This window comes from Miniopterus natalensis, chromosome X, assembly GCF_054644295.1.
Source record: "Miniopterus natalensis isolate mMinNat1 chromosome X, mMinNat1.hap1, whole genome shotgun sequence".
NCBI lineage: Eukaryota > Metazoa > Chordata > Mammalia > Chiroptera > Miniopteridae > Miniopterus > Miniopterus natalensis.
The window spans coordinates 104,294,143-104,437,353 of record NC_142103.1 but is presented as its reverse complement, the minus strand read 5'-3'; the positions used below and the strand labels follow the sequence as shown (position 1 = coordinate 104,437,353).

General features: G+C 51.9%; 1 protein-coding gene and 1 long non-coding RNA gene across 2 annotated transcripts; one reads left to right on the top strand and one right to left on the bottom strand.

Annotated features, from left to right (window-relative positions):
* Positions 1 to 41,753: 41,753 nt before the first annotated feature.
* On the bottom strand, positions 41,754 to 136,069 carry ANOS1 (anosmin 1). Its single transcript, XM_087813505.1, has 14 exons — positions 135,869 to 136,069; positions 114,196 to 114,243; positions 72,236 to 72,298; positions 66,034 to 66,256; positions 61,730 to 61,914; positions 59,230 to 59,359; positions 52,826 to 53,031; positions 51,931 to 52,075; positions 50,143 to 50,289; positions 47,809 to 47,903; positions 44,963 to 45,134; positions 43,957 to 44,177; positions 42,446 to 42,584; positions 41,754 to 41,828 (listed from the first exon to the last, which is right to left on the bottom strand). The coding sequence occupies exons 1-14, from the start codon at positions 136,067 to 136,069 to the stop codon at positions 41,770 to 41,772; spliced, it is 2,034 nt and encodes a 677-aa protein (XP_087669631.1). The 3' UTR covers positions 41,754 to 41,769.
* LOC148090656 (uncharacterized) lies at positions 49,205 to 62,870 on the top strand. The gene is made up of 3 exons (XR_015713708.1): positions 49,205 to 49,565; positions 51,245 to 51,324; positions 62,798 to 62,870. It is a non-coding gene; the product is annotated as an uncharacterized LOC148090656 (long non-coding RNA).
* Positions 136,070 to 143,211: the final 7,142 nt, after the last annotated feature.

Genomic DNA, 143,211 nt, shown 5'->3' with positions numbered 1-143,211 from the left:
GGTATTTTTTACTCAGACTAACGAGCGAAGGGAAGGCCCCCGACCTCCCGCGTCAAGGAGACGAAACCTGACCCTGTGGTCTCCAGCTTTGGAAAGTTCGGTGCGTTGGCCCCGACAGGACAGTGCGGTCAGTGGCCCCAGCGACCCGCCGGCCGGAGCAATCTCGCTGCATCGCGGCCGTTTGCGCGATCATTCGGTGTCCCGGCGGCCCACCTGCACCCCGAGGGACCGGGTGTCTCCAGGTAAGCCATCAACCTCACTTTCTGCGTCCCCATCTACTTTACGTCCGAGCAGAGTGACCGTTCAGACACACACCCTCCGAGGAAAGGGGGGCCCTGTTGGTTTAACGAGCTTTCGTCGATGTTTGCAAAGAAAGGAAAAGTGGCCTTGGTTCTGTAATCCGGCCACTCCCGTGGGACGTGGAAAGCGAGGTGTCCCACGGTGGTTTACGGGCCGTGGGCGAGCACGGGCGTCTTTCTCGGTGTGGTTTTTATGGCGTGCATGTGTGTGTGTGCGTGTGACGTGCGGGTTTGAGGCCGCTGGCTATGAGTTCGGGGGGAGCGTCTGCTTTTAGTCCGCGCAAAACCCGACCGTGATGCACGGAGCAGTCGTGGCCAACGCAGGGGAGCGAAGCCTTCAGGGGGCGGCGGGTAAACGGTGGTCCGTCCAGCTGGCGGGGTATCCCTCGGGGCTACAGAGGAAGGAGCTACGGGGCCCCCAGTGGACCCGGGGGGACCTTAATGCTCACGACTAAAGGAGAGGAGCCGGCCTGAAAAGGCGACCACGGCGCGAGTCCCACGCTCTGACATTCGGGGCGATATTTGCAGCTGGGGTATTAGCACCCCCGAGGGGCTGGAAGCGGGTCCTTGGCGATGAAAACCGCGCACTCTTTGGGTATAAAATACAGACGCATGCGGGATATATAAACAGACACACAGAATTTCTAAGGTACTAGGACGTCGTTGGAAGCGGCCGTGAGAGGAAAGGATGCCGGCACAGGTTTCTTGGGCAGGTAATAATTAAAAAAAAAAAAGTTTGAGGAAAACGAATGTAAGCGCCTCCGGTAGAATCCGCAGGCTCGTCCCGGGTGCCCCCCGTGAATGACCAGGGGTGACCCGTGAGCAGCCACGGAGCATTTTCCTGAATGCCCTTCGCGGCTGGGCCCTGGGGTCCCGGTGGAGCAGATCAGCGGTTCGAACCACTGGGCAAACCGGCGAGGTCTACATTCAACAATTTGGAAAGACGTTTCCCTAGCCGGATGCGATTCGTTCAGTCGCCGCCCGCAGTCGTGTTCATTGGGAGCACCCGGCTTTCAAACCTGGGCACCAAGGGGAAGTTTGCTTTCTGACCATCAGTGACCTTAAACATGTTTTTTGTGGTTTTTTTGGGTTAAGCCTGACTCCAGGATATTTTTTCCATTGATTTTTAGAGATAGTGGAGGGGGGAGGAGAGAGAGAAACGTTGATGTGAGAAAGACGCGTCGACTGGTCGCCTCCCGCACCCACCCTGACCCGGCCCAGGGATCGAACCTGCAACCCAGGTGCGTGCCCTTGACTGGGAATCGAACCCGTGACCCTTGGGTGCTGGGGCTGACGCTCTCCCCGCTGAGCCACGCCGGCCGGGGCACAACCACGTGTTGTATTTAGAGTCTGGCATGGTTTAATGAAATGTGTATTTACGTTTTTGCCCAAGTTTTCCCCCCAAGAGCAAGGACCGTAATGTAGTCCGTCGCTATTTTCCGTGTCTGACATAGAGCTCGCTTGGGAAGTCTTAGCTGAACGGACTGTGGAACCAGTGAGCCCCCTGATGCTGTTATTAACGCCACGCTGAGGGTAAAATTATTGATTGCCGCGTAACTAATTCTGTCTTTAAGTCAGATCTGTCCTGAAATCGATACATCACCTGAGCCCCTGAGGGGAGTCACGGTCTTTGGTCGCTGCTGTCGTTTAAACCATATTGAATTACGTGGACACAGTTTGTAGAAACGGGGTGCAGCTGCCTCCCGGGGCGGCTACGGATGGCCGAGGCCTGTAACCCCGATCTCTGCCGACGTGCCGCAGCGGTTCCTTCGAATTCCATGAATTTCATAGAGCTCGTGTCACATAACTTAGAGGTGTAAGGCCTGGCCGGTGGGGCTCAGTTGGTTGGGCATCACCTCGGGCACCGCGAGGTCGCCGGTTCGATTCCCCGTCGGGGCACGTGCCCGAGTTGCCGGCTCGATCCCCAGTGGCGGGCGTGCAGGAGGCAGCCGATCAATGTTTCTCTGTCCCTCGCCCTCCCTCTCTCTAAAATCAATTAAAAAAACATTAAAAAAAAATAAGAAACCTGACACATTTGTTTCAAAACTCGATAGATTCTGTGTTTCCATTGCAAACACATAATATCTTTGCAGGAAACAAAAAGGTCAGTTTAGTTCGAGGACGCGTTTCACAGTGGGGGGAACCCTGATGTGGCGAGGTTGTAAAAAAAAAAAAAAAAAAAAAAAAAAAAAAAAAAAAAAAAAATACGGCCGGCGGTAACCCTCCGAAGGGAATCATCGCGAACCGGAGACGCTTCCTGCGACGCTGACAGCCGTGTGTTGCCGAGGCCCGGCTTGCACGCCAGGGTCTGGATGCAGGCGTTGAACTCTGCGTTACATAAAATGTCAGTTTTGAGGAAATAACGGCCCTCTCGCGGTGAATTATGTGGACCAGCTGGCTCCCTAGGAATTTTCAAAGCCGGGTTTTTAAATGTCCCTTCTGCCACCTGGAAGCATTTCAGCCCGTGGGGCCCAGGTATTCTAAATTCTCGTAATCAAAGAGTTCAGCTGTGCCCGGCTAGGGAAACGTCTTTCCAAATTGTTGAATGTAGACCTCGCCGGTTTGCTCAGTGGTTCGAACAGCGGCCCTGGGACTGAAGGGTCCCGGGTTCAATTCCAGCCAGTTGCAGGCTCAATCCCTGTTCCTGGTCCAGGCGTGTGCTGGAGGCAACCAGTCAATGTGTGTCTCTCACATCCGTGTTTCTCTCTCTCTCCCTTCTATGGTCCCTGAAAAAGCAACTGAAAACATATCCTGAGATGAGCATTAAAAGGAAAATTTAAAAAATGGTTCAATGTAACATAGAGGGTGACGATTTTGAATGAAAAATAAAAATGTTCTGTTTGTCACGCAGAATATGTCGGGTTCCATCCTCAAGGAGCCCAACCTGCCCCTGTAGCCCATAAAGAAGGGCATAGGGTCTGCGTCTCTGACCTGGGCGCTGCGCTCCGCAAACGCTCCGCTGACCAGCACATCCCGAGAGCCAGCTCCTCTGAGCCAACTCCGCCGTCTCTGCTGAGCCAGCCGCCTCTGCCAGCGCCCGGCTGGCTCTCACTCCGCTGATACTTTAGAGTTTCCTGAATAAGACCTGTCTGTCCAGAGCCGTCATTTATCTCTCATTTGTGCAGTGACCCTTAAACTCCTGCCCAGAGGGGGCCACTGTTTCCTCATTGCCTCTTCCAGAAGCCACTGTGTTTCAGGGCTGGCAGAACTGCGTCTGAGACACCTGCCAGGCCTAAGGCCCCGGCCCCGGCGGAAGGGCCCCGAGCATGCCGTGTGAGGGGTCAGGGAGGTCAACTCCCTGTCAGGGGACTGTTTGCAGAGAGCTCTCCTGGGGAACCCTCAGGCCCCATCACAGAAGGGAACCCCAAGCCTTGGGGGCCATCTGGTCTCAGGTGCACGGTTTGGTCTTTTTTTGTGAATTTGTTGAGTGTGCAGTGAGGTGCAATGTTCTTCTGTACACGGGTCACTGGTTTATGTTGAAAGAAGCAGCTCTTTTTTTTTTTTTTTTTTTTTGATAGCCTGAAAGATTCCAAGATTCCAGAGAAAACAATGGGTTGAGTTTGGTTCGTTGCTCAGGTTTCCCTGCTGCGGAATGACGGCGGCGGAGTTCAAGACTGTAGCGGGATAAAGATACAGTGTTACAATGTATCCTCCCGCAGGCCTCCCTGGCAGACGTGGCTGTGTAAGTGGAGCTGCTTTCTTGCAACATTGTGACATGCTTCTCGTAGACCGAACTCAAGTTCTCTTCTGGGAACACAGCAGCTTATCTGAGATCCAGGGAGCAAAGCATCCCCTTGTTCTGATTGCGTCCAGGGAGGAGTGGCGGGGCTGCTGCAGGGCCTTCTGCAGGATTTGAGCAGCTGTCATCCGTCGCATAATGTGTCCCATGGTCAAGGAAGAGAAACCCGGCTCTCCTATTTCCTTTTCTGGATCTGTTGGTTGCAGCACCATTGGCACCATCTGAAGTGTGCTGCAAACACACCTATTCCGGGTGAAACTTGCCACAAAGCTTGATTCTCAGGGCTCACTTCTCAATGATGAGGGTGCTGTTCAGAGTATGGGAGGGTGGAGCTTTCCTCCTGGGGCCCATACTCACAGGGAGCCCCGAATCTCATGAGAAGGTCTGGTGGGAAAATATGAACCACAGGAGGCTGACAGGCCTGTGTTCCCCCTCATCTGCAATTTTTATTTCATATTAAATTCTCTGTGTCTTGTGTTTCTGTAAGTAAAGAAAGGCTGCAAAAAAAAAAACAAAACAAACGTACTTCTAAGGAGATGTAAATGAATTGTTACAGGTGGGCAGATGGAAAAACAGACATTTTCTTTAGACAAAAACACATCTTCCAAATAAAGAGTGGTTCTCATTTTTCTGATGAGAAAAGAAATATTGACAGGAGAGCCAAGTGGCTGTGACCCCCACCTCCTGGAGAACCCCTCCCAGGACTCAGCCCCTCCCCCCGGGGAACCCCTCCCAGGACTCAGCCCCTCCCCCCGGGGAACCCCTCCCAGGACTCAGCCCCTCCCCCTGGGGAACCCCTCCCAGGACTCAGCCCCTCCCCCTGGGGAACCCCTCCCAGGACTCAGCCCCTCCCCCTGGGGAACCCCTTCCAGGACTCAGCCCCTCCCCCAGGACTGTGAGTCGGGTGGCGCCCCAGCAGCACGCTCTGTGCAACATACAGCGGGAGGGAGGACTTGGTGGCCCCTGAATACGGTCTCTCAGAGTCCTCATAAATCACTCCAGGTCTGCGTGAGAGTCTGGCAGGAGCGGCCGAGCACCGAAAGCCCTCTCTGGACGTGTATGTACTGCCCTGGACCACGGAGACTTGGGTGGGTTCTCGAGTGTCAACGCTGCATTAGGCAGACCTGCGTTCCAACCTTCTAACTAGCAGCCGGCCCTGCCTGAGTGCTGGTGGCAGAAGCGGGTTATCTACGTTTCCCGGAGGACTCTCCTCTTTGAATGCGGGTCTGTTGACTCTCATTTTGGTTTTTCACCCCCAGCCTCAATGGCGACGGTGTTGCCTCCCTATTGCCGATGGTTCCCACCATCGCATCCACAGCTAATTGGAGTAAGTCTTCCCTCTGAAGGAAAGACTCTTCCGGAAATCCTGGGCATTGAGCTAAAAATGAGTAGATACCAACCTACCCAGTGGGCCCCATGTTCCTACTTTGCAGGTACTCTGGCCTCCCTGGCGTTCTCTCCCCCACTCTTTGGAAAGTCTCAGGCCCTGGCACCCCTTCTCCTCACCCAACAAGGAGGTTTGTGTCTTCATCCGGGTCACGAGGAGCCTGGCAGGCGAACAGCCCAGCCCTTTCATTCCCGGGGCCATTTTGCCTATGCAAGACAGAAGCCAAGGTTGGCGTCTCCACCTCAGACGTGCTCATTCAAGGCCGTTTGGGTGAGTCCCAACCTGGGGCCATTATGCGGAGAGGTGGGATGGGAACACACATGTATTTCTGATCAGTAAGCCTGCTCTTGCTCACAGAGCTGCCTCTTTGTGCCAGTCCATCACCCAGATGGGGATTTAATGGGATGCCATGGATCCAACTGGAGTCCTTCCAATGGGCCCTGGATGGTGTCACCTGTGGGTGGTCCTGTTGGCTCCCTATGTGGTAGGGCCACTGCCAAGCTGGACAGAATCCCTCCACTGGCTCCCAGACTCCCCGCCAGCAGCTTCAGCCTGGCATCCCATTGGAAGGGAAACTCTAGAACGCTGTGTTTCCCAGCCAGATATTCTCAATAAGCTCTGTGTCCCTGGTGCTGGCAGGTTTTTACGACGCTCTTTGACATGCTGATGAGGGGTTCAGACAAGCACCCCTTTCATTTGCCACAGAGATGGACGTCGTGTGTGTGAACATCGCTAAGGACATCTAGCTGGGCCCAGAAATGGCGTGGGGTGTGAGAGGTGGGCCCCGAAGATGAGTGAGGTAGGGGAGCACAGTTGGATGAGTCCAAGAGGCTAGACAGAGGTGGCTCTATGAAGTGGGTGGATGTGCCAAAGACAGGGCCATCTTCCAGGTGTCCCTGCTGAGACTCAGGACTACACGGGAGCCGTAAGTAAGGACACGGGTGGTCAGGATAGCAGAGGCTGGTAGGTGACTTTACAGAAGTCTGTTTTCATAGGAACTGGTGACTAGCCCTGGCTGGTGTAGCTCAGTGGTTAGAGCATCGGCTTGCACACCAAAAGGTCACGGGTTTGATTCCCGGTCAACGGCACATGCCTAGGTTGTAGGTTCCATTCCCAGCCCTGGGATGTATTGGGGCTGCTTTGGTTAATGAGACTATATGGGTTTCGAGTGCACATTTCTGTGACACATGATCTGTATATCGCGTCGTGTGCTCACCACCCATCGTCTTACCGTCTTCCGTCGTCTCTTCATTTGCCAAACGCTCCTAATTCATGAGTATCCTCAAAGCAAGGCAGAGAGTTAAGACTCTGCTCTTTTTAGTGTGGTAACGTCTTCTCTCAGGTGCTGTGGCAGCAGGGAAAATGAGAGCAAACTCACATTTTATCTTGGAACCAAAGCAGCAGAAAATTGTATCTCAAGAAAGACAATGGAAATTTCAATAAAATAGCATGAAGAAAATGTTAAGACAATTTGATCTTGTGTCTTTTTATAGGAGCATAATTTTTTTCCTCTTTTTTTTTTTTTTTTTTTTTGTGGTAGGAGCTTTAAAACGAATGCATTATTTATTCTAGAAACAATATTTCATCATTATTCTCTGGACTGCACACTTGGTTCCTGTACAGCTTCGGGGAATGGAGAAACTGTCTCCACTGGCATTCTGGGAAGCTCTCTCTGGACATGGTGCAGATTTACTGTTTTTACTCAAGGATGGTAGAAATGTGGGCGGTCCAGTCAGGTTCAGATCATGGTGGAATATTATCCCGTTCTAGTTGCAACTGGAGGCCTCGAATTCCCACCCACTCGTTCTTGGCTCGAACCACCATCCTCATCAGTCTAAAGAGACTTAAAACAAGATGCAGATGAAAGAAAGGTTTGGCTGAAAGAGAAAGACTAAGAGACTTTCCTGATTAAGTTAGATTTTCCTAAGATGTTCAGGTGACAAGCCACCCCTGAGCCCCTCCAGTTGGAGATTTCACGGAGTAAAGTACGTAGCTATGAGTTAACTGTGATGAACTAGTCGATGTCGTAGATTTTTTAAAAATAAAACATGTACTTTGGAAGCTGTTTATTTAAATCTCTTAAAGATTTCAGATGAATGATGGACCGCAGGGTGGTAGCAAAGCAAGCAAATTTATTAGAAATATAGGGTTGTCATATAGTGCACGTGGGCACCCAGCTAGTCTGAGCGCCCCACCTGGTGGAGGTTCAAGCGTTTTATATTCTTCCTCCTATAGGTTTCAAAGCTTCCTGTGCCCTATGTCTTGGGTAGCAGACTGCATTTCAAGGTTGCCCTCTACATGGTTGTGGCTTATCTCCAGATGTTTGTACTCATACGTGGTCATCCTTTTTTGGCAAATCCTAAGACCACTGACTTCTTTGTTCAGTAGGTGAGATAAAACTCTCCCTTTTTCCAACTTTCTTTTCCTCCTGCCCTAGCATTCCCCCAAGTGATATTTGTCCTTGGGCCTAGCTGGGGCCTCTGTTCTCTATTTTTCCCAGGCCAGGGAGATTTAATCTATGTATTCTCTGGTTAGGGAGGAGAGGTGCTAACCATTTGCTCTCAAGTGTCCTTGTTTGGGGAAGATAAGGCCTTGCGATTCACAAGCTGGCTGCAAGCTGCCCCAAACTGTTTGGCCTTGTTGAATCTTCTCATCTCGGTTTCCCCACTCCGTGTGCCCGGGATTTTCCTGGCTTCTTGCTCTCCTGACACAGTTAGACTGGCGAAGGTGGGGGTATGGGGAGTGGGAAATTGAAAGCTTTCCAGGAACAGCAAAGAGGTGAGCCAGAATGGAGACGTTCAAAACTGAGAAAGAAGAGAGAGCGAGGGGCATGTGGAGGCCAGACCACCGAGGGCTGCAGACCATCTCGAGGACTTGGGCTGTTATACTGAATTCGTTGAGATGTCGCTGGGAGATGTTGAGCAGAGAAGGAGTAAGATTTGACTTATATTTGAACGATTTCCCCTGACTTCAGAGAGGGGAACAGGTTGAATGTGGGCAGGATGGTCCCCCAGTCAAGAATGGCGTCTCTGTCCAGGTGAAAGATGGGAAGGGCCTAGCCCCACGTCCCAGGAACCCCTTCCAGGGGTGTAAGAATTGCTGAAAAAGCCAGAAGAATCGAATCCATTTGCATTGAGCTGGAAGCAGGAGACGAATGTTTCCTGAGCCCAATGCAAACACTGAGAGAGAAAGTGAGCTATTCCTAGCGATGTGTATTTTGGCTGTAGCTCCCCTTACACAAAACACACACACCCTCACACACACCGCTTCAACATAAACTGCATTACTTTATATATAGTTCAAATATAAACTCTCCAGGAGCTTAATATAAACTGTGGAATTCAGCGTGCCTACAGATGTCTTGAGTTCCATCATTTGAATTCATTTAACTCTTTATTATTAACTATTACACAGTCTCCCTGTGGTTTTTTTAATACCAGCAGAATGAACGTAATTTCTTGCTTTGTATGAGTAGATATGAAAGAGTAAGGTGCTGGCAGGCGACTTACAAGAAGTGACATCTTAGCCTGGCCAGTGTGGCTCAGTGGTTAGAGTGTCGGCCCGCATACTGAAGGGTCTCGGGTTCGATTCCTGATCAAAGGCACATACCTGGGTTGGGGCTGTTTGGGGCTCGTGTGGGAGGCAACCGATAGATGTATCTGTCTCACATCGGTGTTTCTCTCTCTCTCTCCCTCCCACACACACACACACCCACCCCCCCCATCCCTGACCCCGGGCAGCTGTTTTTAAGAGGCTTCACTGAAGTTGGTTGCAAATAAAAGTGATGCTCCTGGTATCACCGTGTCCTTTGAGGTTTGGCTCAAGTTCAGCAAAGGGACTAGAGAACAGCTCCCTTCTACCCCATCGCCCGAGGACCTGGTGGTCCTGCCTGAGGGAACAGCCGGGCTTTGGCTCTGCCCTGCGTCTCTTCCAGCGGGAAAGGACCTCCCAGGAAGGAAGCAGGGGTGCCCAAGGGCAGCCTCCAGCATCCCTGCCGCTGTGTGTGAGGCCACAGGTGCCCGCCGGCCCTGCAGGAGCAGCCAACGCTGTCTTCGAGCATCTTCTGGGCGAGGGGACTGGGTACTAACAGCGTTGCTCCTGCGTTCCCTCAGTGCTGTCATTTTTCTGCGCTGCTTGCAACACAGACTTACGTTTTTTTTTAAATGTTCCTACTTCAACCACAGTCTTTCTTTTTTTTTTAACTAATTTTTAAAATATGTTTTTATTGATTTTTTTTTTTTAGAGAGACAAGAAGGGAGAGGGGGAGAGAGAGAGAAACATCAATGATGAGAGAGTCGTTGGTCGGCTGCCTCCTGCTCGCCCCCTACTGGGGATCGAGCTTGAAAGCCGGAGCATGTGTCCTGACCGGGAATCGAACCGCGACCTCCTGGTTCACAGGTCGACGCTCAACCACTGAGCCACACCGGCCAGGCCCACCCACACTCTTTTGGTCTGAGATTGAATACTGGACATTGAAAAACACAAGAACCTCGCATGGACATCGAGTTAATCTCCTTCTTTATGTCTAAAGACGTGCTGTTTAGTTCAAGGTCATTTCTCTTATTTCTGGTGCAGTGGGGATTAAGGGCCCCAGGATGATTCATACAGGGACCGGCATTGCCCTCGCTCAGTTCTGTCAGAACACGGCACAGCAGATCAGGAGGGAAAAAATAGTAAAACTGTCATAAAGTTATGGAAGATACACAAGGAAAAAATTAAAGGATTGCATTTTAAAGCCTTGGACATCGAACATGATTTCTTGTAAAATCTGGTCATGGCATTATTTCCTGGAATGCTAGGATTTTTTTTTAACGACCAAATGACTAAACCACACACATGCGGATAATGTGAGCTTCAGAGACATTATGTTGCTATTTCCCCTCATTGGGTGTCCTTGTAGCCTCAGGCTTTATTAGCGTGAAGTATTGTTACATTGGAGCAATTAGTTCTCCAATAAAAATGTCATGCAGAATTTGTAAACTACCCTGCAATCTCCGCAGCGCGTATGCGTTCCACCGAATCTGTGAAATGGGTACAGGCTCACCTCTTGAGATGCAACTGAAGCCCCAATATCCAACGGACAACGCTCCTACGAGAACCAGAGTGGATCGCAAAGTATCTTCCCATGTGCTTTTCCTATGAAACGATGCTCTTTGAAAACCAAACATTTTGTGCCCGGCCGGCGTGACTCAGTGGTTGAGTGTTGACCTATGAACCAGGAGGTCGGGGTTCGATTCCCGGTTGGGGCACAGGCCTGGGGTTCAGGCTCGATCTCCACCAGGGGGCGAGCAGGAGGCAGCCGATCCCTGACTCTCATCATTGATGTTTCTCCCTCTCCCTTCCTCTCCCTGAAATCAATAAAACTGTATTTTAAACACACACACAAAACTTCCACGGTGATTCGATGCCACCGAAAATAGAAGTGTAGCCGTCGCTGACTTAGTGACGCCGACCCGTGGCCTCCTTGTGCGGGCGTGGCTGGGGCTGTCTCGCCCACGCTTCTGAACGAAACCAACCTCCTCTCCTTGGTTTTAAAAAGGGGCGACCCCACTGAGCAAATCCTGACTCGAGGCAAGAAAAAAGCCTTGAAAACGTGAAGCCTTCGGTAGCCAGTGGGATGCGTAGGGTTGGCGGATCCCAAAACAACAGAGTTCTTTTATTTTAAATTTGCCTCCGGGCAGCTTGGTGGCGAGTCCCCGTGTACCCCGAGAACCGGACGCATTTCATCAGTGACAGGCTGCGTGTTTAGTTTCTGTTCCCTGTGAAGGGGAGGAAGGGACTGAGGCTGGGAAGGGGACCTGGATGCTGGTACCTTCCCGGTGGCTGTTTATAGGGGGAGCGTTGACTTGTCTAACCTTTGATATTCGAAAGGCCTCGCTTATGTGTCTGCTCTGGACGTTTGATCTTTAGTTAAGAAAAGGCGGCTTTCCCACACCATTCTGAATTTATGTTATAACCTAAGGTAACGGGACGCTAGATTTTCCCTTCCACAGTTACACGGACTTGGGTCTGCGGGATGCGGTTTCGTTGCAAAGAAGAGGTGCAGGTGGAGGGGTAGACATAGGTGTGTCAAAACATTCCCAAGTTTTAAGTAAGAAGACGCCCACGTATTTACCATAACTCCCGAAATCCCTTCCCTGTTTCCACCCTGAGACAGCGCCGTCCTGGACTCAAAGGAGGGGACACGGGCGCGCAGTTACGGGCACAAACTATGGCACAGGATTGAATTCCCATCTTGTTTGCTGCGTGACCTCAGGCAAGCCCCTCAACCTCTCTGTGCCTCCGCTTTCTTGTTGGCAAAGCAGGGCTGATGACATTATGCCGAGACCTGGGATTGTTTGTGAGCCTTAAACACAGAAAACGAAAGGTTAGCGGGACAGGCCCGGGTGTGCAGCGGGCGCTACGGAAGCGTCAGTTACGACTGTGTTTGCAGATGCGGAAAACGGGTCTGAGACAAAGCTAACGTTCCAGGGCCCGCAGGAGCAGATTCGTGTTTAAGTGACAGTCTGGTCCCGAGGACACAGCTTTGCTGATGGGGGTTTGAGTCGGAGGCTTGGGATTCTCACCCCAACTTTCTGGAGCTCTAATACCTCAAACCAGAGCATGTTCCCCTTAGGTGTAGTTTCCTTCTTAGTGGACACTAGGGGCCTGTTAACAGGATTCCTGTGCTGCTCAGGGTTCGGGCAGGAATTGCACAAATTCATAAATAGTTAAAAATCAGACAGCTGCCCAGCCGGTGTGGCTCAGCGGTTGAGTGTCCGCCTATGAACCAGGAGGTCGCAGGTTCGATTCCCAGTCGGGGCCCAGGCCCTGGTTATGCGCTCGGTCCCCAGCAGGGGGCGAGCAGGAGGCAGCCGATCCGTGACTCTCACCATCGATGCTTCTCTCTCTCCCTCTCCTTGAAGTCAATAAAAACATTTTAAAAAAATCACAGAGCTGAAAAGTTTTAAGGAAAAATTCCTCATTCTACAGATGCAAGTATGTGACGGAAACGTTAAGACAAGGGAGTTGGACACCCGTGCAGATCCCTCCGGGCGGGTCTGCAAGACACGGGATCTCTTTTGGGTTTTTTATTTCTCACATTTCACTTTTACAGGAATGTCTGTTTCTGGATGGGCTCGGGGATTCTGCTGTGTTTCGTTTTCGTCCGTGTTTTCCCCTGAAGTTCGATAAAACAAGAACAGGCGTGTGGGTCTCCGGAGAGTGTTTTGAGGAGAAGCAGAATTGGTAGAGAAATCATGTAGGGCCGGCATCCAATTTCCAGGCAGGTAGAAAATATGAACCAAGCCCAAAATTCGGGGTGTACGATTTCATATATTCCTGGCAAATACAGCCGCCTGTCTGTAAGAAATCAGATGTGAACAATTTTTGGACATTAAGGAGCTTATAAAAAAAAAATACTTTCTGCGTCGAGTGGAGGAATGAGCACTAGGCATACGATACAAATTTCCTGAGAACTCTCTAGAGCTTGAAGTCAAAGGAATTTTCGCTTGGGCGCCATCCTCGGAGCTGGCCGCGCCGAACGTATTTCAGAGACAGTTCCAACTCGCACTTAATCCGAAAACGTGTTTTTTCCCCCCACCAGCCTTAAAGCCGTGTCTTAGTTTACCCAGAAATGTTAATTCTTTGCATCACAGGGGAGAATGTGAATTTGGACGCATATGGAAGGAATGGGAGATGTTAAGTCACAGGGAAGGGTCGGTAAGATGTTGTTTATCAACTCCGGTAGCCGGCCATCAGGGGGCGCTGTGGGGCCCGTCTCCGGGTGTTCACGGTCTTGCCTGGTTCTCTGCCTGGTGGAACCAGGATCCGTCTGTGCAACCGAGAGGAGCCGCATGATGTCTCTTCTTTCCTGTCATGATGTGGAAGAGAGGCCCCTACTCCACATCTGAAACACCCGTGACCGCGTGCACGCAAGCGAGGCAAAGAGAAACCAGCCTTTCGACCAACAACAACAAAAACGTTTTTGTTTGGCAGCCTTACCTTTGCATGGACTCAGCCTTTGGAATTTCGGTATTTAAAACCTTCAGCCGACCTTTTGCTTCTGCTCTGCAAATATTAGAGATGTGACGACGCATACAGGGTGTCCCGAAAATACATATATGCACTTGGAAGGACGGTCAAGTCAGTGTTTATTAACACACCGTTCATTTTTTTAATTTAATGGAATCTACAGGAGTGAATAATTTTTTTTTTTTTTGGTCAACACTTGTTTTCACACTGATGACCATCCTGGTCCGGACCCTGCGGATAACGCGAAGCATCGGAGTCGCAAACATCAAGAATCATTTCGTGCCCGGCCGGGCGTGGCTCAGCAGTTGAGCGTCGACGTAGGATCCAGGCGATCGGGGTTCGATTCCCAGTCAGGGGCTGCAGCCGATCAGTGACTCTCATCATTGATGTTTCCATCTCTCTCTCTCCATCTCCTTTCCTTTTCCTGAAATCAATAGATATATTAAAAATAAAATATTTTAAAAAAAGAATGATTTCGTGCAGTATTTGTGCACCCATGAAAACGTTGACTGTTGCCAGTTTTGTACCATAAACTTTCTCTTTTATGTATCCCCATAAAAAATAAAAAATAAAAGTCTATGATACATTTTCTTTATTCAAAGCTTAGCCTGGCTTCATCCGTGATTTCAAATCCGTTAAACCTGTAAAGGAGTGAAAATTAAGCGAGCGATCAGCTGTTAAAGTCTGTATACATTTTGGGGGGACACCCTGTATGTAGTAAAACAGTGTTTCATTAAGAGAAAACATCAAGAGAAAGGCCCTCGGTTTCCGCCGTAAACGTCGCCTAAATGCCTCACAGTCCCCCCTCTGAGAAACCCTCCGTGGAAACATCCATTCGCTGGAACCTACACAAATGGGGCATAAAATCCGACCCCTGGCCCATCGTCGACGTTACATTCTTTGCTACACTGTTGAACATTTTGAAGTCTCGGGACAGCAGCAACATGAACAGTAACATTGTTCGCTTACAGGCTACTTTGTAGAGATGACTGTTCCCATTGTCTGCGGGACTTCAAACCCAGGGTCCTCCTCGGGGACCTTTGATGTGAGACCGGCGGCTGGCGGGGTTTACCATGTGGCCGCTGGACGGGTTTTCCTGGGCCCAGAGACACAGCTGTAACATTTGCAGCTGCGGTTTTCACCACCCGGCTTCCGCGGCAAATGCGCCCACGCCGACCCCTTCAAGACCTGCCCAATAGCCGTTCCCTGCGCCTTGCTTGCTCTCGGCCCCGTGGCCGGCAGATGCCCGGCCGGCGGCTCCCCGGCGGCCAGGACATCGGGCGACACTGCCCGTTAGTGAGGCATCTGCTTTCCTCTTTTACAGCAGCAAATTCCCTTCCCCATCACTCTCAGCATTTAAAAAAATGATATTAGAGAGAATCTCATTTAAGACAAAGTTTATACACACATTTGGGGGGGGGGGCGGGGGGCAGGGAGAAGTCAACGCAGAACTACGTCCATATTACAGGGATACTAAGCGTTGTGTCTGCTTCGTTTGCTTACTAGGTGGATCGTTGAAGCTCCCTCTCGGGTTTGATTTTATTGCCTTTTAGGGTAGAAAAGGCCTGCGGGCTCCACGTGCTACGTAATCGTCAGCGCTAATAATATCCCTCTGGGCAGGTGGGAGCTGCTCAACTTTACATGTTCAGGACTTGATTTTCCTCCTCGAGCAGTCGCCCCTCCTATGAAATGTGCAGACGAGGTCATCGCACTGATAGCGTTGGCATTACTGGCGCGTAAAGGTCCCAGTGAGGGTTTTACAAGTTACCCTGCTGGAAATGAAGCCCCCCCAACGTGCTAACGCGGAAATAAATCACGTCGCTCTTTGGGCCACACTGTGCTCACGTGTCCTCTTCGGGCCACTGAGCCAACTTTATAATGTCTCTGTTTGGACGCCTGGTGGCTTCCCGGCAGAGGAAGGTTCCTAAAGGCCCAGAAAAGGGCTGTCGGAAAGGTCTGAGGTTTAATACACATGCACGATTTTCCGTAAATCATTCATAAAGTTGGAGGGCTCACCCCCCTCCCCACAGCTCCTGCCACCCCTGATCTTGTCCCTGTCTCCGGTTCTGCCTTTTGCGGAGTGTCACAGTTGGAACCAGACAGCACGTAGCCTTTGCAGACAGTCTTTTTTCATTTAGTCAAGAGCATTTCAATTTCCTGCGGGTCCCGACTGATCTTTTCAAAACGTAAATCTCATGAGACGGCTCTTTTCTGTTTGAAATATTTATGGGCTCCCATTGGAGACTCCCTGTGTGTCCGGGGATCTCTCAGGTTGCTGTCTCCTCAGTCTTGTCGTGTTAGACTGGACCCTAACATCAGTGCTCCCCAAAGTGTACCCCAGAGACTAGACCCTAACATCAGTGCTCCCCAAAGTGTACCCCAGAGACTAGACCCTAACATCAGTGCCCCCCAAACTGTACCCCAGAGACCAGACCCTAACAGTGCCCCCTGAACTATTCCCCAGGGACCAGATCCTAACATCAGTGCCCAAGGAACTGTACCCCAGAGACCAAACCCTAACATCAGTGCCCCCTGAACTGTACCCCAGAGACCAGACCCTAATCAGTGTCCCCCCAAACTATACCCCAGAGACCAGGCCCTAACAGTGCCCCCTGAACTGTACCCCAGAGACCAGGCCCTAACATCACTGTCCCCCAAACTGTTCCCCAGAGACCAGACCCTAACATCACTGTCCCCCCAAACTATACCCCAGAGACCAGGCCCTAACAGTGCCCCCTGAACTGTACCCCAGAGACCAGGCCCTAACATCACTGTCCCCCCAAACTGTTCCCCAGAGACCAGACCCTAACATCACTGTCCCCCCAAACTATACCCCAGAGACCAGACCCTAACATCAGTGTCCCCCCAAACTGTTCCCCAAAGACCAGACCCTAACATCAGTGGCCCCCAAACTATTCCCCAGGGACCAGATCCTAACATCAGTGCCCCCTGAACTGTACCCCAGAGACCAAACCCTGACATCAGTGCCCCCTGAACTGTACCCTAACATTAGTGCCCCCAAACTGTTCCCCAGAGACCAGACCCTAACATCAATGTCCCCCAAACTGTTCCCCGGGGACCAGACCCTAACATCAGTGCCCCCTGAACTGTACCCCAGAGACCGAACCCTAACATCAGTGCCTGGAAACGGTACCCCAGATCACAGAGACATGGGGCTTTGAAACATTACTTGGCACGCGACCGCTTCTCAGATTCTAACCCAAACACTGAGCTTGTGCTTAGACGTAGAATTTAAGATGCAGTGTTCCGTGTATCCAAACAACCGATGCATGTAGATTGTGAAACTGAGAATAAAAGGAACCCCCGTGAGCCCTTCCGACACCTGAGATGCTCAACTTACCTCTGAGTTCCCTTCGTCACATCCTTCCTCTTCGCAGCAATGGCCACTGTGTTGCATGTTGTGCTGTTTTTAATAGAATTTTAATACACGTGTTTGTCCCTAAATAGATTTTGTTTTATGCGTTTGTCAAGTCGATTTCATGTATATGTATTCGTTTGTTGCGGGGTAATTCATAGGCAATGAAACACCTGTGTTCTTAGTTTTAGTGGCTGTGCGGGCCGGTAACAAAATCATCTCCCGAAATAGCATCTCATCCCTCTGCAGAGCTCATTCCCAGCATCGCCCCCTCACCTCCAGAAATCGGGTGAATGAAGACTCTCATTATCGTTGGAAAATGCACATGGAAACCACCGTGAGATACCGGTCCCCGTTGTACTGACCGTTAAGTTTATTTGACCGAAATAATCGAAATTGGAGACGGACCATAGCAAGCGGGGAGCAGCGGGGCTGGAAGGGTGCAAGGTATCCCCACCGCTTTGCAAAGCAGCTTGGCTTTTGCTTAAAAAGGTACCCACGCCCCGTCTTGGACAGCCCCCCCAAATGCCACACACGCGGTCACCCCATTATCTCCCCAAGGACTGAGAGCACGAGAATCCCCACGGAGACGGTGCCCCGGCCTCATAGCGGCTGCTGCGCAATCTACCGAAACTGAGCAACAACAGTGCCTGCGCAGGAGGAAAGAGAAACAAAGTAACAAAGTTCGCGGGATGCTCGGCGATGGAAGGAAACTATTGTAACAGCAGCAAACTATTGTAACAGCAGCGACATGGGTGAACCTCCACGGAGGAGACCAGGCCGCAGGGGAGCCCGCACCCCAGGGCGGCGTCTGCGCGCAATTCTGGCGCGGAGGGGGCGCGGCGCACGCAGAGTAGCCCCGGGCAGGTCTCCCTGGCTGGCCGCTGTGCTTTATAGAAACTTTGCTCGGCCTGCAGTGTCTGGGGACTTGATTTTTTACATCAAGTATCAAGTTCCTAAGATACTGTTGCTGTGGTTCATTGCGGTTTATTTATTCGGCTCGTTGGGAAACATTTCACGGGGTGAACTGGTAAGACCTGGCCCGGGGGCGGTAGTCGGCCAACCCCGTTCGCTTTAAGCTGTTTGGACAACGCTCGGGGCCCCAGACGACATCGGCTTCTAGAGCAGGGCCACCGAGTACAGTCCGGGGCCGAATACGGCCCACGCTCATCGTATTTAATAAAGTTTTATTGACACACAGGCTTGTCCATTGGTCGGTGCTAGGAGGGCAGAGTTGAGCCGTTGCCACAGAGACCTCGTGCCCTGAAAAGCCAAAGTATTCACTGTTTGGCCCTTTCCAGGAAAATTCTGCCGAAAAAAAACGCCTGGACCGGGCTACGCATAAAAATCTTGTCCCTGGAAGTGTGAGCTGGACAAACGCGAGCAAAGACGGCCTTCGGGATGGTACCCGGGAAACGCAAAAGGAAAAATAAATGACGTGAATGATCCCAAAGCAGAGCGATTGCGAATATCCCGGACCGAGGCTCCTGGCCACACTGGACCACGTTTCCCTGCGTCGGGCATCATCAGGTCCTTTTAGCGGGCAGAGACCAGGTGTGCGTGGCTCTGACGGGCAGGCAGTGGAAGGGGAAGGTGGCGATGGCCTTGCCCGCCAGCTGGGGGCTGCTCGAGGCTGGGATGAAGTCGGGGACCCCACCCGGGCCCTCGTCATTCTGAGGCCGGCTTCCAAGAGGGCGTGTGCAGGGCTGCGAGGCACAGGTGCCGCCTAACCAGGTGTGCCCTGCGCCCACGGGCAGGTCTGTCTGCAGAAAACGCACCCACCCTGGCCGGGCTTGTCTTTTCCTCCTCTCGCTTTTCCTCCTGAACGCCGACAAACCCTCAGCCGCGCCGGCGAATGTTTCCACCTTCCAGGGCCATCTGCCCGAGTGGAAAACTACCCCCGCTTCTGAAGGTGGGACGGGGTTTCCTTCCAGCTCAGCACACAGGCCTCTTTTCTCCCGTTAAACCGTCTAAAGAAATGCTTGGCCAAAGTTAGCCTCCAACACCCCCCCCCCGTTTTTTTTTCTGGCTTCATCACAAAACCACCTTCTCCCCACTCTCGCCCTGTTGCCCTAAGAGGGGGCCCCCCACGAAGAAACGAGGCGCCTGGCGTCCTGCTGGGAAAACCCCCAAAGGAGGGGCCGCATCCGCAAGGCCGCCCCCTCCAGTCCACAGCCCAGGACCCCTGGAGATATGTAAGACCTGCGTCCTTCCACTCAGGAACCCTTCCTATCGCTACGACCCAGGAGGTGGCCTCCAAAACAAACATTATTTAGGTTAAAAAAAAAAAAAAAAAAAAGATCCAGGGTCTTGTTAAAACTCCTTCATTCCAGCCCAGCCAGGCCTTCGGCGTCCAGACCGTGTCTCTTCACTTTCCTCCATCTGCACCCGGGACTCCCGGCCGCCCGGCGCGATTGCAAACTTAAAATCGGGCGCAGCGTCTGTCGATCGAGGGAGCTGGGGGTGTCTGCTGGACCAGAAGGGAATCCAGATGAAGGGGGCGGCTGTTCCAGGCCTCGGGGCCACGCGGGAAAGAACGTGCCCCAGTTTCCCGAGTGCCCGTCACCCCGGGGGGCTGGCACCGCTGCGCCCCACTGGGCAGGTGAGCACCGCGCAGAGGGGCTGGTCCGTGGTCACCCAGGGGTCACGGGCAGAGAGCCAGGCCGTGGTCGGCATTCTCACATGACGGGCCCGGCGCCAGGCGCCTTCATTCACTGGTACAGGTTCCAAGGGCCGTGCCCGTGGAAAGGGGAATCGCCCTTTTCCGGCTGCGTGGGGCTCTCCGGGTTGCATTCGGGCGCCCAGGCCCCCGCCGCCTGGCCTGAAAGCCGCGGCTCCCCCGTGAGGCAGCGGGACCCGGACTGTGGCTGCCCGGAATCGCACCCGCAACCGTGGGGCGTGGGGATGAGCTGCCTGCCCGGGGAGGTTAGTCCAGACCCTGCGCTCTGAGGGTGGCGGCAACTTCTGGTGGGCCCAGGGAACCGCCTGCAGTCCTGGGAATAGTTCTGTATGTTCGCATTTTTATTGTCCTGGCCGGTGTGGCTCAGTGGTTAGAGCGTCGGCCCGCGGACTGAAAGGCCCCCGGTTCGATTCCAGCCGAGGGCACGTAGCTCGGGCCCACCCGGGGCAGGTGGGAGGCCACCCATCGATGTGTCTCTCTCCCCCCCTTCCACTCTCTCTGAAAAGCAATGGAAAAAATATCCTTGGGTGACAATTAAAAAACAAATAAATAATTTTTATGGATTTTAGAGAGAGAGGAAGAGAGAGGGAGAGAGAGACATCCGCCGGCGGCCTCCTGCAGGCCGCCTACGGGGGGTCAAACCCGCAACCCAGGCCTGTGCCCTGACTGGGAATCGAACCCAGGACCTTTCGGTGCAGGGGGCGATGTTCAACCACCTGAGCCACACGGGCCGGGGCGGAAATAATTCTGTTTTGACCACAACTGCTGAAAACATAACTACATTTCACACGTAAAGATTTCGACAGTTCATTTCTGTCAAGCTGGGAACATAATGACAATATTAAGAAATGTAGTATTTCCCTGTCACCCAGGCTGCTATAAAATGTTCCATTTTAACCAAAAAAAAAAGATTTTAAAGGCATTTTTAAAGAAAAATGGCAAAAATCAATCTCTGCTTCATTCCCCCCCCCCCGGGGCTATTAGGTGTTGTGATGAGGTGGCTGTGGTGTGATGAGGTCACTATGGTGTCATGATGAGGTCACTGTGGTGTCCTGATGAGGTCACCGTGGTGTTGTGATGAGGTCACCGTGGTGTCGTGATGAGGTCACCGTGGTGTCGTGATGAGGTCACCGTGGTGTTGTGATGAGGTCACCGTGGTGTCGTGATGAGGCCACTGTGGTGTCGTGATGAGCATACGGTGGTGTGATGAAGTCACCGTGGTGTTGTGATGAGGTCACTATGGTGTTGTGATGAGGTCACCGTGGTGTCGTGATGAGGTCACCGTGGTGTTGTGATGAGGTCACCGTGGTGTCGTGATGAGGTCACCGTGGTGTCGTGATGAGGCCACTGTGGTGTGATGAGGTCACCGTGGTGTCGTGATGAGGTCACCGTGGTGTCGTGATGAGGTCACCGTGGTGTTGTGATGAGGTCACCGTGGTGTCGTGATGAGGTCACCGTGGTGTCGTGATGAGGTCACCGTGGTGTCGTGATGAGGTCACTATGGTGTCGTGATGAGGTCACTGTGGTGTCGTGATGAGGTCACTGCAACCTTGGTGTATTGGGACAAGGCTCTAACCAGCTGAGCGACCCAGCCAGGGCGCCACGGTTTATTCTTTATGGTCCACGTGCCTGGTACGCATACACCCTGCTTTGGTACGTATTGATAGGTTCTATTTCTCTTAGTTTATTTAGGTTTGGTAGTTTGCTTTCCATGGTCCCCTTATTGAAGGAAATGAAGAAAATTGCGAGTTGCTGCACCTACGTTCATTTCACAGTCGACGTCCGCACATGGGCGGGCGGGGCCCTGCTCTTCACTTCTGAACACAGGCACCTGCCGCTTGGACACAGCTTTCCTCAGACTTGACCTACAACCTTAGAGGTTATTCCACATCCCAATTCTAAGCGACTTCGGGTGGTCACGTCACTCGGGATACACACCGGGAGAGAGCCTTCTCGCGCTGGGAGGGAGACGGGGCACGGAGAGGTTGTGGTTAGTGGGGAATGTGGGCCACCCTCCAGTTCCGCATCCCCGGCTAGAGGCTGGGCAGCCTCTCCCGTTTGGCATCACGGTCAAGTGCGGCCGGTGTTTACGTCCCTCCAGCTCTGCTCGCCTGTGCGCTTCGCGTGCCCACGTGTGGTCAGTATTTGCGGCGTGCTTGACATTCCTGAGGCTCCCGTAGGGCCCAGATGTGTGGCGAGGGGCAGCTCGAGTGCAGTGGGTGTGGAGGACTTTGCAGATTTGCAGCCGGGGCCACTTCAAAGGCCCAGCTGGGAACAGCACACGTCGGAGCGACCGCAGAGCGTCTGTGTTTCCCTCTTACAGCCACGGGGCCGACTGTGCGTGACTTAAGCACATTCCAGGGGCTCAGATCCTCACAATTAAACAGGGCTGAGTGGGATTATCTCCGCTATTGCTCCCAGTGCATACGTCCGTGGTTGGTTTGTGAGCAGGGAGACATCCGAGACTTTCCCTGCTTTGGAATATAAAGCGTCCATTCTTACCAGGATTACCGCTCTCCTTCTAAACCCATGGTTTCGGAAAGGAAAAAACAAAACAAAACACTGAATTTCTGCTCTCATGCTAAGACCTAAAGTTCCATTATTTTAATTGTTCCATCTAAAAATAGTAGCTTCCCAATGTTTGGATATAAGCGGTGCTATTACGTAAGTAAACATAGGTTCACAACGTTATTTTATCTCGAAAGATGATTCATGTGAGATTAGCCCTGGGCTTAAGGAAAGGTTCCTAGTAACTGTTCCTAGTAACACTGTTACTTTGTAGCCCTGTATCCGGTGCCTCACATTGTCTCAGTTACTAATCGAACACTAACTAACACTCGTGGACTTGTGCTGTGGCAACTGTCAGACTCTGGGGAGCGAGTTGCCGGGAGGTCCAAGCATTCCAGGGCTCTGTGCGCCCCGTGATCTCATTCCCATGCGGTTTTCTCTGTTGTTCCAAAACATTACAGCAGAGATCCAAGTATACAGGAGGCACGACGGGGGCCGTGTTTGCATTCTTGCATGAATAATGGGAGCCACCAGACGAGGCGTGTAAAGGCGGATCACCGTAGGCCATCAGTTTGTCTTGTGTATCATCTGAGTGTTTCTGTTTGTTTTGTCGTTTAGATTCCACATATAAGTGAAGTCTTATGGGATCTGCGTAGCTCTGTTTGATTGATCTCACTTAAGCACAATGCCCTCTGGGTCGATCCGCGTTGCTGCAGGTGGCGGGCTTTCTTTCTTTTTCGGGGCTGAGTAATATTCCATTGTATAGACGTGCCACCTGTTCTTTGTACGGCCGTCTGTCTGTGGGCACTTAGGCTGCTTGCGAGCCTTGGCTGCTGTAAGCAGCGCCGCAGTGAACGTATTGACGGCAGGAGGGTTGGGGGGGGATGGGTCACAAAGGTGACGGGTTAAGAAGTAGAAATTGCCAGTTATAAAATAGCCAAGGGTTGTAAAGTGCAGCACAGGGCCTGTCGTCCATAACAGTAAGATAGCTATGAATGGTGCTGGGGGGCATTAGCCTTACCTGGGGACCACTTTGGAAGGTCTAGAAATGTCTAACTAGCGGGTTGTGCACCCGAAACTAACATAATATTGTATGTCAACTGTAACTGAAAAATAAATCTAAAAGAAAAGAGTAGATTATAGGGAAACATATATGATTTTATTGACGACGTATTTTATTTATATGTAACACGTCATCATATATACAACATATCACATGTAGCCTGTTGTATAGATGATATGTTATTACCACATAGGAATGTGTGTGTGTATATATGTATATACACACACATATATATATATAATTTTATCCCTGGTGACCAGCAACGTAAGCAATACGGGAGACCAATGATTTTTAATAGTTGAGCCCATGATCCCTAAAAGTCGAGCGTATTTTCATGGGATTTCAAGTAATAACCCTCATGGCTATTCACGTAACGCTGGAGGGGCAGATGTTTGGAAGGAACGTCCACGCTCACGGTTTTGAAAACTAAAAGTGAAGTAGCCCCCCTAGGGGTGGCGCTTACGTTCCCGGGCGGGCTGGTCAGGCTCAATTCATATATCTCCTGGCGGACGTGAGCGATCGAAAGAACTGATAGAAAGCTGGAGGCCGGCGCCGGCCCGCCCGACGCTGGGGCCTGGACGGGAATTCAGAACCCATTCTGGCCACCCTAAAAGCCTCAATAAACGTTGGAGAGACAAACAGCATTTGGGCACATCTGTTACTAAATGAAATGAACTGCATGTTGCTATGTTGTAAAAGGAACACATATTACTGTTAAGCAGTTTAAACGCTATGCAGCCGGCTAACCGTGGACAATCATTCCCTTCTGCGTAGCTCGCCGTATTTACTAATTTTATTGCTTTGTATTTATCAAAATCTATCGATCCTTTTTTTTTTTTTTCCATTTTATGGTACCCTGTGGGGGCTGATGAACGACTGAGAAAATCGAAGTGAAGAAATGGGTGTGGATGGGCACGCGGGCTGCTTCCGTAGCTTGGCCGTTGTGAACGAGGCCGCTGGGAACACAGGGGGGGGCATATGTTCTTTCTCAGCGACGTTTCGGGATTCTCAGCATATATCCAGCGAAGCGGAATCGCTGGGTCAGAAGGCAGTTCGATCTTGAAATTTTGGGGGAACCTCCCTGCCGTTTTCCACGGCGACTGCCCCCGTCTGCATCCCCACCCGCAACGCAGGGGGTTCCCCGTTCTCCGCGCCCTCGCCGGCGCCTTTCTGTGGATTTAATGATGATCGGCACGTAATGGTTTCGTCCCGACTGTAGGTTGTGTCATCGTGCATCCAAAGTAGCCGTTGCAGCCTGGCCCATGTGGCTCAGTTGGTTGGAGCATCATTCCGGACCCCCAAGGGGTGGCGGGTGCGATTGCCGGTCAGGCCCAGGCCCGGGTGGCGGGTGCGATTCCCGGTCAGGCCCAGGCCCGGGTGGTGGGCTCGATCCCCGGTCAGGGGCGTGCAGGAGGCAGCCGATCCGTGACGCTCACCACTGATGTTTCTCTCTCTCTGTCTCCCTTTTTGTCTAAAAAAATCAATAAAAACATATCATATATATATATCTTTTTTTATTTTATTTTTTTAAGTAGCAATTGCCATGGCTGGGGGCAGCTGTGCTCAGCAGCTCAGGCGTAAGTGTGGGTGTGTTTCTGGAGCATCGGAACCCTCAGGCCTCACTTTCCACCCCAGCTGAGTCCTGTGCATCCCCACGAACCGCTCCTTCAAGGCCGCTGGCGTTCGGCGCCGTATGACTTCCACCTGGGAAATCACATTTTGGCCACAACACGTTGAGAACCTTCCGGATTCCGGGGGAGCCTGGAGCCCTTGGAATCCTTTCGGCTCAGGTCACGGGTGTGAGGTTCAGCTCCCACGGGTGTGAGGTTCAGCACAATTGTCGGCTGATGGCTCTCACCTGCCCGCGTCTCCCGGCCTCCTCGGGGTTCCTGCGAGGCTCCCCTTTCGGAAGCCGGAGCCGTGGATTTTCCTTCCCCGCAACAGCGTGCACGTGTTTTCAATAACGGAGAACCGGACGCAGGTGCGGTTCTCCTCGGCAGCCGGTAAACTTCGCGGGGAACGCGTTCTTCTCTTCCTTTGGCTTTTCCTTCCCCGCAGGAGGCTGCGGAGGGGTGGCCAGGCCTCCGGGGCCTTGCTCGTGAGGCGTAACCTCTGGGCCCCGTGAAATGCACAGCAGGAGACCCAGCCCCTCCGCCAAAAAAAAACACAACCCACAGAGCGATGCACCTGTTAAACCATGTGCAGAACACAAACGGTAAGTTTCCCTTGCCGCTCATCCGCACGGGAATTCCCAGGGCCGAGGGCGGACTCTTCCATCAGGACGTCCCCGGGACGTAGCTGCTCTGCCCCCGCCGATCCGCTCGGAGCTCGGACCCTGAGGTAAGCGGCGGACGCCCCAGGAGACGTTTTCCCAGCCCTCGGGTAGAAACTGCGGCTCGTTTCATCTGCGAGATGGGTGCATTTGGAGGAAGACACGCTGGGCAATTTAAGGGCCCAAAAAACAACGGCCGTGGGGGCCGTTGAGAGCATCACGGTGGGAATAGGCCGTTTCTCATGCTTTCGTTCTGAAAAGGAAGGTTCCAGCACTCTGGGTGCTTCCGGGCGAGCAAGGCCGCCGAGGGGCGTTTCTGACCCGGCCACGCAGCCGTGGGGCCCGTGGGCCAGGAGGTCAACCCTCGGTTAACTCGCCCGAAGGCGCCTCAGGGCCACGGCTCATGGGCCGACCTGGCCGCCTCCCTCGGTGGGCGCCCGGCTCTGACGTCATTTGCTTTTGACATGAGAGATGCAAATATTCAGTCGTTCGTGCGCTAGGTATGGGGGGGGGAGCCCCAACGATCGGCAGCGTCTAAGAAACTCCGTCAAGGGGGGTTCAGACTAAGCAAGAGCACAGGGGCGTCAAGAAGGGAGGAGGGAAATGAGCGAACGAAGCGCCCACAGGTGTGTCCAGGGGACGAGAAGGCGAGGAATCTGCGCACCCCAGGGCTTCCCGCCGCGGCAGGAGGGACGCTTGGGGCCCGACGGTCGGTCGTCTGTGGGGCGCCCGTGACGTGGACCAGAGACAGCAGCTCCTCTGGTCCCCACCCATTAAGCGCCAGTGCCACCCCTTTCCCTGGTCGTGCCAGCCGCCCGGACAGTGCCACAGGCCCCTGGGCGCCGTGGGGGGGTCAGCGCTGTGAGGACGACTCTCTGGGCGTTCACGTTGAGTGTGAGGGAGCAAACGGGGCCGGAGGAGTTGTTATGTGCGTGGGTTTGTGCTTTGTGAGAACCTCGGGCTCCCAGCACCCACGTGAACACGATAGGAAGGCCGCCCGGCATCTGCTGGCTGCGTTTCACAGGCAGGAAATCCGTGCCCTGCGCGCGGCCTTCAGCCGAGCTCGAGTTTCAGCGGCGCTCACTCCGGCCGCGTGGGAAGCGGCATTTTGCGGGCCCGGGGCCCAGGCCGCGCCGGGCCACCCACGGAGCCCCGGGGCCGGGGAGGTGCATCCTCTGTGCACAGGAGGCGGCACCGTCCGCAGAGGGCGCAGCTGTTTGGAGCAGAAGGGGGGACGGAGGGGAGGCGGCCGGTGGCTCTTTCGTTCCTTCACCTGTTTCCCGGGAGCTGGGTCCTCCCGAGTCGTTGGAAGCGGGTGACGTCCGTGACCCGAGAACCACCGTGACTGGCACGAGCTGCAAGGCGCTCGGGGCCAAGGCGCCCTGAAGGCGACGGGGCCCGGCTGGGGCCGCTGGGTGCACAGAGCGCCCACAGGCCCTGAAGGGCCACAGGTGCCATTCGGGGTCAAGGGCACGAACCCTGGTTGCAGGTTTGAGCCTCGGCCCCAGTCGGCGGAGCGTGGGAATAAAATAATAAATAATAAGAGACCGTGGCTCCCACAGCCGCCGAGATTCAGAAGGAGCGGCTCCCGATCCCCGAGTTGCTGCTTCCAGGCCCCGCCCCGGCGTCCCTGTGACTCCCCCGGCGCCGTGTCCCCCGCGGCCCCTCTGTGCGTTCCTCCCCCAACCCGGAGCCCACGCTGAGGCCATGAAGCAGCCGTCCCACCCTGACGGACGGACGGACGCTCTACAAAAGGCCTACCTAAGCAGCACTCATCCAAAGGGTCAAGGTCGTGACCAAAGGGTCAAGGTCGTGACCTACGAGGAAACGTGAGAAAGCGGCTCCGTGGGGAGGGGGCCCTGCGACCGGAAGGGGCGTCAGTGGGAAAACAGGGAAACCAGATGGGGGGGGAGCGGAGAAGCCTGGGCGGGGGTGGGAGGAGCGCGGGAATCGAACCCGTGACCTGGCAGCGAGGGGCCGACGCGCTAACCACTGAGCAGCACCGGCCAGGGCGGTGCAGAGCGTCTCCACTGGACGTCAGTGTGTCTGACGTTTGCTTTGCGTTTGCTTTACCCCGATGGAGCCCTGGTGAGAAAGGAGTCGTCGGGGAGGCCACCCCAGGCCTCGGCGGCCACCCCAGGCCTCGGCCCTGGAGACTGAGGAGCTCTTGGCCGCAAGGTGCCCGGGTCCCCGCTGGAGGAGACGCTGTGGCCGTCTCATTCCTCTCGTTCCTGGGCCCGGAGACTTTCGGGGGGGAGAGCTCAGCTGGGCGGCCGAGGGGCAGAAACATGCAAAAAAAATAAGCGACGGCAGAAGCCCGGACAGATGCCGGGTTCTTGGCGCAGGGGCCGTGATTTTATGGATTTTCTGAAACAGGGTCATGGTTTCGAGCGAAAACAAATGTTCAGGGAGCATAAATCGGACTTGTGTGTGACGGGAACAGGGTTTTTCACGGGATTTTATGGACGCGTTTGGCTCTTTATAAATCATCCGTTCCTCGTGCCACGGAGCCCACGGAGCCCACGGAGCCCACGGGTGCCCTGATATAACGAACGGGCCCGTGTTGTGCGCCATGGACGCGAGCTGCATGGACGGCCCTGCTCTGGGCTCTTCCTCCCGCCTTGTGTGATGCAGATGCTGTTCTTTTTATTTTTTATTTTTGTTAATCTTCAGCCCGGGGTATTTTTTTTTTCATTGAATTTTTAGAGAGAGTGGACGGGACAGAGGCTGGAGAGAGACGTGGATGTGAGAGAGACACACGGGTGGGTTGCCGCCCACGTGCACCCTGACCTGGGCCGGGGATCGAACCTGCAGCCCAGGTACCTGCCCTGGACCTGGAATCGAACCCGAGACTCTCTGGTGCACAAGCTGATGCTCTAACCACTGAGCCACACGGGCAGGGGCCAAATGCTGGACTTCTAAGGTGGACGTTGGCCAAAGCCAGCACGTCCCGCCCTCGGATGGGTCCCTGACCCCCCCTCCGCCCCGGGTCTGCCGAGCTGCGGGCGCTCACCCGGCAGCGGGGCTGGGGCCTGGGGCCCTGGTGCCTCTCAGTCCCCCGGGGAGGCGGCGGAGCGGGTCCTGGGGCCTCACCTGACAAAGGCGACGGAGACCCGGCTATCGGGTCGCTTTGTCTAAACCGTCTCGGCCGCTGGTCCCGGGTCCCGCAGACCCCTGGGGGGAGGGGTCGGAAAAAGGGGGAGGGAAGCAGATGGTCAGTAGGAGCCCAAATGCAGCCGGGGGAGGTGCTGGAGCGCGGAGGCCTGTGGCTCTCGGCGGGAAAGGGGCCCTGGGCTGGGGCGGCCCCGTGCAAGCCCCGGGGACCTCGGGGAGTCCGCCGGTGGTTTGGAAAAGGCGCCTGGTTATCATCCCAGTGGAACAAAGAACCTGCCTGTGTCTCTGTCTTTCCCTCGGGCCCCACTTGCCCCACACGTGCCCGGCCTGGGGCCCCCGAAGGACCATGAAGCAGACACTGTGGGCACTGGTGCCTTTTAAAAAAATATATGTTTTTAGTGATTTCTAGGGAGAGAGAGTGCGAGGAACATGGATGGGCCGCATCCCACGCGCCCCACGGGACATCCAGCCCGAAACCCAGGCGTAGGCCCTGTGGGCATTGACCCGGTGACTCCTGGGGCCCTGGGGGTGCCCAGCCCACTGAGCCACACCGGCCGAGGCTGCGGCTGTCGTCCCCCCAGCGGGACGGGGGCGACGGGACACTGGGAGCCCGGAGGGGCGGCTTGGAGGGGCTTGGGGTGACCTTCGGGCTGCGTCACAGAGGCCTCTCTGCAGTCGGCCTCGCCCGGGCTGGCGCGGACCCGAGGGTCACGGGTTCGACTCCCGGTCCAGGGCCCGTAGCTGGGTTTGCAGGCTCTGCCCCGGCCCCCGCCGGGGCGTCTGTGGGAGGCAACCCATCGGCGTGTGTCTCTCCCGCTCCCTCCCACTCTCTCTCAAAATCAACGGAAAAAAATACCCCCGAGGAAACGTTACCGAAACATCAGTAAATGAAGTGAAGCTCATTCGCGGACACGGCTGGGAGGTTTGGATTCGCTGTTGTGCTTTAGTGTGACGGAGGCAGGCCCGCCGGTGCTTTTCCATCTCCTCTCCTGTGTCTCGGGGAGCCTGCATTTCCGGGGGTGACCCCCGCGGCTCCTTCCAGCTGACTCGCGAGGGACCCCTGGACCCGGGTCATCCCCACACCCCTCTGTTCAAAAGCTCCCGACCTTGGCGGGGCCTCCGAGAGTCAGGAGACGGTGCCCCTCCCTCTGCCCCCCGTAATTTCGACTCTCCTGCTGACATTCCCTACAAACGGGTTTCCTTTTACACGTGTCCCCCCCAAAATGCACACGCACTGTAACAGCTGATCACTCACTTAACGTTCGCTCCTTCTCAGATTGAACGGATTTGAAATAACGGGTGAAGCCAGGCTAAGCTTTGAACAAAGAAAATTCATCCCAAAGGGCCCGTAGGCTTTTTTATTTTTTATGGGGACACAGAAAAGATGAGTTTATGGTACAAAACCAGCACAGATACCGCACGAAACGATGCTTGATGGTGACGACTCCGCTGTGTCCTCTTATCAGCAGGGCCCGGACCAGAACGGTCGTCCGTTTGACCCAAAAAATATTCTTCATTTCTGTAGATTCTTTTAAATTTTGGAAATGAGCTGCTGGTCCATAAACGCTGACTTTATACTCCCCTTAAGCACACCTACATTTTGGGGGGACACCCGGTGCATCTTAAAGTCTCACCAGCCTCCTGATCAGGATGCTCACGGGCCCCCCAGCCGGTGAGGTGCAGTGACGTCCCTTCGTCTGCTTCTTTCTAATAAAACTCCCCCTGGAGCCCGGGTGGGGGCGCGTTTGTCCCACTGGGCATCTCTCCCTCCGGGGCTAGAGATGCGGCCTGAATGTTCGTGTTTTCTGGGGTTTGCCTCGTGACATTTCAGTGCAAAATTTGGGCGCGATTATGGGGAATGAGCAGCCGGTGCGCTGGGTGCTGCCCGAGACGCGGGCTGTGTTGGAAATATTTTCATCTCCGTGATGTTACCCGAGCTCAGGACGGGAGGGGGTGCATCCGAGGCCAGACATCCCGCACATGCCTCAAGAAACAGCTTTGGCAGCGCCGACGCGACAGATCAACATTTCATTTTGTTTGTTCCTGTTTGCGGTTGTCTTTTAGGACGATTTTCCTATTCGGATGTCATCTCCCAAGTTAAGCATGAAGCCCTTTTGTCCTGTCTGCGAATTTCTGCAAAAGGATTTTTTTTTTCAAGCAGTTTACTTTTTTTGGTTTTCATTTCTTTCCCCATCATGTCGTATCCACTCTCCGCACTCTCCCACCTCCCCCGCCCCATAGTCACACTGTTGTCCGAGTCCCTGGGCCCCCCTCTTTTGTCTTATGTGCTGAACCCCTCCAGTCCCTTAACCCCTCCCCCCAAGCACCAGAGAAGTCGGGTTTTGTTTTTAAGTAAAGTGTTTCTAGACGTTCTTACCGCCCGAGCTAGGGAAACGGATTTAATTTATAGGAACGGCAGAAGCATTGACAATTCTTTTCTTTTTTTTTTTCCAAAGAGGCGTATTTAACCTAAGTTGTAAGTGATAGAAAACAGAGGGCGCTGCTGTGGTGGGAGGGCAATTGCACGCGGCCTGAGTTCCTGCCAACGCGTCTGCGGGATGTTTAGCGGGAGGCCGTGCGCGGGGCCGTCTGGGAGGCGATGGGAGCCGTGGGGCTCGTCACCTCCGAGAAAGTCCCCTTGAGCCACTGCCTGCAGGTGTCGGGGGAGCAGGGGGCCCGGCTTCCCAGGCCTCATGAAGTCCCCGCACCGGCGTCTCTAACCTGCTCAGATTTATGGCTCCTGGACCCAAGGGCAGGAGCCCAGGTCTTATCGCTCCCGGGCCTTGTGCAGGAAAACACCAGGCCGGCCTCCTGGGGCGGCCGCGGGGCTGCTGCATCTGGGGTGTAAGGCGCTCACCTTTGCATCGTCGGGCAGATGTGGAAAATCACTCAGGGGCCCCCGTCCCCCCCGCGGTCCCCGAAGGAGGCCTCCCACTGGCATCGGCAGATGTGGGGGGACAATATCCCCTCCAGGGCTCTTTCAGTTCTGTCTGCGGCAGGAAAACAGGTCCCACTCCCGGCCGGCGTGTCTCCTCGGGGGTGTTGCCTTGGGGGTAAAACACTCTCGGCTCCCCCGTTTTAGTCACGTCCCTGCCGTGGAGTAAGAGTGAAAGAGCCGAGCCGGGAAAGGGCCACCCTGGGCAGGCGGCGGGAGGCCTGCCGGGGCCTTGCCAGCTCCGAGGCCTGAAGCAGCCACACGGGATGGTCTGAAAGGAAAACTTTCTGACTAGAAGATGTATTTTTTCCCCCCCCGGAGGAAGATCCCTGGCACCAAGGGTTTGGGGCCTGAATTCCTCAGCGCAAAAGTCACGTCGATCCCGTTTCTGGAAAGCGGCGCGAGCGCCGAGTTCCACGGCCAGTTTGAGCCAGTGTGTGCCTGTGATTCGCGCTGGGTGCGTCGCTGGCAGCTAAGCTGGGGGAAGGTTCTTTCGGATCCCACCGGACGTTGCTCCTTCTGTGAGACAGAGTGTTTGGAGCCGAGCGTGCCGCTGGGGGAGCCCCAAATTCCTATTGAAATACGAACGCTGGGAAGGGTGACGCCCCAGGAGGCCGCCCGTTCACATCGGCGTGAGTGCCGCAGAGAGGGGACCCCGGGCTGTTTCCAGAGCTCCAGCCGCACCCGGGAGTAGAGCCAAAAATATTGTCCTAAGTACCTATGGTGCCGGGTGCGTAAGTGGAACGATCGTGGGGGACACTTTACAAAGCATGTGATTGTCTAACCACGACGCTGAGCCCCTGACACTAATACAAAATAATATTGGACGTCAGCTGTCATTGAAAATGATAATAAAATATGGGGGGGGGGAAAGCATCGGTGAGACCAAGGGGGAGGAAGACGGGAGGAGCCGACCAGAGGTGGTTTTTCCGGCAAGTTGGCCCCGTGGGCAGCGGGAGCCTAGTTCCAAGGACGGCCTGCAGGAGGCAGCAGAGAGCGGAGGCCGGGGGTCGCTCGGAGGAGCCGGGAGCCACGGCTGCTAGTGATCCTGCCGTGGAGGCCTCCGGGGAGGCTTAATGCCCTGGCACTTCCGCGGGCAGGCGGGGCGGCCCGCAGGCCCCGAGCCAACAGGGCCAGGTGCTGGGGCTGCAGGCCCGGGGCAGGCGGGTGCCGAGCGCGAGCGCCTGGGAACAAGGCCCGGGGGCCTGTCTCCGTCGGCACCGGCGTCCCCGAGTGTGTCTGCACCTCTGCGCTTGCACCTACGATGCACCTGTGTGCGCGTTTATTGATCTACCCGCCGCACAAAAATTCTGATTCTGAGCCGAACGTGTCCACCTCTTGCGATTTTTTTTATTTTTATTTATTTTTTTGGCAGACTACTCTCCTGCTGCCCCGGGGAAAGGCACTTGGAGCGAAACAGCATGAAGCGATTGGCCTGAGGCTACAAAAGATTAAGTCTCGTTATAAACAGACACTTAAATAGAGCCTGAGAGTTTTAAAAATACTTGATGGCATCACTTTTACATTTATTTTAACTCCATGTTTGGCCTTCGGCCTGTCAGCTTTATAATGTTATACTTTTTTATTTTTTATTTTTTAGATTTTTAATTGATTTTTAGAGAGCGGGGAAGGGAAACGTAGAGAGAGAGGGAGGAAGGTCGATGTGAGAGTCGTGGATCGGCTGCCTCCAGCCCCCAACCCCCGGCACGTGCCCTGACCGGGAATCGAACCCGCAACCTTTCAGTGCCCAACCCACTGAGCCACACTGGCCCTGGCAATAGGCCTCCTTTTAAAAAATATTGTACGTTCACGTTTTGTTTTGGGGTTTTCCTTCTCCTGTAATAAACTCTATTCAATGGATGGCCCCCGTGTTTTTATTTCAGCAACAGGAAGACTGATAACACTTATGTCTCGTTCTGAGGTTTAACGCGAACAGAAATGTTCAAGGGGACCCCGAGCCCGGCCGCAGATCGTCTGCGGAAGGAGGCTCCTCGGGGCGTCAACGTGAGAAGGGAGTGAACGCCCAAGACACGGACACTTCCCAAAGTTGGCCGACCCCCCTCTTAACGTACCTGGGCCGCTCCCTAACGGGGCTGCTTGTGAGTCCCTCTTGTTGATTTTCACTAAAAGCCCCAAGTTGCTTAAAGCTTGAGAAGACAGATTTCCACACTTTGAGATGAAACACGATCTAATGGTGCATAAAAACTCCCCAATAAAGCGAAACCTGTAAACGCCTCTGTTTCCTACAAAAACCAAGATGCGCGAATGATTTCCGGTAAACAATCGATACCTATTTCTTGCCACATAGGATGACATTTGTAATTCTGTTTCTTAAGAAAAGAATAAGTGACCAGCCGTACAATATAGGCTTCGGCTCTTGTGAACAGAGATGTGCAGCTGACCGATCGCTGCTGCGCGTTGCCGCCTGGGACAGGCCCGGCCGGCCTGACGGACATGCCCTGACCGCCCGCCACGGCCTGGCCGCTGCTCGCCGGTTTCCGCGGCCGGGCCGCCTGGGTCCGCGCCGAGCTGAGCTGCTGTGCACCCGGGTCCGTGTTCTCAGCACGAGAAACGGCTCTATGTGCAGTTGTGTGGAGCTGGACGTTAAGTGTGTCCAGGTGAGAATCTGAGGGACCCCAAGGAGGACGCCTTGCTCTGCGTTGTGGACCGGAGCTGACCTCGGACCAACCCCGTTTTGTGTGCTTGATGGACGGGTGACCGAGGATTTGGAGACAGCATGAAATTTCCTGCGGTCACGGGGACCCCAAGGGGCTCCACCCACAGAGCACTGGGCGGTTTCCCGGGTCCCTGGCGTCTCTACACCCACCCGATGGGGGTTAGTAAGACCGGCTGGACTGGGAACGGCCGCTTAAAATAGAAGCGCTGGGATCCACAGAAGCTTTTCCAAGGCTGGGCACCGGTGCATCTCAGACGACAGCCCTCGGGGCACGTCTCCTGGCAGGAGTCTGGGCTCGCCCCCATCACCGCGCCATCGGTGGGGCCGGCGACCCGCGAGGCCCTACAGCCATCCTTCCGCTGCAGCGGTTCCCGAGAAACGGGGTGACGTGAGCCGGGGTCTGGGGGTGTCACCGGCCACCCCACTTGTGCTGAGAAATTCAACTACGTCCCGTGGGAGCAAAGGGTCAACGCTGACAGTCCCTTCTCCGAATCTGCATTCACTCCGCTCGGCATTTCAGTTGTGTTTGGTCGGATCGCTGGGGTCTCATCATTGCTTTGAAAATAAAGTGACTGTGTTTAAACAGGGAGGCCCTTGCAGGCGAAAACTCACCAGCATTTATTCCGATTTAGGAGGGAGTGTTCTACGTGGACAGAGAAGTTACAAACTGGCCACGGCGTTCCAGTGATAAACGAAAAATTTTTGAGTCTTTCCGTCAAACAAGGCACCAAGATCATTGGACAGGGAGTGACTGACGCGAGGAACCGCTGTAAATAGTTGCCGGCCCCGGGTGGGGAGCCAATTCCCCCCAAACGGGTGCCTGTAAACAGAGCGGTTTCCTCCGGGTCTTCGACTGGGTCTTTGAAGTACGTCTCCCCAAGTTTCCCACATTTACTCGGACAGTGAAAAGTGGGTGTGATTTTCTGTGTAAAATACTATGACCTCTCCGCTGCTGCCTGGATCGGGGAAGGAGGAGAGAAAACTGGGAAAGATCTTGTAAAAGAATGTAAGGGTTTCCCAGGCGCTTAGTGCAGAGGCCAGTTGCCAAACCCAAGTCGCAGTGGGGGAAACTGAGGCCACAGGCTGCAGAGAGAGGGGAAACCCCGGGAGGCAGGGGCTCTCTGGGCTGCATAAAGAATCAGCCCGGCCCTGGCCGGTGTGGTTCAGTGGTTAGAGCGTCGGCCCGAGCACCCGAGGATCTGGGGTTCCATTGCCGGTCAAGGGCACGTACCTGGGTTGGGTTCGCTCCCCGCCTCTGGCTGGGGCCTGTGCCGGAGACAACCCAGTCGATGTGTCTCTCTCACATCCATGTTTCTCTCTCTGTCTCTCCCTCCCACTCTCTCTGAAAAGCAATGGAAAAAAATATCCTCAGGTGAGAATTCACAGCAAAGAATGACCCAGAAGCTGTAAAAACATCCCAGCTTCAAGATTCTGATGGTATCAGTCAGGTACAACGAAAATATTATAAAATATTTATTTATGACAAATTATTTATTATAATAAATTTTTATATAATAAATTTTTATAATTTATTATAATTTATTTTTATAATAAATATTATAAAAATAAATTTATAATAAATTCATTTATTATAAAAATAATTTATATATTATAAAATAAAATATAAAGTAAAAAAAACAGATCAAGTCACAGTGATGTTTAAGTTGCTCTCTGTATACGTAAACACAGGGTGTCCCAAAAACGTGTATTACACTGTAACAGCTGATAGCTCAATGTTGAAAATGATGTGTATTTTAATAAACACTGCCTTAATAATTATTCAAAGTGTATCCCCTTTTTGAGACACCCCATATACTTAGTATCACATGCGTCTAGCACACAGTGCTCTGCGCCTATACATTGTATCTAACACACAGATACGTAGTTACACCCACACAAGCCCCCTGCCTCACTCGAGGCGACACGGTGCCCTTGGGAACTGGCGCTTTCCGAGGCGCCTGGCGGGGGGCAGAGGTCGGTGGCTAGCGCCGGGCAGAGATGCCGCCCGACGCGCACGTTCAGACTCGGCCCTCGCCAGCCGCCTGACCTTGAGCGTTGACTTAGCATCTGTTTCTGACCGTGCGCAGCGTTGAGGCGTCAGCGGCCCCCGAGGAGCTGGTGCAAATGAATGACCATGTGAACAGCGCGGGGAGCCAAGTGCTTCCCAACTCGCGGGCCCTCGGCAAGTGTTAGCTCTCGAGGTTAGTGCCGTTGGCCGTCGCTCTAGCGAAACACAAAGGGGGTCTTGTGATGGACCCGGTGCAGCGCCACGCGGTCCACTCACCCGAGGGGTGAGGGCTGGTTTCCGTGACTCCTGATGACCCCGACTGCACTTGATGGGCATCTGCTGGAGATGAGGTCGGAGACGCCTGGGGTGTAAAGGTCGGTGGGACTGGGCATCGGGTTGCACATCCTGGCGCTGGGAGTGGGCCCGCTGGTCGGTTCTGATGGGTTGTGTCTGATTATAGTTGGTACTTACACGCCGCCCCTCTGAGACCAGCTGCTCCAGGGCAGGGAAGAGAGGCAACGCATTCTGACAGCAAACCCGAATGTCTAACACGGGCTGGGCTAGCCCCGCGTTCTCGCCATAATCCCCACAGTAAGTTAATTCCCCCCAGAGGAAGGTGGCGTGACCCTGGCCGGTTTGGCTCGGTGATTAGAGCATCTGCGCTGGGAATGAAGGGTCCTGGGTTCGATTCTGGCCAAGGGCACCTGCCTCGGTTGCAGGTTAGATCCCGGGCCCCGCTTGGGGTGTGTGCGGGAGGCAACCAGTCGATGTGTGTCTCTCACATCAATTTTTTTTTCTCTCTCTCTCCCTCTCCACTCTCTCTGAAAAGCAGTGGAAAAAATATTTTTGAGTGATTAAAAACAAAAAAAGAACATTGGGTGGAGACCCCTGTGTGTCCGCCTGGCTGTGGGTGCCTGTCCCGTGTGCATTTGCAGGATGCTCACACCCGCCCTGTATCTTTGTCATTTAGTCGCGCGCATGGCGGGGGAGGGACCCCTTGTTTACTGCGGTGCAATTAAACCGGCCGCTTCCGTGGGACATTCTGCCGCCTCGGGTCTGCAGGCAGGAATGTTTATGGGATTTACCATCCATATCTCGTCACGGTCTGGAGGGCGGCTTGGCGACACTGGGCGAGACTCGAATTCCCCGGGGCCCTTTAAAACGGCCCGATGCCCACCCTCCGAGACTCGCATCTGAAGGAGCCTGAAATCACGGCTCTTCCTAAAAGCTCCCGGGGGCATGGACAGGGTGTGGTCCTTGGGCCTCTGACCCGGGGTCAGGCTGGTAATCAGGCGACGGTTCCAGTCAATCTCATAGCGTCATGTGCATCTGAAACTCCGGACCGCGTGCCTGCTCCGGGCAATGTTTAACTTTCTAAACAGCGATGAATTTACTTTATTTCCTTCCTCCCACCCATGTCTAGAGCATAAACTGCGTTTGAATTTCTCTCCGTTTGCGGAGTGACTTTCAAATCTACAGCTTTCACAGGCATGTAAATTCAGTTTCAGCGGACAGGACAGACTTGGGGAGGCGGGCTCGCTGGGCGCGCAGCCGGCGCAGGAAAACAGCTCCCCGAGTGAAACGCAGGACAGTGTCAAGTGCACACTGAGCGGGTCGTTTCTATACAGCCTGACGGTTAAAATCAGCGGGAAACGAACGCGTCCGGCTGTCGGGAAATGTGCAAAAATATGCAGTCGTTCCTAAAAATGAATGTAAGCAGCTGTGTGTCTTTTAGATGTTCCACTTAAACAGCGGCAGGCCCACGCGATCGAACTGCACAGAGATAAACACGCACACGCGCCAAGTGTTCGGGTGTCAACCCAGCGAAATCTGAGTAAACTCCGGAGGGCACCGCAGTCCGTGTCTTGGATACTGGAGATTGCAACAGAGTGTATAGTGTTTGAAAAACACAGGGACCCAGAGAAATGCTTGTTAATGCTACTTAGATGTAGCATTTTATGGATACATCCTGGGGGGGGGGCAATTTGAAGTTGCCAACTATTGATACAAAATGTCCCTACAGCCATCAGGGCAAAGATGTAGCATTTCATGGATACATCAGCTTAAAGCTGTAGAGTGTTGGTACAAAACGACACAGACGACCAGGATGAACAGTTGAGACGTGATCAAAGCGGTCCGGGGCGAGGGTTGGCAAACTCCGAAATGCCTCCCAGAGGGTGGGGCGCTGTCCCCTCGCGGCGACCAGACCTCGCGTTCCACTCACCCTGACGCCGACAGTTACGCCGGAATCTCCCTGGCAGCCTAGGAAACTGTTTGTTTTTCTTCTGAAATGAAAACTATTTTTCATTTCAGGCAATAAAGAAATGGGTCTAGTCCGCCGGGCGGGTTTCAGGATGCTTTATTGCGGAATCGGTCTGTACACACTCTAACGTGGAAATAACGCATCGCAGGACACCGGGTATTTACAATACGTTTTTGTTTTTTACAACTTTTTTTTTACAAGATGACGTCTCTGACGTGACAGACGTGCACACAAATCGGACTTAATTACACACATAAATAAATACGGGCTTCACGGGGCCACTGGGAAGGGACGTGAATCCCACAGGCCGGCGGGGTCAGTCTGTTACCTGCACACGACGACACCGTCAGGTAAAGACACAACGACTGCACATAAGCCTGTCACCGCTCTGCCCCCGGGAAACTCGCCGCCATAGTGAGGACAGGAAAGCGCAGAGTCGCCGTCTGTGTCCTTGCGTTTTAGAGGGACTGTCATGTCCGTGCAGCAGATCCTTAGCGTGGGGCTGTGCTTCCAGGTGAAGCGCGTGTGAGAAACGTGAGACACCTGCCGTCGCGGGGGAAGCCCGGCACCGGGCGTGACAAAGGGCGTTAGGCTGCAAGTCATTTTCGCCAACGACGCCGACACACGGTGCAGGCTTTTCAGCGGCGTCCAAGACGCAGGGCAGGGCTTTGCTCTCCCGCGTGAGAAGCTCCGGGCTGTTCCCTCCCGGGCCCGCGTCGGGGCCAGTTCTCGTCCCGTCAGCAGAGACCCGCCTGCGGGCAGGGGTCCCCGCTGCGGTGACCGGGCAGGCAAACGTGGGTTTACAGCTGTGAGAACCCGAAACCGCCGGTTCTTAGGTTATTCTTTGTTCGTTCCTGTATTACCAGCCACATGAACAACTGTAAACCTACGTTTGCCCCGCCCTGTATTTTTCGTCACATGAGAAACACATCTAATTTCAATGAAACGTATTAGAGATTTAGCTACTAAAAATATGGGTTGTTTTTTTAAAAAAAACAGGTTTTTATCCCTTTGTTAGGGCACTCAAATGTTTATAATTCAAAAAGTTGTAATTGTGTTTTGTCACTTGAATATTATTATTGAAATTCATAAAAGAAGCTTGTGTTTCTTTTATTGCCTAATTAATAGAATTTTTTCCCAATATTAATGAAATTGAAACCACTGACTATTATAGCGAAATTAGGTGCTCGTTAGAGCTGCGTGAGAGACTGTAAGGAAAGCTGTAAGCTCAGACCTGCGTTAGAACTAAAAACATACTTGCTCCATGCCCATTACCCAGACAAAAGAAACATAATTAAATTTTATACAGTTAAACCTAGAATAACATTTTGTGCCTGTGGATATATCCCGCCTTTGAAACTACGTGACGGTACAGACATTTGCTGGCCCAACGCTGGGATTTCTTCAGGACCAATTAAGGTGAGAGAAACCTCTAGCTGACGATTACAAGTCTCAATTTTAGGAATTTGAAATTCTGATGCTGGTGAGGACCCTAGAATGACCTGTGGTCCCAGAGACGCGCTCTAAGGTGTTGATCGAGGCGGGGGTGGGGGTTAAATGAAGGCAGTTTCCTGTTCTGTCCCCACCAGGTCAGGGGCCACAGGAAACCATTCAGAACCACCCGGACCCCCATTCTGAGATTTTCAGTCGTGTCCCTTGTATAGAGCGTCCCAATGCGGCTGTGTCACCAACTCTGTTGGTGTCGGAAGCGCAGGAAACGGCCCTGAGTCTCTGAGACCAGGCACCGGGCTCCTGGGCAGGCTTCCTGGAGCCGGGCGTGGATGGGAGAGACACGGTCGGTCTCCCCCCTCCCCCCTCATCGCCTCTGCTGGGAAACGGCAGTGACGCCGCCCGGAGCGAAGGCCCTGAGCTGGGCACCCAGCCCAGGAGAGGTCACACCTCCGCACGTGCTCAGGGGACACAGAGCAACTGGGACCAAGTCCTACTGGCCACACCCAAACGTCCCCACTTTACACACGTAGATCGTGAGACAAGGAAGCCTTTCCCCCCAACTGTTGATGGCTCCTTTCTGATCCTATACTTTCCCCGGCCGTGTTCACTCTACCTGTGGGGCTTTTATGAGGACTGTGTCTGTATCCGCCGTTAAGAGCCATGAAAACCCTGTCGTCGGCGATTCATTCTCAGGATACATGCGTGTGTCTATCCATATGTATATGTGTGTGTGTGTCTGTATATACAGGGTGTCCCCAAAAATGTATACACACAATGTCTGTAGAGTCTATTCCATTTTGAAAATGAGCTGTAGGTCAATAAACACTGCCGTTATAATTATTCAAAGTGCGTATACAGTTTTGGGGGACAGCCTATATAATACACGCACATCTATGAATGTTTCCAACCCCATTTGTGGGTATCCCCTTAGGAAAGACCTACTCAGCTAAGCATCCCCGTGTTTCAAGCTGCCCACAGACACGGGAACACTATATACCGGAAACATGTTTGGACTTGAGTTTATGCTACAAGGTGGCGGTTTGGGGCCTGGGAAGTTTTCCAAACAGTAACATACGACAGATTTGCAAAAGTGAAACTCAAAGCCCCCCTTTTATCTTCCTGAGAACATTCTAGCATACAAATAGGTTATTTTGATTAAGAAAAGGCCAATCTTACTAAAGATGTGAAAATATTCAATAGTTGGGATGCTTTCATTTTAAACAAGAGGTTTTGTAAATTTTTAGACACATCGAAGCGGTAAACTGTAGCAGCCGTGGGTTTTGTGAGGGGAAAATATAAATAAGATATCAGGAAAGTCTCTCATATTATAGGGTAAAATAGTAAAAATCAGCCCAGAAAGGCATTTTAATTTCTCCATGGTGACCTTGGATGGCAGCTTAATTCACTGAACCCTTCCTGCTTTGGGTGTCTCTATAAATCATAATTTACAGACTGAACCCTCACTTGTCTTTGTATAAAATGAAGCTTACATTACATAAAGCGGGAGCATTTTTAGCTGTGTGTCAATTTTGTCTATTTCGGGTTAAAATTTCCAGTTAAAAGCCGCATGTAATAAAAATCACCTCATGCAAGATTTGAACAAACAGGGCCTAAAAACAGCATCCTCTTAGCCGGCTTTGTAAATGAAACCAGTCATTTAATTTCAAGTTCCACTGATGAATGTCACGCTTGGTGTGTGCATGAACCTGCGTGCTGGCTGCAGGGGTTTGATCCGAGTTTGCAGCTCCCACCCGCGTCTCAGTCCTGTGAGAATTCGGTGGAGATTAATCAGCAAAACCACACGCGGAACGGGATCCGCAGTTCCCAGCCGAGTCTGCGTTTCCTCTGCTCTCGCAGGAGACGGGTGGCCAGTGTGCTTCACTCGTGTCTGTCGCCGTTTCCAGAGGCAGCGGGGATGGGGAGGGGTTACCCGGGAGGGGTCCCGTGGGAGCACCCACGCTCCCTCCGCGAGTCCAGGGCGGCTCAGTACCTCTCCGGAGAGGAGCTGTAGTGATGGGGGTGGCGATGTTTCAGGTGGGGTCCTGAGGGAGACAGAGACACTCCTTGGTCATTTCCTTCTTCCGTCCCTGAGCCTGAGTGTACTCACCGGGGTTCACGCCCCCTCTCTGCCTCTCCCCTGCCCAGTTGGCCCCTTTCCCTCCTTGGTTTGGGAAACAACTGTAAGTCACACGAGAGCTCACAGTTATATAAGCAACTGCAAATTCTCTTTCTCGCTTGAGAAGTTTAAAAATTCACAAATGCTTGGCCCTGGGTGGGTAGCTCGGCTGGTTAGAGCATGGTCCCCATAGGCCAAGGTTGCGGGTTTGAGCACAGACAAGAACCGACCAATGACGCGCCGATCATGGAACAACAAATCCATGTCTCTCTCTCTCCCTTTTCCTCTCTGTAAAATCAATAAAAACATTTTTTTAAGGTAAAGGAAGGATTTGAAGGAGAGAGACAAGGAAAGAAGGGAGGGGGATGTTTTGATTAAACTTCAACCATACAATTTATGCTAAAACAAGAGCCAGTGAGTAGACACAGATGGGAGGAAGGGCCTCAGATACAGGGAACACCCTGTTTCACAGGAGTCGGTCACGAGTCATTCTAGTTTTGCACCAGGACTGTTCTCTGGGGGGGGACACAGTGGGGCTCTTACTGTGCGCTGGGGGCGGGAGGTCGGGCGTCCGGAAGGTTCTGATGGTGGCTGGCCCCTCGCCCCCTGTGGTCAGCACCTGGACCTCCAGTCGGTACAGGGTGGACGGCCTCAGGCTGGGCACGGCGAGGATGGAGTGATCCTGAGGGGGGCACACAAAGCGACACGCTCGTCAAGGCCTTTGGGAGGGAAGACACACAGTGGACGCATGTTCTGTGGCTGCTGCTCCCCCCAGATGCCACGTTCTGTGGCCACTGCTCTCCCCCCCCCCGTGCCACATTCTGTGGCCTCTGGCACTGCAGGGTGATTTGGAGTCTATGGCTCTGGTTTCTAGAGTCCTCTGCTGCATGGTCCCCGCATCCAGCTCAGTTCCTGGCAGCCTGAGACCCCTGGCAGAGCTCACAGGGGCCGGGGCCAGTTCTCAGGGCCCACCCTTGGGATCACATGGTTTATTCCTCAACCGAAGACTTTCCCACGGTCTGCGGGTTTCCCGGGCACATCCTGCGATGCGAATTCTCGATAATCCCTATTTCCGTGAGCAAGCCAACTCTCTTCCTTAAAATACACAATGTCTGTCAGTGCCTGTGGCCCAAAGTGTTTAATTTTTTGCCAACATATGCTTCTCAAAACTCAGTAAACCTAATATATTTAGAAAATAACTACTTTCTAATTCCATGTAACCTTTCCTTCCAGGATTTAGGGTGGTGGTGTTTTCTTTTTGAAGCAGCACTCGGCTACTCTGAGGGCATTTTTAAAGAGGGTAAAAGCCCAGGCATGGGTGGGTTTTTTCAAGCCAAGGAATTAGGTGGCATGGAAGACAGGCCAGCTCCTTACGGCTGCAGCCGAGCCTGAGGGGGGCAGGGGGAGGGAAACAACAGGTTTCTTTTAGCGATTTTCTCCCCAATTAACACTTCTAACTGGGCCTGTGCACTTGGGGTACGGGGACACGAGCGAACAAAGGTGGCGGAAAACGGGGAAATGACTTGGACACAGTGGAGATGGGAAAGGTCTGCTGAGGGGCTGCCTCTGGTCACCAGAATTTATCTAGAGGATCGTTTCCTCTACTCACAGTGATGCTTGGGGTGTCTTTTCTCGCAAAATAAAATAGTCATGCCCTGGCCAGTGTTGCTCAGTGGTTAGTGTCAGTCTACGCACCGAAGGGGCTCGGGTTCGATTTCTAGCCAAGGGCACAAACCTGGGTCTCAGGTTCAACCCCCAGCCCTGGCTGGGGCACGTGCGGGAGGCAACCAACGGATGTGTTTCTCTCACATCGAAGTTTCTTTCCTCTCTCTCTCCCCCCCCTTCTTTCCTCCCTTCCATTCTCTAAAAATCGGTGGAAAAAACATCCTCAGGTGAGGCTCAACCACCAACAGTAAATAAATGAAACATTCGGGAGAGGAAACGGTGGGACTGAGACTGAGCGAGCCAGGGCGGAGCGTGGCGATGCCGACCCTGGTGTCATGAGACGCGAGCAGTGGGTACCGGCCACGTGACACGGGGGCAAGGACACCTACTGCGGGCAGGATCTGGGACTGCGAGATGATGCTGTTGGGCAGGCTGTTCTGTCTGCTCTCCGTGGTCACCTCCGCCCATGTCACCTGGAAGCCGGTCATGGGCTGGTAGAGGTTGGCCTTGGCCATCTTCCAGGCAAAGTGGCCGGTGATGTTGCCGTCCTGGACCGCGAAGGAGGCGGACAGGTTCTCGGGCTTGGCCAGCACTTTGGACAGAGCGGGACCTGCGGCGGTGGGGAGTGGGACCTGGGTTAGGTGCAGAAAATGAGCTGAGGTGGCGCCTGTTTGACGTTTGGGGCGGGGGGCTAGGCAGGAGCAGGGTGACCCGAGTCTTAAGTGTGGTCTCGGACAACCAGCTCCGTGACGGACGGGGACCGTGCTGGACCAGGCCCCCATCACGGCAACCTTGTGCCAAGTGCCACTGATCCTCTGGGTGTCCCAAATAAACATATGCACACTTTAACAGCTGATAACTCACTTCATTTTCGCTCCTTTTCAGGTTTAACGGATTTGAAATAATGGGTGAAGCCAGACTAAGCTTTGAACAGAGAATATTTACCTCAAAGTGCCCCTAGACTTTTTTTTTATGGGGACACATAAAAGATAAAGTTTATGGTACAAAATCAGCAACCGTCAACGCACGGAAGGAGCACAAATACCGCAGGGAATGATTCCCGATGTTTGCGATTCCGTTGCTTCCCGTTATCAGCAGGGCCTGGACCAGAACAGTTGTCCTTTTCAAAACAGGTGTTGACCAAAAAAATTATTTGTTTCTGGAGATGCTTTTAAACGTTGAAAATGAACTGTGTGTTCACAAACACTGACGTTATAATCATTCGAAATGCGGATACATTTGGGGGGGGGACACCCTGTGTATATGTTACCTCCAAGTTGGCCTGTCCCATTGCAATGCAGACAGAGGGGTGCCGCCTGTTTTTAGGGGGCTGTGAGGGGTGGTTTGGAGATGTCTGCAAGCGGGCCGACCTCACGGCGTTCGGGTGACACGCACCTGCTTCCCCGGGGCAGCTGACGTGCGTGCGGCTTTTCCCCTGCAGGGCGGAGCAAGGCGGGGTCCTGAAGAAAACCGTCTCGGCCTTCGGGCGGCCCTTGGGCCGTGTGGGTTGCACGGTCACCTTATATTTGCAGGAAAAAGATAGATCTTGAAGAATCATGTAATTTTCCTAGGGGGAGAGAGAGGAAGACAGTGGCAGTAAATCTCACTGGGGAAGAAAACATTGGCCGGAGGTGGGATGGCACTCCCGCCACGGTGTGTTCTGACATAGTGGGGAGGTGCCATGTGGCTTCTGTAACGAGTATGTGAGACCCTGTCCACGTTTCAGTGAGCGCCAGCTGAGCCCTCCCTGGCGTGGCCACGTCCTCTGGAGTTCAGAGCCTAGGAATCGCGAGAAAGCAGCCAGCTTGCACCTCGCAGCCTGCATGGGCGCTGGCCTGAGGCCGCCAGACGACTCTGCTTATTTCAAGTGGGAAAACGCCCACTCGGGCTCCCCTGAGACACAGGCTCGGCTTATAGACAAGTTTAAAAAAAAAAAATTAAGATATTTGCCCTGGCCGCCGTGGCTCAGTGGTCAGAGCATCGGCCCGTGAACCAGAGGGGCGGGGATTCGATTCCGGGTCAAGGGCAGACCCCTGGGTTTCAGGTTTGCTCCCTGCCCCCAGCGGGGTGTGTGCGGGAGGCAACCCATCGATGTGTGTCCCTCACATTGAGGTTTCTCTCCCCCCCCCCTTCTTTAAAAATTCAATGGAAAAAACATTCTCTGGTGAGAATTAACAAAGACAAAATGAAAAAAATGAAGCTCGTCTCTGACACGGTATTTCCTCCTTTCCGGGGTGCGGCTTCCCCCCATAACAGCGCCACGAAATGGAAACACGAGGAACAGGCTCCATCGCTGAGCGTGAGGCGGTTCGGGGTGTAACCGGCTGTAATGGGAAAGAGGACACTCCGGGTAACTGTCCCCGTTGTGCTCGCCGCACAGGTTGGTGGTCACCAGGGCTTCGTGTCAGAGGCAGGTGGGGGCCTCGGCCGGCTGCCCTCTGGGGAAGGGCAGGGGTCGCTGCCACACAGCGGCGTGGGTTGGTGACAAGGGTGCCACAAGAATTCAAATAAAACCGCCGGGCATGAGTCAGCAGGAGCAGCCACGGCTGAGACGCACAGGGCAGGGCCTGGCCCTTTCCCCAGACGGGCGGTGCGTAGACCCCCGAGCAGTTAACACCGCAGGGTGCCCGGGACGCCGGGCCAGCCCGCTGTCTCTCTGGGAGGCTGAACGGCTGTTCCCCAGGACTGAGTCTGGGCTTTGTGGGGCCACAGAGGAGCCCGAGTCACCACTAACGACTGTGCTTTGCAGACGCCTCCAGCCTGCTTTCAGGTGGCGTGACAGGAGGTGGCAGGAGCCGCCACAGGTAAGTGAGCGGATGTGCATTCCCAGCAGGAAAGGAATTAAGCAGCTCTGCACGTCATTAAAGATGGAGACAGACAAGTCCTAAGCCCTTAGCAAAGCACTTGTTGGAGATGTGTGATTCGTATTTCTGCCAGATATGTATGTATACACGCCCAGCAAAGAGTTAGGAGCACCCTCTGAGCTGCTACAGACGCTCAGCCTAGGGGGGCCACCCCCTGAAAATCAGCCGGGTGCCACAGGAATCCAAGGCACATGCAAGTAAACAAGCAAAATCCCCCCACCCCAACCCCAAAAGACTTAGGGACCCCTGCTTCTGTTTATTTCTTTCTCTGCTTTCCTCCAAGCAGTTCCTCTTTTTAAAACGTCCATTTCTTTCTTTTAGTGAAGGTCACACATTTTAGGAAGAGGTCAAGGATAAATGAAAACAATGCTGGTAGCACAGGTCAAATCCAGTAAAAAAAAAAAAAAAAAAAAGTCAAATGAGTGTCTGGCTGGCGAGGCTCAGTGGTTAAGCATCGGCCTAGGATCCAGGAGATTGCGGTTCGATTCCTGGTCAGGGCACATGCCTGGGTTGTGGGCTCCATCCCCAGTAGGGGGCGTGCAGGAAGCAGCTGATCAATTACTCTCTCGATGTTTCTCTCTCCCTTCCTCTCTCGGAAATCCTTTTTTTTTTAAAAAAATCGAGTGTTTTTGCAAAGTAAGCAATGTGCTCTCTCTCAATCTTCAAGTTATGTGTCAGACGGGATTTAAAAAATACTTCAGCAGACAAATGTTCTAGTTAAAAACCATAAATCAGTGTATTAGACGTGTGGGGCCTCGCCATGGGGACTTCAGACTGTCCTGCTCTGTCACATACCATGCATGGTGCAGTGTCCTCTTTCTTAAACATGTCCTGTGGTTTGTTGAGTCTACTAACTCATGATTCCTCTTAAGAGTCGAGACATGGGTCTGTGGTATATGGGACAGGGAGTGTCTGTTATTGCTGGGTGACTTGGTGGCACTTGGGGATGTGGCAGAGTGAGACGCTAAATCATAGGATTGTGTAGCATCTCACTGGGAAATTAATACCTTTAGATCATGCTGCCAAGGCAAAATTCAGATAGCAATTCATAGCTTTTGTCCAGTTCAATGAAACACAGAGCCCAAAGCCTTTCCCTGTGGTCTGGGCTCCTGAAGTACTGGTCCCTCCTGTCTGCCTCAGGACTTGCCATGTATGATACCACAGTGAGCTCTCATGTGACACTGACTTCACGAGAGGAGAAGTGAACACAGGGACTGTCACCTGTTCAGTCTTCACCCAGGCATTTGTTCAATAGCACATGTGTGAGAACAATGTATCCGTGAGACATACAATGTGACATCTTCCAGTCCAATTTTATACACACGAGGAAAGAGTCTAATGACCATTCAGAATCGATCCGTAGGACCGTGGACTCACCTGGGTCGTGCCTGATGATGCCTCTGGCCTCGAGGTGTCATTGTGGGCACAGGCTTCTGGAGACCACTGCACATGGTAGCGACTCACGCTGGGATCTGTAGGGTCAGAACGAGGGCACAGAGAGAACAGTCTGGAGTCACATCCAACACAGTCCCATGTCTTTGATATGTGACAGAACAGGGGGGAAGGAAATAAAACTCACAGGTGGTCCCCAAACGCATATGTGAACCAAAGGAGGCATGCAGGTCTCGCAAAGTCCTGATTGTTGTTCCGTTATTAAGACTAAAGTTGGGAGCCCAGCTGGTGTGGCTCAGTGGTTAGTGTTGGCCTGAGCACTGAAGGGTCCTGGGTTCAATTCCTGGTCAAAGGCAGGTACCTAGGTTGCAGGTTTGATCCCTGGCCCCAGTCTGGCACATGTGGGAGGCAACCAGTGGATGTGTCTCTCTCACATTGATGTTTCTCTCTCTCCCCGCACCTCCTTTCACTCTTTCTAAAAATCAATGGAAAAAATATCAGATTAGGAATGGGGAGACTCATCGTGGCCGAAGGGCACAGTAAGATCCAGGTGAGCTGAGAGGCTGGTGAGGCTACGGATAACTAGGAATTCATGTCACAGCAGGACTGGGCATCGCCGTAAAAGGCGTCTCCTCTCCTACATCTGTGATAATTACGAAGGGGCACGTCTCATAATGTCGGGGAGCTTTGCTCGTGGGTCACACAGTGACTGCCCACAGGCTTCTGGGAGGACGGCGAATGTGGGTGGAGCTGGGAGCCCATGCTCTCCAGCTGGCTCTGCTTTGGGCTCCCCAGGGCTTCCTCCAGCTCAGCCACCTGCCAAGAGTCTGGCCTCATGAGCCCGGAGGTGTTTCATGTGTTCATTTGACTTTCAAATTTAAGATAAAGAGGGAGATGGGATGGGTATAATTTAAGGAGAAGGGCTTTTGGGGAAAGTACAGAATTCTAGATACGACTTATTCGTAATACACTGTGCAAGGAAGAGGCCCTGTGATCTAGGGGAAATCCCCAATGTTGGCGACTGACAGCAACGTAAATTATTGCAGTAAATCAGCGCTCAGATCAGAGTTTCCACCACAAGGCGATGGCTGCGCTCCAGGATCGCTGGGAGCCATGTGTGTGTGTACACACGTACGTATACAGACATGCACACGCACACTCTCCCATCGATGTTCACATTTCCAGTACCACACTATAATGCTACGGTTTATTGATATTAACACAATGTACTGATATAATTCTAATTTAAAACCGGTAAATACCATAGAGCAAATAAATTTTATAATTCGATATGGATTATAAACCTGTTATTAAACCTTGTAATGGGAATATATTAAGATATAGAAATGAAATTTGACGTATCAGAGGGATAAACTGACTGGGACTGGAAATGCTATGTCAGCTACACAATCAGTGTCGGCAGCTTGTAGGAAAATTCTGGAAGGAAATGGGGCAAAGGTCCATATTCCTCCCGGCACCTCGGCTGACCCCCTGAGCAAAACAGCACTTTAGAAGGATGAGAGGGATTTTACAACTGGGCTCTTGAACCAAAATAATTTGCTTATGTTTATAAAATGCGCAGGAGGGATGAAAAGAATGCAAACAAATATCCCGAGTCGACAGAGCAGGCGCAGCAGAGTTTGCCCTAAAGATTTGAGCAGACGGGAAGGCTTCGCTCTAACGTCACCTCGGCGCTCACCGTAAAGGGGCATCTGAAGGCGCCTAATGTGCTTGTGCCGTGGGTAAGGACACACAATCTATCACGGTATCTCCGTCAGGCAGAGATTTAACACAGCATGAAAATGCAGGACAGTGCAGAAGGCTCATACAGCGTTACGTGAAAATGTGTTACACACACGCTCACAGAGTGACAGAGGCACAGGCGCCTCTGAAAGGAATCCCCCGAGGATGTTGTTTCCATGGGACAGGTGACTTTTTTTTCTATTTTCAAAATTATTTGTGTTATGGGTCTTGTTTTGTTGTGTGTGTGTTTTTAAAAAACTAAAACCAAAGCCTGCAGTGTGAAACAATGAACCGTTTTTGGGTGCTGTGGACACATCAGCCTTCGGGGGAAGGGCAAGAAGAGAGGCCAATGTCCCCGAGGTGAGAGAATTTAAGCAGCTGATTACCACTGATCTCAAAATGTGACGTAGATCCCTGGGTGTGAGGAACCCTGAGACTCCGGAAAAACAAGGCCTTCAGAAAGGCAGTGTTTTCTTGAGGACCTGCTTTCCTGAACATCAACACTGAGTTTTCACGAGGCCTTTTACATCCCTGTGGGATTTAAACTGACGAGCTCAGGCAGGAGACCCCGGGTACCTTCGGTCTTTTTCCAGTACACCTTGACCTGCAGCTGGTTGTCTTGGTAGAAGGGGGAGCCAATTTCCAGCAAGCGGCCGAGTCGGCGTCTCTGGAAAGGGGGCTGTGTTCGAATCACGCCTTTTCTGGTTTTCCCAAGCTGTTCTTCTGCAAACAAGGCACAACAGTCTAAGTCACGGGTCAAAAATAACCAGGAAGCCTGCTGTCAATCCCGGCGTATTTAATTTCATGGTTATTTACTCATCTTTAGTGACTAATTTTTAAACAGGAGAAGCCAGATGGAAGACCCAAGGCTCTGCCCGGGGGGTTGGGGGTCACTAGCCCCCATCTTCAGGGGCTTCCAAAAGTCCCCTCATCAACACAACAAAGGTACCTTTATCCCTGTATCACTTAGGAAATTCCAAGCGCTGTAGGAGCTGGGTGCCAGACATCTCGAGGAAGGCCAAGTCCATAATTCTACTGTAAGTCAGACCATGACAGGCCCGTCCTCTCTGGGAGGCAGCCCGGCCCACCCGGGAAGCAGCAGAGCCCACAGCGCCCGGGAGGCTGGGGGGAGGCCGGGTGGGGCTCAGAAAACGAGCTGAGCTCCCGGCAGCACCGTGGAGTCAGAGCGTCTACCTGGGCACACCCACAGCTTTCTTTAAAACAACTAATCAGGGATATAAGGTTTTCCCAAGCCCCCTTAGGCATCTGATTCCATCAAAAATCTGTGATGTTGAGAATTCACCCTCGGACAGTGACTGACGCGTAGACACCACGCCCCATCTCTATATGGATTTTGTCTCCCTCTTTTCTATCCCCCGCAACTTCTATTTTCATTACAGATGTAAGCGTATAGTTTTATATATCTCAAGACTAAACTATTTTTGCTTTATCGAAACAAAAATGCACCGACCGGTAGTGTTCGGTAGTAAACAAAAACGGAATGACACCGTGTCTATGGTGTCCTGCGGAGGTATGAGCCTAACTGGTCCTCCTTGACAATCCTCCACGTTCAGAGAATGGAGCCACTCAGCTGTTTTTTCAGACGTCAACATTTTGATTAAGTTTACAGATGGAGAGACTCGGAGTATTTTCTCTGCAGCCCGTTTTTATTTTGCAGAGAAAGAAGAACATTCCAGTTAGTAAAACACTTGGAATCGGTCAAACCTGGACACACTCCTCTTCCGTCCCAAAAGCAAGGTACGTTCTGGAAACAGTGTCTCCTCCTTCCAGGGACCGTTTCATTAAACTGCGCAAGCTTTCCCCCTCTGCCGAGTAGAAATATCTACTATTAAAGCACCTCGCAGCCGGCAGACCTGGGACGCCATCATTCCAAAGGCACTCACGCCCGGCCGGTGGGGCTCAGTGGCGGAGCATCGGCCTAGGAGCCAGGAGGTCACAGGTTCGGTTCCCGGTCAGGGCACAGGCCCGGGTTGCGGGCTCCATCCCCAGTTGGGGGCATGCAGGAGGCAGCTGATCCATGACTCTCTCATCACTGCTGTTTCTCTCTCCCTCCTCCGTCTAAAAAAATCAATAAAAACATTAAAAAAAAAACTTCATTCACATGCTGACGTTCACTCTCCTGTAAAATACCATTTCCCTCGCTGACACCGTAGAGTGGTAGTTACTCCATTTCCGGCTGGCTCATGGGAAAACACAGTGCTCGGGCAGAAGGCACACCTGTGATTACGAGGCTGTCCAGCAGGACTGGCTGCGAGACTGAGGAACGTCGGCTGGGTCCTGCACACGCTTCCGCGGGACTGCCGGGCGGGTGGGGCGTGTGTGGCGAAGCTGGGGGACACTTACTGTTGCTGGCGGGGGGCGCGGAGGAGAAACGCAGGGCCACCTTGGCACTCTTGAGGCGCGTCTGCCCCCAGTAGGCGACGGCCTGCAGCTCCACGCTGTACTCGCAGTCGGGCTGCAGCCCCTCCAGGACCACGGCGCTCTGGGCCTGGGCGCGGGACAGCCAACACCACGGCGTCAGCAGCCGCCCACTCGGGCCCCGCTCAGTGTCCCCAGGAGGCAGACCGGCCTCTCCCCACGGGTCCCTTTAACTTTCTAAGCTCAGCTTTGTCTCTGCCTCTAAGATCTGAGCCCAGATGAAGGGTGGGGCAAGTAAGTTTCACAGAAACGTCAAAACACGATTCCTTGTTGGAAATGGTGTCCCCAAGCTTCTGGAGCAGCACACAAAGGAGTAATTCTGCCCCCGCCCCTCCGCAGGGACCGCCTCGCGGAGAAGAGGGAGCCGTTTGCAACGAACCAACCGAGGCTCAGGTGGGCACCTTCAACACCCTAGTGTCTGTGGCCGTGGGCTGCGCACATAAGCTCTGTGGGTGATCTCTACGGCCAGAAGGCGGCGTGAAGAGAATTCGTGTTCTTTATTTAGCTTATTTTTTTATCATTTACTTATTTTTTATCACTTAATAAACTATTTATCATTTACTTCTGCAGTTGAGACTGCCTTTTGGACATGAGGGGGTCAATGGACTAAATTCAGTTGTTTCACCTACGTCATCAAAGGCACGGTCTCCCACTCTCTGACCTTCGTGGCTGAAAACGAAAGGGAGGGAACCCTCCTCCGTGCAAGCCTGTCTCAGCTCAGCCGAGGTGGCTGTTCGCATCCTCCCACCCGGAGTCTGAGTAACCCCCCTGCAAGAGCACACCCTCCTGCAAGAACACACCCCCCGTGGCGCCCACTCACCCCGTCCGTGGTCTTCCTCCGCTTCTTCCTCGTGGGGACCAGGGCCGTGCTGCCGGCCGCCCAGCTCCAGAAGACTTTGTAGTGGTGCACCGGCAGGTCCGGCTCCTCGGGGACGTCCCAGGCCAGGGTGACGGTCACGCTGCCGTCGCTGTTGCTGGTGGAGTTGGCGAGCCGGAGGTTGGCGGGAGCTGGGGGTGGGGATGGATCTGAAATCGCAGGACACAGACGCACCGTGTGACTCGAGTACTGAGCAGGACACAGAATACGAATCTTTGTGCGTGTGCTGACCTCGGGGTCAACGCGTGGGGTGCTGTCCTTCCTGTAGGGTGTCCCCCAAAAATGTACTCGCACACTTAGAATAATTATTAAGGCAGCGTTTATTAAAATACACTTCCTTTGCAAACTTGAGCTATCGGCTGTTAAAGTGTGCATACATTTTGGGGGGACACCCTGTATGTACACTAGCTGGAAACAAGCGGTAAGATCCCCCCTTTTCAGTCTCAATATACAGGCTCCCAGCAATCAGATCAGTGCATTGGGACAAGTGAGAAACGTGGAAGAATCCGCCTAGACATCTCCCCAGCACTGTCACCAGCCAAACTGTCACTGTCCCCAAGGTCATGAGTGTCTATAAGACACGGTAAAATGCCACGCAGTTGGTTGACATTCAGTAGGTAAGCCGAGGAGAACTGCCTTTGAAAATCCTGCAAAGAGGAAGACCCAGGTGATGTGTCACTGTTTCATCTTAGTGGCCCTGGGGCTTTCGAACCTCGTGATGCGGTGCAGCACCGACACCAGCACAGACAAACCATTTTTATCCACGTTACGAACCGGACGCCCCACACAGCATCGATTTTCACCGAGCGACGTCGCCGAGTCTGGCCATGCACCCAGAGCCCTCCGCCGTGGGGAGAGACTTGGTCCCGGAGTCACCACCCTGAAGAGCTCCCTGAGCGGGCGCGTGGGAAGCCGCAGGGTCTGCCCGCCCGAGCCCCGGGAACGCCGGTAACTCCCACCACAGGACATCGGCGCGGACTCGCCCGCCGCTCGCAGCTCGGCCCGGGCACACGAGGGGGCGGAAGGGACCGTGCCGGGGGCTCACGCCCAGGATCGCTTGTGTTTGGGAATGACGGAGACATGAATTATTTCCCAAAGTCTCTTGCTTTTCTCCACGATATGGAAGGACTGGAGGTCTGGCTGGTTGCTTAGTTTTTAAAAATGAGGACATTTCATAGATGCGGTTTCAGGTAAGGGGCTATTGCAGGCTCATTATATGATAACGCTGATCTACCGACTTTTAAAAACTTACCTTTATTGTTGAAAGTATTACAGATGTCCCGATTTCCCCCCAAGGACCCCTCCACCCGCACCTCCCCCAGGCCTTCCCCACACTACTGTGTCCACGGGTCATGCATGTATCCACGTAAGTTCTTTAGTTAATCTCTTCCCCCCCCTCCCACCCACCCCCCTTCCCTCTGATATCTGTCCGTCTGATCCATGCTTCCATGTCTCTGGATCTATTTTGTTCATCAGTTTATTAAGTTCTTTAGGTTCCACATATGAGATCATGTGATGTTTGTCTTTCTCTGCCTGGCTTACTTCACTTAGTATCATATTCTCCAGGGCCATCCATGCCGTCCCAAAGGGTACAGGTCCTTCTTCGTAGCTGCGTAGTATTCCATGGTGTAAATGTGACACAGCTTCTTATGCACTCATCTACTGATGGGCACTTGGGCTGTTTCCAGATCTTAACTACTGTAAACTGCGCTGCTATGAACATCGGGGTACATATATCCTTTCTGATGAATGTTTCAGGATTCTTAGGATACATTCCTAGGAGTGGGAACACTGGTTTGAAAGGCAGCTCCCTTTTTAATTTTTTGAGCAACCTCCATACTGTTTTCCACAGTGGCTGCACCCGTCTGCATTCCCCCCAGCAGTGCACTAGGGCTCCCCTTTCTCCACACCCTCGCCAGCACATGTCGTTTGTTGATTTGTTGATGGAGCCATTCTGACAGGTGTGAGGTGACACATTGTGGTTTTCATTTGCATCTCTGATGATTAGTGACGTTGAGCATTTTTTCACCTGTCTCCTGGCCATCTGTTGTGTCCTCCTTGGAGAACTGTCCATTCAGGGCCTTTGCCCATTTCTCAATGGGGTTGTCTTCCTGGTGTTGAGATGTCTGAGTTCTTTGCATATGTTGGCGATCAACCCTTAGCAGAGGGATATTTAATAACACCGCGACTCCTTCTGTGATCTCACAAAGTTCCGTTCAGGAGCCTATTCGTACATTCCTTTCTCGCCATAATGCAGTTTCTTAGCTTTGTTCTGTGACCGGATCGTCTGCAGAGTGAGCGAGCCGAGGGGAGCAGCAGAGCTCCTCAGGGTCCCATCGAACTGTCCCGCTCGGTCTCATTTCCGGCCCCTCACTCACCTTCTCGGTGCCAGCCTCCTCCCCTGAGCTCTCGCCTGGGCCCAGAGCAAGCTCTGTCCGCGCGCCGGACGATGTGGCCGGGGGCAGCCTGCATCCACCGCGGAGCTCCCATGCGGAGGCGGCGCACGCCCCCCGGGGTAACGGGCACGAGGACACGTCCTCATGTTCTGCCACCTCTTCCTGTCCTGCGCCCCTTGTCACCCCTCATTTCCTGGGCCACCCCCCAGAGAAACCACGACCCCTCAAAGCCGGACCTGCATGGGCTTTGGGATGAGTGCCATCAGTCACCGGTCACCTCCGTGTGCCAACGTCCTTGAGACAATGACAATTCGAATCCCCATGTCCCATTTATTAGAGAGAGGAAGGGAGAGGGAGGGGGAGAGTCACTGACCAGCCGCCTCCCGCACGCCCCCCGCTGGGGATCGAGCCGCAACCCGGGCTGTGCCCTGACCGGGAATCGAGCCGCAACCTCCTGGATCCCAGGGCGACGCTCAACCCCTGAGCAACGCCGGCCCGGCTGCAATTTCAACTTTTTAATGTCGAAGCCAATTTTCCTTCTCAGGTACCGGGGTCAAAGACAATAGAGAGGATTTAAACAAGCAGATGCAGAAATTATCTCAGCCTCTGGTCTTTCCACTGCCGGCAAAGATTACAGGTTTTACCCAACCCATAAACGTGCGTTTTTTTTTCCCCCTGGGGAGAGGTAGGGCTAACAATAAAAACATCCACAAATGGTATTCATAGGGGAGAAAAAAGCATGAACCTGAGTTACCCATCTACCAACAGCATAGAAGTTTCTATAAAAATAAGTATTCGAAGTTTTGGGAAAATCAGTCCATTAAAAGGAAACGACCGTACTCAGTAGCCAATCCATTCTGGTGAACCACAGACTAATTTTGTGTTTAAATACAACCATAAAGAAGAGAATTACAAGAATTTTGGTTTTTCTGTGAATATCAGGGCTACGGCCCATAAGTACCAGGCAGCGAGCCTAAACTCAGCGAAACCTTTCTACCCGGTGCCTTTCCTTTCTCTACCGAATTTTCCGTTTATTTTCAGAGGTGTTTGTGGTGGGTGGAAAAAATCCCTTCCCCTCTCCTGACCTGGTCTTGATCAGGGCTGGCCCTGCACCCAGCTCAGACGCACCAGGTCATCGCCCCCGTTTGGGCAGAGAATTATTTTGGGCGCAGTCATTCTTTCTTACAGCAACATTTCCAATCTTATGACCGGTGTAGTTTCGCTTCTGGAGGCAGCCGGAATATATGGGCTTTTATTAAATAAAAACGCACCGTCTTTGGAAACATTGTCACATGAAAAGGTTAGGAAGCGGTTAGTCTGCTTCTGCTTTTACAAATGCAGCCAGAGCCTATCCGTGGCGATGGAGGAGCAGGCCCGGCTCCCGTCCCTGCCGTTCCCACAGCGAAACGTGGGCACAGAATTCACAGGAGACGCTACTCCGCGTTCAGTGAAGATGCATCTCGGGAAACGGGGATGTGACGGAGCCGGTGGCCGCCGGAAGGACCCTCTTGGAGGGGGGGCACCATCCTAAAGCCGGGTGCTGACGACGGTTGCAGGACTCGGAAATGCTAAAAACCACCGACTGCAGCCTCAACGTAAGTGGGTTTCATGGGGTGTAAATGATATTTCAATACGGCTGTTCGTTTTTGCCCCCCAGTAAGGCACTTTTCTACACTTGGTGAGACTTGAGTGCAATTAGGAAAGATGTGCTAAATGAGAGAGAGAGAGAGAAACACTGACTTGTTGCTCCACCTGCTTACGCATCATTGGCTGATTTTAGTATGTGCCCCGGCCAGGGATCAAACCCGCACCCTGGGTGCATGGGGGTGATGCCCTAAGCAACTGGGCCACCCGGCCAAGGCTGTGCAGACATTTGTGGTTGGCAAGACTTGCAAGAATGAAAGTCTGGAGCTCAGTGTTGGACGGATTTGTAAAGGCAGGAAACAGAACACTTTGACAGTGACCGAGATGCTCCAGAAAACGGCACCGTTATTCAACAAAAGCCCGTTTGAATTTGCGGCTGCAGCTCTCGTTCTGGACTGTGGAGGTGGTCAGATGTAACGGGGGAGTGAACCACCAGGGCAGTGCCTCTCCCCAGAACGATGCCTGTGGGCAGTTAGCAGCCATGTGATGAGCCCTGGGCACCGTCCAAGGACCTCTGCCCAGACCCTGCCTGAATTCCCGTCTTTCTGCAGAGGCTGGGAACCACTTTCCTCTGAGGTCTGAGTTTGCAGCCCTGAGCTGCAAGCACGGTCGGGTCAGAGCCTACAGGCTCCAGGCCACCGGACAGATGGTAACGCGCTTGACCACAGTGCGCCGGGGTCGCATGTGAACCGTGAGGCTCGAGGGGGAGCCTTTTACTGATCCTCGCCTCCGAGCCCACTGTGAATTATTTCTTTCATGTGCCTCTCCAAGTCCTCAGACCGGCTGGAGACATCATTTTAAGACAAGGTTTGATGTCTTTGTAATTTCACTTTAAAGCTTGCTCAGTGAGTTGGCCTCAGTGGGAGGAAATAGTTGGCACATGCGGGAGGGAGCCAATCAATGTTTTTCCCTCTCTCTCCCTTCCTCTCTCTCTGAAATCAATAAAAACATATCCTTGGGTGAGGATTTTTTATAAAAACCACACAACACAACATACCCTGTAACAGACCCAAATATTAAATTACTTTCATTGCAGGTTTCCCCCTTGAGACCTATGACTGTGCAGAGCAAGGGGTGGTGATATTACGTAGTGAGAAAGGGACAGACTGGCGCAAACGTGTATGTTCGCAGTCACGGTATAAAAACGGGAATTTACAGCAGCCAGTTCACACCTCCCCATAATGAGAGACATATGACTGATGTTATGTCCTACACTGTTCATGAAGATCACGATGCATTTTGTTTAAAATAAACCTAAATTAGCGTCCACGTAAGAGGCTGGCTCCCAATTAGCAAGTGAGCTACAGGGTTAATCTGCGTCTCTGAAACCCGGTCCCAACAGTCAGCGGAGCCGATGTGTGACCGTTCAGAAGGCACGCGGCCGTCTCACGGTGGAGAAAGGAACCTGGAGGTGCCGCTCAGATCCACCGAAATCACATTCAACTATCACAGACCAAACGCGCTAGAAACGGAAAGCGGTTAGAATTCCCTGGAGTCCACGGAGGTTCTAAAATAGCAATAAAATTTGCCCCGGCCGGTGTGGCTCAGTGGGTTGAGCGCCATCCTGTGCACCGAAAGGTTTCGGGTTCGACTCCCGGTCAGGGCACACACTCAGGTCGTGGGTTCCAGTTCCAGTGCGTGTGGGAGGCAACCGACCGATGTTTCTCTCTCACATCGATGTTTCTCTCTCTGTCCCTCTCCCTAAAATCAGTAAAAACGTTAAAAAATAGCGATGGAACTGGAACTGAACCCAGCGATAGCAGTGACGAACTGACTCCAGGGGGTTTCCGTCCTGGGTGCCAGGAAACGAGAGATTCACGCATACCCAATGGAACCATCGTTTTGAGAAAAGCTGCAGAGTCTAACGTGCCCCAACTAAACCTCTGTCTCCCCAAATTAACCGGACGGCGCTGGGTCAGACAACCTACGGCAGACTCAGCAAAGCTGATCATGGAAACCGCCACGTGAAAGCGAGAAAACCCCATTCTGTTCTCTTCTGCAACGTCTCGAAGGCATGACCCAGAGATGTCCTTGATATAAACTCACATGTACCGTCAGACACATCCGGCCCCACCCCTGGGAACAGCAAGGCACCTGTCGGCCAACCACCCATGTGGCTGTGGCGTCGGGTGAATCTAGGTTCCAGATGCGAGCGCCCGGGAGGAAGGGGAAGGTGAGGCTGAGGCTGAGGCTGAGGCTGAGGCTGAGGCTGACACTGACCCCGGAGGAGCGGATGTGCCTGCTGGGGGCTGGGTCTCCCGGGTCCCCCAGGAGGAAGGCGGGGGTGCGGGTGGGGAGCGGACTCACCTCTGGAGGAGCAGAAGTGCTTGCTGGGGGCCGTGAAGCCCCGGGTCCCGTGCACGTTGACGGCCGCCACTCGGAACTGGTACCACCTGCTGGGCCGGATGTCAGTCAGCTGCGCCCGCTCATCCGTGGTCTGAGGGGATGTCACAGAGCACAGACAGCCCTTTTACTCCGACACATCCACGGGGGCCGCCTGGGACACACACTGACTCGTGGGCCAGGGCAGCGCAGCTGTGAGGGGAGCTGTCAGGGATCAAAGGGCTCCCAGGGAGAGTTTCAATCGCCTAATTCTCTGCACCGACATCTCACCCCCCAGGGGCTGAGGATCTCTGCGAGTCAGGCCTTTTCACAAATGCCTGGGCTGTGTTTAAATCTGGGGACTAAATGCAGCATTTGAGGGATTAAACCAATAAATTATTCATACGCGCGAATACATATATGTGAGCTAATCATTCCATTATACGCAAGAAAACGGGTCATCTTCCGATCACAGGAGAAGGTGCCCCTAAATTCTGCGCCTATATAATCTTGGAGGGAGGCACGAGAGGGCTCACACTTGAATGACGCCAACACTGCCTGGTGCATCGCCACCGGAGCCTTTTTGGTTTTGTTTTTTTAATTTGAGTAAATCACGTAAGAAAGGCAAGGACCTGTCGGGTTCCTGAGGGGTGAGGTGTGTTCATATATCTTTGTCCAATAAAAAGCCAAAGTCAAAAAAAGAGACACTGGGGACTGTCCGCGGGGTTTGTTCTATCTGCCGCCACCACCCCAACGTATCGAGTGACTTGGACAGTCTTCCCACATCCCTCCTCCCGCAATCTAAGGGGAACCCTGCCTGCCTTCAGCCGGGCTCCCCAGGAGGTGGGAGAGCGTTTGCCTTGAGCGCAGGAACAAACGCCCGTCCATGCCTCGTGCCGGCTCAACATGCGGCTCGGGGTTGAAGACGGGGCGGTGAATTGAACCAAACCCCGCCGCCGTTTATGATAACCTATTGAAAAGGGCTGTTGCATTCGCTCTGGTATCTAAACGAAGCTAAACATCTCCACGATCGAAGAAAGAATATGAACCGTTAGTGGTCGCTTTCTGCCTCATCTGGGAAAATTTAAGATAACGCTTTGTCTGACTACATCATTTAGAGTTTTAGTCTTGAATTTAAAGTCAGGCCCTGGCTGGTGTTGTTCAGAGGTTAGAGAGTCAGCCCAAGAACCGAAGGGTCATGGGTTCGATTCCCGGTTACAGCACATGCCCAGGTTGCAGGCTCCATCCCCAGTCGGAGGCGCGCAGGACGCAGCTGATCCATGACTCTCATCATTGATGTTTTTCTCCTCTCTCTCCCTTCCTCTCTCTAAAATAAAATATATATTTTTTTAAAAAGAAAGAATGAAGTTCAGGAAGGACTTGGTGGGGCTGTTTTTGCTCCGTGTCTGTCATGTGGCTGAACTCAGGTGTTGATGGGGATGAGAGTCATTTGAAAACTCGGCTGGATTTGTGTCCATGGTGGGGAGCACACATTTTAAATCAAAAAGAATTTTAGGCTAAATTCTGAACACCTCTATGTTTTATTAAAGCAAATTTTCCCCCCAAAATAGGTAGAGAATAGAATTATTGGATTTTTTTAACCTGGGTTTTTTCACCCCTAATTTAAGATATTTCTTTTACATCAAACGTCTCATTTATTTGGGGGTCTTTAAATTATTTTAGTGTTTACCCTTTTGGGGGGATACTACTCTTGACAAAACACCCAAGTTCCTCTCCCAAATACCTAAACACTGAAATTTATTTTATATTTACCAAAAAACAATACTGGGCATGTTACTGGAGGAAAATGGTGTGAGGATTCTCCCGGTGGAGGTGCATGCGGGCAAACTGTGTTGCTGAAATGCAAAAAGCAGTTTTCTATGGAGAATTTATTCTCTCTCTCTGTGTCGCTGTCTTGCAGCTGGCAGTCCACTTAGCAGCTCTTAAAAAGAAAGAAAATATTGGCTTCTCTGCCGCACAGGACGGAGGGGAAGGGGCTGTGCCGAGATAAACGCGGGCGAGCTGCCCGCCAGCTGGCGTGTCCGTTTGTCGGGGACCAAGACGGAGGAGAGAGCGCCTGGCAGGGGTTTACGTGCCCTTGGCTGCTTCCCGCCAGGCCGTCTGCGATAGGGATCTCCCGGGGCCGCCACGGCCCTGCGAGGAACAAAGGCTGGGATTTATTAACAGTCCTAGCTGGGCTGCGTTTCCCTCACTCTCGGGGCTGTAAGCTTAGCTCAGGAAATGTAGTTCTTGGAGGAAACAAATATGAACACGCGGATTAGAAAGTTATCTCCCTTCCCCATGGATCTGCAGCAACATGAGCCCCCAAAGAGGCCGGTTTCCGGATGGGCTGGCGACCCTGTGCCGCACACACGCTAGATACGCCCACGCGGAGATCATTCCGGGCGCTGGGACCGAAGCAGAGCTGGGGAGCCGGCGCCTGCGGGCCCTGCTGCCTGGAGGAAGAGCGGCGCCCAGCACTCACCTGCGCCACCGTCTGCCAGGGTGTGGCGTGGTCCTCGCTGGGGTGGATGCCGTAATTCCACCGTCTCTGCACCACGTACAGTACCGGCTCGATGGAGATGTTGAACTTGGATGACCACTTGACCTCCAGCTGCCCGGACTGCAGCTCGGTAAATCGTAGCTCCTTCCTGGGCTTCAGGGGCACGCCTGCAACGGGACCAGGTCAATCAACAGCCGCCCGGGGGGGCTCAGACTGGGGCAAAAGCGGAGGAGGAACAACTGCCGACAAAGCTCATCTGATGACAAGGGGACGCTCCCCCCGTTCCCACGGAGGGTTCGCATCTGAAATCTCAGGCTGAGGTCAGACCATCACATTTCAAGGAGTCTCAGCCCCTTCTTTCAGCTTTCTCATTTTCTTAAGAGGGTCTAAATTCATCCCTGACTCTGAACACGTTCTCCCCCCCCCCCCCCCCAATTATCTGAAGAGCAATTTTTAAAAATATGTTATTGATTTTTAGAGAGAGAGGGAGAGGGAGAGATAGAAACGTGGATGAGAGTCATGGATCGGCTGCCTCCTGCACGCCCCCTACTGGGGATCGAGCCCACATGTGCCCTGACCTGGAGGCGAACCGGCGACCTCTTGGTTCACGGTTCAGTTTTTTTCTGTGCTTTCTTCATGCTACCAGGTGGCATTATGTGAGGTGAACATGGAATTCACACGAGGCAACAGCCTAAAGAGTTTCGAGTCACTTTCCCCACTACGCAGGCCCGTGTTCATGGACTGCTCTGAGGTCATTGTAACATGGTCCCCAGTCTGCTCTCATTAGTATCGCAGGAGTTTTCCTTTTACGGAAACATGATAAAGCTCAGTGCTCTCATTGGGCACATCTTACAGGAACGAGTTCCAAACTGAGTCTTGTGGGCTCCCCCAGTGACGTCTGGGGCTCTCTCCCGGCCACTTAGGCTTAAAATGGGAAAGCGATGAGTTTATCATGTTTGCACGTGGCACGGGGAGTGTGTTGCTCCAAACGTGCCTCACAGGTATCTCCCGGTGACGTAGTGAATCATTCTGATTTATTTTTCCTCCCAGGGTGCACTGCCTGGTGAGTAAAAGATTTCAGAATCACTGTTCAAGACAGGAGCCTCTGTGGAAAGGAAATGCAAAGCACACTGATGACACTAATACACTGTGCAAAAGCAACTGGACGAGGTGGAGCCTGAGGCATCGCGATGGTCATCGCCGTCAGAGCCAAGAACACAGCTGCCGTGCGAGTCATTTTCTGTTGAGAATGAGCACTGACAACTCATCTGAACAGTCAGCTCAGAATGCGCTCTCTCTTAAGTTGAAACAGAGAAAATGGGAAAACTGTGCAAATACACCCTGGAGGTAAGATCTAATGCATGGTCATGATGTGGCTGAATTTCAACCCGTTTTCCTTTTTTATGTGAAGTCAACCTAAGTCTTGCTTAAGGAAACTCTAAAGTCATGAGACATTTCATGGCATGCTTAAAACTGCTCAAAAGGTCACTGTTTTGTTTTGTTTTTAAATGCTTTTAATGATTTCAGGGATAGGAAGGGAGAGGGAGGGAGGGAGGGAGGGAGGGAGGGAGGGAGGGAGAGAGAGAGAGAGAGAGAGAGAGAGAAACATCCATGATGAGAGTCATGGATCAGCTGCCTCCTGCACGCCCCCTGCTGGAGATCAAGTCCGAAACCCGGGCATGTGCCCAGACGGGGAATTGAACCAGTGACCTCCTGGTTCATGGGTCAACCCTCAACCACTGAGCCATGAGGGCCGGGCAGGTCGCTGATTTTTAGAAGCAATTTCTAAGGGTCACATTGGCTGCACCCTAGCGTGGTCCGTTTTCAGGTGTGGGTGAGTGATACCTACCTACTGCCCTCAGTTTACCATAATCCTGTGTCACCTGATCCCCGCTGTGGCTACAGTGTGAGCGTCAGGAACTGAGTCTGAGGAAGACTGAGTTGCCTGGAGCTATGAGCTGATGTCAGGTTTCTCTCTGAGTCTCTGCTTCTTTCCACATTTGGAATCAGGAAAAGCCACTTGGAATGGGAGGGGGCAAAGGTGCTCCGCCCAGGACCTTCTTGGTTGCACACACTAACTTAGTCACGGAGAGGCCAGGACCCCGCCTCACTGGGGGCTACTGTTTCCATCACACACTGCCGAACGTAGCAAAGAGAAAATGGCTACATGTATACACACATATATATATTTGCTACATTTATATTCAAAATAACAATGTTATCCTCGTGCTCACTGTGCAAAAGTCACCGTCAGGTCAACACACCCTGTTTACTCTCTTAGTAGCTAGCTCTCCATCAGTTGCCTCTCTGCAAAAATCCAAGTCACAGCCACTCTGCTGTCAGCACCTCCAAAAACACCCATTGCACTGAGTGAAGCACAGGGTTAAATCTCAGTATTTTCTCGAATGAGTCGTTTGCGCTGCCCTTCGTAGCTGAGGTCCCTCACGCTCAGGGACGCTGGCATCTCTGAAATTCATACCGACTCTTTGACGCTTTTATATAAAAAGCATATTTTAATTTATGTTCCCTCTTCAGAATGCCCCACGTTTAAAACACTACAGGTTTCACAAGTGCAGTTTCCACAATCATCGTAAAAGTGTCACATTTTTATGGGAAATGCTGATGCTTAAATAACAAATTATCTGTCATAGCAGAGGAGCTTCCACAGTAATAGACTTCATCAAATGCTGTTACGTTTTGCAAAAGTGATTTTAGGTCGTTTGTAACAAGAGGCAGGAAAACAATAAAACTGAATCCACTGGAGGAATGTCTGGGTAAGAAGGGGAAAGCAGCAATTATTCTGAATTTGATATATAATATTCAGGCCGGGTTTCCAAGAATCCTAGGGAGGGGAGGGAAACTGGGTGGACTGCATAGATTGCAGGTGAGCATGAGTCCAAGTGAGAAAGAGGAAAATGGGGAAGATCCGTGCTTCTGAGGCCATAACTTATTATGAGGGTGGGAACAGACTCCTGAAAATCATTCATCAGCACGGAATTCAAAACGGGCATTGCTGGGCAGTACTGTTCTATACATAGTTGTTTCTTAAGCTTACCTATATTTAGAAATAATATACAAGGTGTCCCCAAAAATGTATATGCACTTTTTTTTTTTTGATAGCTCAATGGATGTTTCTTTCTTTTCATATTTAAGCCATTGGAATTGATAATCATTGAAAGCATGTATAGACTTTTTTGGGACACCCTATATATTGGTGTGTGTGAATGAAAGTGAGAGAGAGAGGGGAGCAGAGATAGAGACACAGAGAGAGATTACTTTCTATTTGTGATGAATAAATAAATGGCTGGTGATTGAATCCCTCTATTTCACCCTGCAAATTAGCCTCCAAAAGTACCAAGACTGTGCATCTCCTGGTAGACTTTGACAGCAATCAGACTGTACACAATACAACAACAGTAGTTTGGCATAAAGTAATGGAGCCGTGTTACAGAAAGAAGCCAGTAACACTGAGTCGAGAGGAGTGGAGGGCTCTGGAAACTGCCTGTGAGTGTAACTGCTCCATCTGCTCAACTGTTGGACAAACTGGACCCCGTCTCCGGGAAGAGGGCGATTCCTGCGTCCAGCATCTCAGGATTCTAATCAAAACATTTAGAGTCCACACAAGGACACCTGTGTCCTTGGGTTGTGCCAAAAAGAAAACGGCCACACTGTGCATTTATCATGCCTTAGTCAAGGGTGCCCCACCCCCAGCCTATTTTTCCAGGATTTAAATCTATTTATTACAATGTACCAGTAGAACTTAATGGATTCATTTTTACTGAAGAAAAACACTTAAAATACTCCTGATTTAATGCTGTCCTTTCTCCACATTAAATCTAGAAAACATTATATGAAGACTTTTCTCTACTCCGATATGAGTTAGTTGTGCCTGATTTCTATGGTCTGGTAATATTTTAAGATGTTTGTATGTGGCATCAAACTTTTTTTTTTTAAGATTTTTAATTGATTTTTAGAGAAAGAGGAAGGGAGAGGAAGAGAGAGAAACACTGATGTGAGAGCAAGACATCGATCAGCTACCTCCTGCACGCACCCCCTACTGGGGACCGAGCCAGCAACCCCAGCATACGCCGTGACCCGGAACTGAACCAGCGACCTCTAGGTGCATTGAGGGTGCCCAATGGCCGAGCCACACCGGCCAGGGCCTGAGTAAACTTTCTAATGTTTTATCTTTTTCTGCAATAGCGCCTCTCTGGTTGATGCCCTCCCCCAGCAGGGATGAACCCTGGGAGCGTGAAGGTGCCTTCACATGCTTGCCAGGCTCTTACCTTTGTACAACGTCTTGGGCACCTGGCAGGTGTGCCCACACCCGTTTGAACAGCATTTCTTCACGCCAGAACACTCGCTGTCCACCTCGCAGCTCTCCACGCAGGCGGCCGCGAAGCCACTGGCCCTCTCGGGCGCGGGGCAGTCGCCCTGCTTGACGGCCAGCACATACTTGAGGAACTCGCAGCTCGTCAGGCACTCATAGTTCTTCTTGGGGAACAGAGGCTGTGGGAGACCAGAACAGTTCTGTTCAAGACAACAGGTGAGGTCCAGTTCCCAGGATGTCGCAAAGGAAGGTCAAAGTCCTTATTCCGCCCAAACGTCCCTCGAATGGTTTACAAAATAAATGTATTTGCAAAACACACACACCCTGGCTGGTGCTGCTCAGTGGGTTAGAACATCGGCCTGCACACTGCAGGGTGGCAGGTTTGATTGCTGGTCAAGGGCACGTACCTGGGTTGCAGGTTCAATCCCCAGCCCCAGTCGAGGTGCATGCAGGAGGGAACAAATGCATGTGCCTCCCTCTCTCTTTCTCGCTCTCTCCCACTTCTCCCCTCCCTTCCACTCAATCTGAAAATGGATGGAAAAAATATCCTTGGGTGAAGATTTAAAAAAATTAATATATCCTAGTATCCCCTAGATAACTGCAACACCAACACAAATGGTTCTCTCGGGCCTCTGCTGGTTCCCTTCTCCAAACAATGCTGAATTAAAATCTGCACATGAGTGAAGATGGTAATGTTATGTTGTATGGATTTGAGCACAAATTTTAAAAACCTATGCTAGAGTGAGAAGTTTCTATATCCCATGAGGATGTGTTCAGCATCAAACAGTGCTCTCTTATAGACAAAATAGTCCTTCTGATATCGTAAATTCAATACTTAATGACATTTCAACACAAGAGAAAGACTTTACACTCTGGCATTAATTAACACAAGGGGCAACACTAGAACAGCTACTTAGAAACACTATGGCCCTGAGGTCTGACTTAGAATTGTGGATGTCACGTAAAATGGATTGTTAAGAATCACATATAAAATTCAAAAATAAAATGAACTTACTGGATTAAAATAGTGTCTCAATTCAAGAACTTTTCAGGTAAAACATAGAAAGGCCATGGTTTCGGTATTGAATCACCACTAATTTGCAGCTAGTTAACTGAAAGAAAAAACCTTTATAAACTCTGAAGCATCATCAGTTCTCAAGGCATTCCTTTCTTGCTCAGTTTCATAGTTCATTTTTCTGCTGGCTGTAGAAGTTCTGAATCCAGGTTGAAACCTAAGTTAGTAATCAGACAGGTATGTGGAGGAGTCTGTAACAGTTACCAAGTGTTTGCCAGCTTTCAATAAGATGTATACATTACAAGCACTGAAAGAAAATACTGTTACCAAAATCATTGGCCCTGAAGCCCGGCTGAGATTTCCAAGTAAATTATGTTATTAAATGTGGCAGGTGTTTACTTCTTGCTCACTTGGACACTGCAGTAAGTTAGTGTGCACCACGGTATAATCACAATGCAGTTCAAAACGTCTTCACTGACCACAGGATGACTCAAGAATCAGATAACAGTATGAGTTCTCGGTTCACGTTATTCTAATTACACATCTATGTGCCAATCTCCACACCCTTGAACTGACAGACAGGAAACTACAGAAGGTATCTCGTCATCTTAATAACTTACTTACCAAGCTAATGGGGCTGAATTAAAAACAAACAAACAGAAACTGGCTCAGACCTGCAACACTTGTTCCCAAAAAGTGCACAAGAATGGTCATAATTAGCACAATAACTTACATCTTCCAGCTGACCTGAGAGTTGCTGTGTGTGTTTACGCAACAGTTTTCTTTTTGGTATGGATTCAAAAATGTGATTTTTTTTTTTTTTTTTTGGTCATTATTTTCAGGACCATGGAAACAAAGAAATGTTTATCGTTGCACTAGAGCTTTCTAGATTGGCACATGAGCTTGAAATAATACCAAAAAAACACATTATGAATATTACGTAATGAGATCAAGCATACAAAGAACTACACCCTGTTGTGTAGAGGTGGCCCACAATAGGTTCTCAATAAGAGTGGTGTATATTTTCCCCACTGCTACAAGTTTACTGTTTAACATTTCTGAATTCTTCTGTCATTCTGAGAAAACCTTATAGGACCCAAAGACAGAAAGCTGGCTCTGCTTCATCCACACCGTGCCCTAGAACTCAGCACTGAAGCCATGGCTGTGCTCAAGGCTGTGCTTTCCCACAGCAAAAGGGTGCAGAGGAGAACCAGAATGGAACAGGTGGATGGGGAGACGCCAGGGGAAACCAGGTGCGGCTTCCAAGAGTCCTCTCCTAGTGGAGGCGCACAGACGTGCTAATTCCTGAAGCCATGACTTGTGATGACACTGGAGGAATGCTGAGAGCCAGGGGGGTCCATTAGAGATGCAATAGTTAGAGTTTTATGGGGATCTGCTCACATAAGCACCTTCTGCCTCCCAGGTCCCAAAACACCAGACTCCCAGGAGAAAAACAGGTGTTGGTGGGAAAACACATTGTAGGAACCATGAGTCATTCAATCAGTTAGGGAATGGAGGGACCCTCCCAAAATCTAAGTCTCCAGATGCCAGCCCAGGACCAGCCTCTGAAGTAGGATTTTGAAGGAGAGCAGTCAGGTTTGCAATGGTAGCTCTCACACACAGATAACTATGGCTATTCTGGATCCATAATTTGAGGTAACAGTTTGCTTTTACTCTCCTGTTTAGTTTGTTACACTAATTTTTTTTTTTTACTGTGCATGTATAATCTCTATTTAAAAAAATTATACTGTTTTAAAAAATAACAATAGTGTCAGTTTTATCTTTCAAAGAAGGCATCTAAATCCCAAGTGTGCATGAAATAGGACGAAGCATTCTCAATTCAAATGTTTCCAACTTGTGCTTGGAAATGCAATTATATAATTTGCTCGGAAACTCAATTACACATGCTAATTTACTAGACATGATTACAGTTAGTTTGGTTCCCAGGAAATTGTAGACACTGGCCATGAAGAATATAAAAAGCACAAGAAAATCAGAAACAGGAGTAATAGGGAAGTCACTTTCCCATGAGAACATGTCCCTTTTGTTAAATTACTCTTCTTTACTTACAGTGATCTGAGCTCACCATTCCTTGCCTGTCTATTTATTTAGAAGGTAAATGAGTCACCTTGTTGGGGGGGGCAACAATGCTCAGATTCTCCATGGGGACCAACGCTCATTTAAAAAAAAAAAATTTACAGAGAGAAAGGGAGAGGGAGAGAGAGAGAAACACTGATGTGAGAGCACAACATGGATCGGCTGCCTCCTGCACGCCCCCTACTGGGGATGGAGCCCACAGTCTGGGCATGAGCGCTGACCGGAAATTGAACCAGCAACCTTTTGGTGCCGGGGATATCGCTCAACCAAGCCACGCCAGCCAGGGTACCAACACTCACTTTTAAGATCCATTTTTGTCTCTTTATTTTCAATCATTATCAGCAACTGCATATTTTCTCCGTATAGAGCCTCATAAGAGAAATCAGAAAGACTTCGTAGAGTTACTAACCAACTCAAAGTGGGTGCTTATGGGGAACCCCAATATCCAAGAGGGACACCCACATACTGCTGTCTGAAGGGTGGTCATTGGTCCAGGAGGATCAGCATGTCCCTGTTGGAAATACAGACTCGCGCCTGCACCTACAGAGTCACAGTCTGAATTTTAGCAACGTTCTCAGCTGATCTGCACACAACGAGCTTGACTGGGGCACTCGGGATCATCCCAAAAGCTGGTGCTGGCCTCTGCAGAAGCCCGAGTCTCTCATCTCTGCACTGAAATAGACCCATCCTAGAACTGTGGGCGTTTCACCCAGTGTACCTCCACCTCCACGCCCCTGACAAGATTTGCTGCGCCCTTTGTGTACAATGTGTTCCGGTCTTCCCAAAAATCACTCCCTCACAGTGAAGGCCTCTGTCTCCTCTCCCACACAGGCACTGAGAGAGGGAGTTCAACTTGTAGAAAGAGTTATGTGCAATTGCTTTGCAAGCCCTCCTGCACTTTATGTGTAGACTCTGGTCCACGGAAACCCTCCGACACAGGTCTCTGGTCACCTCCTAACCACAAAATTCAGTCCGAGTCTCACTGACCTATCACAGAACCCCACTGTGGGGACCTTGTCCCCACCTGCACAATAAAGCAGCTAATATGTACCAAATGTGTGTCAGGTTCAGACACTGATCAAGTTCATAGTCACCTTTATTTTTACTCCAATTTCATGATTCTGGAAATTCCAGGATATTCCCCAAACTCCTTCCAGACAAGACAGGTGTTTAATCATTCCGTCTCAGCCTCTTAAAAATTTTGAAAACTAATCCATTGTCTTCCCATTGAGTCTCATATAAGTCTATACCCCCCAGCATCCTATAAAAATTCAATGAAAATTGAGCCTCACTATTTAAAAAAAAAGGCCTATGTCCATAGAAAATGTTTCACCTGGTCCATAAATTACTAAACCTTAAAAAGTCACTAAACCTTAAAAAGTCCTAAGTCTTGATCTACTTAGGAACTATATTCTCTAAAACTTTAAAATTTGATATAATGATATAAATTTTGATATAGTGATAATTTTCTCCAGAAGATGACTGGTAAAAGAAATCTCATAACAATTACAAAAATTCATAAGCATTCCTTGAAACATCTCAATTCCGTTTCTCCAATATGCCCTGAGCTGAAAAGGAAAGTTGGACAAAGCCTGCACTGCCCGTGGTTGTCCAGGAATCGCGTTACCAAGGGAAAGCTCAGGTTCGTGACCCCATGGACTCGGGGTGCGTTCTTAATAAACAGTGTAATAACCAATCGTCTTAGCTCTGCCTCCGTGAATGACTAGCCTTGAAAATGCTCAAGCGGGGATCCCATTTGGCAGGATTCACCTTATTCCAACATACTAGTGAGGCCTCGGGGACTCAGTCTGTGCCCTGCGCCCGTCCACGATTGCTGGGAAAGACGAATGATATCGAGACTGGGGATGTATCGGGCAACGTGAGGTTGCACAGTCCCTTGCTCAGAAGGGAATCTGGGGGGCTCATGGTGAAACGCAGGCCACACGAGCTCAGGAGCTCCTCCTTCAGAAAGACCACCAGACCACTGGGTCCGTCTGCGGGCGCTTGGGACAGCTCCTTCTCACCTGGGTCCACTCAAGAAGCTGTAACATCACTTCACTCTGAGGCCACAGGGCATGTCTTTGGCGTCACCCTCCACGACCCTTCGGGCAGCGCCCGTGATTGGCATGGTGGGCTCCTCCCAGGAGCCCTCGTGGGCTTTCTGATTCTATGTCTTAGAGAGGCCAGTGTGCAGCCAGCTGGGTCCAGTTGTCTCAGCTGTCTCAGCATTTGCCAGGCTGGGTGACCCTGGGCCCCGGTTTGCCCCCGGCGGACAGTGCAGCAGGCAGCTCAGCTCATATTTGGCAGGATGGATGCTGTTACACAGGGGGTGTGCAGGACGAAACACCCTTAGTCACCTAACTGAGCACACAGGGGAGTTACACGCCCCCTCCCCCCACGAGTTCAGTGGTGAGCCTTCTGCCCGGGACAGGGGGAGCTTGATGAGACGCAAATGTTTGAGAAATCCTGCTACGAATAAAGGGGGTGACTTCTCCCAAACACATGAAAATGTCACGAACCTACAGAGAATTACCCACAGATCAGCCGTAATGTAAGTTTGCGATTGTAGGAAGCTTCTAACTTCCAAGCAGAGGTAATACATTTCTCTTTCTTTCTTTTAAATACATTTTTCTTGATTTTAGAGAGAGAGGAAGGAAGAGGGAGAGAGAGAAACATCAATGACAGAGAAACAATGATTGGCTGCCCCCTGGCACGCCCCTGACTGGGGCTCGAGCCCACAACCCAGGCATGTGCCCTGACCAGGAATCGAACTGTGACGTCCTGGTCCGTGGGCCCACGCTCAACCACCGAGCCACAGCAGCCAGGCACAGTTCCCTTTTCCTGTTTGATGAAACACTCATGGAAGCAGGTATGGCTAGGTTTTAAGGAGGTTCAATGGTATTTTTCTTTTTAATCTGCATTCACACACGCACGCACACGCACAGGCTACACTGACTCTCAGGATGCAGAGGAAAGGGGACCACACTGCGTCCTGGCCCAGCCTCGGCCGGGCCACAGGTACCTGGGCGCCGGCCGGCCTGCTTACCTCGCAGAAGCTCTGGCAGCGCTCCTTCCGCAGGTCCCAGGATTCCTTGCAGGGCTCCAGGCACTGAGGGATGAGCAGTAAGAGGTCAACAAGGTGGGTAAGAAACAGCCAAGGAGAAAAAATCCCCCCGTGCCCCTCGCTTCTCCAGCCTGCTTCTCCCGGGGAGGGGGTGGAGGCCCAGTGTAACTGTGCGGGATGCGATTCCGCGCAGCAGCCTCAGGGCGGGAAAGGCACAAATGCCCATTTCCACACCACTGGAAAGTCGCACGGTGTGGAGGGGACGTGTGGGGCAAGGGTCGCAGTCGCTCTCAGGCACAGCCGTCTGGATAAGAAACAGTTTTTGTTCAATAACAAATACTTTTTAAACGTTGTCGTTACAGACGGATTTGTTTCTGATACACTGTAATACTAACTTGCTCCTCTGCTGGCCGCACAGAGCTATTTTTTGTATTTTGTCCTGTAAGAGATGGAATGAAGTTGCATTGTGTAAATATGTGTGTGTGTGTCCCAAAAAACATATACACACTGTAACAGCTGATAGCTCAGTTTTGAAAATGAAATATATTTTAATAAACACCGCCTTTATAATTATTCAAAGTGTGTGTAGATATTTTTTAGGATACTATATACACACACACACACTGTCAACTTCTGTCTTTAGCTTAGTGAATCCAACAGCATTAACGCTCATCCAGTTTAATTATTCTATTAAATATACTGAATAAACCTGACATGAGTTTCAGAATAAAGTTTTAATATATACATATATATATATATGCATTACCATATGCATTTTAATAAATCAGAGATAGCAGCTAAGATCCATCGTTCAATAGCAGTTATAATAAATAATATTGTTGAATAAATAAATATAGGTGCATGTACAATATATAGTTTAATCCTATATGTTGTACTCTATATAATGTTATATACATAGAAGTAAATATAGTTGAAATTAAAATGTTACATTCATATGATTGGGGATTTGATCCTCAAAATTATATCATAATGCAAGTTTTAGTTGGTAAAAATTAATCAGCATGTACAGTTAAATGTCAGTCGTCTAAATACTGGCACAGCCCTGGCACCCATAAGCTCATGATTATCTAATCTATACACTTTTTATTTCACTATGGATAAATTTTTCAGTGAGGACCAAATACTCAGTTAAATTTCTGACACATGTAATGTAGAATTCAGGATATAATACTAATGTTAGTTTTTCAGTCGACTTTCTAATAACCTCCCTGTTTTAAAATAAAAATGTAGTTTAATGATAAACTGGAAAATCTATGGTGAAACTTAATTTTCAAATGTCCATTGCCCTTTTTTTTTCAATTAAACAATATATATGACACAAACCACTGCATGAGTGCCAGCTGTGCATCCATTATAGCAGCGCTGCTCCAAGGGTGGCCAAAGGCCAGTACTCTGAGCGCGACCCTGAGTTTCTCAGAAACGCCAGTGCCTGGCCGTCCCAGACGAATAGACAATCTCTAGGGTCGAGGCCCGAAGTCCCTTAACCAACTCCCCTGGAGTTCTGGTGATTACTACACCTTAAAAAGAACGGCCTTAGGGTGGGAAGCATCTTACAATACGTGTGTATGGAACCATCCAGCTGCGCACCTTGAACTTATACAGTGTTACACGTCAGTTACGTCCCAATAAAGCGGGGGGGGGGGGGGGGGATGAAAGAGTTGGATGAAAACAAAGTCAGTCGCATCTCTTTTTTGGTTCATATAAGTTTCACTGAGAACCAGTCTGTTTCTTAGGAGAATATTTTAGATTCTTTAATATTGCATATGAACGATTCATTTTCATTTAGAATTTTAAAAAATCAGTTTTCCAAGACCTGTCCGAGCCTGTCCCAAGTTCATTGTAATGTTCACCTCTCAAGCACGTTCCAAATCAAATTACGATTTTTCAGCGATAGAATGATTTTAAAAGAATGCCAACTTTTTCTTTTTTTAAAATATGTCTATTGATTTCAGAGAGAGGAAGGGAGAGCGGGGGAGACAGATATAGAAACATCAGTGATGAGAGAGAGTCAGTGACCGGCCACCTCCTGCACGCCCCCGACTGGGGATGGAGCCCGCAACCCGGGCACGTGCCCCCGGGAATCGAACTGCCATCTCCTGGATCCTAGGTCGATGCTCAACCTCTGCGCCACGCCGGCCAGACAAGAATGCCATTTTTCTAACAGCAGTGGAACAGTTTAGACACCTGTCTACCACACATATTTTATGGGTTCCTTAAAGAGCCCCTCTCCTTTCCTAAAGATACGTCAATGCCTGGCCCTCAGAGCTCCCCTTGAGCATTAAGACACCGGCTCCTAGCCAGAGAAAGCTCCGCGTGCCTGACCCAGTTCCTCCTCCAGACCATCGGAAGTGGACAAACGGCACTTTTCAAAACACCTCGAGGTTCTGCTGGGCTGGAGGAGTGGGCTACGGGGTAGCAGGAAGGACCACTCCACGGGGTCGGGGGTGGCTCCTGGACCGGGCCGGCTACTCTGACGTCGGCATTCGCTCAGGAAACAGCCAACAAGCATTTATCCCATGTGAGAACTGCCAGTGCCCTGTGGCTAACACTGTCTCCGAGTAACTAAGGAATTCTTGCCTTCCGTCGCTGCCCAAAGTGTGAATCATGAGAACATGCTACCCGCGTGTCCGTGGCTGCCTTCTCCCACCCACAGACATCCACGGCTTGGAAGGTGTCAGTCCTTCGCGGTGTCCACAGTCCCGGCAGCCACATCCTGACAGCTCGGAGAACACCAAAATGTGCTCCTCAGAACAAAGACCACTTAGAAAACGGGGTGTACTTCGGAGCTAAGGGAAGCCATACACAAGGCACTCATCTCGCTAATCCCGAGCCTGTCTGTCAAGCCCAGGCTTGGCCTGTGCCGTTCACTTTGAGCTCTACCGTAGCTGCGTGTCCGCCTCGTTTCCAATCGCTGCTCTTCGGCCGCGTCTAACGCTACATCTCCAGATGTTATTAACATCTCCAGATGTTATTAAGGAGCGCGCAGCGTTGTCCTCCAGCTCTGCTCTGTGAAAACTACCCGATGGGAACAGCCGTCTGAGGAAACCTCCACGGGATGCATTTGCCAAGCTCGGTTTCTGCACAGAGCTCTCAGCCAGGTAAATCATTCCAACAGCAGCCAAAGAAGGGGAAAGGTGACGGCGGTTTCTCTCTCACATCAGACAAGAAAAAACACTTCCCGTTCCTCCAAGTAATGATAATAATTTTTAAAAGGCTTGCCAAGGAGACAGCGCCAAATCTCTCTTCCATTAGAGAAGGGGCTGTAAGAGAAATGATACCACGCGAGACAAGTGCGTCGGGATTTATTACGTATTCTGACTGTAAGTGTCCCGATCATGTCCCGCCTCGAACTACAGAAGCCAGCAATGAAACTTAACACTAGCAAGTGTTTGAGACTTTGGGGTTATAGATGATCAGCGGTGAACTCGTTTCCTCCTAGGATACAACATTGCACTTGAATGTAAGACACGGGAGTGCTGAGACTTTGTGACATTTGCTGCAACATTTGTAGCACACAGTAGCAACTCATTAAACACTTGCTGAGTAAATTTATAGATACATTTACCTTGTTTTGTAACAAATATCTAGGGCTGGCACACACACACACTTCAGGAACCAAGCAAATGCGACAAAGCGTGAAGGGCAGCGTTATATTAAGAACAAGTGAGAGAAACAGGAAGAGTGGTGAACTGGAGACCCTCCTAATGTCCAGGGAACAACCGCTCTTACTGCCGCCTGGCTGCTGCCCAGAACTGAGATTTTACAGCAGTGTTTCCGACTTCAGGCATATCACACCACCCTGACAGGCCTCGGGTTACTGTAATGTATTTACAGTATAAGATACAGGAAAAATATACTAACTGCTCTAAACGAAAGGCTCTGAATGGGAGTGATGCCTACTGGGCGGAATCTGGCAGTGCCTAGAGATGCTTTTACCTGTTACAATGCAGGGGAGAGGCACTGGCTTCCAGCAGGTGGAGGCGAGGGATGCTGCTCAGACACCCCGTAACGCACAGGAGCTCCTCCCCTTGATTAAAAAAAAAAAAAAAAAGTACCTGGTTCCAAGTGTTAACAGTGCCGAGGTTGAGAATTTTTGAATAAAATGCAACAGAGATGCAGTGAGTTAGCCACAGTAACAGAGCTGAAACAACTCTCATGGTGACCTAAACATGGAATGATTTTATATATAAGGTGTCCCCCCAAAACGCATACACACCGTAACAGCTGACAGCTCAATTGTGAAAGTGAAATGCATGTTAATAAACACTGCCTTTATCTTTATTCAAAGCATGTGTAGACGTTTTGGGGGGACACCCTATATTTTGGTAGCATTCATCCTTCTAATACAGGGTTTTGATAATGGGAGTTCTCTGGTAAAATTAGTCAATGCTTATCTAATTAAGCCCGAAGTAGACGGGTTTACGTTGAAAACATCGGGTCCACGAGTAAAGCCTGCCCAACCAACTCCCTCAACCTCATAAATTGCTTGCTTGAAGCTGTTCTTTTCTGTTCCCCCCAAAACAATATCCTTCCTACTTCTATTCTGTTACCATATTTCTTCCCCAAATCGGTGGCTTAGACCATCTATTTCTGACCATTGCTGCGCCCACCACACACGGACTTCTCTCCGCAGCCATGAGCATTCAGTTTCCCCGAGTTGTCTCATGTTATTTCTGCCGTATTCGTGGAGCCCACGAGCTGAGCTGAAGTCACACCCTCCGAGACCGACTGGGGTCCCCTGTAGGAGGGAGTGTGTCTGCTCACGCGCCGAGCCCTTCACAGGGCACTGGGACTGAGCACGCGGCGGACAGGACAGACGCTGAGGGACAGCCTGCGCGCGGCATGGGCACACAGCCCGCACGCAGGGCAGGAGAGGAAGCCTGGTGGGCGCCCTGGCAGCCGCGCGTCTCATCTACAACTGCGAGGAAACCGTGTCGATGCTTTCGCCTGTTTGCTAATTCAAACAGTAGAGGGCAATGGTCCGTGGTAACATGCAAAAATATCATGAGTGAAATAGAGCTAGAAGCTCTGCGGGCTCATGGAGAACTTTTAAAATTATTTGTGCATTGCTCTGGCTGCTCTGGCCCAGTAATTAGAGCATCGGCCCATGAACCAAAGGGTCAAGGGTTCGATTCCCAGTCAAGGGCACCTTCCCTGGTTGCAGGTTCTATCCCCAGCCTTGAGGGCCCGTGTGGGAGGCAACCAATCAATGTGCCTCTCACATCGATGTTTCTCTTTCTCCCCTTCCCTCCCTCCCTTCCACTCTCTCTAAACATCAATGGAAAAATAACCTCAGGCGAGGATTTAAAACAATTATGTGTGCACGGGCCCTCATAGCAAATCCATGGGGTATGTAAAACTGGGTGCTGTTTTCTTGCTTTTCAGAGAGAGGAAGCTGCCACTTGGGGAAGCCGAGGACACAAAGCACGTAACTGTGGCTGAGCCTGCAGGAACTGGAATTGGAATTGGAATCGGAATTGGAATTGGGGCCTGTGCTTGGCCCAGTCAACGGAATGCCATTTCCATTAACAACACTGCCCTGTTTATGCCTCATGCCTGCAAGGGCTTAACGAGATGATGTGTGTGGAAAGGATTTGGAAACTGAAAAGCACTTTGTGAATCTAGGAGATGACTAAATTACGATGATCCCAAAGAGGATTCGGTTCCAGAATGCCCTGGGTGCGATAGATTCCAAGGTATGTATGTCATCACAACCAATAAGACGATTTTGTATCACAGACAAAGGGATACAGCTCTACGAGGCAAAGTACCCACAAAGAGGGAAATTACTGGTATTGCTTTGGTGAGCTACCACCTGGGCAAAATTCCAAACCTTGCATTTAACCAAACACTTTATAAAAGAGCAACAAAAAATAAATAAAATTATATGACCTAAATAGCAACCACAATAAATTCTGAAGGAAAAAAAAAAAAAAAAAAGGTTCGTACAAAATTCTAAATCAACAAATATGAATTTGTATTTCCGACATGCCAAGTACTGACTTAGTCACCAAGGTGGGGGGGGGGGTGCAGGAGGCAGCCAATCAATGACTCTCTCATCATTGACATTTCTCTCTCTCCCTCTCCCTTTTTCTCTCTGAAATCAATAAAAACATATTTCTAAAAGTAACTGAGAAGTAAAACACAAGGCTAGGAGATGGCACTTGGAATTCAATAAGGAGCCATGGACACTGTTCAGACAGAGAGCTGCTGGCCCCATTTGTGTTTAAGATGGCATGAGAGTCGCAATAGGCGATGGACTGGAGAGGTGAGATTCTGCAGCAAACGAAACCAGGGCTAAAGTTTCTACAGCTTCTTCCAAATCTTCTGCCCACCATAGCACTGGCATGCTGTTTGGATGGCGGAGGGCGCGGGGAGAAAGGAAAATGGAGCTCGAACCCATGCCAGGCAATGTGGACGGGCGAGCTCATGGACGTGGTTACTGGTGCACATCAACCGGTGGGAATGAGGGAGACGTGGGGATGGGCAACACTCCACAGTTTCTAACCTAGATGTGAGGGGGCTGATGGTGTCGATAAGATGAGGGTGTGGGAGAGACAAGCACGGCAAAGATGTGGGGCTGAGTTTGAGGCGATGCATTTGATGTGTCTACTGGATTTACAGGGAGCTACTGGAGTTGTGGGTATGGAGTTCTGGGGGAAGGCCAATGCCAATGATGAGCATTTCCCAGTTTCTTCTTTCTCCCTACATCATCCATCCATTCATTCATTCATTCATTCACTCCTTTTATAACCATGTGCTGAATTGTATGACCACAGTGTCGTGCCAAGTCATGGGTTCCGTTCATCTATGAACGACACAAAAAACCTGCCCTCAAGTTCCTTAGAGTCTAGAAAGGTGAAAAAGGCATGTCTGTGTATAAGCAAACGTCCGGAATCCGTACCAGAAAGGAAATGTAGAAAAATGCAAACACTGGCGTGTCAGGAATCTGGGGAGGTGGGAAACACGAGACACAGAATGGCAGGGCCAAAGAGATCTCTGAGTTCAGCCGGGTGACGTTTTGTCTGTTTTGCTCCCTCTTTGTGTGTTTGCAGATGAGAAGAGTGGAACATGAGGAGACGTGAGAATGAGAAGACTGGAACATGTTGATCGGCAGAGAGAAAGGTTACAATGTGGAAACAGAGAATTTTAAGAGAGGGAAGGAATCTTTGAGGGCACCTCACCCAACCTACATCTTCAAGATGAGGGAACAAAACATCTCCCTAGAAGCAATGGCTAGGGAATCACTGATGGTTCTCACCCAACCTACATCTCTAAGATCTGGGAACTAACATCTCCTTAGAAGCAATGGCTAGGGAATCATTGATGGTTCTCACCCAATCTACATCTCCAAGATGAGGGAACGAAACATCTCCCTAGAAGCAATGGCTAGGGAATCACTGATGGTTCTCACCCAACCTACATCTCCAAGATCTGGGAACTAACATCTCCTTAGAAGCAATGGCTAGGGAATCATTGATGGTTCTCTCCCAACCTACATCTCCAAGATGGGGGAACTAACATCTCCTTAGAAGCAATGGCTAGGGAATCATTGATGATTCTCTCCCAACCTACATCTCCAAGATGGGGGAACTAAACATCTCCCGAGAAGCAATGGCTAGGGAATCACTGATGGTTCTCACCCAACCTACATCTTCAAGATGAGGGAATGGAACATCTCCCTAGAAGCAATGGCTAGGGAATCACTGATGGTTCTCACCCAACCTACATCTCCAAGATCTGGGAACTAACATCTCCCTAGAAGCAATGGCTAGGGAATCACTGATGGTTCTCACCCAACCTACATCTCCAAGATCTGGGTACTAACATCTCCCTAGAAGCAACGGCTAGGGAATCACTGATGGTTCTCACCCAACCTACATCTCTAAGATCTGGGAACTAACATCTCCCTAGAAGCAATGGCTAGGCAACCATTGACGGTTCTCACCCAACCTACGTCTCCAAGATCGGGAAACTAACATCTTCCCAGAATAAGGAGAGGTTGAATAATTTAAAAAATCAAATACTGGTTTATATTTAAATTTAGTCTGGGCTGTTGCCTAGATGTAAAGAATAAGCCTTGGGTTCAACAAGATAATCCAACTTTTTATTTCCTGTAGGTATATATTTATAGCATATACTAACGCTGTCAACAGAAATGTCCAAACCCCAGCTCTCTTTTCTAAATTAATGGCGGTAAGTTTCTCTGGGAAACTGTACATCTGTATTTTTTTGAGATGGAAGTGGGTGGTTTTTTTTTTTTTTTCACTTTAATATAGTTCCTAAAATATGCGCACCCTACTGCCTTTGGAAATATTCATGGACCGAGTCCAGTGCTAATTTGGTATAAAAATTGTTGCGATCCTGTGTGTCAGAAAGTGCACGGGGCCCTGCCAAAGTCCTGAGCTCTTTTGGCCGCCGGCCTGGAGACGTGCAGCTGAACCACCACCACGGGAGCCTGGGCCCCCGGGGACGAGCACACGGACTCAGCACACTTCACATCACAAACCTGCTCTCGCCCAGCGTCCAAAGGGGAATCACTGTCCCGCCAGCGTGTGTATCAAGAAACCGAGGCCTCATTTTATCACAAGTATTGTTGACGGTAACGGAGTGTCTGACCTGGAGAGCCAGTGAAAGTGTTAGAAATAAACAAACAGAAAGCAACTGAAACGGAAAGAGTGCACGAGGCAGCTGCTGTCAGCAAACCGTGCTCCGGCTGTGATTCCTTCTCATGTTATCGGCGCCATGGGGCGTGTCGTTAAGGCCCTGAAATACGTCCGTCAGGGAACGCGGTCTCGGTCCAGGCCAGGCAGGTGTTTGCCTGTTTTGTTAATCGTCACCTGAGGTTATTTTTCCCATGGATTTTTAGAGGCAGAGGAAGATGGGGGGGTGGAGAGAGAGATGAATTGATGTGAGAGAGACATCAATTGGTTGCCTCCCGCACGCACCCGACCAGGGCTGGGGATCAAGCCTGCAACCGAGATACATGCCCTTGACCAGGGATCGAGCCTGCGACCCCTCAGGTGTTTGGGGGAACAGTCTCGAGCCACACCGGCCAGGGCCCAGCATGCATTCTTGGTATGCAGACCGCCTGCTCTGGCATTCCAGCACAGCACTGAAGTGTCTAATAACGCTCTCATGGTTACTTCTCAAATTAAAGACCTATTTATTCACCACAGAGAGAAGTGGACAGCTGCGCAGGGGAGCAACCTGGCAGGCACCCCCTTTGCTACGTGATCACGGCAACATCTCAGAAACAAGGAAACCCACCCTTTGTGGCCCTGGGGTGAAGCTCTGGGAGAACCTGAATCGAATCAAAAGAAGCAGCACCCAGTCCAGAGTGAGCGCCTCCTACAGGACAAGAAGCCGCAGTCTAGAAGCCATCCAGGACACGAAAGGCGAGGCGAGGCTGAGGAACGCTTCCCGAGCAAAGCAGACCAGGCCCGTCCCAGCCCAGTGCACGGCAGGATGGGGGCCAGCTCCAAGCCAGGCCAGGCGGTGCCCTAAGGACACTGAGACGACTAGACACATGTCACACAGACCAGAGATGAGAGGACAGTATCACTCCACTATTATCTTACCGACATTTAATTCCACAGTAAGAGACGCATGAGGAAACGTTTAACGTCAAGAGCCATGATTCATGCCACTTATTTTTAAATGGGGGGCGGGGGGAAGACAATGGTAATTATATAACAATTATACAAGATAATATCTAATAAGAATTATATGTAGGCATACATAGTATATACTTTTATCATTGTTATTGTAGTTATGTTGTTATTGTATCATTGTTTCAGTATCAATGTATTTAATATATTGTAATTATATCAATTATATATAATTAAATATATATAATTAAATGTAATAAATACACATATTACATCTATATAGACTAGAGAGAAAGAGGCTAGATTAGGGTCAGCAACGGGACACAGAGCAAATCCGACATGCCATGTTTTAGCAAATACGTCTTACTAGAACGCAGCCACATCCTCGCATCCACGCGTCATCTGTGGCCACCTCTGCGCCGTGACAGCAGAGTTGATGTTTGTGGCCGTTGTTACCGTGAAGGAAGCCAGGGCCTCCTGACCAGCCTCTGGCAGACGGCCTGCTGCCCCCGGGGTTACACAAAAGGTGTCAGGAAGTGCTCTGTGCTCTTCTCGTAACTTTCCTGAAGTATTTTAAACCAAGTTAAAAATTTAAAAAGTCCAGCCCCGGTGGGCGTGGCTCAGCAGTTGACCATCAACCTAGGATCCAGGAGATCGAGGTTCAATTCCCGGTCAAGGCAAATGCCCGGGTTGCAGGTTCGATACCCAGTCGGGGGCGTGCAGGAGGCAGCTGATCCATGTTCCACTCTTACACTGATGTTTCTATCTCTCCCACTTTCTAAAAATGAAATTTAAAAAGTCATTTTTTAAATAAAAAAATAACAGGTGGCTAAGTGAGCGGCTATCGAGAGGCCGACAAGAAGCAATGGAGGTTTCGAGACAGTGCCTGGGATGGGAAGCCTCCTGCGACGCGGGTGGTTGTCTCCCCACGAAGCAGCTGGGCGAGCATCTGGAGGCTGCGTAGAGCTGCACCGGGGAGGTCCTACGACAGGGGGCTCAGGCCCAGCTCAGGGGCCCGTGATCCGGGGCCAGGTGGCTGCGGTCGGCTAGAGGGCCCAGGTCAGTCCCACCGCGGTTGTGTCGTGACCCCAGTCCCCCTGACTCCTGTCCTGGTTTCTCATTAAACCACCCAGGAAACGAGCTCACCCAGCCCTGGGGTCTCATTTGTCCCTGAACATGCCCCCTCCCTTGTTCCTGCACTAGGATCGGCCCACCCTGCCAATGTTCATAGGTAAACGCCGAAGTCAACAGAGCCCGTCCCTCCGTTAAGAGCCCAGCGAGGGAGAGCGGATGTCTGGCCGAGGGGAGGTGTCACGGAGGCGGGCACCCCGTCCTCCCACGAGGAAGCTTATGTCCTAACAGGGCTCTGTCCCCAGGAGGGGGTGTGCAGGAGGCGGCCCATCAACATCGATGTTTCTCTCTGTCCCTCTCCCTTCCTCTCTAATAAAAATCAGTAAAAACATATTTTTTTAAAAGCACATGTATATTTAAGCAGAGTGCTCAGAAAACAAATCAACCTTGGCTAGAAAATATTATCTTTTTGTGCCGTCTCAAACCCTGATCGTGTCACACACACACACAGACACATGCACCATTTTTTATTATAGTTTGATTATAGGCATATGTGTCCTTTGCCAGATGATCAGATCAACCACTCGGAGACCCCCTAGGTCGTCAAAACAACTCGAGAAGCGGCCACAGCCACCAGGCGGATTTTAGGAGAAAATCACCGCGTGCGCCCAGGACGCCAAGCATCCGTGGGACCCGACGTTGCGCAGCTCGGCTGGGATGCCGGTCATGTGTGGTCTGTGGGCCTGTGAGCCAGGCCCCTGTCCCCAGGGAAAGGCGGAGTTCGATCGGCACGGCGTCTCCCGGCACGGCGGAGCCCAGGTCGAAGGACGCTTGGGCTCCCTAACGCGGAGCGGAGGCGGGTTTCCCTCCCTTCACGCTGCGTTTAGAAGCTCAGGCAAGCCCAGCGCTGAGCCTCGTCTCTGAACATATTTCTTCTGCACATTTCCTCAGCCACACACTCTCCCTGGGAAGTCCTGTACCCGGTGGCGGTGGAGACTCCTGTCCATGGTGTCCGCAGGCTGGTGGCCAGGTGGTCTGTCCCGGTCATCGAACTCGGCACGCGCCGCGGGAGGCGCTGGGACTTGAGATGGGCCCTGCGTGGAGTCCCACGGAGCTGCCCCGGAGCCCGTCGTTTTCATATTAAGCGTTTGTGAGTCAACACGAAGAACGCCAGGTGGACGGGCGCCCCCAGCGTATTGCTCCCGGAAATTAAGCCTGTGTGTCCGACGCTGTGGGCACTGAGGCCCCCAGCGAAGCCGGTCCTCCCCGTGAGCTGTGAACACCAACCCGTGGGCCAGCGGCCATAACGCTCAGACTCACGCCTGTCTGTGTGGTTCGCTGTCTGAGGCGGCTCGGGGAAGCTCGGCCTGCTCTCGACAGGATGGGAGCCGGGACTTGGAGGCCTTTTGTGCCTGCTGTCACCCCAGCTCGGTCCACAATGAAAGCCTCCGGGCTCATTAGCGCATCCTTGAGCAAACCCATTCAGCGCGGCTTGTGCGGTGGGTCCGCTCAGGGGCAGAGGGTGGAGGGAGCGTCGCATCCATAACTCTCCAGAAACTGGGCGGGAGGCGCTGGGTGGAGGCTTCGCATTAGTCACGGGCGGGAGACTTATTTGCACAGCACCCATGGGCCCTTGCCCCGACCTCGGGGCTGCGCAATCTCACTTGGATATTTCATATCAAATTGCTCTCCTTTGACCCTGAAAAGATGACGCGAGGTCCGTGTGTCCAGTGGGATCCATGATAATAAACGAACCACCAAAGCTACCCGGGGCCCTGGCCGGTGTGGCTCAGTGGTTAGAGCGTTGGTCTGTGAACTGGAGCATCTCGGGTTCGATTCCTGACTAGGCACGCACCTGGGTTGCAGGTTTGCTCCCCACTCCCCGGTCGGGGCGCGTGCTGGAGGCAACCGATCGATGTGTCTTTCTGACGTCGAGGTCTCTCTCTCTCTGTCTCTCTCCTCTCCCCTTCCCCCCTCTCTCTAAAAAAATCAATGCAAAAAAATATCTGCACTCCTCCAGTAAGAATGAAAATTTTTTTAAAAGCTGCCTGGGAGCCCATCAAACCGGCAGCACGTGGGAGCTCGGCAAGCGTGGATCCGAGCGAAGGTGCGTTTCATGGTCCCGCTCGCTCACACCTGTTCACACTGCGGGCAACAGGGACACGGTCTCGTGTGCCACGCACCCCCCATAGCCCCCGTGTGGCTGGTGGCCCCCATAATGGAGAGGACGCACTGAGTGAGAGAAGCACACAGGTGGCACTAACGCCCGCCCAGCCGCCCTCCAGCAGGAGAGGAGATGAAATGCATCTCCCAGGAGGCCTGGCCGCTGCCTTCAGGGGCGGGGCTGGTTCATGCTCCCGGGGGTCGGAGGCAGACGTGGGGAGGGGGCGTTTCCTTGCCTGGCCCCTTCCCTACGTCCGCCGTCCAGGGCCACTGCTCGTAACGGGTGAGGGTGAGGGTTTTCTGCTGTCACTTGAGGCTTCACTGGGCTCGTTTCTGGAGGCCGAGCGCAGAGCCCATTCCTTCCCCACAGCCAACCTTTCAGGAGCCCCCAAGCCCCTGCGTTCAGCTCCTGCAGGTCATGTACCTGGCGACAGGTGACGCAGGTGCAGTCAGAGGAAACCCCTGCACCGTCAGATGCGAACAACAGGCAGATCCTCCAGGGAGCTACTGTCCACGCCTTCAGGTGCAAGCCTCCCACCGCTTGCTTGGGAGCAGACAAGCCTGCCTGTGAAGGGGTGAGCTGCTGCAGCTCCTGTTTAAGGCGCAGGCCCAGCGGGTGACCCTGCGGGCACAGAGGCCTGACGGCCCAATCCCCCCTCTGGCGCGTCCCCACCCAGAGACCGGGAGCCCCGCACCAGAAAGCTCCTGCGCCCGGGCCGAGGGCTCCCGGGAGTTTCGTGGACCACCTAACAATCCAGGCGGGGAGAAGGGAGCCTCTGCGCCCCTCACTTAGTCTGTCCCCGGGCTCCCACTGCCCCCGGCCCCGCCACCCCCACCCGCATGGCGCAGCAGCCCCGAGACCGAGGCGGGGACTTTCACTGTGATTTCACGGTGCGGTAACAGGCACAGCCGTTTCCCTGGGGACTTCACAGCCCTGCTTTGTCAGCCGGGGAGGTCGGGGTAAGGCCTGAATCCTGGCAGCCCACATCTGTTTGTCTTCAGCTGGGGTCTCCTGATCGGAGGGGGCAGGGAAGGGGACGGGGAGAGCAGCCAGTTTCAGCAGGTGGTCTTCCAGGGCACTTCCCCGCCTGGGCCCCCACCACCCTGAGGACCCCACGGAGTCAATGCCCTGAAGCCCGAATCAGAGCCTCTCCTTTTGCAGGCTGAGGTCTCACTTGTTGCTCAAATGGTGGTGGGGGGGGAACCTTATAGGTTTTGGTCAGACTTTTCAATCAGCAAAGGAAAAAAAAAAAACCCTGCAAACAAGCAGTATTGTAAATATTGAAGGTATATTTCCTGGGTTTTTGTTTCGGCGAGAAATGAAATCTCGGCACTGTGAAAGGAATCCTTCTCAAGGATTTGCGGTTCGAGGCTGATAAAGAGCCCAGAGGGACGGGCTCTCCGAAGAGAAGGTTAATATCGATTGTCTCTGTGAGTGTAGCCATAATTTCTACCCCAGAAAGACACCGGCGGGGACAGGTGGCCCCTGAACGCTAAGGTCGCTAACTGACCCTAGTGAGAAGTTCAGAAGCACAGTGGGCCTTGCAGTGTAATTAGAGTCGGCACAGCAGCTCCCTCCGTGGGACCGGATTACAGCTGCTCCCCCAACGTTTCTCTCCGAGGTTTGGAATTTGCCCCCAGAGCTGGGCGAACCTGTCCAAGCAGAGGGCTCCGGGACACCCACCGGGGGTCAGGCACAGGGGGTGCCCGCAGGAAAGGGGTTTCACAAGGCACAGGGCAATCAGAAGAAGTATTTTACGAGACACACAGACGCACACACCCGATGCATTAGCTCAGACGTCATCCAGGGAAGGTCTTGACATTGAAAAATAGCTGTACTTGTAACTTGTAAACGTGGACCCCTTTCTGATCAGTCAATTTAGCAAAAGCAGGTGTCATTCGAGAGAGTGATGACAGCAACTTTAAGCTTAAACATACCTGCAGTGACCGGTCCCCGATTCTAACCCGCTTGACTGTTCTGTTGGAGATTTAGGCTGAAGAGGGCAGTGCCAGGAAGAGGAAGCCAGTGTCAGGTTTTTTAAAAAATGTTTTGTTTTGTTTTTAAGAGGAAAGAAGAGGGAGAGAGATCAGCCCTGCAACCTGGGCATGTGCCCTGACTGGGAATCGAACCGGCGACCTTTTGGTGCAAGGACGACGCCTGACCAACTGAGCCACACCAGCCAGGGCACCAGTGTCAGTTTTATCTGCTGCCCACGAGGGCCGCCTGGAGACAATCACGGCTGGAGGGGAGTCCGGTAGTCTTGCGGAGACTGGGACTTTCTCTAGAGGCTGCAGGCCTGCAGGGCCTGTGCCCTGTGTCCCCCAGTAGTCGCCGAGGGGCACAGCACAGCCTCTAAGCCTATCTGCTGATGCACCCACCACAGGCCCTGGGTGACACACCCCCAGAGGCTTCCTGGAGGAGGCGTCCAGTGGGAGTGAGAGCTGCAAATCCTACTCCATTTGTACAGGAGAGAAAGGTGCTGTGAGAATTTAGAGAGTGCTATAGGCTGGGGCCAACAGGGCAACTGTTGAATTAGGAAACAGAGACAGTTTTGCAGGCAGCGTGGCTCAGAGGTTCAGCATCCACCTGTGTGCCCCAGGAGGTCGCCGATTCCATTCCCGGTCAGGGCACATGCCCGGGTGTGGGCTCCATCCCCAGTAGGGGGCGTGCAGGAGGCAGACCATCAGTGACTCATCCTTGATGTTTCTCTCTCTCCCCCCTCCCTTCCTCTTCTGAAATCAGTAAGACAGAGTCAAAAACTAAGACAGACAGCAGAATAGAGAGGACAGAAGGGCTACTACTCTAAACGGAGTCCGAAAAATGGGCTGAGGCTGGGGGGTGAGTGTCACCTGGAGGAGACTGTCCTGTCGGCCACGGAGCCCAATCGCAGCAACAGGAGAGCAATGAGGGGTCCAATTTGTAGTCAGAGAGGGCGCCTGGTGAGCGGCCTGTGAAAGGAGTCGGAGCGGAACAGAACTGGCTTATCAATGAGGGCGTTTCAGAGCCCCGAGGGAGAGGTTAGGAATGCCCACTGCTAATTAACTGCTCCGCAGATTCTCATGCAAATCTCCCTGGGTGGCTTTGATCGAACTGACACCTGAAAGAAAGCCCCCAGTGTCTCCAGACTGGACACAGGATGGGGGGGAACACACTGGACTGGGTGGGACACGGAGCCCGGGGCTAACACCCTGGGAACCGGTGCCCGAGGGCAAGCAGCAGAGAGCAGGCTCCCTCCAGCCAGCCCACCCACCGGCCCGAGGGGCCAGGGCTGGCCCTCACCTCCCAAACCCCAAACCGCGGAGCCTGATGGGGAGCAGGCGGCCCCCCCACGCCCTCCTTTAAAACCACACAAATCACCTCTCATCGGCCGCCGAGTCATGGAATCTGTGTCTGTCTGACTTAGAACAGGACCGTGTTTGAGGGATGGGCCTCTGGATTGTGAATACTGAGTCGGGCGCACTAAAAAACATTCAAAATGATGTGAAATCAAGAAACAATTTTGGAAATTGAGATTCCTCCACTGGCCTCCCCGAGGGAAATCATGCATCCAAAGCAGGCAGACCTGCCTTTTTATCTGAGTGAGGTAAACTAGCCAGTATGTCGCCTGAAGAGTCACCGACTTTCCGGAAGTTTGCACCATGAGGATGACGGGGCTCGGGTGTCCCGTCTCGGGTGGAAATGGCCCCCGTGGGCGCTCGGGTCGGGCGGCAGCCACAGAAAATGAGGAACGTGGCCACGGCAGGAGCACACTCAGTCTGTGGTTTTGTGCCCACAAATCATTTCCAATGACACTCATACCTGCAAAATAAAAAAGTGACCTAAACTGGAACTTAACGAGAAGAAATGGAAGAAATGAGGACATGAAATGGGACCAGTAGAGCCTGACACCAAATACACTCCACAGAGGCCACGGCAGGCACTGAGCAGAGGCCACAGGACGGGCCTCAGGTCTTACTGGCCTCAGGGAAAGAACCTGATCAGCCCACACAGTTCAACTGTGAGCAAGTTAAAGCCGCCGGTGGGCTGGGGAACGGTTATTCCTGGGACACACCACAAAATAGCCTTCTCCTGAAGCTCATTTAACACCCCATCCTAATAGAACATCCTCAGAGCATGTTCAAGGAGTGAGTTCGAGGAGTTCCCAGAGGTCTTTCTCATACCCTAACCCTAACCCTAACCCTGCCTTAACCCTAACCCTACCTTAACCCTAACCCTAACCCTACCTTAACCCTAACTCTAACCCTAACCCTACCTTAACCCTAACCCTAACCCTACCTTAACCCTAACTCTAACCCTAACCCTACCTTAACCCTAACCCTAACCCTACCTTAACCCTAACCCTAACCCTACCTTAACCCTACCTCTAACCCTAACCCTAACCCCAACCCAAGGTCTAATCCTAACCCTAACCCTACCTTAACCCTAACCCTAACCCTACCTTAACCCTAACCCTAACCCTAACTCTAACCCTAACCCTAACCCTAACTCTAACCCTAACCCTACCTTAACCATAACCCTAACCCTAACCAAACATCCTCAAGGGTATTTTCAAGTAGTGTCTTCGAGGGGTTCCAAGGGGTCTTTCTCAAACCGTAACCGTAACCCTAACCCTAACCCTCACCCCTAGCCCTAACCCTAACCCTTAACACTAATCTTCACTCTCTAACCCTGCCCTCCCCCACCCCACCCTACCCCTACCGGGTAACTTCAGGGCAGCCTCTCCCGAAAGCTCAGCTGTATGTCCCATTCCACAGGGTCGGACGCACTGTGTTCGGAGCTGGTCTCCTGTCCGACTGGGTGGAGTCAGCCCTCACTCCACTTAGAAACGGGGATCACTCACAGCAGACACGCTAGGCCGTGTCTTTCATTGTCGCTGTGGTCACGGCCTAGACTCCGCACTGTACCGGGTTCGGGTTTGGTGATTTTCGGTGCGAGTTACCAGCAGCGCTGCCCTGACGGCTACCCACGGACGGGTCTGCACCGCCCACGGTGATTTCACGTGGACGCTCTCCCGGGTTGAGAAGGGTCCAGACGGGTCCCAACCTTCCACCCCAGGAGGGGAAGGTCCCTCCATCCTCGGAGGCACCACGTATGTCTGTTCTGTCACCTCCCAATTTCTGCCCAGGGGCAGATCCCCTCGGCTCCGGCTTTGAGACGCTTCCCAACGTCCCTCCCTAACTCCCTGCAGGCGGCCGCTCCCACCCGCAACCAACAGCAGAAGACTTCAGGCGCTCAACGGGGCGCGGAGCCCGCGTCTGCAAAACCGTACCACGCGGGTGGAGATGCTAGGCTTCTGTTTGTTCTCCAGCTAAATTATACTAAGTATGAAGCACAGGGCCAGGTGCCGGAGCTCCAGTGTTGACCAAAATAGCTGTGGCTGCTGCCCTCGGGCCATGATCCCGCTAAATCCCTGGCCTCCGCCGTGAAGGGAATGACATTCTGGGCCCTGGGCCTCGGGGTCACCCTCAGGGCCTGCTCTGCCCCAAGGCACCTGTCTCCGCCCTGCAACCCGGCCCACGCCCGCCATCCTTGAAGCTGACCCTGTGACTCTCCCCGTGGGTCTGCAGCAGGAGGTCAGAGTGTATTGGAAAAGTGTTCGCAGACCCTATTTATGTCCAGAGAGCATAACATTAAACACACAGCCCTCCCCCCAGCCAACAAAGCTGAGCTCTGCTTCCAGAAAACATAACACGGCAAGTGAAAAACCAACCGCGCTCTCTCCGAAGGTCTATGCCCACCCCGTTCACACACACGTTTATCTCAGTACCAAAAAATATTTCTGGCCGTGGCCAGTGTGGCTCAATGGTTAGAGGGCCGGCCTGTGCGACGAAGGGCTGTGGGTTCAATTCCTGGTCAAAGGTGAGTACCTGGGGTTATAGGTTTGATCGCCAGCTCTGGTCAGGGAGAGAGCTGAAGGCAACCAATGGATGTGTCTCTCTCACGTCCATGTGTCTCTCTCTCTGTCCCCTCCCTCCCTCCCTTCCACTCTCTGAAAAGTCTACGGAAAAAATATCCTCAGGTGAGAATTAACAACATACATATTTCTGATCTTTTGCTAAAATCTCAGCATGAGGCAGACCAAAAAAAAAAAAAAAAAAAAAAAGTGCTTTTCAGCAACCAAACACGATTTTCTGTCCTTTGATTCCTGCTTTTACGGGCACTTGATCCACCCGGTGGAGGAGTGGCAGAGTTTAAGAATTAAGCATGACAGGCCTTCAGCACCTGTCCGAGAGCAAGGTGCCCCCAGGCCCACTCTGTGGCCTCCGTCCCGTGACTGCAGCTCCCTGGACGGCTGCTGAGGGCACTGACTCATCTGTTTACTCGTCCAGAACAGCCCAGGAGCTCCTTGGAGCCGGGGGCTGTGCGTGTCACTCACACTCCGGCAGGCTAAGGCCACCGGGGGCGGGACCAGCAGGACACCTGTTTTTGCACCGCCCATAATCTAACCACAACTTTAAATTTTAAAACGGTTGAAAAACATTCAGAAGAAACAACAGATTGTCCTAGCATGTGATGATTATACGAAACTCAAATGTCAATGTCCACAGACAAGGTTTTGTTGGCACACACACCATCCACTTACATGTTGTCTGTGGCTGCTTTCGGGCTACGGAAGACAGAGTTGAATTAAAACAGGGAGCCCCAGCCAGGCTGGCTCAGCGGCTGAGTGCTGACCTCTGAACCAGAAGGTTCGATTCCCGGTCGGGGCACACGCCCGGGTTGTGGGCTTGATCCCCATTACGGGGTGTGCAGGAGGCAGCCGATCAGTGACTCTCATCACTGATGTTTCTATATCTCTCTCCCTTCCTCTCTCTGAAATCAATAAAAACACATTTTTTTAAAAGTTTAGAAAAAAACCACCACCACCAGGGACAGGCTGTCCCACAAAGCCCCAAGTCCTTGCAGTTGGGCCCTTTGGAGAAAGTATGTGCCGACCCTGCTCTAGTCCGTCAGCCCCTCCCCAGGATACAGCAGGGCCTGGAACAGACGGGCGCCCACCAAGTGTCTATAAAAGGAACTGCGATGGTCAGCAGAACCCGGATCTTTGAAAGTCTGAGACCTCTCGATGGTTTCCTTTTATCTCACAAGGCTCTTTCAACACCATCAGCAAAAGAGGGCTCCGGGGGGGGGACACAGCAAGTTTATCTCTTGCAGGAAGTGTGCGGCTCGGATGGAGCCCAGAAGGGAGTGTTATCGGGGGGCGCCTTCTGTCGGATACGCCAGCCATCGGGGGAGCGGGCGGACTGTGAAAGGGGCCCTTTCATTCCCAGCGCCCTGGAATCAGTGCCCAGCACGCTTATCAGACGCCGGCGTGCTCTCGCCAGCAGCAGCGATTGGCAACCACGCAGGGATCAGAACGAAGGGAACAGGAAGCTGAGGCCGCCTCCGGGGGTTCCGCCCGAGACCCCAGGCCCAGCCCTGGTCGCACGCTTCCTGCGCCTTCACGAGGCACCTGGGTGCATCCCCGAAAACGCCTCCACCTGGAGGAAACCCTCCTAATGTTACAGCCAGGTCGGTCCTGCCACCTCCACACCAGGGACCCAGCAGCAGGGGGAAGGTCTCGGGCTGGGGAGTAAGACTGTCTTGTCTCAAAATGTCACATGAACTTGGCAAGGTGGGGAGCTTATCTCTACCTCAGTTTCCTCATCAACGCAAGGGACAAGCTCCCACGCAGCTGGGGGAGCAGCTACGGCCAACGCCTCGTTGCTTCGTACTGGCCCTGCTGTAATCGCCAAGGGCAGGGTTCGCCGCTTTGCGGTAAAAAAACAAATAATCCAGCATCCCCATCTTGACGGAAAGCATGGTGGGAAACGAGAAACACACTTGCTGAGCTCACACATATTTGTACCCGAGCTACTGGTTTTGGATGATGGATTCTCTGCTGCGACTGGCAGTTTGTATGTATACGCATTAAAATACTTACATCTTTATCTCAAAACACAGAAACAGTACTTTGAAAAGATGTACGTGCCCCTGTGTTCTCTGCAGCATCGTTTACAACAGCCCAGATATGGAGGCAACCTCGGCGTCCACCAATGGGCGGGCGGATACAGAAGGGCTGGCCCCTGCCCACAGTGGAGTATTACTCGGCCATAAAAAAGAATGAAATCTCACAATTTTGCGCCAGCGTGGATGGGCCTAGAGTGTATTATGCTCAGTGAAAGAAGTCAGACAGAAAAAGACAAGTACCATATAATCTCACTTATATGTGGAATCTAAAAACACAAACACACACACACAAAACAGAAACAGACCCATAGATACAGATAACAAGTGGACAGTTGCCAAACGGGGGAGGGTAATGGGAATTTCTTTTTTTTAAAAAAATGCAAATTAAGAAAGAAAAAAGCAGTTAAATCTGTCAGTCTTTGTATGCGTTTGTGGCTATAAACAGGCGAGTGCAGCCGTGGGATTCCCGTTTCACGCAGCGACCACCACCCTCTGAGAACAGTGACTACAGAGATGTCACACGGGAGACAAGTAAGTAGGGTTCCGGTTTGGGGACTAGGACACGGATATTATTAGGAGGTGTTTCTTGGACTCCCGTTGGCATTTTGGGGGCAATTTCCCTGGAAACATTCTGTGTGCCTGTAGCATGCTTGTGATTTTTTAAAGCGTAGTTACCAGTAATCTCCCAACAATAGCTCCCGATGAAGATCTGTGTTTACAGGTTTCGCTACTGCCCGGCGCTGGTTTCCTTTGATGAGGGAAATGGGACCACACTGGTAACACAAACGGAAGTACATAATACAGTTCTTTAAGAAAAAAGGCAGGTAAGAAAGAGCAGAAGGGAAGGAGAGCCGGGTGGGCCCGAACCGGAGCTGTGCTGAGAGGTGAGCGACTCACAGTCCCTCCGTGGGAAAGGGTCTCACACCTGAGTCTCCGAGTCCTAGGAAAATATATGGGAGGGAAATGCGCCAACTGTGCGTATTTGAGCACCAAGGGGAACGACGGGCCGCATTTTTCTTTCCATTCCCACTCTACACATACTTTTGGGCGGGCGTGTATTGCCTTTATCTGGGGCAGGGCGTTTTATACTGTGCACTCATTGAGGCACCTGTAGGGTGTAAAATACCAAGTTATTTCCTCCCTAGACTGCTCAGTAGGGATGTGTAGACTTCAGGGGTGAAATGTGGGGGATCCAATACAAGTGAACATTTAAAATAAAATTCCCCTCCCATGTAAGCTACTAGGATTGGAAAATGAAGAGCTGACCTAATCTGACCTTCAAAATAGTAAAGCAAGTATCCTCTGTGCTCGTTCGGGCAGAGAGATCGAGTTGCTTTTTGGTCTTTTTTAATCCATTTTATCTTTTAAGATTTTTTTATTTATTATTGATTTCCAGAGAGAAGGGAGAGGGAGAGAGGAAACATCAATGTTTCCTCCGGCACGCCCCCTACTGGGGATGAGCCAGCAATCGGGCAAGTGCCCTGACCCGGAATCGAACCGGCGACCTTCTGGTTCATAGATCAACACCCAGCCAACCGAGCCACACCGCCCAAGTCAAAGTGAGCAACCTGTGATGACGGTCTTTAAAACTGAAAACTGTCATTTCTTTACTCCAACTCACACACCACCAAAAAAAAAAAAAAAAAAAAGCATAGACAAAGACCCCAGATTTCAAGCTTGCTGTATCATCTCACACATACGACGACTATGAAGAGTCTTCTTCATATTTAACAAATTTAAAAAATTGAAATGTGGGTATGAGGCAGCAAAGGAAATAGAAAACGGCTGAAAATGTGTATTTTTTGCCATTTGCAATTCAGTGATTCCCGAAACAGTCTTACATGTTATTTTACCTATATCATGGATGTTATAGCCAGAAATTAAGTAATGGCGCTAGTGGGAGCTGAGGGGACATTTGCACACACACAGAGACTAAAAAAATGTGCAAAACGGTGAAGTTTTAACGTTTTAACCTCTACGTGTTAACGCACCCCTATGGTTGGCTACCGTGGGACTTAGGAATTTAGGGCTGAGACGCCCTCATGAAACGGCGTCTGCGCCTTGGTGGGAACCTGAAGAGGAGACACTCGACATTCTCCAAGGTCGAGAGGCTGGGGGGACGAGCAGGTCTTGAGCTGGATGGGACGGTGGCGTCCATCCAAACCGCAGAGACTTACACCGCCTGCGCTAAGTGACCCTCAGGTCTGTATTTCCTCCCGGTCTGCAGACTTCGTGATAACTGGAAATTCAGTTCTCACCAGCCCAGTTCACCTCGCGTGCCCTGGGGTGAGGTCCAGGGATGCCAGACAGCTGACGGCATCGCCCACGCCAGTGATCCGCCCTCACTCCACACCCCAAACTAACACGCGGGCAGCACAGCAGCCTGCGGGGAGAAGGCACCCTGCGCCGGGCCGGGGGCCGTGAAAGGAGCACAGGCCCAGCCGTCAGCGCGGCCTGGGGGTGAGGCGTGTGGAACGGAAAACTGTCTGTTTTCACCCCGCCCCAGCCCACTGGGTGCTCAGAGCTGGGAAAAGTTCCCCTGAAAACCCTACCCCACACCAGGGGCCCCGGTCAAGACGGACCCTGTCCTCAGTGACCGTTCGTAGGTTTATATCATGATGCTGCACATGATGTGTGCCTAGGCGACCATTCACAAAAATACCCAATGACGGGCGTTTATTTTCTTAAATTGCAATAAAAATCACCTCCGCAAAGGAAGCAGACATCAACTGCTTCACACACTCACACACACACTCACACAAACACACACTCACACACAGTCTCACACGTGCTCTCACACATACACACACACACAGTCACACACATGCTCTCTCACACACACACACACACACACACGCTCTGTCACACAAACACCCCCTCACACAGTCCTCTTCACTCCACTGACGTCAGCAGGAACTGAGACTTGCGGCCACCGCGCCGTGCGGCCGAGCTGACGAGCCCCCTTTTGTGCCAGGAGCGTGTCGGCTTTCGGCGCTCGCCGCATGGAACCCGCCTGCGGGCTGCACAGGGCGGCCGCCCGGCTGCCGGGCCGTCCGCACATGGAAATCCCTAATCCCTCGCCCGGCGAGCGGGCCATTCAGGCTGGGCCTGGGGCCTGGGGCCTGGAGCGGCGGGAAGCAGCCCCGCCGGAGCGCTCCCATGCAGGACGGCCGTCAGCGTGTCACCTCTGACCTGTGACCTCCCGGCGTGGGGGAGGCATTCACTGCGCACCAGCGGCAGCGGTCTGAGGGCCGGAGCAGGGGCACAGGGCTTGTCTCCTGCCCCCGGATGGAGAAGGACGGAGAACTGAGAATGCCAGCCTGCCCCTCAGCCACCAACCACGGCCCCTCCCATCAGTTAATCCCTCGCCTGGGGTCTCCCCTGAGCCCCGGGGGCATCCTGACTGTGACAGGAACACTAGTCAGGTAGAGGCGGCCGGTCTCAGCAGGAGAGCAGAACCGAGAGGTTTCTCCTCTCGGGGAGGGAAGCCAGGCGTTAAAGGGCATTTTCCTCACTGCTCTGGGGCAAATAAAAGCTAGTAAGAGAATGGACGAAACAAAACTTGGTCTGGGTAGCACACAGTCAAATAAATGTTCCGACCCGGGCGCTGTCCGACTTCCCACACACATCAGGGCACAAACACAGCAGTCGCAGAAGGCAGCTAGTTTCCACGCTGGGGCATCGAACTGCCCACCTCTCAGTGCACGGGGGATGCTCAACCAACGGGGCCACCCCGGCCGTGGCCAACCCATAGATGAAAACGGTCACTGTGCCTCCTTTCAGCGTGAACCTGGCTAAGAGCCCCCAGTGCGTCCTGCAGGGCTCACTCCCACGGGCCTGCTGTGTGTCTGAACCGGGCGTGGGACGCCACTCCGGCTCTCTCCCTGCCCACGGTGTCATCAGCAATGACGTTTGTGTGGGTCTCTCACAGACAGACAGACAGACATCTCACGGGACATGTGGGGGTTTGAAAATACTCGGAGCAGCGGAACCTGGCCGTTGGACCCGAGCGTGCTCCGCGTCTGGGTTGGACCACGAGCTTCGGGGGAAAGGAGAGCCCCTGTTGGACGGAGCTGGGAGTTTCGTCCGGATGCTGTGGAAACTGCCCCTGGTTCGTACAGGGAGCCAGGGCAGCCTGTGGCCTCTCAGCCCTGTAGATCCCCGATGACACGCGCCACCAAGTCAGCTCAAAGGACCCGGCAGCACAGGCCCCCACACCTGTCTCCACAGGCCCCCGTGTGCTGGGCAGTGAATTCCGCGCTGCCTTGAACTGTCCATCAGCGCGTATCTTAAATGACCGTTAGGGAGTTTCCCCAAACCGCTAGAGACGGTGCTTCATTTCCTTCCCAGGCTCAGCCGCGAGCGGGGAACCGAGACCATGCAAGGGCCAGATGCGCAGGCGACGGGAGGAGGGGACGGCGGGGTGGGAGGTGAGGAGCTGTAATGAGGGCGACACTGACAGGCAGGCCTAGCAGAAGCAGGAGCCCTTTCCCACCCGCGCGAAGCCCCCGCTCCAGACGCCTTGTGGTCTCTGCCCCGAGGGTCAGCAGCATCCTGCTCTCGGCCTGCTGTGTCCCAAATGCACAAAACCAACCTGACCAGCGTCCAAGAAGGACCCCGGGCCAAACGGCTCATCGCTTCACTTCAAACAAGAACAGGATCTAGCTTTTTTGTTTTTTTAACGTGGGAGGATCCTACAAGGCCCCTTCAGGTTTATGGGGTAGAAAAGCAAGTCCTAGATGACGCACAGATCCGTTTGCAGGAGAGCAGAAAGTGCCTCCTCAGAGTCTCGACTGAGTTATGCCTCCAAAAAATTACTCTTGTTGATTTTTTTTTTTAGAAATAAGAAACAATGGCCGCTTGTGGGTCTGGTGGTTCAGTTAGCATTGCTATGATCCTGTAGCAATAAACTCAGCAAGTCTCACGGGTGGGATAGGAAACAAGAACATCAACAAATGAACAAATAAAACACACTCACGGACACAGACAAGGGTATGGTGGTGACCACAGGGAAGCGGGGAGGTAGGAGACGGTAAGGGGGGTACATGGTGATGGAAGGAGACCGGACTTGGGGTGGTGCACACACAATACACATTATAGAGTTGTGCACCTGAAACCTATGTAATGTTTTTAACCAATGTCACCCCAATAAACTTAATTTTAAAAAAGAATATTAGGTCCAGCCGGCGTGGCTCAGCGGTCGAGCATCGACCTAGGATCCAGGAGATCGAGGTTCGATTCCCGGTCAAGGCACATGCCCCGGTTGCGGGCTCGATCCCCAGCTGGGGGCGTGCAGGAGGGAGCGGATCAATGATGACTCTCATCATCGATGTTTCTCTCTCTCGCTCCTCTCCCTTCCTCTCTCTGAAATCAATAAAAATATATTGAAAAACAAAAAAACATAATATTAGTCTCTACTCTCGCTTTTCTTTGTTTTGGGTCTACTGTGCCTTCTTGTTCACTAGCCGGTCCTGTGCGCCAGCACATTGCGGGGTGGAGGAAGGGGCTGTCCCGAGGCTGCCGCCCAATCACAGCCTGCGGCCCCGAGAGCACCCTGAGCACCTGGAATGGGCGAGCGCAGCTCCCCAACCTCAGCGCCCCGACACCCGAGGTAAACACTCCTCGGTAGCCGTCCCGTGCATCCTGAGAAACGTAGCAGCATCCCAGGATTTTTCATTCTGTTCCATTTAAGCTAATTTAAATCTAAATAGCAAATGTGGCGAGCGGCTACTATGTTGCAGAATGTTGCCTTGGGACCTCTGCGGTTACGGAAAAGTCACACTGAGAGTTAATCAATACGCCGGGAAGTTCAGGCTTCCGGAAAGGGAAGGATGGTTGGACAATGTAAACTTCTGCTTTGCTTACATGTAATTATTTACCTGCTGTGTGCAACTCAGAGGGGTGAGTGTAATGCTTGCCCGGCAATGGGTAAAAGGCACGCAGTTAATAATATAAGGAGACCGACAGCAAGCCACCACGGCTTTTCTACCCAGACCGCCACCCAGGGCGGCAGTAATGAGACAGACAGACGTCTCTCAGCAGCAACATCCACAAGCAAAGAGCAATTAACAGCCGTGACCGGCCCGAGCTGCGCCTGCTGCTCCCACCTCGGCCCAGTGCACTGTACACTCGGGCAGAGCAGGTCCGACTGTCCCCAGGCCACAAGGGGACCTGACCCCCGAGCTCCCCACCAACCTGGGCGGTCACCGCGCCCTCCCATCGCGGGGCTGGGAGCCAACACCGGCCGTTAAAGTGAGTCACGTGGTTCATCAGACACAGTGAAAAGTTGAGTGACTCTCCCTTCTGTTTGAGGAGGGAAAACTGAACAACTTGCTATCAAAACGGGGTTCCTGTGTTAGGCTGAAGAATCCTCCGAATGACTGAGAATCCCCCAGAATGAGTCCAGCTTCAGAGCGAATATTGCATTAAAAATGGTCTTTCTGTCCTGGTCGGTGTTGCTCAGCAGTTAGAGCGTTGGCCTGAGCACCGACGGGTCACGGGTTCGATTCCTGGTCAAGGGCACGTGCCTGGGTTGCAGGGTCGACCCCAGGCCCTGGTCAGGGCAAGTGTGGGAGACAACCAATCGATGTGTCTCTGTCACATCGATGTTTCCTTCTCTCTCTCCTCTCCCTTCCACTGTCTGAGAAGCAATGGAAACAATATCCTCGAGTGAGGGCAAAGAAGAAAAACCCTCCAGCTGTCCTCATGCTTAGTGATGGGCCTCGAAGCTTCCATGGACCAGCGGCAGCAGGATTCTCTGGAAGCCTCTTAGAAATGAGAACCTGGGGCCCCAGCCCAGACCTTCTCAGAGGCGAGACCCGGGAATCGGGTTTCGATGGTGCCCAGCAAGACCCTCCTGGGCCGCTAATGTCTGAGGAGAATTACTCCAGGAAGCGGGGAGCCACAGAAGAGTAAGCACAGGGAGAAACACAGTGGCCATGGGACACGTAGATTTCGAGGACAGGATATGCTTGATGGCCGAAAATATGCCAAAATCGTCCCAGACATGACACTGAACTTGGCAGAAGGGTGGACCTAAAACAGGGGTGGGGATTGTATATGGCCCATGAAATCATTGGGTCTGGCCCTGCCAAGGCAACCACACGCAGGACTCGAAATTCAATAAGTCTAGGGGTTTTCATAGCTAATTTTTACGCCAATCATTTTGTATGGCCCACAAATGATGTTATAAATATCCAAATGGCCCTTGGCAGAAAGAAGGTTCCCCAGCCCCGATAAAGGAACAGGGGAGAAAGCCAGGAGGAAGGATTCTGAGGTTCTTAGCTGGGAGATGGAGGGAATAGTTGTGTTTTTAATGCTGAGCATCCAGGGAGAGGCCTGGGCTTGGGGCGGGGAAACAAGCCACGTGGTCCAGGTGAGGGCGCTCGGAAGGCACGCCCTCGGCACAGGACCCCAAAGGGCAAGTTCTCTCCCCCACGCTGAGGCTCCCACCTCTCCCACCAACGGCGAGGGCATGTGTTTAAGTGAGGACACATTAAGGAGGCTCACAGGGCCCTGTGTCGGAAATGACCAGTGGGGGGCCGACTGGGGACTCGAGATGAGCTGAGAGCGCCGTCTGCGCCTGGACAGATGGGAGCATCGGGAAGACAAATGGGAGGAGAGGCTCCGAAAATGGGGGCCCAGTCGGCCTTCCAAACACAGAGGGCAAATGCCACTCTCGTCTGTTAGATTCCGACGACTCAGAAAGAGAGGCTTTAAGTGTCTTAAGGCTGGATTTATGCCACTACAAATGCATTCTTGACATGACCGTGCGCATCCACGGAGAGGGCAGCAAACTCCCACCGCCGTCCTGATCGGGCGGCCGCGGAATGAAAGCTGACGGCTCAGCACACAGTGTCCTGGCTCTCGGCCATGGACATGTGACTGTCCCCACCGCAATCCTTGTTTCTTGCCAAATACTGCACCCGGACTGGGCAGAGAAGGGTTTAGAAGGTAGAGGAGCCCCCGTGTGACGTAAGATTCCTCGGCGTTTGCGCCTCTTTACAATGGTCTCCGTTACCAGCTGGAAATCAAAAGTTCTGGCCTTTTATGGTCTTTTTGTCTCAATTTCTCCCTCTCTCTCCCCCCCCCCCCCCCACACACACTGAAATAGGGAGACAGACTTGGGGTGCGCAGGACAGTGGAAGCAGGGAGGCAGGCGCGCAGCACGCCCGAGTCCAGCGGATGAGTGAATTTGCTGCAAATCTGCTCTGGGTCTTCGAGCGCCTGTCTGTATTTTTAGACGGAGCCACAATCTTCTGGGGACCCGGAAACACCGTCCGGGGCAGCTTCGCGCACCACTGTGGCGATGGCTGGGATTTACAGTTGATTAGGCCGCAGACTTCGCCTGATTTCTCAAAAGACTGTCTCGGGAAGATTATTTGTGTGCCCGGAGCGCCCCGGGGAACAGGCGGGCTGCCGGGCGCCCTGAGAATTCCCCGGCGCTGCACAGTGTGCTCGCTGAGGCAGAAAACGCGAGTGAAAGACGCATTTAGTGCTCCCCGGAACGCAGGCTCCGTGAGCATCTTTCCGTGGAGGGATTCCAGGGGTGGGGGTGAACCTCAGTGCAGGCTTTATGTGCTCACACAAAACGGGACAATGTGCCTCCAGCGGAGGGCAAAGCCGGCACCCGCAGGCCCGGGCCCTCCCCAGGGAGACGCTGCGCCGCGCACCCTCCCGAAGCAGGAGCCTCCGCAGCGCCCCAGCCCCGGCCTTTGTGCTCTTTCTCTTGGGAAACAGCTTATTCAGCTGCAGCCACCCAAGTTCAGGCTTTTGCCTGTGAGAACTGAGCCCCCCGCTGCCCAAAGGCCCAGCTTCCTCAGCAAATGTGAGGGGACAGCCACACAGAGGATGAGCCAGCCTGAGAGCGCCCCCTTTTCCTCCCAACTGCGCTCCATCCAGGCTCCACAGGCCGCACCTGTGGGCAGCCCAACTGCTAACCAGTATTTGCCTGCACCATGCAGGCTGGTCCTGGCCCATGGCCTCCACGGCCCCTGTAAACAGGGCTCCCTGTGTGAGACCAGACCCAGAATCTGTCCCTTGTCATTACTTGCAATGCATGTTGCTTAATGAGGCCACAGCAAAGCTCTCCTGCAAATGTGGAGACACACATCCATGGGAACAGAGCTCCTGGTGTTCCGAAAATCACACTGTGACTCCCACTCTGTCGCTGGAGTGGGCAGTTAGAGGAGGTAAAAGCCGTTCACAGGTCTCTTTCTCTATGCTGAAATTTTCAACTCAGACGCCCATAAGCTAAGGCAAGTGGAAAGGTCCTTCATAGAAATCCACATCCACATTTACTGCTAAGAATGAGAGAGAGACGGGGGGGGAGGGGGGACAGAAAAACAGACAGAGACAGAGACAGAGAGACACAGAGGCAGAGGCAGAGAGGGAGAGACAGAGAGATAGAGAGATGGGGAGATGGAGAGAGAGACAGAGAGTTCAAGAGACAGACACAGACAGAGACAGAGGTCTTTAGAAAGTTTACCCTTTGAGCCCTTTCTCCCCTGCACAAATGGAAAATGAACTCGCCCCCATTGGCAGCTCCACTCTGAAAAGAGCCGGTTGAGAGACGGCCTTTCTTCATTGTCTGCTGCTGGAGGCCATTCTCTGACCTGTGCTATTTACGACTTGAGATCTGTGAAGCCCGGGCCAGACCCCTTTGGCTCCACCCGGTGCACACGGACAAAAGCCATTCACCTTTGTTCACTCACCTCATTTCCCACCAGGACAAGTCTGCACCACGCTCCCGGTCTCATCGTTTTAAATGGCACTTTCTGGCTTCTCTGCCCATCACGGCCACTGCCTAAGTGAGGAGTGGTCCCCAAGGCTCCTTCCCAGTGACGTGAGGATGCTGAGGGACCGTGCCATGAATATAGATGGCTCGTCACTAAGTGCGAAATGTGCATGAATAAAATGGTTCAAGAAGCTCCATAGCTGCCCGGGCAGCTTCCTGGTCGCCTGTGATCTCACGGATTCACCTGGGGCCCTTCGCCCTCTTATGGGCGTCAGGGTCATTCACAAAGACCCACACGGTGCAGGTGGAAAGGAAATGGGAACGGGGGTGAGAAAATGAGAGAAAGGGAAATCAAAATACGAGCTGGGACAGTAGGCCGATGCGCGGGCTCAGGGTGAAGTTTCCCTGTTAAACACGCTGTGGGTGTGAATCCTCCCCAAGAATACTTTCCATTGAGTTAGAGAGAGAGCAGAAAGGAGGGAAGGAAGGGGAGAGAGAAACATCGAAGTGAGAGAGAAACATTGACTGGCTGCCGCCCACACGTGCCCGGACCTGGTGGGGGATCAAACCTGCAACCCAGGTGCGCGCCCTTGACTGGGAACCGAACCCAAGACCCTTTGGTGGCGGGCCGGCGCTCTAACCACTGGGCCACAGCGGCCAGGGCAAAAATAGGTTTTCTCCTTTCTGCCAGCCCATCCTAAAGGGGCAGCCACAGAACCCATAGGCTACACATGTCACCAGCTTCTAGGGGATCACAATTAGTATTTACACTGCGGCCAGAACAAATGTCATTCCCCCTTTTCCTCCAAAATATGGCCTGGAACGAGAGCGCGATGTCCCCAGCACATGCCTCAGAGGGCCTCGTGACTCAACTTTCTGAGAATATTTCACACATCACAGCAACATGTGACGCAGTAAAAGCCACTCATAATGGGGAACAACAAGCTGGCGGCGGGGAACACAGCTGTCCTCGCTGCCTCCTGCAACCACATCAAAATCACAACTAAAACACAGAACCACCATCACTCTGAGCCTCCTGAGATCCGGCTGCACAGAAGCCCCACAACCAGGGAGCTGAAGCAGCACTGAGACGGTAGGAGGGGGATACATGGGAGGGTCGGGGCTGAATCGGAGACATGGCCTCGGGCCCACACCCGGTGCCTCGGGGAAACCCGGGAGGGAATCTTGGCGGCGGGGGTTTCCCGGAGGAGGGAGGGGTCCCATCCCCACAGCAGACCCCAGCCCAGGGCTCCAGGGCCGGGAAGAGACGTCCCCACAACTCCAGGCTGTGAAACCAGCGGGGACTGTCGCTGAGGGTCTCGGAGGCTGTGGGAGCCCCAGCAGCTCCTCTCAAGGGCCCGGCACAGACTCACTCGGACACTCCCTCTGAGCCCAGCGCCGGGCAGCAGCCTGAAAAGACCTGGGACACTCAGGGAGGGACTGACCTGCCTGAGATCCAGGCGACAGGTGGAGGGCGGCTTCCTCCCAGACAGAAGGGCTGGCGGAGGCCATGGCTCCTGTGGTGAGTCCTCTCCACACAGCTGGCAGGCAGGCGCCACCGTTTGAATCGCCAGCACCTGACTCACACCCTTGGCCCCGCCCCGTGATTCCCGGAGGCCCCGCCCCTCCCCACCTGCAGCTCATCCAGGCCATTTCCAGGGGCTTTTCTGTGCACGTGGCCTCTCGAGCCTCATGCTTAGGACTTTCCTAAAATCTCTCAAACAAGCAGCAGCTGCCCCATGCGGCTTGATAAGTGGCCCAGGCCCTGGCACTAGCGGCAGCTGCATTGGCCCATAGCTTCACCTCTCCTGGGCACCTCCAAGCCCAGCACAAGGAGCAGCCAACTAACGTTTGCTGGGTGGCTCATGCTGGGTGGCCCTGGGCAAGGCACTGGCACAGGCTGACTTTGCACCTCCCGGGAGGCCCCAGAGACAGTCCACCTGGTGGTCAGACTCGACCACACTGGATTACAACCCTACCACATCCACCAGTGACACACTCAAGGGGCGCACTTGGTGAACACCAAAGCCCCACTGAAGTAAATCCTGCTCCATACAGGTGTCTCCAGCACAGCAGCTCTCTGGCTGTAGCTGCAGCGGGTCCTCACAGCTGATTGGCCGGGGGGGGGGTCAATTCCTCCCAGTGACGCCAACAGCAACCAAGGCTCAACTACAGCAGGAAAGTGCACACAGCCCACACAGGGGAGCACCTAGAAGGCCCAGCTCAGGTAACTGGGGAGGCTTAGCCACTGGACCCTACAGGACACCTACTACACAAAGCCACTCTACAAATTCCAACAGACAAAGCAGCTCTGCCTAATACATAGAAACAAACACCTGAAAGCAGCCAAAATGTGGAGGCAAAGAAACACGTCACAAAGGAAAGAACAGAAGAAATCTCTAGAAGAGGAACTAAATGAAATAGATCCAAGCAAGCTAACAAATAGAGAGTTCAGAATTTTGGTTATAAGGATGTTTAAGGAAACAACTGAGAAAATCGATAACAAAGTACCAATTTGAAATGAAGGCTACAGGAACTGAAATGAAGAATAATTTACAGGGAATCAACAGTAGAGTAGAGGACGCTGAGAATCAAATCAGCAATTTGGAATATGAGAAAACAAAAAACACCCAACCAGAAGAGCAAAAAGAAAAAAGAATCCAGAAATATGAAAATAGTATAAGGAGCCTCTGGGACAACTTCAAGAGGCCCAACATTCGTGTTATTGGGGTGCCAGAAGGGGACCAAGGAATTGAAAACCTATTTGAAAAAATAATTACAGAAAACTTCCCCTACCTAGGGAAAGAGACAAGTCCAGGAAGCACAGAGGGTCCCAAACAAGAGGAACCCAAAGAGGCCCACAGCAGGACACATCGTAATTAAAATGCCAAAGGTTAAAGACAAAGAGAGAATCTTAAAAGCAGCAAGAGAAAAGCAGTTAGTTACCTACAAGGGAGCACCCACACGACTATCAGCTGATTTCTCAACAGAAACTTTGCAGGCCAGAAGAGAGTGGCGAGAAATATTCAAAGTGATGAAAAACATGGAACTACAACCACAATTGCTCTACCCAGCAAAGCTATCATTTAGAACTGAAAGTCAGATAAAGAGCTTCTCAGACAAGGAAAAGCTAAAGGAGTTCATCACCACCAGACCAGCACTACAGGAAAAGTTGAAGGGTCTTCTTTAAGAAGAAGCTAATGAACAAAAGAATCTGACGAACTAAATAGATCCAGAGACATTGACGCAGGCAACAGACGATCATATTTCAGAGGAAAGAGGGAAGGGGGTGGAGGGTGGGAAGAGATTAACCAAAGAAGTTATATGTATAACCCATGGACACAGTTAATAACGGAGTGAAGGCCTGGGAAGGGGGTGGGAAGTGGAGGGGATCAATTGGGGGGGGGGGGGAATGGTATACCTGTAATACTCTCAACAATAAAGATAAATTAAAAAAAAAAAAAGCCACTCATAATGGGCAATGTTCAGCTACTGATGCAACGTAACTGAGTCTTGTGATCGAGGTGCAGATTTTAGGGGTCTGGGAACTATGTATCCACCAGGCGTGTATGGATACTGTTTCTCTCTGGGCCCTCCCGTTCCACAGGGATACAATGAGTCTGACGTTCAACTCCCAGGCAAGTACCAGCAGCGCATTTTAGAGGTCTGGGAGCTATGTATCCACCAGTCGTGCATGGATACTGTTTCTCTCCGGGGCCTTTGGTTCCACAGGGATACAATGAGTCTGATGTTCAACTCCCAGGCAAGTATGGGCCATGAATTCTTGGAAACATCACTGTCATCTCATAGCCAACAGAACTGGTGTTGGCTCTGACGTCCGCTGGCAAAGTTAAATATCATAACAAGGATGTTTGTCTGAAGAAAGGGGACCACAACCTCGGCCTAGGCATGCATCAAACGCTAAGGGAGTACCTGACGCAGGTCCCCCTTTAAAAAGTCACTTTCTCTCCCATCACAGAAGAAAACAGCAAGTGTAACCTCAGTGGTGTAGCCCATCAACACCATCAACACAGCTACAATACTTTTAGGGTAAAAAAAAAGAGTTTGAACAAATGCCCAGCTTAGACGTTAAACACACACATTCGCACTTCAAATCACCCAAAGAAAATGATGCTTTGAGCAGTGGGTTACAAGGTAGTTCTCTGACCCAAACTGTTTGCAAGATTACCAAGGTAGCTGAATGCAATTATTTATAGGGTGAGAGCAGTTCTTCCGAATCAAATAGGAAAAAGGTAGGAATCTTCAGAAAGGAAACTTAGCGATATCTATGTTCCTTTATGAGGAGAGTTACATAGCAAGAGTGTATCCTGTTTGCCCAGTGAAATTAGACCTGGAATTAAAACCTAGTTTTTTTTCCTGTCATGATCACTCTCTTAAAAACACAGAGAAACAATGTTTCCAAGGCCAACTATGCAGAGGCACAAGTTTCTCAGAGGAATTCCTGTGGGATTAGGTTCAACAAGCAGGCTCGGCCCTCATGTCAAGATTCCCTGCAGAATGGAGTGGAAATGGTAAAAACAGTGAAGCGAATGGGGACCCTTAAGTTCCAGTGAGAGCCTTAGCCCCAGGAAAGAATATTTGGACAGGGACCTTCCTTGGGGAAGAGAGGGCAACACAGCAAAACCACAGGATCAATGCCCCAAAGTTCTGCACCCCCAGCTGTGGACACCCCAGCAGTCTCCTCTGCAGCATAACCGCTCCCAGTGGGCGCTCGTCCGTGGCCCCACTTTCCTGTGCACACACAACTACTTTGCGACACCTGTCAGACATAATCAGCAAGTCACGCATCTGACGGAGATGTATTTCACACTGCAAAGCGGGCTCCGTTTCCAGAGCCAGGTCTCAGGAGCCCTTGCTCAACTGTGAACCAAGAACAGGTTTCCTCGGCCTGTTCTTTCATCGGGTGCAAAGATACATGAATAGTGAGAGATGGGAGAGGGCGAGGTAGAGACCTTTAGGGAGGGAGGTGGGTGCTTCTTCCTCCCACAGGCGTCTGCTCTGAAATGTACAGCAAGTGGAAGTCTTCACGCCTCTAAACATGAATGTGGAGCCCTGGCCAGTGTGGCTCAGTGGACCTGGCCGGTGTGGCGTCGGCCCGTGGACCAAAGGGTCTGGGGTTTGATTCCAGGTCAAGACCACGTACCTGGGTTGCAGGTTCATTCCCCGGCCCCCACTGCGGTGCGTGCAAGAGGCAACCAATCAGTGTCTCTCTCTCACATCAATGTTTCTCTCCCCCTCCTTCCCTCCCTTCCACTCTCCCTAAAAATGAATGGAAAAATTATCCTCAGGTGAGGGTTAACAACAACAAAATTACTGTGTGAAATCAGAAATGTGTGGGGCGATTCCGGTGTCACAGGTTGGGTTTAAGCCTGAATAACAATCTCCTTTTCCTTCCATACTGACTGGGCGAGGAGCCTGCAGGCAGCTGTGCACATTCATCAGCAGCTGAGCAGGATTCTGGGCTAGAACACCCCAGAATGTTCCGGCTACCACAGGGAACGATCGCCCAGAAGCACTAATATGTCTGATAAAAGTTCACAGCGTGAGGGCAGAGAGCCCAGCCTTCAGCAGTTCCCGCCTTCCTGGCGGCTCCGGTTAGAGCAGGGGTGCATCCCGAGGCCCTGGCAGATGGAGGGCAAACCCCTAGCTGATTAAATCATTAACTCGCCCGTCCACCTGCATTGCCGCCAGAAGGGGCCCTGCTGGAGGCCTCGGCTCTCATTCCGACCACTTCACAGCCAGGCCTGGGGACGAGGCGCTCCCCTAGCTGTCTCAGGTCCACGTGCTTTACGCTGTGTCTATTTCAAACTCCCTCACTTCTCTCTCCCCTTCTCCATTCCTGCCTTCATATCAGAGAGGCCGTCCGCTTGAGAGACGGGGGAGGGGAACCTCGCAAGGTGGCCGCACAGCTAAGCCCTAGCTCCAGCTTGCTGGTCACTGATTTTCAATTGCATATTCACGGTCAAATTCAAGAGCTCTGGTCTCCCTTAAGAAACGCTTCATCTCAGCCCTGGCAGGTGGGGCGCAGTTGGCTGGGATCGTCCCCCGTGCACTGAAAGGTCGCTGGTTTGATTCCTGGTCAGGACACAGGCTCATCCCAGGCACGGGGTCTCTCTCCCTCCCCCTCTCCCTTCTCCCTTCCTCTCTCTAAAAATAAATTAAAGCCAGGCCAGCACTGCTCAGTGGTTGAGCGTCAACCTATGAACCAGAAGGTCATGGTTCGATTCCCGGTCAGGGCACAGGCCCGGGGTGCAGGCTCGGTCCCCAGCAGGGGCGTGCAGGAGGCAGCCGGTCAATGACTCTCTCTCATCATTGATGTTTCTCTCTCTCCCCCCCCCCCGAAATCAATAAAAACATATTTAAATATATAATTTTTTAAAAAATAAAAATTAATCTTTAACAGAGATAGAGAGGGGCTTCGTCTCTCAGCAAGCACAAAGGGCCCACGGGCAGGTGATGATCTGCGGGGTACTTGAAACCATGCCGTTTGTGGGCGTGATGTTATAGTCAAGCAGACAAAGCTGCGTCTATGAAGCGCGCTGATATGCTTTCATACGTGCAGATTCCTCTCAAGAGAACACCAGCCAAACTCCAGGCACCTAACAATGTCCTCTCACGTGCATCCGTACGCATCTAATTCCGACGCTGGTTACAGGAGGCGAAAGACTATTCTCTCTGCTCTTCCCAGACCGTCTCACCCTCTTTAATGTCTCCTGAGAAACAGTCATGATGTTTGCTGTGGAAATCATCGCTTCGGTATCCACAATAAAGGGGATCAATATGGCATCTGACGAGTTTTCTACAAGAGACTCTCTTCCGCTCGCGCCAACCGCCAGGGCTGCAGACGGTCGCCGTCAGGGGTCGCCCTGCCTGTGCCGTTTTTGGTGATTTCTGAAAGATGTTGATATTATGGGCAGGAGGTGCTGCATAATCACTAAGTTTGTCCTTGAAGTGACTATAGAAACTTGGGGAAAATCGCATGGCTATCGGTAAGTATGACAATAGGCTTTAAATGCCTTAAAATATATAAAACACCTGTCATTTCTAGCTGTTTGGGTTTTTTTCCTTAGAATTGCGAAGAAATAAAGGGTGTCCAACAACACGCATTTCGGTGGGTGCCTGGGTTTTCATGTGCCTCAAGACATGTTTTCCTTGGGCTCTGTCTTTGGATTTGTAATTGTTACCCCATAAATCAGAAAACGTTTAACAAAACAAAAACCTCTAAGCCACGCTCGGTTGTCTCTCCGAGGTCTGACCCTTCTCCATAAATCTCCCAGACGTCCAGGGACGCCGTGCAGATGTTCACACAAGCAACGCCCAACCCCCTCGCCTCTGAGTCTGGCCCTGAACAAACCTGGGAGATGACTCGCTCTGTGGTTATAGCCTCATAGAACCCAACTCCCGCTGAGATGAAAGTCCACCCCGAGTGACTGCTTTTTGCCATGTATCCTCCAAACCAAATGGGAAGGAAGTCAGTGAGTGAGTTCCAGCCCCCAAAGAAAGATGGCCGTGCACGCTCCCGACAGGTGGGCGGGCTGTCACCGAGCCTGCCACCATCAGATGCAAGGTGCGAAGGTGACCGCATGCCAAAGGATAAATCTTTTATAAAGTAAATGTGAGCCTCTCCTCAAATATAAAGGGGAGGGTGTCAAATATCTGATTTAACTCATGAAATGCTGAACGAACCAGTAATGTGCCCTGCCTGGGTCAAAGGAGAAATCCAAGACACATAAACACAGCCACGTGCAATGAGGTTCCCCGGGATGGATGACCCGTGGCTGTGGGATGCTCAATTCGTGGAGCAGAACCTATCGCCGTGCCCTGGACACAATTCACGTGCATTTCCATGTGATACTGTTCTAACTGGCTATTAATAACAGGAAAGGAGCCAAGGGAAGGCCAGACCTTAATAGGCATGTCATTTGGGCAGCCACTGGTCTATTCTTCACAGATTGCGGGGGGAAGGGACTGGACAGGGGGGAGATAGACGCATGCCCAGTAAAGCTGGGGGGGGGGGGGAAGGACTAGGGAAGGCGCTTGCCTGTCGGTCACACCTGCGAACAGGTCATGGGCCAAAATGGGCGTGGCCACTACAAGGGAGCAAACTTCGGGGTACTTGACTCCCTGAACAAAGGAGCTCGCTCTCTCGGTGTCTCTTGGTTGACTCCAGGCTGGCGGGGCTCTCACGCTCCTGCTCCCTGCATTCACCCAGGTGGCCCACGGCTGTGGGGACCCCACACACAATAGACTGGTGGACTGGAACTAGCCTGATGCCAATCTGGACCCGGCTGCAACGTGGAACGGAGACCCTGGGCACAGGCTTTGCTTCTAGCTCTGCTGAACCCCCAGCTGCACGTCTTCCAGGCTGGGATTAAGGGAAACGGGACTTTGGAATCCCAGGGATGTAATTCCACGGAAATAAAAATCACTCAGCCTCCTGTGCGAGTCTCAGAAAATTATTTTTCTCAACATATCGTAAGGACACCACCCCAGCACCCAGGGGGAAAGATGATAGCCCAGTTTCCCCTATAACAGACAAGAGCCACCTAGTTACTGTCTGCTTCCTGCCACTTACAGAGCAAAAAAGCAGCTCAAAGACAACAAGCAGCAAAGATAACCCAGAGCGTGTGACAGAACCTCCAGTGATCTCATTTTGCCCATTGTCAAGCCTTCCACAACTTTTCCTGGCTCTGAAAGTGACATTTTAACATTGGATTTTCAAATGTTGTGGTATATTTGGCCTCGTCTCACTATTGTTTACCATTCCTTCATTCAGCACATCCTCACAAGAGGACCAAAACAGATGACCAAAATTACTGACGTCATTTTTAGTCTGAGTCCATCCACACACGCCTCTGTAGTGACAGAAGAATGCAGCTGTTTGGTTTCAGTGCGGGGTTTGCAAGTGTGAACACAGGCATAGGAGAGAGACGGCCGAGCCACGGCAAACGGCCAAGGCCAGCCCGAGGCCTGATTTTGTACAGCCGGTGAACTCGGAATCGGTCCTACATTTTTAAATGGGTGGGAAACAACATTTCATGACAGGTGAAAACTATATGAAACTCAAATGTCAGCGTCCAGTAGTTTCCCTGCCACAAACAAGTGCCCCTCAGGTAAAGAACCTCTTGTCTAGCCCGGCCAGTGTGGCTCAGCGGTTGAGTGTTGAGCTATGAACCAGGAGGTCGGGGTTCAACTCCTGGTCAGGGCACATGCCCAGGTTGTGGGTTCGATCCCCAGGAGGGGGCGTACAGGAGGCAGTCAATCCATGACTCTCTATTATCACTGATGTTTCTCTTTCTCTCGCCCTTCCTCTCTTGGAAATCAATCAAAACATATTTTTTTTAAATAATAAAAAAAGAACCTCTTGCCGAAAACTTCGCTGGACAATAAGTCACTACCGTGTGTTACGTGGGAGTTGAATCATGCTAAAGGCCCTTGAGTTCGTTGTGCTTTCATTATGTAGAAATAACCAGAAAAAAAGCTTAGATTTCCCCAGGGAATAGCAGACGATCACGCTGAGTTACACAGACACTAAATCGATTACATAAAACTATGCACCAAAGGTAATGCAGTAATGACGCGCTTTGGGGAGGAAGGAAATGTAATGTCTGGGTTGCATTAGTTCATCCATCACAAACGTTTATACTGAGCAACTACTCTGTGCCGAACACCATTCCAGGTTCTGAGGACACCTCAGGGAACAGGGAGAACAGAGCCGAGGCCCCAGGGACCTTACTTTTGGGGAAGGAGGCAGACTCAGCAGGTAAAGGAGTCACTATACAATGTCCCATCACAGGCTGAGATGGGCCAGGGAGCAGGGAAATGGGTAGGAAGGTGATCTGCAGAGGCAAGTCAGGGCGGGCACAGAAAGGTGTATTACTCAGCAGCATGACTCAGGTGACTCAGGGGTCGCTCCATCAGCCATGTGGGTGGGAGCAGAAGCTGGGAGACCCAACAGCAAACTCCTGGACTGATCCAGGTAAGAGATGATGGCAGACTGGCAGTTAGATGGGAAAGAGAGATACTCTGGGGGGATTCTGAAAGCGACAGCTCCACAGATAGCAAGCAGAAATGATTAGAAAGCATGTGATTTCTGTAAAATAGTATAGGAACCTTATTTTTTAACATGTATTCAGAAAGTCATATCAACATTATTTCTAGGGGTTTTGTGGGGTTTATTCATGTTCTTTTTTTTTTCTTTTCTTATTTCTTACTCTTCTGTCCCAATATTGGTTCAAAACGGTTTTTCAAGTTGTTGATTTCCGTGCAACACCATGTAGGGAACAGCGTTCAACCTTTCGGAGCCTCTACCAATTTGCCAAGAGATCCCACAGCATTATCAACGTCTGTGCCTGAACTTTCCCAGCGGTAAATGTTACCATCACCACTGCTCACCCCCTCGGCCTACAGATTAAGAAAAGCACACTGAGGCTTCATGAACCTTGAAAGAGATACAAATTGTACTCACCTGCAAAGATATCCAGCGACAGTAACATCCAAAGGAGATACATTTTGATTAACATGTGAGATTCCTTCCCAAGCATTCAGACTAAGAACAACCCTTAAATTATGTCAGCCTTGTAGCATGTTCCCAAGTTTCTGTTGCAATGAGCTGGGGTTATTGATTCATTGTTGCTCACAGGCCAAAGGAACTGACTTATTTTCTTGTGAAATTCAGTCTCAAGTGTCAGCCTTGATGATTCAATTACAAATAGAGTTTAACAAGCTGCAGCCCGAGAGCTTCGATGTTTCTTAATTGGGGTATTTTAAAAGTAGCTCATCAGGAGCTAAAGGTGTAATGGGAGAGACAGAAACCCAGGCAGGTATTAACAATAAATAAATAAAATTAGTACACATGAACCTCTTCCATTAAAACTTCAAGTGTGTAAAAAAGAATTAATTTACTGATTGGATAAGAAGAAGGGGGTGATTAAATGAGAAATGATACTGATACTACAAATTATTATTTATGTAATACCCAACTAAGACAAAACTGGACAAAAACACTACTTATGAAATTTAGTCAGCTTTATGGCAAAAATTATATATATATATAGTGTCCCAAAAAATGTACACACACACTTTGAATAATTATAAAGTCAGTGTTTATTAAAATACATTTAATTTTCAGAATTGAGCCATCAGCTGTTACAGTGTGTGTACATTTTGGGGACACGCTGTGTAGCATGCCAACGTCAATTTTCTGCTTTGATGTTGTTCTACAAAAGCACGAAGTGTAACGTTGGTGGGAGCTGGGCTGAGCGCGCCTGGGATTTCTCTGTGCGACCTCTGCAACTTCCTGTGACCCTGTAATTATTCCACAATTAAAAGTCTTTAAGAAGCACTGACACAGTTACAGGGCACGTACCTTAGAGCATTGCTTGTGATTCTGACACCAGACCAGGGAACCGTTGTTCTGCAAAGAGAAAAAGAAATGTTGACGAGTTAAATGATGTTCTAGTGGAAACTGCAAACACGTCCATATGTGCGAATAGACTCTTTAAAACTTGCATTAACAAAAGGCCGGTGCAGCCATCCTGAGAGGTTCCTCTCTTCCTAAAACAGAAACTGTGTTGTCAGTGTCAGTCCAATGTGCCCTGGACTCTGTGACGTAAGCAGAGATTTCGGAAATGGTGGCGATTCCGAGCGCTGCGGGGAGCGTGAGCCACCTCCCGCGGGGCGCTGAGCGGTGCAGGCAGAACAAACGCACGAACCGCATTAGAACAAAGGCTCCTCATCCCCGGCAGAATTTCCACCTATACTTCTTGCGCCCCGTGATTAAGATTTCGGCCACAGTTTCCCTTTGGTTGTGACACTTTACATCAGGTTATGCGAGGCTGGGGTAGTTGGTAGAGACGGAGCTGTCACCCAGTAATTAAGATGCCGTGACCTCCAGGTCTCTGAAGTTCAAGGTTGGCAATGAGACCCAGGAGCCTGTTTCCTGTTTGAACCTCTCAACTTTTCATTTTTAAGAACATCAGTATTGATGTTTGTTTGCAATTACAATTCTGCATATTCCCAGAGGTCTGGAGACCATCTGCAGGGGACAGTCTTCGGGGAACAGGTGAGAGTTGGGGGACAGCCCTGCATATTCTCAGTGGCCTGGAGATAATCTTGGGGGACAGGTGAGAGTTGGGGGGCAGCCCTGCATATCGTCAGTTCAGGAGGGAGGGATCACACTGATGGGCTGGCCCAGAGGATGGGAGAGGAGATTAGGTAAACAGATGGAATGCAGATTACAGGGGATTTAGACTTATCACTGGAAATAATTTTTTTTAGTGGATGTCACAGGGTTAAAAAAAAAAAAAAAAAAGGATTACAGCTGTGAGAAGTTGGGTGCAGGGCACACCCTGATTGACTCCCTTTTGTCCCGTCTGAGTGCAGGTAAATGGCCAAAACCCCACAACAGAAACGGGAAAGAAGCCAGCAGTGAGGACTGCCTTCAGGGTCCTGGAAATGCAAACCTGATCGCAGACCACCGGTCCCAGGGGGAAAGAAGCGCGGGCTCCCTCTCCCTGGCTCGAGGCCTCCCACCACGAGCAGGGAACCCGCAGCCACAGGGCCTGCTACAGGGGCTGACGCTTTACTGAGAATTAATATCGAGGCATTTCCTCAAGCAGAGCATTTTCATTTTCAGCAAAATGTCCCACTAATCATAAAACAGAAAGCTCTGTCATTAAGAGAGAAATATTTGGGGCAACAGGAACCATGAAAGGCGATTATGATCGTAATGGTCTGTTTTTACTTATTACTGGAGACAGCATGTCAGGGGCCGCTGGGGAGACTGAAGATAATCTGTGTAAAGTATTTAGCACAATACAGAGGTAGATGTCGGGGGGCTGGGGGGCCCATTGTTATATTACTGATGTTCCTTTGTTGGTTTGCAGTTAGTGCCGTCTTTTAACAGTGGGGACTAATCCTGGACGTGAAATCTCCCAGCTTTTATGTGTAAGGCTCATCGGACTCTAACTAATCACGTTAGTGACGCTCAGGAGGGGGCCCTTCGTGTTTTGCTCCCTGGGTGGCGGCAATCTTCCCGTGTTTGCTGATACGACAGGGGGCAATGCAGTGTTTAACTTGAATTTCCGTCGATTGGCCGCTGCATTTCCTTTCTGCGGGCCGTCTGGGAATTTCGCCGTTTCTATTCTAGATGATTTACCTTTTGTCGTCCACGGCAGTGGAGACTAGCAGTTAGATTTAACAATCTGTCTGTCATACATGCTGTAAAGCTTCTCACGTGCATCGTTTGTCCTTTAAACGTATTCGTGGTTTTCCATGCACAAATTTTCTACGTGCACACACACACATACACACACATTCCCCCCAAAATCTGTCTGTTTCCTCTTTGTGTCTGAGGGCTCCTGCTTCTCTTATGACAGCCCCGCCCCCACCAAGCCCTGGCAGCTCTTCATGCCTTTTCCTTCATCACTCAGCGTCCCCCAAACTCTTTACCTCCACAGAGCGCTTCTAAGGAGCCTGCTTAATGCCAGCAAGGATGCGGGTAAGCCCCGATTACCGGCCGCTGTGCTCGGCCAGGTGCGCGCCCGCCCCGCACCTGCACCTGCGCCGCTCGCCCGGCCGCTCGCTGCAGGTGAGCGACGGGAAAACACAGAAACCACCGCCTTTCAACACCCGCCCCGGGCGAGTTCTCAGTCACCTAAATAGCTTCACCAGCTAAGCTGCTTGACAAGGAAAATAAAACACAGTATTTGCGTAAAGTCTTGTTCTGGCTTCGAGCCAGCGAAATAAAGAGGCCGGGGGTGTAAGGCAGGAAAGAAAGACGGTGGTCCCCAGAGTTAGCGCGGGACCTGCGGGAGGGTCGGGCAGGGGACTGCGCGAGGCACATGCCCACGGCCAGGCAACATCCTGGGTTTTACCGGCTTCACGAGATCAGACGCCAACTCCAGGCAAGCCAACTTTCAAAGAGGTTACAGAGGGTCAACCACCTGCCCCCAGCCGTCGTTTCCGTGACATGTTCAGCGTTCCTCCATTCCGCGCCTTTTGATTTTTTTTTCCCCCTTAAAGCAAAAATAATTCTTCAAAAGCTTCAAGTAAAGAAAACAGTTCATTCTATCAAAGACAAGCCACAGGGAGGGGATGCAGAGAAATGAAAACTGGAGATGTGGACACGACCGTTCGGAAGGAGACGGGAACTACCGCAGATCCGACCGCGCTGTTTGAACTTCACCAGGTGGAGGTGCGGGGGACACACCCAGGGTCGCCCAGCGCAGGACGGAGCACCCGGGCCTGACACCGCCCGGGACACCTACGACAGACCGACTTTACCATCCACCCCGGGGAGCCAGAAATAACCGGCCGTCCCTCTCAGCTGACCAGTTTGTTTTCACGTTACATGTAAGTTTTTAAAAATAAGAGCAGGGCCGTAGCCAGTTTGGCTCCATGGTCAGAGCTTGGGCCCACACACTGAAGGGTCCTGGGTTCAATTCCGGGAAAGGGCACGTTCCTCAGTCGCAGGCTCGATTCCCTGACCCCGCGTTGGGGCAACTGCGGGAGGCAACCAATCGATGTGTCCGTCTGTCTCACATTGATGTTTCTCTCCCTCTCTCTGCCTCCCCTCCATTCTCTCTGAAAAGCAATGGAAAAAACATCCCCCCATGAGGATTTAAAAATAAGAGCAGGGACTAAAATTTGAATTAATTCACTTTAATCCAGAATATTTTCCTATTATCTTGGAACCATGGAATCATATATTTGATTTTTTTAAAAGCTGATTTCAGAGAGAGGAACAGAGAGGGAGAGAGAGAGACATCAATGATGAGAGAGTCATGGATCAGCCGCCTCCTGCACGCCCCCGACTGGGGATCGAGCCCGCAACCCGGGCCTGTGCCCTGACCGGGAATCGAACCCTGACCTCCTGGTTCATAGGCCGATGCTCAACCGCTGAGCCACGTGCTGTATGATTCCAACTCTATGACATTCTGGGAAAGGTAAAAGCATGGGGACAGTGGTAAGAAGATCAGTGGTTGGCAAGGGTGAGGTGGAGGGGTGAGGAGGGGAGCGCAGAGCGTGTTTAGGGCAGTGGATCTACTCCGTCTGACACTCTCATGGTGGATACGTGTCAGGACACATTTTCCCAGACCCACAGGCTGGGCACCAAGGGCGACGTGGGCTGCGGGCGATGCTGCTGGGCCCGTGCAGGTTCATCCACTGTGAGAAATGCGCCAGTCCGGTGGGGGTGCTGACGCGGGGAGGCTGTGCAGCGGGGGGACAGGGCGCATATGGGAAATCTGCTCAGTTCTGCTGCGAACCTAAAACTGCTCTAAAACATAAAGTTGACTTAAAATGGGAAACTGTTATTTTTTGGTCATGAGTAAGATTTCTTTTGAATGTTATGAATCATTCTCAAATAAATGGCTTTTTCATTCCTATCAAAAACAAAAAACAAAAAAAAAAAAACCGTCTGAATTCCACAAACAGGTCGGACCGAATGCTCTAGGAAGACAGTTTAGCCGGCACAAATCCACCTTTCCCCCGAGCCCTGGGATGCAGGCCCCGGACACCTGCGTGGGCTCCAGTTCTCTACACCCGGCAGCTCGCGTGGGAATGAGAACCGTGGCCAGTGCTGTCCTTGCACCCAGCACTTGTCCCTCCACCAACTCAACTCCATTGCAAAGGCCCCTTCCTCCAGGAAGCCCTCCCTGACTGCCGCGCCCTGCCTACAGCAAGTCCCCCTGCTGCACACACTCTTGTAGCTCCATGGACCTCTCTTCCAAAGCATCCTGTCACCGCTGACAAGCAATAACGTATTTGTGCTGTTTTTACTTCATGATCCTCTGTCTCCTAGCCCAGGACCACCTTTAACACAGACTCTACCTGCACTTCTCTTGCTCCACACTGGCTCCCCCTTGAACTTAACAAATCCTGTTCATTTAAAAATAAATAGATAAATGGAATAGGGATTCACACAGGGGAATTTAAACGTTAATCATTAGCTCATGAGAAACTGGAAAGAATGAAATAGATAGATTGAGCTGACCAAACTTTCCACCTTCTCTAGGTGGAGCTTCTTGGAAGTCAGATTCATTATTATTTTTTTTTTTAAATCCTCACCTGCGGATGCTTGTTTTTCAGAGAGTGGAAGGGAGGGAAAGGGAAACATCGATGTCGCGTTGGTTGCCTCCCACAGGAGGCGCCGGGATCGAGCCTGTAACTGAGGTACGTGCCCTTGGCCAGAACCGAACCTGGGGCGCTTCAGCCTGGGGGCCGAGACTCTAATCGCTGAGCCAAACTGGCCAGGGCTGGGGTTCATTATTTTGTTTCCTACAGAGTAAATGTCCAAGAGACCATATTCAAACAGCAAAAACGTGCATTCTGAGCTGAATACAAATTATTTCAGAAATAACCATGCTAATTATGTTTTATAGATGTATATCAAAGTCGCCAAAATAAAATCTACAGAACCAGAACGTGTCAGCCTGCAGCATATGGGAAAACATTGCATTTCACTATGAATTTTGACAAGGAATATTCTGACACGTTCTATTTGTGGAGAAGCATTAGACAAGAACAGTATTTTTACCACCTGCTGTCTCTGTTAGAACGAGGGGACCCACCACAGAATCGGAAATATTGGCTTCTCGTAGGACACCTCAAGGAATAGCCTTCCAACTTTAGTCTCCTCCAAGGGGGGATGCCAATTATTCATTCATTCCTGCCACCGCTGTGAGTTCAGATATGTATTCTCTCAGTCACCGTTCGTATTAAAATTTATATTAGCAGGAGAAAATGCTAGTAAATCACGCCCTCGCCACATAGAGAATCAATGGCTTGTGCCCGGAGAAATCCCACCTTAAGTAGGCTTAGATCATTAAACATAATAACTGAAGTTTCACACATGACTCAGATTACAAAGTGAAGGAAGCATGAACAATAGGGCGGCCGCTGTGAACCAAACAACTCAAGCATTGTTCCCGGGGGATCTGGAAAAGGAAGAGAGGCCTCCAGAGAAAGTGTGGATGGGCGCTGATGCTAAGCCAGGCGTGCTCGGGCCCCCTCGGAGCTCCCCTCACTCGCGAATGAGGCGGATCCTCAGTTCCCCGCAGGCCCCTTGTCCTGGACCGAGGCGTCTGGGATGTGTTACAACATCACTTCAGGCTGATACATCTTCCCTGAAAGCAAGAGCTGTTTCTCTGGAGGCTGCCCACCAAAGAACACGTTGTTTCAATAGGTTCCAACTTGTCTTGGTGCTGTTTCCATCTGGGCTTTTAGAGGCAACTTCAGCGGGAGGCTGTGTACCAACCAGTGGAAGTATGTTCTTAAAAAACCACGTCAGCACCATCCCAGAGTTCCCGTGAAGGATTAAAGCCGTTATCACAGCAGAGGAAAATGCAAGCGCCACACGGAAAATCTTAGAAACATAACGCGACACTAGTTTTAACGGCACCCCGGGCTGTCACTCTCTGGAAACGCCACCAAGTCCCGCAGATTCACAGCCCGCCACGTACACTTTAAGCGGCGTTTAATGGCCAGCGGGGTTTAGGAGCCTCCTTAGGTCTCCTCTTCCCGTCACTGTTGTCATTGCTATTTTGTTTCCAGTATAGGATGTTTTATACATGAACAAACGAGAAAACCAATCCAGAGAAACCTTAGCAAAAACTAAGTGTAGGCCCGGCCGGTGTGGCTCAGTGGCTGAGCGTCGACCTCGAACCAGGAGGTTGCGGTTCGATTCCCCGTCAGGGCTCATGCCCGGGCTGCGGGCTCCATCCCCAGTCGGGGGCAGACTATCAATGACTCTCATCATTGATGTTTCTCTCTCTCCCCCCTCCCTTCCTCTCCCTGATAAATCAATTTTAAAAAACATATTTTTTAAAAAAAACAACTAAATGCAGATAGAGCCAGCCAGTGCAACAAAAACTTCACAAGATGTTTTATTACCTAGAGATTCAACCTTGTCCTTCCCGCGAAGGGTGATGTACTAACGCTGCTCCTAGGCATAAGCAATTAAAAATATTTTCTTTATCACATCAAAATGTATTGAGGGCTCTTAGAATCCTCGCTTCTCCACAGTTAATCTCAGGAGCCACGCGGGACCCCAAATCCCTCCGCTACCTTCTTCTAAATTACCCTCAGCCACCTTCTGTGCAAACTGTTTGCATCAGGGCGCAGTTCTGCCGGCCCCGGCCCGTGACCTGGGAAAGTGTAAGCTGTATTCGAATGAGGTCAGGCCTGTTCTCTGCAACCAGGACAAGCGGGGGAGCCACGGCGAGACTGCAAACCCCATGATGTTTGTAAACTGCAGAATTCTGACTCGATGACACCATGTAATTACAAGTCAGAAACGACCTCTGAGGGCCATTTAATCCATCTTCCTGCTGAAAACAAGACAAACGTAACTCGCTAATGACATGTCATTGTCTTATGATACAAGGAACTTTCCAAGGGAAGGAGGTCACAGTGTCCCTGTCACATGCTATCCTGTTTCCCTGGCGTTTCCAGCCCTGAATTCTGACCAGACCTCTCAAAGTCAGTGGAGAGCAAAGCAGTGAGGAGTTACTAAGGTCCCGATGTTCTGCCTGCTAACATTTTATGCTCTTATTACTAGATCCTCTAAAAAGTCCCTCCAAAATCTGTGCAACACCCAAGACAAAGGTCCACAGCCAATGAGAAACAAAACACAGTCCACCTGGTGGGAATGTTAGGACTAAGAGGATGTATTATTCAATCCCAAAAGACGCAACGGTGGGACCAACGTCATGATGAAAACAACCCGTGTCTGGGAAGGGAACTCGAAATGGGAGCTTTTGGGAAAATGCTGGTGAGAGTTTGGGGAGAAGGGCAGGTGCGGTAACAAAGGGCCCACACTGGGTGGCTGACGCACCCGGAATTGGGTGTCTCAGTTCTGGGGGCTGGGATCACGGTGAGAGTCGGTTGTGCTCTCTCTGAGGGCTCCAGGGGACGATCGGTTCCCTGCCCCTTAGCTTCGTGGCAGGAAATCCAGTTTCCAGCTGGCTCTCCACTCATGTCCTGGCATCTACGCGCGTCTGAGTCCACACTCCCCATTAGGACACCGGTCCCAGCGCATCAGGGGCTCTCGACACAGCACACAAGTCTCGCGGCTGCCCTGCGCACTGGCTCTGCTCCCTCAGAGCGGGCTGGCGATGAGGACAACCGCTGGGTGACTGCGCCTGTGCCACTCAGCCGCCCGCTGCACCCGGCATCAAAGTCATGACCCTGCAGAAGGGACGGGTCTGCTGTCCAGGAAGATCGGGTGCTGAGCCCCTTCCCACACATGGCCAAGCTCCAGATCTCTCCAATCAACTTGCCCTGGCAGCCCTTCTGCATACCTGCCCCCCAACCCCTAAAGCCCTGCGGGGCGGCCAGGAGAACTCGTTCTGCTTGGTAACACCCCTGGGTCACTCCCCCACTCAAGTATGACCTCATCTGAACGCACTGTACCTCCAACGACTCTATTTCCAAACAAGATTGTTTTCTGAGGTACGGAGCGTTAGGACATGCTGGTTAGAGAGAAAACCACAGGCCCCGAAACGGCCTCCTGTGTGCTAAAGCCCATGGTACCAAACCGAGATTTAACACCCGAGCCAACCGCTGTCCCAACGCCTGCCCAGAAACATAACATTCATCAGCCCGTCTGGAGTTTTCCCGTCAACACCAATGAGGTAACCTGTCCAATGGCCCTCTCCATCCCCGTAGAGACCCGGCAGGGTAAAAATGCTGGCCATTCTCTCCCGCAAAAGGTAACACCCTGGTCTGAAGTTAACCCGGGATGGTCCTTTCTTATACATCCCTGGGCCCACCCTTTTTCCTACAAAAACTTCTGTTTGTGCAACCTCTGGGGCCCCCCTTTTAGTTGCTAGCTGGGATGTTCCCTGATCTATGAATCATTTAATAAAGCCAATGAGATCTTCACATTTACTCAGCTGAATTTGGTTCTTTAATAACTTCAACACATGGATACATCGTTCAACCCCATCCCAACAGTGCCTAAAATAAATCAAACCCATGGGACAAACGCAATGCTGTTTCCTCCACACCCCGACCTGCACCAACTGAACGACGGGTGACCTCTGCCTTAATAGTTTTATATATTTTCCCCATTGGCTTCAAAAGTCGCTCTCACCTGGCCAGTGTGGCTCAGCGGTTGAGCATCAGCCTAGGATCCAGGAGACGCGGTTCAATTCCTGGGGGCACGTGCCCGGGTTTCGGGCTCCATCCCCAGTCGGGGGCCTGCAGGAGGCAGCCCATCAATGACTCTCTTCATCATTGATGTTTCTCTCTCTCCCCCTCCCTTCCTCTCTCTCTAAAAAAAAAAAAAAAAAAATCCATAAGAACATATTTTAAAACAACTGGAGGGAGATGTTATTTATTGTTCCAGGTGACAGCGAGGAAAAAAGCAGCGTGGAGTTGAAAGGCCCTCAGATCCCCCGTGACTTCGTCGACGCCTGGCAGCTGCCGACCCTGACAGGTGCGATCTGTTCTTCATAATGAGCGGCTCCCCCAGGACGCGCCGAGGCCCGCACCCTGACACGCCGGCCAGAGGGGCCACAGACGAACGTTAAGTTACCAAGCTAATTGCTCACAGGCAGTGGCAGGGCCTGGGAAAAACGGGATTCCAGATAACAAGAGCTGGACTCTGCTGCTGTTACAACTGTCAATCATTTAAAAACCTCGTACCTGAAAAACATACGACGCCCAGTAAATGAAAACTATTAGTTTCAATTGCATTTCTTTTTTTTTGGTTTTTAGTGTAGAACATTTTTTTCATTTTTTTTTTAATCTTTACTGTTCGAAGTATTACAGATGTTCCTTTTCTCCCCCTTTGCCCCCTCCACTCCACGCTATGGTCTGTGTCCATGGCTATGCCTATGTGCATGTAAGTTGGTTGTTAATCTCTCGCCACCCACTCCCCGTTCCCTCTGTCAGTCTCTTGCAGACCTGCAAGCAGCCCACGTGCCCATCAGCAGAGGCGTGGATAAGAAGCTGTGGTGCATTTACACTGTGGAATACTACACAGCTGTGAAAAAGCAGAGTCTCGTACCCTTCAAGGCAGCATGGGAGGACCTGGGGAGCATTATGCTGCATGAAATAAGCCAGTCCATTGCATTTCTACAGAATCTTTTAGTAAAGCATTTTGAAATATACTCAATAAATCCCATGTTAATGTGGAAGCAAAATCCGCCACCTTGATGGACCCAGATAAGCCAGAGTGTCAAGATTGAGTCCAGCTGAGTAGTTTTATTTGTGTTGGGGGTGGGGGAATCTAAGCAGATAAAACAATGACTAGAAATGTTTTTCCCTTTTTTTTTTTTTAAATCTTCACCCGAGGGTATTTTTTTTCCCATTGCTTTTCGGAGACAGAGAGAGACATCGATGAGAGAGAGATGCATCAACTGGTTGCTGTTTTTCCCCTTTTAATGGGCTTGACGAGGCACCGGATTTTTGGGACCTTGTTTTCTGGTGGCACGTGCTTTCTCACTGTGCTGATTTATGTGTGATTCATCAGAGAGCGCAGGACAATTAATCAAAGTGAAAAAGCGCCTGGGAATCCATCACGCCCCAGCTCAGATGCTATTCCAGCCCATTCACGATTCCCGGCTATATTTAATATGAACTTCAGAAGAGAGTGTGTTCTAATGAGGGGTCGCCTCAGAAGGCGTGGTGAATTAAAGGTTATGGCAGCAGAGGGGCAACAACCCCAGGAAAAGACCGTGCAAAAAAATAATAAAATCCATTCTAAGGAAAATGTGTCGCCTGCAGAATTATAAGCATCCAGCACGCGGGGAGTCAGGTGTGTTTCACGACAGAACAGATGACCGAGAATCTGATGGACTTCCCTCCCTACACAGAATCTCTCCAGGATTTCTTTTATATATATATATATATTTTTTTTTAATTGATTGAGCCCACAAGCCAGCCATGTGCCCCGCTGACCAGGAATCAAAACCACCATCTCCTGCTTGACGCTCAACCACTGAGCCACGCCAACCGGGCTAATAGTCAGGATTTCAAATGTCAATTAGAAATTCAACTTCATCTACTTCTAGGCGTCACATGGGAATAGACGTCTTTGAGTGACAAAAGCAGATGACAGGTGAATTTCACTCTCTACCTCTAGAATGAAGCACGTTTAAAGAAACCTCAAAGGGTACGTTTTTTAAATGGTACTGAAGTATGTAAATCTTGCCTTACTCAAGATACGTTAAATATAGGGAGTCCCCCCAAAAATGTGTACAGGCGCTGTGAATAACGATGAAGGCAGTGTTGGTGGAGCTGCATTCCGTGCCAACGCCGGGCCGTCGGCTGTTCCGGGGCGTGCCCATTCGGGGGCGCTGTGCGCCGCCCGAGCCCACGCCTCCTGAGCGACAGGCACAGGAAATACAAGCAGGCGTCTGCTCCAAGGCACTCCCGCCTCTCACTGCACGCTTCTGCGGGAAAGTGACACTTGACCAGCGACTACATTCTGTCCAGCTTTCTTTTTTATTCTCTTGCAGCTGTGAGGACATCCTCTCCTAATTCTGGATACAAAAATGTGGAAACAACAACGAAACGATGTTCCTTTCCTTCGTTTAGACTGTGGCCCCGAGGGAAAATCAGTTCCCAGATGTGGGCCGTTTCAGGGAGAGTCAGCCGGCGAGTTTGGCTGCGGTGCCCTCGAAACGGGGCAGCCAAATGTCAAAAGAGGGAGGGAGGGAGGGAGGGAGGGAGGGAGGGAGGGAGGGAGGGAGGGAGGGGTGAGACAAGGGGACAGAGAGCGCCTTCCCCCTGTGGATGTGTGGGGCCGTCCTCCAAACATCTGCTGAGGCTGTGCCACGTCTAAAGCAGCAAGAAACCCTGGGGTAGAGGTAAAGGCCCAGTTCTTAAGGGTTGTAAGAGCCCAACGTGCAGAAGAGAAAGCGGGAAACGACCACCTTCAGACAATGATGGTTTTCAGTGGTGGGAAGTCAGCTCTCCCTGGCCGCTGGAGAGACTGAAGAGTCCCCGTCACCATGGCATTGCCACGGCAACCGCCTCCTCCTTCCCGCGCACGTTTCTCAAGGTAGCCAGTACGGTCGCGTGAATTTGGCCTTGCTGTCTGTCACAGGCGTCACTTCACCTCCAGAAGGCAAGCCCCAAGTTCACGCTCGGATGCAGTCTGTCGTTCTGTGTCTGTGCGAATCGTCCGTAGGGCAGGGCACGCGACCAGGAACGGGTCGCCCAGATGCCTGGACACCATGTGCTGTCTACACGGCCGGGTGGCCCCCTGCTCCTTGTTTCAGAGCAGGTCCCTCAGCTGCAGTGACAGGGCCCCGGTCACTGGGGGATCCGACCATCCGGCGAGACAGGCCAGACATCGGTAAGCAGGGCACAATCGGCACCTTGCCACGAAGGGAGGCGCGGCCACCTGGGGAGCTCAACAGAAGCTGTTTGCAGAGATTTCTCCGGAAACATCTGCACATTTCCAAATGTGGACATGGCGGTGATGATGACAGTGATGACAGCTATCACCTTATTGCTATTGCTCCGCTCATCGGTCGGGAGGAAGCTCATGGCCCTGAGACGCAGGGCTCCCTTGCACATCTGATTATTACAACAGCATTTGGAGCCCTGTCCAGGGGGCGGGGGGAGCACGTCTCCCTAAGGTGCAGACCCTCTTCAACATCTCTCCCGCTATTTCAGGATTGCGAGTCTTGCTTAATTTTCTCTCCAGGCCACAAAGCATGACCAATAGTATGAAAAGTGCACTGTGACTTCCCCTGTCATAGGTTTTTTAAAGAAAGGAGGGAGCCCGGCCGGGTGTGGCTCAGCGGTTGAGCATCGACCTAGGATCCAGGCGATCGGGGTTCGATTCCCGGTCAGGGCACATGCCCGGGTTGTGGGCTGCAGCCGATCAATGACTCTCTCATCATTGATGTTTCTATCTCCCTCTCTCCCTCTCCTTTCCTCTCTCTGAAATCAATAAAGATATATTTTAAAAAATAAAAAAAAATAAAGACAGGAGGGAGCTGAGACGTGTACCTAAGTCTAGGAGGGGCCGTGTCTCTCTCAGTTACCTGTTGTTACTGAACTAAACAGGACTTGATAGACTTACATCAGAAGAACCGTTCATGTCAACCCCGTGGGGACACACAGAGAGGTGACACCACCTTGATCTGAATGATGCTTGATTTCTCAACTCTCAGACTTTCCTTTAGAAAAGTTGTCCATTACCATCCAACTAAGCCCGCAGCCTGCCTTGTTTCTCTTTAGATAAGCGCGACATTTGCGGTGGAGAGCGGGAGAGACGCCAAGATAGTGGGGTGTGTTCCAAACACAAAGTATGAACGCATTAGAATATGATAGTAGAATAGAAAAAAGGGGGGGTGTAAACTGGAAGAAAAAAAACTTGGAGCAACATGTCTAAGTTGCATAAGGAAATTAATCCCCACATTTCTCTTGTCCCGGGGAACTGGGATGACTAATGACACTTTGGGACGTTGATGAATTACTGTGCAAAATTAACATTTCTCATCTGATTAAACGCCCTCTCTGTTCTGTGTTTTCATTTCTGGACTTACGAAGTTGTCACTCCTTTGGAAATTAGCCCTGAAATTTAAAATGGTATCAGCGGTCACTGGGTACGACCAGGAGGAGAAACTTGTATTTTTTTTTAATTTTTCAATTATTGTTTACAGTCAATATTCTTCTGTATTAGCCTCAGATGTGCAGCAAATGTGTTAGAAGATCATGAGCTTTACAGAGAGGTCCCCCCGCTGCCTCCAGCCCCTGCCTGGCCCCCACTGTCCTCGATCCCGGGCACCCCGGTTCGGAAAAGGCACGGTCCCTGATGTAAAGTTTCTGACCACCACCCACTGTATCACTTTTTCAGTGGTGACAATGTGACCACCTCCGATTTCAAAGAAAAAAAGGTGAGATGAAACATAAATTATGCATGTTTCAGTCGCTCTAACGGAGTGTTATTTTCTCGAGTTGGCAGGATATTAATAACTCAAAGAGCAAAAAGCTTATGAAATGGCAAAAGCTGCCATTGAAAACAAAAGGTAAAGAGAATTTGAATTAAGAGTTTTAGTTTGATTTCCTTTCCCGCTCTTGCTGGGCTATTGCTTGTCCGATGCCCCTGAGGATAGACTCTAGTGCTTTACGGATTAAAGATCCCATTTCGACACCATTTTCCTTTCACACGCAGCCCTGAGAATTCCCTCAGCTCTCCTCTTCCCAGGACTCCTCCCTGCCCCGCGTTTATGTCGCACAGGACGCTGGAAAGGATCGTGACCTGGAAACACACGAACACTCCCAACCCCGACGGAAAGGGCAGGGTGCACGCAGGGCGCAGGCGTGCACGCCACTGTTAGCGGCCACGGGGGCCAAGGATGAAGGTCACGGTTGAAGTGCTTTTATCCTCAGACGACAAACTCATCCTCCCTGACATCCAGGACGTTCCCGGACGTTCCTGCGAGGGTCACAGGAACACAGAACTCGCCCCTGCTGTTAGACACAGGGAAACGTCGGCGACCCGAACAAAATCGATTCATAAGGCGAAAAAGAAAAAAAGTGTTCCTTAAGAACTTATGAGGGGGGTGCTGGTGCAAGGGGGGGGTCAGCGGGGAAAAGGGGGGCATCTGTAATACTTTCAACAATAAAGATAAATTTTAAAAGGGAAAAGATAAAATTTTAAAAAGACCTTATGATAACGGGCCCTGGTGGGGTGCTCGGTGGTCAGAGCGTCGGCCCGCACGGGTCTCGGGTTGGATTCGGGCCCAGGGCGCGCACCTGCTGGCGGGTCAGATCCCCAGCCCCAGTCGGGGGAGTCGGGGCATCCAGTTGATGTCTCTCTCACAGAGATGTCTCCCTCTCTGTCTCTGTCTCTGTTTCTGTCTCCGTTTCTCTCCCCCCCCCCCCCACCTCCACCCGTCTCCAAAACATCCACGGAAAACATATGAGGACATGTGAACTGACTACATACAAAGCGTGAAAAGATGACTCGCGGCTCTAACAGCTTCTATCTTCACAACTCTCCGCAATCTCTTGCTCAAGCATGTGTGTCTCCCCGCCCTGAGAGCAGGCTGCGATCATTACCCCTCAGTCCGCACCTGCACTCTGTGCTCTCCCTGTCGGCATCCCAGAGGGAAGGCCGCCTGGCCTGAAAGTGTGGGACTGGGACAATTAGGGCTGGAGGTTCCGCCAGGACGCCTCCGTTACCTCCATTCCAGACCTTCGGTTCTCGATCGGTTCAAGGAAAGTGGAACTCCTGACCTCGCCGGGTCGCTGTGAAGGTCAGTAGGCCGTTTCCATCGGCAAGAAGACCTTAGGACGCGAGGGGCTGAATGCTGCGCCTCAGGAGCTCAGGGAGGGTCCCACTGTCGCCCACCCCCACTAACTCAGACGGCAGGGCCCCTGCAGGAGGAGCATCGGGGGCAGCTGAGGCGGCGGCCTCACTTTGTCACCTGCGTGTGCTCCTCTGGGCTCCACGTGGAAAGCGTCAGAGCTCCTGGGAATGTAGCCCGAGGTGAGCCCCATCAGCTGGAACTAGAAGGTAACCGCCCGCACAGCCGCACATGTGACTACCTGGTTGGATAGTAACCTGTCCTGCAGGACAAGGGACTTGAGCCCTGCCACAGCTCCCACCAGGGAGTCCCCAAGCCTGGTGCTGGCAGAGGGGCTGCTACTGGATCGTGTCTAACAGGAGCCACGGGGAGTCACCTACAGGCTCAGCGAACTGGTAGGAGACTCTGCCTTTACTCCGGTCGGTGGGTCCACGTTGACACGCCCAGCTTCTGAGGTCCCGGTCCACGGTGTGTGATTTACGTGGAAATGAGCTGCAGACAGGGCTCCGGCATCCCGGTCTCACTCACTGGCTAAGAAGGATGCTGCTTTTATGGGACCTCCTTCATCGTCAGGGAAACCACCGAGTGTGAGATGATTTTAGGATACGGGGGGGGGGGCTCCAGTTCCAGGGGCATATGGCGCTCCGACTGCCTGAGGAGCAGATACAAAGTTAGGGACTACCTGAGCGCTCTGGTCTTCCTTGCCATCTTCCTAGGGCTGCCAGGTGTCCCCTCACCCCATCTACGGCCACCTCCCTACGACCATCTCAAACCTGCTCTAAGAGTGTCCACTTCTCAGGGCTCACTGAGTTCCGGACACTGACGGAGCATGACAGGCTGATGTACTGGACTCAAGCTTTGAAATCTTTTTACTGAAATCATCAGGAGGTAGCAACTAAATTCCATTCACAGCTTGGAGGTAGAGAGCAGAAACAGCAACAAATGAGAGAAAACATTCTGTTTGTCCACTTAGGAGTTTTTAAAGTTTGTAAACACTCTCAAAGCCTTTTTTTAAGGGTAGGTGAGAAATGTCTGAGCTGAGGGGTGTGGAAGCTGGGTCCACTTTTCCTCCCACCTATTCCCAGTATGTGCTTGGAATAGTCATCTCTACAGAGCGAGCTGTCTGATCTGAAACACAAGTGTGAATCGAGCAGGTGTCCCTGAAGGAGGCGGCTGGGACGGGTTCCTAGCAGCAGAGGGCATCGGGGTATGTGATGTATTGGGTGACACTCGCTCGGGGGGGGGGGGGAAGGAGAGGGGAGCTGGGCAGCGCTGTGGCCTCAGCGGCAGACCTGCCTGAGCCTGGTCCCCAGCAGTGGTCCGGGGCATCAATGGCCCCACAGAGGTGACCCAGCGGGGGCCAGCCTATCTGCCTCCTCAGCAGGGAGCCCTTGCCCCTGACCTGCCCTCATCGCAGAGATGCTTTGCTCCGCTGCAGGATGGCACCGGGGCCAAGGTTCATCCGCCTCCAGGGGGAGCAGCTGTAAGCCATTAGCCACTGACAGGGAGCAGGGGCTGGCGGGTGAGGACACAGGGTCACCAAAAGCATCCACTGGGGAGGAACTGGTGGCCAGGACCAATGTTCAGTATTTCAGAGAGTCTGAAAGAAATTGCAGTTTTTCTAAGACGACAGTGCGGAGGAACAGAACTGGCACAATGTTAGCGTGACTGGTCCATGGTGGCGAGGCGGGCGGCCGCAGGCTGAGCTGGGCTCGGGAGACACATGGGCATCTCTGGCTGATGTCAAGAAGAAAACCAGAGCATTCTTAACAAGTGCCATATGGTGGCAGAGATCACGCTTTCAAACTACGGGTCGAGGACAGGAGCCAGGAACTCGGAGAATCCTGAAGGGCTGTGGCCTCAGCACCACAGTCTGAGCCGGGCAGTCACTGCAAGAGGCAGGGTGGGGGGCATGTGTCACTCCCCGCCCCATTTTCATCTATAAAAAGTCATTTGATAACAGCGACGTGCTCCGCTGATTGCTGTCCCAAAAGCCCCCCGCCCCCAAAACCGTGTGAGAGTCAGATTTCGGGGAAGCGAAGCCAAGGTACACACGGAAACGTCGCCGCTCCCGAGTTAATTCCCGCGGCGCCCATTAACACGCTCGTAGTTTCTCCACCCAAACCTGCAGCCCACAGTCGCCCACGGAAACGCACACGGGGGGTTACGCGGTGAAGTGGAGTGAGCCCATCAAAGAAATACGAATCCCCACCTCACTTATGATTCAGTGTTCTGAAGTGTGAGCACTCGCACCAACACCAACTTTTAAGTTTAGGGCTCCAAACACACACGTCAATGTGTATATATGTTCATACACAGGTGTCCCCCAAAAAAGTCTACACACTTTAACAGCTGATAGCTCAATTTTGAAAACGAACTGTTTGTTAATAAGCGCTGCCTCTATCATTATTCAGTGTGTGGGCACATTTTTGGGGCCACCCTATGTAAACATCTACAATGTAAAATATATAAATATAAATATACATACAGTATTTCTCCTCTAATGATATGGGGCAAGAAAGAAATCAACAACTCAGCAAGTGTTTTCTAATCCATTTAAAATGTTCCACACCAGTCACAGTAAAACTGACTTTTAAGTCATGTTCACGGAGAAACACTGTATTAACAACACGGAAATTGGCCATGAGCCACCGGGTGTTTAGTTTGGGTCAAATTCAGGAATTCTTACACACACAGGCTGAGGCGCAGTGACCCCGCCCGGCCAGGGACTCAGGGACCCAGGGGCTGTAAAGTCCCAGCCTGAAGATGGCCTTTTTCCAGGTGGCTCCCCAACACCTGGCCGCCCCGCCCTGGCAGGTAACTGCACACTCAATGCCACACCCCGGCTGCATCCCTGCACCACAACCCTCTCCTCCCAACCTGGGAGCCCCGGGCTGGTTGTGGCTGCTAAGGTTTCTGAAGTCTTAATTGTTTGTTTACTTTTTCCTGGAGGACCGGCTGCTCCTCTAAGTGGAAGGAGCTAATCACCAGCTTAGCTCTCTTCTGCCAAAACAAACAGATTCCAATTACTGCTCAGGAGCAGCCTCTGATCTCTGAGCAGCTACCTAGGGAGCCCGTCAGCAGGACCTTATAGGGTGACTAATGCCCCAGGAAGCAAGAATCTCTTAACACTAATAAAATTCTAGGACCCCAGGGCCAACTGAGGCTGCCAGCAACCAGCCGCTTATCTTCCCACAAGATCCCACCCGCTGCAGGCCCCATCCTGGCAGAGAACCCGACACAGTCTCCCTCCTTTGCTACCTTCCCTCCAGCCCCAGGCTCTTGAGTCTCAAAGGGCAATCTGCAGGTGGGCTAATGTGAGTGGAGTGGCCCTCTCCACAGGCTCCCAGGCTCAGGCCATTGCTGCCACCCCTGCATGGGCTTCACCATGTGACTGTCCCAGCCAGCACAAGGCAGGGAGCCACTCTCTAGAGAAACGAGAGTCTCTTAAAAAGAGATGGGGCTTTCTGCATGTTTCAGTTCCTTTAGCACTTTTTTCTGGCTCTTTGAGGAATGCACCAGACATTTTCATTTTGCTTCAGGTCCCCCAAATCAAGCAGCCAGTCAATTAACCAACTGAGCAATAAAATCCTAAAAATCAAAGCAAACACCCCGATAGCGGTAGCTGCCCTCGCTGGGAACCTGCTCCACTGCCTGTTAGCTGATGGCCAGCCTGCCTTCTCAGCATCTCCTTTCTGTATCAGTGACAGGGGAACACAGAGACCTTCCTCGCACAGTTGTTGGAGAATGAGAGGGGATTCGTGACCCCCAGAACAGAGGCTGGCCTGCAGAACCCCGTCAGCGCCTTTACTAGCACCACACTCAGGTCCCCACTGTGAGTCCCGGCAGCTGCTGGCCTCTCACTGGACACAGGAGAGGCTGGAGGGTCCGGGCTGCCCAGGCCCCCATCTGGGAAGCAGCAGAGTCTGGTGCAGAGCAGACCTGCCCGGCTCCAAAGCCATGTCCCCGCTCCGAGCCCACAGCGCAGCCCTCACCCTAATTCCCAGTGCAGGGGTGCCAGTCCCACCTCCCTGTGAGCAGGATTTTAACCACAGGCACACACGATGTGTGAGACCCTGGTGTGGCTGCCAGCCCAACGCCTGGACTCGGCGTCACGGGGCTGGATGCCAATAACCATAAGGTGCTAATGTGTACGTTTCTCGTCACACATGAGGGGCAGCGGGCAGCAGTGAAATGGTGCCACTCAGAGGCCGGCTCCCTCTGGGTGTGAAATTCTGAGCTCCTGCAGGTCCAGGGGCTGGGCTGGACCAAATAACTCAGGACTCTCCTGTCACTGTTCCCACCAGCGAGCACCAGTACTGACTCCCTTGAGCTTTTGGGCCTGGTTGACAGCCACCCGGTTGACAGGTGCAGCCAACCCAGACTTATAGGTGTGAAGGCACCAGGTGCGCCCCATCTACCTACGGGCCTCTAGCTGCGGCAGGGCTGCGAGGCAGGCCCTGGACACTGAGGCAGGCCTTGCAAACTGCACCCGAGGGGGCAGAGCCAGTCCCGCCTCCGGTGCAGGCTGCTACTCCAGGCCACTGGCCCTGGGGCTGACTTTCTGTCTATACCAAGTGCACAGGCTGGGTTCTCACTAGCCGTGGCCCGCAGCTTTCACACCTGAGCACACACACCCTTCTCCTTAAAGAGACGCCCAGAGCTGTGCCAGGGGCGTCTACAACGGTCAGCTGCTCCAGAAACAGCGTCTGACAGGACCCTTCTTTGCACAAGTGGCTGGGGTGGGTGGCCCTGGTAGAAGGGGATCTTCCAAAAGCATCCTGTAGCCCAGGAAAAAACGCCAGTGCAGTGGGACGAGTCTGCTGCAGCCAGATTCCTCCACGTCCTCATGATTATTTAAAAAGGGGGGGTGGGGACAGGAAAGCGAAAGGATTTGTAAGAAGAGTGTGCTGCTGCCTTTCAAATCTCAGAGCCTTAATCCCTGCAATTTAGATAAAGCAGATGGGCCTCACAGGTGAGGGTTAAACCTCCCCAGTGGCTCTGCCGATGATTGGAGAAGGGAGGTTATGAAGTCCTAACTGGGTAATTTGCAGCTTACTGCGCCCCAGCTAATTAAAATGTAATCAGGATTCTCTGGCGATGTGTGTTCTGTCAGCAGTTTTTCTTCCGAGGGGAAATCGGTGCCAACAGCCCACAAGGAAAGCCTTTCACGGGAGCTGGCTGGGTTTAAACTGCTCCTTTAGCCGCCCAAACCGTAAAACAAATAAATTACACCAACTGACAGATCCAGAAAAAGAAACAGCGAGAAAGAAAAAGATACTCTTTCTCCCCGGGAACCCGCTGTGCTGTTTTGTTGCGCTTTCTGTTGTTGAAACAACATTGTAGCCTCTTCTCAGGAGGGAGACTGGGGGGCAGAGGGCAGGCGGCGCTGGAGCCAGGTGGCTGCGGAGGGGCCCCCTCCAGGGCGGCGGCGGAATGTCAGGCGGAGAGGAGCCCTGGGTTCTCCCTTCCCGGACACCCAGGAGGGCCGCGGAGCTGCCAAGGTCCCTCAAACCGCTACACTTTGAGAGGAAACAGAACCAGAACCGCACACTCACGCAAACTTCGCAGCTTCAATCTCATAAAATCCCGGGATGTGCAGCATCCCCCTGGAGATTCATCCCAAACTCCACGATCACTACAAGGGCCTCCTCTGATGCTTAATTCCCAGGTCCCTGGGGAGGTCCCTCTCCCCTGTCCAGCTTATTTCTTAAGGGCACAGAGAGGGCTCATCTTAGAAACCCCCAAGGAGGCCCTCCCACCAAACCCCGTTTCCTTCTGGCCTCCGCAGTGGTCCCTGCGGTGAGAAGCTGGGACCTTACAACAGGTGAGCACTGAGGGCGGAGGCGAGAAGGGCAGGGAGAGAACCTGGCAGAGGAGAGAAATCAGGCGTCGGCTAGAAGGACCTCAGAGTGCGCGCTGGGATCCCCGGGAAACGCAGCTGCTCGAGGCGCCTCTGCCTAGGCCAGGAGTGGGCCCCGCGCCCCGCACCCAGGTCCCTACTCAGGTCCCGCGGGGATCCCCGCCACTGTGCACCCCCTCCACAGGCGCCAAGCGGGCTTTTCCCTAAGCCTCCCACACACGCCCTGGCCCACGCACACCCTCGCCCAAGCTGCCCTCCCCGAACTATCAGGGGTGGGCTGGTATTGGCCCCAGGGCTCTTCTGGGAGCACCCAACCACCACCCCTCTGGTCCCGTATCCCCTCCATCTCCTCTTTCCACACTATGTATTGGCAAGACCTTGAAGCCGTGGGGCTCTGAACTGGGGCGCGCAAGCCGCCAACACGCCCCGGCGCAACACGCCCCCTGGAACACCCCACTTAGCCCGGGTGCCCCGCCTGGGGCTCGGAGGGTGGCCGCCAACTCGGAGCCGGCGGAGTGTGACAGCTCCAAGTATGCGCCCGCGGGCACCTGCGGGGCTGCGCACGGCGCGCGCATCCCCGCCTCGGAGGGCCCCGGAGCGCCGGGGGTTCCCGGGAAAGTAACGAGTCCACACACCCACCCCTGGAATCCACGCAACTGCGCTCCCTCCCGAGAAGTATCCCCCTTAGCGTGCCGCCGGGAGAAGGCGCTGGGGAGACGGGCCGCTGCCTTCGTTTTCCTTTCGGGAGCGCGGAGGAGGCTGGAAAGGAGGTTACGAGCGCACGGACTGCGAAGTCCGGCCGAGGGGCAGCGGACCGCCGGCCGCGCTGGGCGAGAAGTTTGGGCGCCGAGGCTGGAGGCGCGCGCCGCTCGGGGAGGCCGGGCGCGCGGTCCCCGTACCTGGAAGTGCTGGAAGAAGGCGGAGATGCGCGTGATCTGCAGGCTGAGGCACCTGGAGGCGCAGCGGGCGCGCTGGACGCTCCCGGCCGACAGCGACTCGTCCAGCCGCCGCGCCGCCGCGCCGCCGGCCGCCAGGCAGCCCCCGGAGGCCGCCAGCCAGAGGCAGAGGGTCAGGGCCGCGCCGGGCGCCCCGGGCACCATGGCTGCGGGTCGGGGCGCGGGCGCCGGGCGCTGGCCGAGGCTCCCAGCTCCGAGCCGGGGCCGCACTGCCGGGGACCTCGCGGCCGCTGCAACTCCGCCCGAAAGTTCAATCATTCAACTCCGGCCCCGCGCTCCCCGCGGACCTCCTCCCGGCCTGCCCCGAGGGGTGGGGCGACGGTGACAGGCGGCCGCGCCATTGGCTGGGAGGAAAGTGAGTGACGGGGGGCGGTGCAGGGCCGCCCACAGGTCCAAGGGGCCGAGAGGAGGGCGACGGGGACCCGGCCCCACCGCGCTCGGGTCGGGGCGCGGTCTCCCACGCAGGCGCCCGCCTTCCGCACTCGCTCCTTCCTGCCCCAGCGCCCAGGGCACCGCCAGGAGGACACCCCGGGCCGGGGCGTGAGGCGCTGCCTCGGAAGGAGGGCCTAGGGCACACACACAATGCCCCCCCCCCCCCCGGGTCCGGAGCTGCCTCAGGGAGGAGGGGCTTCTTCCTCCACCCTCCAGGCCGCGCTGCGCTCGCACTCGGCACGCGCGAGCTCCGTTTCCCTTTCCCGAGCAGGGGGAAGGGGCCGAGACAGGGCTGGGGGGGGGGGCGGGGGGCGGGCAGGTGCGGACAGACGTTTTCTTCCCTCCCCCGACCCCGCTTTTCCTCCCTCCTTCCCTTCCTCTGGGGACCTGGAAAATGGCCTGGGGACATAGCCGGGGACACATGTTACACAGACCCGCACCCGTTTCCCCCGCTGTCATTTCCAGCAAGCCCTGCACTCCCAGGGTGAGTGAGTTATTCCACACAGGCATCTCCCCTAAGCTCCCTCTCCCTCTTGGGTCTGCCCCAGGCCTCTGCATCCTGCCTTTTTAGCAGTGAAGCTGCTGCCCGTCACCTGTTGTGATCCTGTCCAAAGCTTGTTCCCCGCGTGCTCTCCCTGCCCAGACCAGGCGGTGCCAGGGATGGGGGCCGGGGCACGTATAACACCGCCTGTTACACAGTTCACCCTGCCCCGAGCTCCCTGGGCAGGGACACTGCTCCACCCCTGGCAGGCCAGGCAGGAGGCCCAGAGGGAGCAGGGATGGGACCCTGAGGGCTGTGCTTGGGCCTGGGGATGTGTACACAGCACAATCCACCCAACAAGACTCACACCCACCATACTGGGAGGTGGAACAACTGTCTGAGGTCTGTACACTCTTATCCAGACAGCCTTCCTCCTTCCAAGCCCAGTGTCTCCCTGAGCACCCTCTGGGGCACACCCAGGGTCCCCCTGCACTCAGCCAGCTCAGGGATGCCCCACCCAGCTCGGGCCTCTTTGCACAGTCGTGGCGTTTTTGCAGTCTCCACCCCCTTTCCCTCCTGTTCCCCACACTTTCCATTGTGGGATTTGGAGATTGTCCTATTAAACTGCAATGAGAACCACCTGCGGTCATCCTGTTACACCCGTGTCTTTTCCAAGCGCATCACCTTCTGTGGACGCCTCCACATGGTCAAGGCAGCAAGGCCTTAGAAGTAACTACTCAGTGTGCTCCTCAGTGAATTTAAAAATCGGAGTTGTTTTGTCCACCAGGGTCCCTAGGCAGGGAGTGTGTGAGCTGCACAATCACACAGAGCCCGTCGGAGAAGGAGCCGCGCTTGGTTCACGGATCTTCAGTCACCATCACAGCTTTCATTTTGACAAAGGTTAGAAACATAAAAAATTCAGGCGGGAGCACACCTGAGCTCAATAGTATGTTTACAGAGATGCTCAGAATTGCTAATGGAAATCTTTTAAAACTACATTAACCGCCCTGGCCGAGTGGGCACGTTGGTTGGAGTGGCGTCCCGCACACCAAAACATCCCTGGTCAAGGCACAAACCTAGGTTTCGGGTTTGATGCCCGGTCTGGGTGCATACAAGAGGTGACCGATGTTTCTCTCCCACATCGACGTGTTTTTTTCTCTCTCTCCCCCCTTCTTCTCTCTCTAAAATCAATAAAAAGATATCCTCGGGTGAGTAATTTTAAAAAATGTACATGAAGCATGCTTAATATTGACAGAGCAAAGACAGTGACCCCATGTGGAAGGTACATAAAGCCACCTGTCGATGAATGGAGACCTGATGCCTGAATATAGGGACTGACTTTCATGTTATCGCTTTGGTCTGGGAATTAATAAAAACATTCCCCGAATCTGCAGCAGATCCTCCCATGGCATTTGTTTGAATATGCACATTAAGCAACTCCCTGCTCTCAGTGAGGGAAGGATATTACGATGCCGGCATCTTCTTACGGCGTTTTTGATTCATAACCTGCATGTCACAGCATGAAGTTTATATCCTGGAGAGCGAACTCGTAAGGACCAACGCGCTGAGCTGTTAAGACAGCTTTTCAATGTTCAAAGGGATCCCTGTGTTTTTTTTAAAAAGCAATGTGTGTGCTACTTATATAAGTTCCATAGCATATTGATTTCCATGAATAAATACATTTTATAATCAACCACACATACAGACACAAAAGCAATCGTCCAGTGGGTTGGACAGAAAGCTTGGGATTAAGCATATAGGGTCACCTGATTATGCACATGTTAAAATAATACCCGCGGTAATATTGTTTCTTTTAGAGTTATCACCACCATCCTCTGTGGTTATGCCAGCCCTCTTCAAGGGATTTATTTTAATTGCAGTTTAAAGTAACTTTTGAAAAAACATTTTGGTAAAGTCAGAATAACAGTGGATACATTGTTTTTTATTCTGCTGAGACATGCTGGATGTCTGACGTAGTTTGCCCTGCGAGAGGCACGTGGACACTCTGTATCTTTGACAGGGCAGAGCGCCACACCCTGAGTTCCCCAAGACCAAGGGTGTGGGCAGGGGGCCCCCAGTGTGTGTTGAGGGGATGACGGATTAATGCACAGGCTCCTCCAGGTATGTCAGGGAGAGAGAGCTGAGCGAGCTGCTCCCCAAGGCCCCTCGAGGCCCATACCTTCCGTGGACTTCCGTTTGACTTAAACAGACAAAGCGCACAGCAGTCAGGGAGAGCAGAAGCTCTTACTTCCAGCTACATGATCAAACAGAGACCACGATGGGTGGTGCTTCTTGGTGACGGTACAAAAGAAACACAAAACAATGCTCTTGTTCACTGTTTCCTGAAAGTTAGCTCTGTCCTTCCCTGAAATTAACTTAGGCTGTTAGCTTCTTTTTCCTGTTCATTTATTTTCATTTTTTGCAGAGAATAAGGCCCCCTGGGAGGCTGGCTGAAGGCATACTCCAGGACCAGCCCATCTGCGGATCTTGGGTCAGTGTGTCTGGGGTAGGACCCTGGGATCTCAACTTTTAAATCACTCCCCAGGGGACTGATTCAATAGCAAGTGAACCAGGGACTGGTTTGGGAAATGACTGAATTAGAGAGCACTTACCCCAGTAAACACGGAGCAGAAACTTTGATTTCAATAGAATCTATGACTTTGTTTTGTTGAAAGTGCTTTTTTATGTATGTGTATTGATATGGATTGGACATACCAATCTTTTTTTTTTTTTTTCTTTTTTTTGAGAGAGAGAAACATTGATGTGAGAGAGATACACCAATGGGCGGCCTCCCCCACCCTCCCCAACTGGGGATTGAACCCACAACCTCCCTGTGTACAGGACAGTGCTCCAACCAACTAAGCCACCCGGCCAGGGCCCAATCTATTTCTTAATAATCGAATTGACAGAATGAGGAATCTCAGAGGGAAGGCAAGGATGGGGAAGTGGGTGGCGCAAGATTAGTCAAAGAACTCAGACGCATAAATGCACAACCCAGGGACACAGACAATAGTGTGGGGAAGGCCTGGGGGTGGGGCGGATATGGGGTGGAGGGGATCAATGGTGAAAAAACGGGGACATCTATAATACTTCCAACAATAAAGATAAATTTAAAATAATAATAATAATCACACTGACTCTTTTTTCCAATACATTTCCCTGAGACAGGCCTGGACTCATTTTTTTTCAGGCTAATGGCTTGTCCTTTGAAAGACTTTCCAGCCACACTTGGTAAGGATCTAATATGAAGGAAGCAAGCCTCAGCTCTCTGTGACAAGCCCCTCTTGGAAAAGCAAACTGAGAACTCACTCTCAAACCAGAGGAACAATACTTTCACTTCCGGCGTTTATGCATCTTTCACTGAGTGTGGTCCTGGATCACTGGACCTAGGTTACAGGCACAGTGCAGGAGGGGAGGGCACTCCCAGAGGAGGTCCAGGTTCCTCACTTTGCCTTCACTTGATGATACAATCGATTGCTGAGCTTTCTCCCAGAAACTACAACTAACCTCCAGAAAAGAGAATGTGAGAAAATGCAGATGTATGACCTGGTAGGCCCCGCCCGGGCTCACCTCCACGTGGTTCACTGGGCAGCCTCAGGGCTGGGCAGCCGGCTCCAGGTTTCCCTCTAACCTGGCTTTCCTCCCCCTCCAGACTCCAAGGCCTCGCCCGGCTCTGGATCCCACGACCCAGGGAACACAGGGAGAGCTGTCGAGAGAGACAAAGAGATGGGAATGAGGGGTGCAGTTAACCGAACGGATGAATGTCAGATCCCCATCTTCTGTAACATGATTTCAGGCAGGAACGGGCCAACCTCTATGGTGCTGTACTGAGCAGGTCCGTGGTGGCCAGTTGTATCACTTCACAAATGAAAAATTTAGCTTTTTGCATAGGAGCACTGAATATACTCTACTTTTCAGAAAAGAACATTCACATCCATTTCAATCATCTGCTTTTATCTTGCAACATAGTCATCCTATTTGGGGATAACTTTAGCATACAACAGACTTCCCTCTTTAGCGAGATTATAAAAACTCAGCTGCAGTGTACGCAGGTTCGGAGGTATTTTTATGAATCACCTCTACACTTACCAAGATTTTACTAAGGAGCATGGGAAATATGTTTGTTACTTTTTGTGCACCAAACAATATCTTAAGGATGTATATTTAATGTTTTGTAAAATGAAACTTGTAAAGGTTTTTTTGAAAGGAATCTGAAGTAAACAATCGTGCCTTCGTTCTGATTTTCATTCCTAAACATGAAAAGAAACCTACAGGTGCTCTTCAGGATTATTAAAGCTCGGTTCTGTTAAAAGAAGTAAAGTGGGGTTTGCTTTGATGTTTCCAAGCCCACTGACGTTTACACGGAGCCCTGTAAATGCCATAGATTTGGGGAGAAGCTGCTGAAAATAAAAAAGGCAGCTTTTTTCAGGAAACAGCACCACACACTGGCCATTTAGATAAAAATGAGAAGGAAACAGTTCTCCATCTGTGTTAACCTATTTTTAGGGCTAAATTGTCGACTCTACAGCATGGATTTGAGTGAGATAATCATGTGATATTCTCAACTCCTGCCAACTGGATTAAGGCTTTCCTGTGTCAATACAGTCACTCTGAACTAAATTAGAGAAATGAGCATTGTAGTTGTCAAATGAATCAAATGAATTTTTCCTAGCTTTTAAATGCTTCTCAAACTGTTCACTATGGAATTAAATGACAAAGGCATCTGTGTGTGAATTATAATTCAGAACACCTTCTGTTCAGCTCACACATTGCCTGCTTCTTAAGTTTTCATAAAACATGAGAGTACATGAAAAAAATTGAACACCAGGGGAAACCAACGCAAAGAAAGTTGACGGGCTCTATCTACTGTGTTAGTGAACAGAAAGACCCAGAAATTGCCTTTCAACCCTCACTGGCCACTCAGACGAGGAACTTTTAAAAAATGTTATTGCTTTTTAGAGAGAGGGAAGGGGGAGAGGGAAAGAGAGAGAAACGTCGATAAAAGAGAAACATTGATCCACTGCCCTTTGCACACCCCCAACTGGAAATCGAGCCGCAACCCGGGCATGTGCCCTGACCAGGAATTGAATGGGTGACCTCTTGATCCATGGGTCGATCCTCAGCCACTCCAGCTGGGCTCCAATAGGAGCTTTTAAAAAAGCATGTCCGCCCAGCCGGGCATGGCTCAGAGGTTGAGCGTCGACCTAGGATCCAGGCGATCGGGGTTCAGTTCCCGGTCAGGGCACATGCCCTGGTTGCGGGCTCGATCAATGACTCTCTCATCATTGATGTTTCTATCTCTCTCTCTCCCTTGCCTTTCCTCTCTCTGAAATCAATAAATATATATATATTTTTAAATAAATTAAAATAAATAAATAAAACAGCATGTCCAAGGATCAAAACAGGACAACAGCAAAACCCAAAATTTTGGTTGGCTTCCAGGATTTTCTGTAGCAGCTAACTGGAACTGGCTGGAGAATATTTGGCTCTCTGATTCCATGTTGGGTGTTTGAAAGAGTTAAAGATCAAAGGTCATTCCTTTCCCTTCTCTCGTCCATCCAATTGCTTCTGGACCTCCTAATACCCAGCCCTTATTCATACACTCACACTCTGTTTCACACTAAATGTTGACTTGGAGTTCCAGAGAATGGATGCCAAGAACAGGAGCTCACTTGCAAGGTTCTGGACAGTAGGATGTGGGGTTTACTGATACCATAAGAGTTACTGAAATGATTGAGGCCTGAAACGAATGGAAATTAATCCAAGGCCTTGTCTCTGCTTCCCAGAATGCAATTTGGCTGCTTTAAAGCAGCAACCCTGGTTACAGTGGCCTGCAGGGGGCAGCAAAGTGCTGGGGGCAGCACCAACATTTGCCTCCAGAGTCAGACAGCTGGAACTGGGGCCTGACAGCTCAGTCCCAGGTGAAACAGTTCCCAGCTCAAAGCTTCAGAAGCCAACATGATTAACTGTCCAACAGAACCTGAATGAGGCCCCAGGAAGTGAGGAAGTCCTCAAAGCATTATCTCACATGCAAGAACATATCAGGAGTGAGACCTCAGATGCATCCAGGACTAGAGGAACATTTCTTACATCAAACACAGAATGCATTTACTAAAAAATAAAATAATATACTCCTATATTAAAATTAAGACATACTGTTTGTCCAAAAAAAAAAAAAAAATGTTTAAAAAAGAAGAGACTTGTTGCCCTGGCCAGTATGGCTGAATTGGTTGGGTGCAGCCCCGTGCACCAAAGGTTGCCAGTTCAATTCCTAGTCGGGCTTGATCCCCAGTGGGCGGCGTGCAGGAGGTTCTCAATAACTCTCGTCATTGATGCTTCTATCTCTCTCTCCCGCTCCCTTCTCTCTCTAAAA

What these genes read in the sequence shown, in the direction of transcription:
- ANOS1 (XM_087813505.1), bottom strand. Translation starts at nt 136,069, where the DNA reads ATGGTGCCCGGGGCGCCCGGCGCGGCCCTGACCCTCTGCCTCTGGCTG. An exon ending in GCCCAAGACGTTGTACAAAG is followed by an intron (nt 61,915 to 66,033) that starts GTAAGAGCCTGG and finishes GTCCCGTTGCAG; the next exon opens with GCGTGCCCCTGAAGCCCAGG. An exon ending in AGTCCCAGATCCTGCCCGCA is followed by an intron (nt 42,585 to 43,956) that starts GTAGGTGTCCTT and finishes TGCCCCCCTCAG; the next exon opens with GATCACTCCATCCTCGCCGT.